The sequence below is a fragment of the Triticum aestivum genome, chromosome 4A, assembly GCF_018294505.1.
Source record: "Triticum aestivum cultivar Chinese Spring chromosome 4A, IWGSC CS RefSeq v2.1, whole genome shotgun sequence".
Lineage (NCBI taxonomy): Eukaryota > Viridiplantae > Streptophyta > Magnoliopsida > Poales > Poaceae > Triticum > Triticum aestivum.
Genome location: NC_057803.1, coordinates 42,902,693 through 43,046,871, shown reverse-complemented (window position 1 = coordinate 43,046,871; position 144,179 = coordinate 42,902,693).

The following is a 144,179-nucleotide window of genomic DNA, read 5'->3' as shown; positions in this document are numbered from 1 at the left end:
ATCCTCAAGATGCCGGGAAGCGGCGGAATCATCACGGTCCCTTGCGAAGAAAGAGATGTGGTGTGCTCCCTCGAGCGCGCCTTCCAAGCTGCATCAATCAAAGACCCTGACAACACGGGTGTGCAGTACCCTCCTGAGGCCAACCCCAAGAAGAAGAAGCAGCTACTCCGTACTGGGCCTCAAGGGAGTGGCACCTCCAGCGGCACCACTTCAGGATCCGCGCCGGCGCCTGGGGCGCCTCCCTTCCTCGCATAGGGAGGCGCACCTAGCGCCCTCCTCGGGCAAGGCTCGGGGGCTCTCTTCTGGAGGGCCTCAGACCTGGCAGACATCACGAGGGAGGCGCTCAGGCACCACGTGGAGGCGTGCTTCGCGACACGTTTCCCTCAAGAGGAAACCAGGCGAGGAGCGCCCGGCACTAAGGAGTTCATCACCAAGGCATCTCAAGAGCTTCAGGAAGCAAGAGCAATACGCAGCGACCACCGCCCACCTGGCGTTGCTCCCCACCCAGGCGAGGGTGGCGAGCTGCGTGTCTGCATCGACATCCCAGGGCTCAACAGGGCCGCACCTCAGGAGCGCTTCTGGCCTTCGCTTGCTGGCCGTTGTGAGGGCCCACCTCACAGCTACGTTCGCATGCCGTTCGGCCTACCGAGCGTGGCTGCCACCTTCCAGCGCAACCCGCGGAGCATCCTGACGGGTCAGGAGGCCAGGCACCACGCGGTCCTGGCGGAGATGGAGACGGTCCTCCGGAGGCCACCTGAGCCTCCCGAGGCTCTGGGCCTCGGCGACTCGTGAGAAGCGACTTCTTCGCTACGTGTCTTCAGCTACCCCAACACTACTTCGGCAACCAAACCAGGTGACATTTTTCCAAGTTCATTCTGCTGGGAGCGCCCCTAGGCTGCATCATCCCCAGGCCGTGTGGGTCTGTCCCTGCAGCACGTATCCGCTTGCATCTTCAGTTCACTCTGCTGGGAGCGCCTCTCGGGCTGCATTAACCCTAGGCCCGTTCGGGTCCAACCCAGTGGCATGTATCATTCTCGCATTTACCTAAGCTAGTTGCTTTTTCATGCGTAATCTAACTATGGATATCACCGGCTCGATTGTCACCCACAATGGGAGCCATGCGCCGATTGTCTTTCTTCAGGATCCTTCACATAAGAAGGCTAGGCACGGTGTCTGTGCTCGGGCCCGTCCCTACAGTGTCGATAAATCCAATGGCTGAGCTCTATCTGGTGGACTGGCCTCGTTCACGTCACCTCCTGGGGTCATTGGTGCTTGGCCTTCTCGTGCGATAGCCTCAGGAAATCCATTCGGCATAGGTTGTCTAACCATCTCGCAGGAACGCCACAGCCATCAAGAATCAAGACCAGGCGCAACCCGCCTTGAGGTAGGGCCTCGTGAGTCCCGCGCTGGCTCACGAGTGACCAGATACACCTCGTGTAGCCCTGCCGTGCAAGCCACGTGTCAGGGTGGGGCTGCACACGCCCCAGGGGCTCTCCGCAGTAGGGAGTCCCCTCCAATGTGCCAGCGACGGACCAGCAATCACCATGGTGATTTGCGCCCCTCCTCGTGCTAACCTGCAGGAACTTCCTGGGGACTACAGCAGGTGGTACCACAGACTCTCTCTCTCTTCTCCCGTGCAATCCACTTGTGCGTTAAAAGGGGGGCTCCTGAGCATCGCGACTCAGGAGCTCTTACTGGCTCTCTAGCGCTCACCCCCTGGCCTTGACTACGGCATCATGACCTGGCATACCAGCGGCCGCTGAGCTCGCTCGAGGGCTGGGACCTAAGGACGTAGAGCACCAGGAAGAGTATGGAGAAGAGAGGGAGGCCCGCATGGGCCTAACGTAGCTACCCAGCAGTGGCCGACGCCCTGGCCTGGCGCGACACGAGAAACCGGCCCCGGAACGCCAAGATAAGTCTTGTACCTGGACCGACCCAGCGCTGCGGCATAATATTCTTGCCCTTTCGCTGCCCTACCGCAACAACGTCGCCTTCCTCTCCCATCCTCAGGCAGCTGCTTGCACGCTAAAGGGGACCTCTTGAGCATCGCGTCTCGGGAGCTCTTACTGGACTCCGGGCCGCTCACCTCCTGGCCTTGACCACGACATCGCGACCTAGCATACCAGCGACGGCTGCAGCCTGCCTGGGGACCGGGACCTATCAGCATAGAGAACCAAGCTGCCACGAGATTGGAAAGGGGAGACTGAGCCTCAGCAGGCGTGTGGTCGCAAATTTTCACAATAAGGATAATATCGACAAAAGACATTACAGACACTTTACACACCCCCACGGGGTCCTTTACGATTCATCGCAGGGAACAAAACGAAGGGAATTCCTAGGAGCTCTATCTACATGCGCCGGACATCGCCGACACCATCATCAACAGTGGGCCACGGAAGGCCGGCGCCAACCCCATCCAGATCAGAGACGGCGGCGGCCGGACGCGGCGGCCTTGCTTGGGGCCCAACGAGAGCTTGGGGCACATAGCTGTCGTCGCTCGTCTTCGGAGACTTGACGAGCTCGGGAGAGTCGCTGGACCACCAGGAGTCACCGCTGTCGCTGGAGGAGCTGCGGGCGAGGCCGACGGCAGGCCCGGCGCCAGCCGCTGTGCCATCCTGGTGACCCCCTTCAAGGCAGCACTCCAAGCGGCGGCCTTCCTCGTCGAAGACCTTAAAGAACAGTGTGGAGGCACCATCATACTCGAAGTGGATGGCGAGGGCTCCGTACGTGCGGCAGGCTCGGGCGTCCTCGCCCAGCCCCGTGTCATGAAGATCCTCCCTGAGGCGACGACTTCAACTTCCACTCCAGTCGCCGGGGCGTCGTAGTCGGCGTGCTGCAGCCAAAGCTCGAGAGGGCCCCTCGGTGGCATCTTGGCGATGAAGAACCACGGGAGGCGAATCCAAGTGCTCAGAGTCATCGCCGCCCATAGCACAAACTCGCACGAGGAGTCTGCGGCATGGACCCCTGGGGCGAAGGCGTGCGTCCCAACGACACGGCAACCGCGGCCCTGGCGCGGGCGGCGACGCTCATCGCTCCTCCCTCCGGAACGCTCGGAGAGCGTACAAGGGCAACAGGTACCCAGGAGGTGGCCTCTCGTACCACGACCACGACACTACCAGCCTCACGACCATCTCGCGGTGATGGGACCTCCTCTTCTTCGGCGGGAGTAGCGCGGGCTCGTTGAGGGGAGTCTTGCCCTTCTCCGCGGTCGAGAACCTCCGTATCGGCGCCATGACCGCACCAGCGAGCAGTGAAACAAGGAATAAGAAGAAGCGGGAGAAGTAAGGAAGAGACGGATGACGGGGGCTCCATTCCCCACTTCCCATTTATAGCCAAGGGGAGGCCAACCGCCGGCCTCCACGATCTAAGGTAATAATGATCTTTTTTCTGCATGCAGCAAGGACCCATCAAGTCGGGCAGTTGCCGAGGCAGCATGGGGAAGTGGAAATGCCCATGTCCAAGCAGTCGCCACACGCCACCCGTGCCGTAGGCTGATGGGGCATGCGGCGCTCCACGCTTGACCTTTGGCTTCGCCTCGAAGCCAAGCCCGAGCGCGCCTTCGGCCTGGGGGCTACTGTCGGTGTTCTGGGAATGGGGGTCCCCAGACTTGCCTGCTTGCGGCCCACAGCGTGGCTCCACCAGCGGCCCCGTATGACCCATCTTCACCAGCAAACATTCAAGACCCTCGCGAGGGGCCAAGCCTCGCGAGGCGGACGACGCAAGACCTCCTCAGGGGCGGCCTCACCAGGCTGGCTCCCGAGGGGCAGAGAGATCAAGGCGAGGGGCACCTCACGAGGTTTCCATGATGCAAGCCATGATGACTGGAGCCAGACAGGCGCCAGCGTGCGCAGTGTCCTCATTTCTTCTTTGGTGCTAAAGGGGAAAGCCCAGACGAGGAGTCCCGAGGTATCAGGCAAAGGTTTCCATATCGGTGCAACAAGACCAAGACCAGCAGGACAGCAGGACGAAGGTCACCGTGGAGCCCAAGACGGCGTCACCACCAGAGCCTTTGGCAGGCGAAGACTACTTTTGTCAGGATAGCTTGTACTAGTTGTCTCCCTTCAAATTTGGCCGTTGTGGGATCCCTTCCCGCTCAATATTTGGGAAGAGGACCAGGTCCTCTATAAATAGGACTAGCCACCACCATAGGAGGGGAGCAGACTCAGACCTAGATCAAATCCATAGCACCCCAACCACTCAAGTTCACCAAGCACAAGAACACCTCTCCTCGCGAGGCTGTTCTTCCCTTGTAACTGTTCATCCTATCCCAAGAGGGAATCCACCACACTGGAGTAGGGTATTACACCACAACGGTGGCCCGAACCAGTATAAATCTTGTGTCTCATGTTCTTTGGGTTCGTCGAGCTTGGCCGTGAGATTGTAGAGTGTGCGAGCTAGAGAGGGCGAGAGATCTTTGTGTGCACCCTAGTGTTCAAACCTCAAGGGTTTTTCCGGAACCCAAAATCTGACACAACTGAGTCAAGTGGTTATGGTACCCAGACATTCTGAGTATGGGTTCACTGACAGATCTGTTCTCCTCCATTTTGCAGCTATAGAACTTGTTGGAGACTTCATATCTCTCAACTCGGTCATTTGCTTGAAATATTAACTTCAACTCCTGGAACATCTCATATGCTCCATGACATTCAAAACGTCTTTGAAGTCCCGACTGTAAGCCGTAAAGCATGGCACACTGAACTATCGAGTAGTCATCAGATTTAGTTTGCCAGACGTTCACAACGTCCGTAGTTGCTCCCGCAGCAGGCCTTGCACCTAGCGGTGCATCAAGGACATACATAATTCTTCTGTGGAGCAATGAGGATAATCCTCAAGTTACGGACACAGTCCGTGTAGTTGCTTCCATCATCTTTGAACTTAGCTTTCTCTAGGAACGCATTAAAATTCAAGGGAACGGTAGCACGGGCCATTGATCTACAACATAGATATGGAAAAAAATATCAGGACTAAGTTCATGATAAATTTAAGTTAAATTAATCATATTACTTAAGAACTCCCACTTAGATAGACATCCCTTGAGTCATCTAAATGATCATGTGATCCATATCAACAAAACCATGTCCGATCATCACGTGAGATGGAGTAGTTTTCAATGGTGAACATCTCTATGTTGATCATATCTACTATATGATTCATGTTTGACCTTTTGGTCTCAGTGTTCCGAGGCCATGTCTGCAGATGCTATGCTTCTCAAGTTTAACCCGAGTATTCTGCACGTGCAAAACTGTCTTGCATCCGTTGTATGTGAAGGTAGAGCTTATCACACCCGATCATCACGTGGTGTCTCGGCACGATGAACTGTCGCAGCGGTGCATACTCAGGGAGAACACTTATACCTTGAAATTTAGTGAGGGATCATCTTATAATGCTACCGCCATACTAAGCAAAATAAAATGCATAAAAGATAAACATCACATGCAATCAAAATAAGTGACATGATATGACCATCATCATCTTATGACTTTTATCTCTATCTCCAAAGCACCGTCATGATCTCCATCGTCACCATCTTGACACCTTGATCTCCATCGTAGCGTTGTTGTCGTCTCACCAACTATTGCTTCTACAACTATCGCTAACGCATAGTAATAAAGTAAAGCAATTACATGGCGATTGCATTTCATACAATAAATCGACAACCATAAGGCTCCTGCCAGTTGCCGATAACTTTTACAAAACATGATCATCTCATAAAATAACGTATATCACATCATGCCTTGACCATATCAAATCAGAACATGCCCTGCAAAAACAAGTTAGGCGTCCTCTACTTTTATGTTGCAAGTTTTACGTGGCTACTACGGGCTTCTAGTAAGAACCGTTCTTACCTACGCATCAAAACCACCACGATTTTTCGTCAAGTGTGTTGTTTTAACCTTCCACAAGGACCGGTCGTAGTCAAATTCGATTCAACTAAAGTTGGAGAAACAGCCACCCGCCAGCCACCGTTATGCAAAACTAGTTGCATGTCTGCCGGTGGAACCGGTCTCATGAACGTGGTCATGTAAGGTTGGTCCGGGCCGCTTCATCCAACAATACCGCTGAATCAAAATAAGATGTTGGTGGTAAGCAGTATGGCTATGATCGCCCACAACTCTTTATGTTCTACTCGTGCATATCATCTACGCATAGACCTGGCTCGGATGCCATTGTTGGGGAACATAGCATGCAATTTCAAAAACTTTCCTATGATCACACAAGATCTATCTAGGAGATGCATAGCAATGAGAGGGGAATAGTGTGTCCAAATACCCTTGTAGACTGAAAGCAGAAGCATTAGGTTAACATGTTTGATGTAGTCGAATGTCTTCGCAATCCAACTGATCATGCACCGAACGTACGGCACCTCCGAGTTCAGCACACGTTCAATTTGATGACGTCCCTCGAACTCCTGATCCAGCAAAGTGTCGAGGGAGAGTTTCGTCAGCATGACGGTGTGGTGACGGTGATGGTGATGTGATCCACATAGGGCTTCTCCTAAGCACTACGACAATATGACCGGTGGAGTAAACTGTGGAGGGGGGCACCGCACACGGCTACGACAACAATTGATGTGCTTTGGGGTGCCCCCTGCCCCCGTATATAAAGGAGGAGGGGAGGAGGCCGGCCCTAGGGGCGCACCCAAGTGGGGGGAAACCGACTAGGACTCCTAGTCCTAGTCGGCCCCCTTCCTTTCTTTCGGAGGGGGAAAAGGGAAGGAGAGGGGGAGGGAGAAGGAAAGGGGGGCCGCGCCCCTTCCTCTTGTCCATGGACTCCCATGGGGGGGGGGGCGCCACCCCTTGTGGGCTTCCCTCTCTCTCCCCTATGGCCCATGTTGGCCCATTACTTTCCCTGGGGGGTTCCGGTAACCCCTCGGTACTCCGATAAATATCTGAACCACTCCGAAACCATTCCGGTGTCTAAATACCATCGTCCAATATATCAATAATTACCTCTTGACCATTTTGACACTCCTCGTCATGTCCGTGATCTCATCCGGGACTCTGAACAATCTTCAGTCACCAAAACACATAACTCATAATACAAATCGTCATCAAACATTAAGCGTGCGGACCATATGGGTTTGAGAACTATGTAGACACGACCGAGACACTTATCCAATCAATAACCGACAGCAGAACCTAGATGCTCATATTGGTTCCTACATATTCTACGAAGATCTTTATCGGTCAAACCGCAATGACAACATACGTTATTCCCTTTGTCATTGATATGTTACTTGCCCGAGATTCGATCGTCGGTATCCTCATATCTAGTTCAATCTTGTTACCGGCAAGTCTCTTTACTCGTTCCATAATGCATCATCTCGCAACTGACTCATTAGTCACATAGCTTGCAAGGCTTATCGTGATGTGCATTACCGAGAGGGCCCAGAGATACCTCTCCAATACTCGAAGTGACAAATCCTAATCTCGATCTATGCTAAACCAACAAACACCTTCGGAGACACCTATAGAGCATCTTTATAATCACCCAGTTACGTTGTGAAGTTTGATAGCACACAAGGTGTTCCTTCAGTATTCAGGAGTTGCATAATCTCATAGTGAAAGGAATATGTATAAGTCATGAAGAAAGCAATAGCAATAAAACTTAACGATCATTATGCTAAGCTAACGGATGGTTCTTGTCAATCACATCACTCTCCTAATGATGTGATCCCGTTCATCAAATGAGAACACATGTCTATGGTCAGGAAACTTAACCATCTTTGATTTAACGAGCTAGTCAAGTAGAGGCATACTAGGGACACTTTGTTTTTTCTATGTATTCACACATGTATCAAGTTTCCGGTTAATACAATTCTAGCATGAATAATAAACATTTATCATGATATAAGGAAATATAAATAACAACTTTATTATTGCCTCTAGGGAATATTTCCTTCACCAGCCTCACGAGGCTGGCATGACGCAAGCCATGACGACCAAGGCAGGAGGGCGCCAGCGGGCGTAGAGGAGGCAGTTTCCTCTTTGGTGCTAAGGAGGCAAGGACAGACGTGGGTTCCCGAGGAATCTGGCAAATGTTTCCATTCCAGCGCAACAAGACCAAGACCACCTGCACGGTAGGACGGATGTCATCACCGAGCCCACAGTTGCATCATGACCAGAAGTGTTGAAGGCAAAGACCACCTTTCATCAGGATAAGATGTACTACTTGTCCCCTTTCAAATTGGCCACTGTGGGATCCCTTGCCGCCTATGTTTTGGGGGAAGAGGACCAAGGCCACTATAAATATAGGTTAGCCACCACCGTAGGGAGGGAGACTGATTCCTCATCCCTGAACTACCTCACGAGGTAGTTAATCCTCAGCCCCTCGTGAGGCTAATCCACCACAAAGTAGGAGTAGGGTCTTACACCGCAAGGTGGCCCGAACCTAGGTAAACTGCCGTGTGCATCTTCTTACTTGCTGGCGTGAATCGGGTTAGGCTGTGGGGCGACGAGTTGGTAGGATAGAGAGGTTGAGTTCTTCGCACATGCCCCAGAGTTTAAACCTTTTTGGGTCTGCGAGCCCTGAATCCGATAGTCTTGGTAGCCGGAGTGGGCTTCGGCAATCAGTGGCAGGACCAAACCAAAAGCTACCCAAAACGGCTTCTGGTGCCACAGTTCGACGATGAGGCCCTTGAGCCCATACCCCCCAGGCACACTCAGGCCAACCAGCTAGGCCACCCTCGTCTAGGACGGGACATGATGGCTGGAGAAGTCGAAAACCCACATGCACTCCCCCGCCGAAGAGGCACGGAGCCAGTACAACCAGAGGATCCATACAACCTGCGACATGACCTAACCGCTAGATTAGGCCAAACAAGATCCATTTACGGATCTAAAGGGCACACTGCCGCTGGACGGGGCAGATACCAAGCCTGGCATGACAGAAATGATACAGCCCGGGAGCAGCACCGTGCTCGGATGACAACCGATCTCCGGCACGACATGGCCCGGGTAAGGGGTGCCACACACCCAATGTGTTTCACTAATGAGGTGATGCAGCACCAGTCTCCTAAAGGGTTTAAACCCATAAACATCGAATAGTACGACGAGACTATAGACCCAACAGTGTGGATCAAAACTTCCTTATCCACATTCATATGGCCCGAGGAGACAACCTCCATGCCATTAAATGTTTACCACTAAATCTTAAAGGACCAGCCAGGCACTGGTTGAATAGCCTCCCCGAAAACTCCATTGGAAGCTGGGAAAAGCTCGAGGATGCCTTCCAAGCAAACTTTCAAGGCACCTATGTTTGGCCCCCGGATGCCGATGACCTAAGCCACGATGTTCAACAGCCCAGAGATTCAGCCTGGTAATTTTGGAATCAGTTCTTGACCAAGAAGAACCAGATCATCGGCTGTCCGGATGCTGAGGCAATAGCCGCTTTTAGGCACAACATTCAGGATGAATGGCTCACTCGCCAGCTTGGCCAAGATAAACCGAAAACAATGTCGGTCCTCACCTCTCATAACCCGCTTTTGCACAGGCAAGGACAGTTCGTTAGCTCGTAGAAGCAACCACCAGAACGAACCCGGCACCACATAAGTCCGGGACAGGAATGGGAAACCATGACGTAACAAGAACAAGCATTGACACAACGGCAGTGAAGCCGATGATATGGCAGTAAACTCCAGATTCAACAACTCAAAATCAGGACTGTGGAAAAAGCCCTCTAAAGGGAACAGGGATGACCCGACCATGTTGGACAAGATCCTGGATAGACCTTGCCAGATCCATGACAACTCAGACAAGCCCGCCAACCACACCAACCGTAACTGTTGGGTGATTAAACAGACCGACAAGCTTATAGCCAAGGAGCAAGGCAAGGGTCCCCGCAACGAGGAGGACGATGAACCTTGCGGGCCGAACAATGGAGGCCAAAAGCAGTTTCCCCCGACATAAAAATCATGAACATGATGTATGTCACACATATACCCAAGAAGGAGCATAAGCATGCACTTCGGGATGTCTACGCCGTACAGCCGGTGGCCCCGAATACAACCCATGGTCGGCTTGCCCGATCACCTTTGATCGAAGAGACCATCCGACCAGTATCCGTCATGGAGGAACGATGGCTCTGGTGCTCGACCCCATCGTGGATGGATACCACCTCACCAGAGTCCTTATGGATGGAGATAGCATCCTCAATCTGATTTACTCAGATACAGTGAGGAATATGGGAATCGATCCGTCAAGGATCAAACTTAGCAACACCACCTTTAAAGGGGTAATCCCAGGTGTGGAGGCACCCTTCTCGGGCACCATCACCTTGGAAGTAGTTTTTGGCTCGCCCAACAACTTCCATAGCGAAGACTTGATCTTCGACATCGTCCCTTTCCACAGCGGTTAGCACACACTCCTCAGCCGTACAACCTTCGCTCGCTTTAGTGCCGTCCCCCACTACGCGTATATGAAGCTCAAGATGCCTGGACCTAAGGGTCTCATTACCACTAATGGTAACACCGAGCGCTCACTCCGAACTGAGGAGCACATAACGGCTTTGGCAGCCAAAGTCCAGGGCGACAAAGGGGCATCAAAAACCCAGTCTCACCCCAAGACGCTAGATGCGCACAAACGAGCTCGAGCTACAACACCGCTTCTTGAGCCTTCCCGTGCTCACCCTAAATAGGGATACGCTACATAGAACGGCCTCTCCAGCCATGCAGTACGTACCTCAAGTGCACAATTTCACGCTTAAAATTCACGGGCAGCTATGGGGGCAAACGGTCCAGGGTTCAAGTACTCGTCTCGACCCAGCCATGGCCAAATATGTCTTTGGATCATTAATAGGTCCATCTAGAACCTAATTAGCATAAAGTTGATATACTGCGGCGACTTCTCAAGACCCTCTCTCGGGGGATCGCCGCCGATCATTATCTTTCCTGTTTATGGAACCCTCTCAAAGAGCAAAGGCACAGATGTGCAGCAGGGTGCAGTAGGGACATCAAACCACCCATGAAGGCCCTTGTGTAAACCTCTCCTCTGTTCCGTTTATTTTCAAGATATTTGTAATAGGCCATTCGGATTGAATGGTTGGATGTAATGAATTTATCTAAAATAAAGGCCATATTTTACGGTCCCATTGCGGTCATTTATGTTGCATACTTCTTTCCGCTTCATCTTTCCGAAACAACCTAGTTCGATACATGCTTTCTTTAGATGCGGCCGGCTAATAGACCAGGGGCTTGGCTATAAAACTTTCCCCAAGCATCATTCCAACACTACTTCCATCTCATGTACCCGACGTCTCGGATATTGCATTATATGAATCAGTTCTGAATTATGTCTTTGGTCAATAGTTAGATTGCCCGGCTCCTGTGCTTGACCTCTTATGTTCCACATTGTTCGGCTAGGAGGGTAAAGGGAGAACCACTAAGATTGTACTTCTAGCTCGTCTGGTTAAGTACCTTAGTGGATAAAGCTAAAACTGACTGTCATAATGAGCGAGAACTGGTCAGCGATCCAATGACAAGTGCCAAACTAAAAATCGATGGAGGTTATTCCGTGTCAAACGAAGGGATTGCTATCACAGAAACCAAGTGGTGATGGTATTAACCTCGGTACAACCGGATATCACGAAACATCGGGGGCTAGTCACTAGCTCCCGCAGTCAAGCTCCTATGGCTAAGTGTAACGCCCCGAGACCGATGTGCCAGGTGTCTTCAAGTTATTCGCTGTTTTTGCCTTGTCATTCGCTTGCGTGTTGCATCTTGTCATGTCATCATGTGCATTGCATCATCATGTTTTCAAAACTTGCATCCGTTCGGGTTCCCCCAGTTCCGTCTGTTGTCCGTTCTGAGCCCAGACACACTCGGACGCGCCTGCGGCACGTCTGAATATTATTTTATAAGTGGCCGGAAAATGTTCTCAGAATGAGATGAAAGTTGGCGTGTGGTCTTATTATAGTGTAGATAGACCGCCTGTCAAGTTTAATTGCATTTGGAGTCTGTTTGACGCCCCAACGGATAACTATAACGGCAGTATAGCCGGTCTTTTCGTCGGATGTTTTCAGTCTCTGGAAACCGTGCCGGGCTGCATCTCTCCACCTTCTCTCAGACCAACCTGCTTTCCACAGTCCACCTAGGCCCATGCCTACCCCTCTTTGCGCAGTGCATCGGACCTCCTTGCACGCGCGTCCAAAAGCTGTCCCGGACCCGACCCGGAAAGTCGTCACCGTTGGGTCTGGATCATCCCCAAACGTCTACAAAACATCTCCGTTTTGTTTATTGGGCTCCCTACCCTAATTATCTCGGACCGTCCGATTACGATCGGAGGGACCTAACCACCCTAAAATGATTTGTTTTACCATATATAGGCCTCCTTGTCCATTTATAGACCAAACCCTAGCCCTAGCTGTCCCATCCATCAAATCCTCCGCCGCCGCCGCCACTCCACCAAATTTGCCTCGGGATCCATCCCCAACTAACCAGCCTCCATCTTCGCCGCTCCAAAATCCTCCCCGACCGTCTCCCTTGTCTTGCGCGCTTGGCCAATCGGGTCGCCCGAGCCCCGAGCTCCTCACCGTGCTAGTATCCTTGGAGCCACGAGCCTCCCCGTGCTCCTCCACCTCGCCCCGTCGTCCGGCGACCGGCGCTGCTGCCGGTGATCATGAGATGAGCACCGCTACCCTTCTCCTCCTCCTGTTGTTTATCTGCCTCCCTCGTCTTACCTCCCTACATCTCTTCTCTGTTCAAACAGGAGATCGCCACCCCGACCACCTCGCATCGGCTCGATCCGGACGGGAACTGGCCTCGTCAACCTGAGCCATGCCCGCGCCTCCCAAGGAGCCCCTCGTCATCGCTTCCCGAAATGCCGTCGTTGCCACGTCCCCGACCCTTTCGTCAACCATGGTTGTCATAGTCGAAGCTCTGCTCCTTCCCCTGTCTCACCCAGTCTAGCCGTCTTCGCCGTTCCCATGCCCAGCACCCAAGGTTAGAAAAAGCGGTAGGCGTAAGCGAGGCGGTTGGCCTTCGCCTAGTGCCTAGGCGGTGCTTAAGCGCCCTAGGCGTGGACTAGGCGGTAATATAGTTTTACTATCAGGGCATATTTTTGGATATGATATGCATGCCGATATTAATTTAGGGCATATAAATAAGTTAACTACCAACTACTACCATTGGCATATGGCCCATTTGGCATATATATGAATGCAATATGGCATCGTTTGTCGCTTGGGGAGACAATTCTTTGCTTGCCCTGCCTAGACTTCCATTTATGCCCTAGGCGAGGCGTTTGGCCATCGCCTAGTGCCAAGGCGTGCCTAAGCGCCTCTTAGGCACTGCCTTTTCCAACAGAGCCAGCACCTGCTCCACCCCGCCGCTGCCATTCTCCGGCCATGGAGCCTCGGCCTCCTCTGCTCCCCGCGATGCCCAAGGGCCCATCCTCGCCACTTCCCAGCGACCTCGACTCCGAGCCAAGTCCCTGCGCCTCTGGCCTCTCCCTGCCTCCAGGTCACCGCTCTGCCGCCGGAGACCAAGCTGCCGGAGCCCAAGCCCCTGCGCCTCTTCGCCGCCCCGCCAAGTCCCTCTGCTGCGTCGCCCGCCCGCTCGCTTCCTCTACTTCGAACGAGACGACCAGCGCCGCCCCCCTCGTTGACTTGTCCAGCGCCAGCCTGGACGAGTGCCCCACGCGAGCCCTCCTGTACCTCGCCAAGTCCCCAGCGACCAGCCGGCCTACTTCCTTCCTGGGCTTGGCCCATGGGTGAGAAGCCCCCCCGGCCTTTTCCTCTGTTGGGCTTCCTGTTTAGATGCGGCCCGTATCATGTTTTTTCCAGCCCTGTGAATTTACCTTTTATCCAGAGTTTGCCTGTTTTACAGAAAACCCCTTGTGCTTCACGCATTTAATAACTCAATAACCGTGCATCGGATTAAAACAAACTTTATATGTAAAATGTCTAGAATTTTGTCTAGTTTAATAATTTGCCACTTTCATCTATGTTTAAAATGATTAAAATGTTGTTTGTTTAAATTTGCTTAAATAACTCGTTAAAATGCTTTAATTCATAACTGAGTAACCGTAGCTCCAAACTTAACAAACTTTATTTGTAAATGGGGTAGAAAGATGCCTAGTTTAACATGGTGGCTTTGCTTTGCATGTTTAACAACCCTAAAATTGTGTTTAGGGTAGAACAGTACCAAACCTTAAAATATGCACATGAGGAGTTTCCGGAATTGTTGTTCGTTGTTCCGGCCTCATTTAAACTTGCCTAGATAGGTAGTTTTCTTTTGCTTCACCCCTTGCCATGTTAATAAACATTTAATATTGTTGGGTACATAACCGGGAGTGAACTAAATAATTGATGTGGTGTTCCGTCAATATGCAACCCATTGCATATTGGGCTCCACTTAACTTGTAGTTTTGTATGTGCACTTTGCCATGCCATGCATATTTAAACTGGACATGCATCATACTTGATTGTGCATCATGCCATGTTTATGTGGTGGTTATTTACTATGTTGTTTGCTTCTTTCTGGTGTTGCTTCTTTGGGTTAGTTCCGTTAACGTCGCGCTTGTGAGGATCCGTTCGACTACGTCCGTTTGTCTTCTTCATGGACTCGTCCTTCTTTCTTGCGGGATTTTAGGCAAGATGACCATACCCTTGAAATCACTTCTATCTTTGCTTGCTAGATGCTCGCTCTTTTGCTATGCCTATGCTGTGATACCTACCACATGCTTTATCATGCCTCCCATATTGCCATGTCAAACCTCTAACCCACCTTGTCCTAGCAAATCGTTGTTTGGCTATGTTACCGTGTTGCTCAACCCCTCTTATAGCGTTGTTAGTTGCAGGTGAAGATTGGAGTTTGTTCCTTGTTGGAACATGGATATTTGTTGCGTTATCACAATATCTCTTATTTAACTAATGCACCTATATACTTGGTAAAGGGTGGAAGGCTCGGCCTTATGCCTGGTGTTTTGTTCCACTCTTGCCGCCCTAGTTTCCATCATACCGGTGTTATGTTCCTTGATTTTGCGTTCCTTACATGGTTGGGTATTATGGGAACCCCTTGACAGTTCGCCTTGAATAAAACTCCTCCAGCAAGGCCCAACCTTGGTTTTACCATTTGCACTACCAACCTATCACCTTCCCTTGGGTTCTGCAGACTCAAGGGTCATCTTTAATTAACCCCCCGGGCCAGTGCTGGTCTAAGTGTTGGTCCGAACCTGTCGACCGCCGGTGGCCACCAGGGGCAACTCTGGGCTGGCCTACCAGAAGTCAGGACAATCCAGTGTTGCCCTGAGAACGAGATATGTGCAGCTCCTATCAGGATGTCGGCGCATCGGGCGGCTTTGCTGGTTTAGTTTTACCATTGTCGAAACGTCTTGTAACCGGGATTCTGAGTTTGATCGGGTCTTCCTGGGAGAAGGAATATCGTTCGTTGACCGTGAGAGCTTGTGATGGGCTAAGTTGGGACACCCCTGCAGGGTTTTGAACTTTCGAAAGCCGTGCCCGCGGTTATGGACAGATGTGAATTTGTTAATGCCCGGTTGTAGAAAACCCGAAACTTATCTTAACTATGCATCAACCGCGTGTGTAGCCGTGATGGTCTCTATTCGGCGGTGTCCGGGAAGTGAACACGGTGTTGGAGTTATGCTTGAACGTAAGTAGACTTGGATCACTTCTTGATCATAGATTCTCTATCGTGCTTTTGCCTTCTCTTCTCGCTCTCATTTGCGTATGTTAGCCACCATATATGCTAGTGCTTGCTGCAGCTCCACCTCACATACCTTTTCCCTACCTATAAGCTTAAATAGTCTTGATCGCGAAGGTGTGAGATTGCTGAGTCCCCGTGACTCACAGATTACTTCCAAACCCAGTTTGAAGGTGCCGATGATACCGTGCAGGTGACACAACCCAGCTCAAGGAGGAGCTCGATGAAGATCGTGTTTGTTATGTTGTTCCGTTTCCAGTTGATCAGTAGTGGAGCCCAGTTGGGGCGATCGGGGATCTGTAGCATTAGGGGTAGTCTTCTTTTATTTTGGTTCCGTAGCCGAACCTTGATTGTATCTGGATGATGTAATGCTTTATTCATGTATTGTGTGAAGTGGCGATTGTAAGCCAACTATGTATCATTTTCCTTATTCATTACATGGGTTGTGTGAAGATTACCTCTCTTGCGACATTGCCTTCAATGTGGTTATGCCTCTAAGTTGTGCTTCGACACGTGGGAGATATAGCCGCATTGAGGGTGTTACAAGTTGGTATCAGAGCCTTCCCCGACTTAGGAGCCCCCTGCTTGATCGAATCGCTGGCGTTGTTGAGTCTAGTAAAAATGTTTTGAGTCATTTAGGATTATATATCGGAGAGTAGGATTCTTTTTACTCCTCAGTCCCTTCGTCGCTCTGGTGAGGCATCCTGACGTAGAGTTTTTGACTCTTCTCTTCTCAAATTTCACTAAAACAATTTTAGGATCATGCGGGTATCTTGGAATCATTTCGATGGTTTTGTGACAAGAACATTGTTCTTGGTGCCTCCTGACATTTAGGGGTTGTGGTAGTGTCCCGGGGAGTTGAGCTCCGAGGTGTTGTCGTCACAATTTTATCGTTGCAGTTCTGGAATACCTGAGTTTCGCCGACATCAAAAATCTCTTTTATGCAGTTGTTGGTGAGATAACCTCGATGCCACCCAGTACTGGGGCGGGAGTTCAGGAGTATTGCCATAACTCGTATAATGGATGCTTTTCAGAGGTTGAGGTAAATGATTTCCGACGGTTTCTTGGTTATGTGTTGAAGGATGGATACAGCTGGATGTTGGTTTTGCTAGTTTTGGGTGAGATATTATGCTTCCCCTGTATCCCCAACACCTGATTGCATAATCGAAAAGTTTTCTGGAGTTTATAAGTGGGAATTCAAGTAGCTCTTAGGATATCTTTCCGACAGATGTATGATATGAGATTGGGGTTCGACGTCTAGTGGTCCGCCTATCCATGGTTGGTTTTTACAGTGGTCTCATTGTGTCTTAAAGAGTCCTTGGCTATGCTGACTCGGGGACGCTTCATATGTCATGTGCACTGCCTTGTACATGATGGTGCTGTACGATCGAGCCTGTGTAGGCCCCACCACGAAAACTTCGGATGAAATCTCTATCATATGTTTGTTCCGGCTTATTCTACAAGCCAATCCTTGTTTTTGTTTTGAGTTGTGGTATTCAAGTTGCTTCAATGTCAAGTGTTGATTCTATACCTTTCTCTAAGTGGTGTTCTCATATTCCTATGTGAATACTAATCCTTCTCGATCATCGAGTTTGTTATTTCAATTTCTTCTCAATCGGCGAGCTTCCCTTCAAGTGGATCCGATCACTTCAACATTTGTAAGATCCAATCTCAGTTCTTCTCAACGGTGTTCATTTCATTTGTCCCAAGTTGCCTTTGTTTTTCCTGCCCACCCACCCTTTTTCTTCAAGGGCTCAGATTTCTGAATCAAGTATCCATTTTATTCTTGTGAAGTCTCTTCATTCTTTCCTTTCAATGTTCTTCTCCGGTGATTCTCATGAAGATTCTAACGGAGCTTCTAGTTTATTATTCTTTGTCCTCATTTTCTTCTCCGGTGGATCCAATTCAAGCTTTTGGTGTTGATCATATTCCTTTTCCTCGTTTCAAATGCTTTCTCGTGCCGGTGCACATCTTAATCATCCACTCCTCGCTATTCATTTGTTCTGGAGTGCTGAAGATATCTCAGAAGGCTCGTCTTGTCATCCAAGATCCGTTCAACCTATTTTGAGGTCTTATCTTATTCAAGCCATTTAATTCAACTGGTGCTATCTCCTTTTCAAGTAATCTTTTCAACGGTGTTTCTTTTGAGTGGGCCCTAACCCACAGGCCTTTTCCCAGGATCTTACCCGACTCTTCTAGTTTTACCGGAGATATTCTCAAATCTTGCAAAGTGTGACGTAAGAATGAATTTTTCATCAGTCAATTGTCTTTCCCCAAGATCTTTCAAACTCTTTTCATTGTTGGCTCAACCTTTTCTATTCTTCATTCCGGAGTACCTCAACAATTCTTGGTGGTGTTTCTCGTCGTCATTCCCGGATTCTGAAGACCTAAGAAGATTTTTCTCTCAATCTTATCTGTTCTCTCAAAGATTCGTGATTCTAGCTTGATGATTTCCCCTCATAATTGTTTTTGATTGTGAGAATTCTTTTACCCACCCGGTGCAATTCAGGAGTCTTTTCAGTTTGATTCTCCAGAGCTCATCATCTCCGAAGTATTCATTCTCAGCTTTCAGCTCTCTTTCTCTAAATCTTACCGGTGCATCATTCAAATATTCTCTAATCAGTTCTTGATCTATTCGTTTCACTTGTATCTAAATTCTCTCAAGCATCTTCGTTCATTTGCAAATTCTTCCCGGTGTTTCTTTATCTTTTCTTCATTCATTTTCAATTCTTACCAGTGATTCTTCCCTTTACTTCGTTCGTTTTTCAATTCTTACCGGTGGTTCGTTCAAGATTTCTTTTCCTTCGTTATCATATCAATTCATTCGTTGTTTTCAATCCTACCGGTGGTTCGTTGAAGACCGTCTCAAGTTTAAGCTATATATCGCTTAATCCTTTCTACGAGAATAAGTAGTATGCCAAATCCGTTGCTTGACATCAATTTAAATTGATGAAGGATAAGCATAATGTAATTCTTATTCTTGTTTCATCCAAATGATTAATTCCTTATTCCGGAGGTTCATCAAATTCTTGATCTCATTTGTTTATCTTTTATTTTTCGGAGTTCCAGGTTTTCCGTTTTATCTCATCATGAAAACCCATCTAATCATTGCAAGGATTCACCTTGCGTTTTCAACTTCTCTTTCCTTTCGTGTGATCATCCTTTTGTTTACCGAGAGTTCTTCATGGAGGCTCTACATGATGGTTCAACAAGGATTTAATTTCCTTTTCGAAGTGTTCATCGAGATTCTTTTCAAAGGAGCTCAAAGCATTCTTCATCTTGCATTCCAAAGTGCAATTCTTTCTACCGTATCATTTGAGGTGGTGCTATGTCATTCTTCATAATTTGAGTTCATGTTTCATGATTCACATGTTGTCAAGAATGAGATATCTTAAATCCATCAACCTCTTCATTGGTGTTATATTGGAAAAATTCACCTAAAGCCTTCCATTGGGAGTGCTGCTATCATGGTGTTTGTGAATGATCCAAGTTTCTCCTTCTCTTCTCGGCGAAAGAGTTTTCATCGTCGTGTTGCTCTCAAGAAATTTATTGTTTTTGTATGTGGCAGAATTTCACCTCATAGTTTTGAGATGTTTTCCGTAAGCCCAAAACAAGCTTACTCTTTTCGTTTTTGGTTTTTCCAACAACTCCGTTCGACCCTTCTCCTAAGGATGCCTTTTCAAGCTCTTTTGTGATAGAAGTTGTCATTTTCTTCTCCATTTTGTTATTTCAATGATATATCTTCTATTCTTCCTTCCGGAGGCATTGTGTTGTTGCTCTCTTCGTCACATCAACTCATTTTGCCAAGATCATATTCTTTTCTAGCTAATCCATTTAACCGGAGTGTTGGCGTAATTGATCTTATCGTTCCTTGTACTTTTCGTTTCTATCAAAGTGCTTGCAGGTACGTCTTGTCCATTGCAACCATTTTCTTAGGTCTTTCAACCTACAAGGTTCTCGTAATGTTCCTTGTTCCTCTTTTATAACGGAGTGTTTTCAACTTCATTCATCTCCATTGTATTCTTTTCTCGAAATGGCTTAACCTTTTCAAGGTTCTTTGGTTTCACTCGGTTGTCAAAGAAGCAACTTAGTTTACCTCTTCTCTTTCTCTTCCGTTTTTCCCTCCAGTGCCATTCTAGATCTCGGGACGAGATCCTCTCGTAGTGGTGGAGTGTTGTAACGCCCCGAGACCGATGTGCCTGGTGTCTTCTAGTTATTCGCTGTTGTTTCCTTGTCATTCGCTTGTGTGTTGCATATTGTCATGTCATCATGTGCATTGCATCGTCATGTTTTCAAAACTTGCATCCGTCCGGGTTCCCCCAGTTCCGTCCATTGTCCGTTCTGAGCCCAGACACACTCGCACGCGCCCGCGGCATGTCCGAATATTATTTTATAAGTGATCGGAAAATGTTCTCATAATGGGATGAAAGTTGGCGTGTGGTCTTGTTATAGTGTAGATAGACCGCCTGTCAAGTTTCATTGCATTTCGAGTCTGTTTGACGCCCCAACGGATAACTATAGCGACAGTATAGCCGGTCTTTTCGTCGGATGTTTTCCGTCTCCGGAAATCGTGCTGGGATGCATCTCTCCCCCTTCTCTCAGACCAACCCGCTCTCCACAGTCCACCTAGGCCCATGCCTACCCCTCTTTGCGTAGTGCATCGGACCTCCTTGCGCGCGCATCCGAAAGCTGTCCCGGACCCGACCCAGACAGTCATCACCATTGGGTCCGGATCATCCCCAAATGTCTACAAAACATCTCCGTTTTGTTTATTGGGCTCCCTAGCCTAATTATCTAGGACCGTCCGATTACGATCGGAGGGACCTAACCGCCCTAAAATGATCTGTTTTACCATATATAGGCCTCCTTGTCCATTTATAGACCAAACCCTAGCCCTAGCTGTCCCATCCATCAAATCCTCCTCCTTCGCCGCCACTCCACCAAATTCCCCTCGGGATCCATCCTCAACTAACCAGCCTCCATCTTCCCCGATCCAAAATCCTCCCCGACCGTCTCCCTTGTCTTGCGCGCTTGGCCAATCGGGTCGCTCGAGCCCCGAGCTCCTCACCGCGCCAGTATCCTTGGAGCCACGAGGCTCCCCGTGCTCCTCCACCTCGCCTCATCGTCCGGTGACCGGCGCCGCTGCCGGCGATCACGAGATGAGCACCGTTGCCCTTCTCCTCCCCCTGTTGTTTATCTGCCTCCCTCGTCTTACCTCCCACCCTCTCTTCTCTATTCAAACAGGAGATCGCCGCCTCGACCACCTCGCATCGGCTCGATCCGGACGGGAACCGGCCTCGTCAACCTAAGCCATGCCCGCGCCTCCCAAGGAGCCCCTCGTCGCCGCCTCCTGAAACACCGTCGTTGCCCGTCCCCGACACTTTCGTCAACCATGGCTGTCACAGTCGAAGCTCTGCTCCTTCCCCTGCCTCACCCAGTCCGGCCGTCTTCGCTGTTCCCGTGCCCAGCACCTGCTCCACCCCGCCGCTGCCATTCTCCTGCCATGGAGCCTCGGCCTCCTCTGCTACCCACGACGCCCAAGGGCCCGTCCTCGCCACCTCCCAGCGACCTCGACTCCGAGCCAAGTCCCTGCACCTCTGGCCTCGTCCCTGCCTACAGGTCGCCGCTCTGCCGCCGGAGACCAAGCTGCCGGAGCCCAAGCCCCTGCGCCTCTCCGCCGCCCCGCCAAGTCCCTCTGCTGCGTCGCCCGCCCGCTCGCTTCCTCTGCTTCGAACGAGACGACCAGCGCCGCCCCCCTCATTGACTTGTCCAGCGCCAGCCTGGACGAGTGCCCCACGCGAGCCCTCCTCTACCTTGACAAGTCCCCAGCGACCAGCCGGCCTGCTTCCTTCCTGGGCTTGGCCCATGGGTGAGCAGCCCCCCCCCCCGGCCTCTTCCTCTGTTGGGCTTCCTGTTTAGATGCGGCCCGTATCATGTTTTTTTTCAGCCCTGCGAATTTAGCTTTTATCCAGAGTTTGCCTGTTTTACAGAAAACCCCTTGTGCTTCACGCATTTAATAAATCAACAACCGTGCATCGGATTAAAACAAACTTTATATGTAAAATGTCTAGAATTTTGTCTAGTTTAATAATTTGCCCCTTTCATCTATGTTTAAAATGTTGTTTGTTTAAATTTTCTTAAATAATTCATTAAAATGTTTTAATTCATAACTGAGTAACCGTAGCTCCAAACTTAACAAACTTTATATGTAAATGGGGTAGAAAGATGCCTAGTTTAACATGGTGGATTTGCTTTGCATGTTCAACAACCCTAAAATTGTGTTTAGGGCAGAACAGTACCAAACCTTAAAATATGCACATGAGGAGTTTCCGGAATTGTTGTTCGTTGTTCCAGCCTCATTTAAACTTGCCTAGATAGGTAGTTTTCTTTTGCTTCACCCCTTGCCATGTTAATAAACATTTAATATTGTTGGGTACATAACCGGGAGTGAACTAAATAATTGATGTGGTGTTCCGTCAATATGCAACCCGTTGCATATTGGGCTCCACTTAACTTGTAGTTTTGTTTGTGCACTTTGCCATGGCATGCATATTTAAACCGGACATGCATCATACTTGATTGTGCATCATGCCATGTTTATGTGGTGGTTGTTTACTATGTTGTTTGCTTCTTTCCAGTGTTGCTTCTTCGGGTTAGTTCCGTTAACGTCGCACTTGTGAGGATCTGTTCGACTACGTCCGTTTGTCTTCTTCATGGACTCGTTCTTCTTCCGTGCGGGATTTCAGGCAAGATGGCCATACCCTCGAAATCACTTCTATCTTTGCTTGCTACTGCTCGCTCTTTTGCTATGCCTATGCTGCGATACCTACCACATGCTTTATCATGCCTCCCATATTGCCATGTCAAACCTCTAACTGACCTTGTCCTAGCAAACCGTTGTTTGGCTATGTTACCGCATTGCTCAGCCCCTCTTATAGCGTTGTTAGTTGCAGGTGAAGATTGGAGTTTGTTCCTTGTTGGAACATGGATATTTGTTGGGTTATCACAATGTCTCTTATTTAACTAATGCACCTATATACTTGGTAAAGGGTGGAAGGCTCGGCCTTATGCCTGGTGTTTTGTTCCACTCTTGCCGCCTAGTTTCCGTCATACCGGTGTTATGTTCCTTGATTTTGCGTTCCTTACATGGTTAGGTATTATGGGAACCCCTTGACAGTTCACCTTGAATAAAACACCTCCAGCAAGGCCCAACCTTGATTTTACCATTTGCACTAACAACCTATCACCTTCCCTTGGGTTCTGCAGACTCAAGGGTCATCTTTAATTAACCCCCCCTGGCCAGTGCTTGTCTAAGTGTTGGTCCGAACCTGTCGACCGTGATGGCCACTAGGGGCAACTCTGGGCTGGCCTACCGGAAGTCAGGACAATCCGGTGCAGCTCCTATCAGGATGTCCGCGCATCAGGCGGCTTTGCTGGTTTAGTTTTACCATTGTCGAAATGTCTTGTAACCAGGATTCCGAGTCTGATCGGGTCTTCCTGAGAGAAGGAATATCCTTCATTGACCGTGAGAGCTTGTGATGGGCTAAGTTCGGACACCCCTGCAGGGTTTTGAACTTTCGAAAGCCGTGCCCGCGGTTATGGGCAGATGGGAATTTGTTAATGTCCCGTTGTAGAAAACCTGAAACTTATCTTAACTAAAATGCATCAACCGCGTGTGTAGCCGTGATGGTCTCTTTCCGGCGGTGTCCGGGAAGTGAACACGGTGTTGGAGTTATGCTTGAACGTAAGTAGACTTGGATCACTTCTTGATCATAGATTCTCAATCGTGATTTTGCCTTATCTTCTCGCTCTCATTTGCGTATGTTAGCCACCATATATGCTAGTGCTTGCTGCAGCTCCACCTCACATACCTTTTCCCTACCTATAAGCTTAAATAGTCTTGATCGCGAGGGTGTGAGATTGCAGAGTCCCCGTGACTCACAAATTACTTCCAAACCCAGTTTGCAGGTGCCGATGATATCGTGCAGGTGACGCAACCCAGCTCAAGGAGGAGCTCGATGAAGATCGTGTTCGTTATGTTGTTCCATTTCCAGTTGATCAGTAGTGGAGCCCAGTTGGGGCGATCGGGGATCTGTCGCATTAGGGGTAGTCTTCTTTTATTTTGGTTTCGTAGCCGGACCTTGATTGTATCTGGATGATGTAATGCTTTATTCATGTATTGTGTGAAGTGGCGATTGTAAGCCAACTATTTATCCTTTTCCTTATTCATTACATGGGTTGTGTGAAGATTATCTCTCTTGCGACATTGCCTTCAATGCGGTTATGGCTCTAAGTCATGCTTCGACACGTGGGAGATATAGCCGCATCGATGGTGTTACACTAAGTTAAAGCGTTAAGGCTGCATAGTCCAATTGCCTCGTTTCTCCTACACACTACCACCTTCGGGCACCGAGACGTCAGCTAAGGGTTCAAGTGTTAAGGAAGAAACACCCTTTGCAGGATCTGCAAGGGGGTTGAAGCCGACGACTGCAAACTTTCTGTTTAAAAGCGGCCGCACAGGAGTCAAAATAAACAAACAAAGCATTGTATACCATGCCAACTAGTTGCATTATAAAGCTCAAAAGTTTAAACTTCCTCAGATAAATGATAGTACATTCATTCATAAATTACGTCCTTCGAGCACTTGGCTTCTATCGCCCGAGCACCATCCATCACGATGGGAAAATATTGCTCAGGGCGCCTATGCTCCTTCCCAAGGGGTAGAGGTCTAGTGGCCATCTCGGCTGGCTTGATCTTCGGCCAATGCACCATGGTCCTGCCGAAGGCCATCCGAGCTCCCTCGATGCACGCAGAACGCTTCCAGACATCAATCTGGGGCGCAGCGTCGCACAACCTCTGCACCAGGATGAAGTAGCTGCTTGGCAGTGACTTCAAAGGCCATAACTTGATGAAGAGGTCCTTCATTGCCGGCTCCGCCATTTGATGCAACTCCATTAGCTGCTTCATCTGGTTGTTGAGTAGGGGAGGGTGCTCGGGGGCTTGAAACTGCGCCCAAAATATCCTTTGCTCAACACGACCCTCATGGGACGCAAAGTACTTAGCCGCGTTGGATACACTCCCCGGGAGGTCCGCAAAAGCGCCTGGGGAACGTCATACTTGCATGAGCAATGCAAACCTGTTACCACTAAAGACACTTTGCAGTAAATATGGCTTACCATACGCAATAAGTTTGACTTGGTGGAGCTCCTCTTGGTGTGGCCTTGCACCTCCGTCCGCGCCTCCTTAACCGCCGACCTCAATGAGGTCAGCTCGGTGTCCTGATCTTTACTTTCCTTCTCAAGGGCCTGACATTTTGTGACATCATCCTTGAGATCTTGTTGCACCTTTTCCACCCTGGCTTCATGCTGCTGGCTGGTGGTCTTCACCGCTGCTAGTTTGGTGGCTGTTTGCTCAGCCGCCTCCTTCTGCTGTGCAGCTTCTTGCTGAGTTCTCCTCAACTCGGCCTTGAGGGTCTCGACCTCTGCGGTGACAGATGCAGTAATATCAATTGCATCCCATTTGGGTTAACTTCAGAAAACTCCATCAGAAAATGGCTATCATAATTAGCTTAGTTCAGGCTTACCTTGCGCCTTGTCGAACCGCTTGTTAATCCGACCGAGGTCGTCATCGGAGCTCTTGAGCTTCCAATTGAGCTTGACCCATTCCTCGGCCCAGGCAGCCACCACCGAAGATGATGCCTGCATATTAGGTCCCCGTATATTCGATTCTTGATCCTGCGTCAGCATTTTCCAAATCTGTCCAGAGTCTCGGGGGCTTCAGCTCAGCATGGCTATGATCTATATCTCTAAACTATTCGACCCCTGCATGAGTTGTTCCAACTCACCCAGGTCTCAGGGGCTATTGTATACGAGGCTACATGATCATATAAGAGAAATTTTAAAGAAAATGGCATTACATGGCTTGCCTTGAAGCCCGTCAGAAGGCTGCTGAAAGCCTCTTTTGGTCTGTTGTCCACAGACCAAATACTTTTTGTAAAACCTTGCCCATCAGGGCACAGTGCTCCTCGGTGATGAAGGATTTGGTCAATGCCTCCTCCACCACATATGGCCACCCAGTCGACACCCACTCTGAATCGGCCTTGGGTGGCGGAGTTACCCTAGCTCCTCCCTTGGAGGTAGCCGGAATACTCGGCTCCTGGTGCCTTACTAGCTCCGGAACCCTTTTTTGGGAGAGCTCGGACTAACCAAGCCCCCCCTCTTTGTTCTCCAGAGAGGTCCTTCCCTCCTGGTTTTCGATGGTCGAGGTATTTACCTTGGCCATAATGTCGTCACCTCCGCCCCCCATGTTCGGCCCGGGAGGGGTCTTCTTGGAAAAAACTGTTGGGGAACACAGTAATTTCAAAAAAATCCTACGCACACACAAGATCCATCTAGGTGATGCATAGCAACGAGAGGGGAGAGTGTTGTCCATGTACCCTCGTAGACCGTAAGCGGAAGCATTATGACAACGCGGTTGATGTAGTCATACGTCTTCACGATCCGACCGATCCTAGCACCAAAGGTACGGCACCTTCGCGATCTCCACACGTTCAGCTCGGTGACGTACCACGAACTCTAGATCCAGCTGAGGTCGAGGGAGAGTTTCATCAGCACGACGGCGTGATGATGGTGATGATGAAGTTACCGATGCAGGGCTTCGCCTAAGCACTACAACGATATGACTGAGGTGGAAATCTGTGGAGGGGGGCACCGCACACGGCCAAACAATCAAATTGTGTGTCTATGGGGTGCCCCCTCCCCATTATATAAAGGAGTGGAGGAGGGGAGGGTAGGCCCTCTCATGGCGCGCCCAAGGGGGGAGTCCTACTCCCGATGGGAGTAGGATTCCCCTTCCCTTGTTGGAGTAGGAGAGAAAGGAAGGGAGAGAGAGAGGGAAGGAAAGGGGGGCACTCAATTCGGATTGGGCTTGGGGGGCGCGCCCTCCACCTTGGCCTCCTCTTCCTCTCTCCCACTAAGGCCCAATAAGGCCCATACACTCTCGGGGGGTTCCGGTAACCCCCCGGTACTCCAGTAAATGCCCGAACTCACCCAGAACTATTCCGATGTCCAAACATAGCCTTGCAATATATTGATCTTTATGTCTCGACCATTTCGAGACTCCTCGTCATGTCTGTGATCATATCCGGGAGTCCGAACTACCTTCGTTACATCAAAACACATAAACTCATAATACCAATCGTCATCGAACGTTAAGCGTGCAGACCCTACGGGTCCGAGAACTATGTAGACATGGCCGAGACTCACTTACGGTCGATAACCAATAGCGGAACCTGGATGCTCATATTGGTTCCTACATATTCTACAAAGATATTTATCGATCAAACCGCATAACAATATACATAGTTCCCTTTGTCATCGGTATGTTACTTGCCCGAGGTTCGATCGTTGGTATCTCAATACCTAGTTCAATCTCGTTACCGGCAAGTCTCTTTACCCGTTCTGTAATGCATCATCCTGTAACTAACTCATTAGTCACATTGCTTGCAAGGCTTATAGAGATGCGCATTACCGAGAGGGCCCAGAGACACCTCTCCGATACACGGAGTGACAAATCCTAATCTTGATCTATGCCAACTCAACAAATACCATCTGAGACACCTGTAGAGCATCTTTATAGTCACCCAGTTACGTTGTGACATTTGATAGCACACTAAGTGTTCCTCCGGCATTCGGGAGTTGCATAATCTCATAGTCATAGGAACATGTATAAGTTATGAAGAAAGCAATAGCAACAAACTAAATGATCATCATGCTAAGCTAACGGATGGGTCAAGTCAATCACATCATTCTCTAATGATGTGATCCCATTCATCAAATGACAACTCTTGTCCATGGCCAGGAAACTTAACCATCTTTAATTAATGAGCTAGTCAAGTAGAGGCATACTAGTGACACTCTATTTGTCTATGTATTCACACATGTACTAAGTTTCCGGTTAATACAATTCTAGCATGAATAATAAACATTTATCATGATATAGGGAAATATAAATAACAAATTTATTATTGCCTCTAGGGCATATTTCCTTTGGTCTCCCACTTGCACTAGAGTCAATAATCTAGATTACATAGTAATGATTCTAACATCCATGGAGTCTTGGTGCTGATCATGTTTTGCTCGTGAGAGAGGCTTAGTCAACGGGTCTGCAACATTCAGATCCGCATGTATCTTGCAAGTCCCTATGTCTCCCTCCTTGACTTGACCGCAGATGGAATTGAAGCGTCTTTTGATGTGCTTGGTTTTCTTGTGAAATCTGGATTCCATTGCCAAGGCAATTGCCCCAATGTTGTCACAAAAGATTTTCATTGGACTCAATGCACTAGGTATGACACCTAGATTGGATATGAACTCCTTCATCTAGACTCCTTCATTTGCTGCTTCTGAAGCAACTATGTACTCCGCTTCACACATAGATCCCGCCACAATGCTTTGCTTGGAACTGCACCAACTGATAGCTCCACCATTCAATAAAAATATGTATCCGGTTTGTGACTTAAGAGTCATCCGGATCAGTGTCAAAGCTTGCATCGACATAACCGTTTACGATGAGCTCTTCGTCACCTCCATAAATGAGAAAGATATCCTTAGTCCTTTTCAGGTATTTCAGAATGTTCTTGACCGCTGTCCAGTGATCCACTCCTGGATTACTTTGTTACCTCCCTGCTAAACTAATAGCAAGGCACACATTAGGTCTGGTACACATCATTGCATACATGATAGAACCTATGGCTGAAGCATAGGGAATGACTTTCATTTTCTCTCTATCTTCTGAAGTGGTCGGGCATTGAGTCTGACTCAACTTCATACCTAGTAACACAGGCAAGAACCCTTTCTTTGCTTGATCCATTTTGAACTTCTTCAAAACTTTATCAAGGTATGTGCTTTGTGAAAGTCCCATTAAGCGTCTTGATCTATCTCTATTGATCTTGATGCCCAATATATAAGCAGCTCCACCGAGGTCTCTCATTGAAAAATTCTTATTCAAGTATCCTTTTATGCTATTTAGAAATTCAGGATCATTTCCGATCAACAATATGTCATCTACATATAATATCAGAAATGCTACAGAGCTCCGAGTCACTTTCTTGTAAATACAGGCTTCTCCAAAAGTTTGTATAAAACCATATGCTTTGATCACACTATCAAAGTGTATATTCCAACTCCGAGAGGCTTGCACCAGTCCATAAATGGATCATTGGAGCTTGCACACTTTGTTAGCACCTTTTGGATCGACAAAACCTTCTGGTTGCATCAGATACAACTCTTCTTTAAGATATCCATTAAGGAATGCAATTTTGAAATCCATTTGCCAAATTTCATAATCATAAAATGCGGCAATTGCTAACATGATTCGGACGGACTTAAGCATCGCTACAGGTGAGAAAGCCTCATCGTAGTCAACTCCTTGAACTTGTCGAAAACCTTTCGCAACAAGTCAAGCTTTGTAGACAGTAATATTACCGCCAGCGTCAATCTTCTTCTTGAAGATCCATTTATTCTCTATGGCTTGCCGATCATCGGGCAAGTCAACCAAAGTCCACACTTTGTTCTCATACATGGATCCCATCTCAGATTTCATGGCCTCAAGCCATTTTGCGGAATCTGGGCTCATCAACGCTCCCTCATAGTTCGTAGGTTCGTCATGGTCAAGTAACATGACTTCGAGAACAGGATTACCGTACCACTCTGGTGAGGATCTTACTCTGGTTGACCTACGAGGGTCGGTAGTAACTTGATCAGAAGTTTCATGATCATCATCATTAGCTTCCTGACTTACTAGTGTAGGAATCACTGGAACTGATTTCTGTGATGAATTACTTTCCAATAAGGGAGTAGGTACAATTACCTCGTCAAGTTCTACTTTCCTCCCACTCACTTATTTCAAGAGAAACTCCTTCTCTAGAAAGGATCCATTCTTAGCAACGAATATCTTGCCTTCAGATCTGTGATAAAAGGTGTACCCAACAGTCTCCTTTGGGTATCCTATGAAGACACATTTCTCCAATTTGGGTTCGAGATTACCAGGTTGAAGCTTTTTCACATAAGCATCGCAACCCCAAACTTTAAGAAACGACAACTTGAGTTTCTTGCCAAACCACAGTTCATAAGGTGTTGGCTCAACGGATTTCGATGGTGCCCTATTTAACGTGAATGCAACCGTCTCTAAAGCATAACCCCAAAACGATAGCGTTAAATCAGTAAGATACATCATATATCGCACCATATCTAATAAAGTGCGGTTACGATGTTCGGACACACCATTATGCTTTGGTGTTCTAGGTGGCATGAGTTGCGAAACTATTTCGCATTGTTTCAAATGAAGACCAAACTCATAACTCAAATATTCACCTCCACGATCAGATCGTAGAAACTTAATTTTCTTGTTACGATGATTTTCCACTTCACTATGAAATTCTTTGAACTTTTCAAATGTTTCAAACTTATGTTTCATCAAGTAGATATACCCATATCTAGTCAAATCACCAGTGAAGGTCAGAAAATAACGATACCCTCCACGAGCATCAACACTCATCGGACCGCATACATCAATATGTATTATTTCCAATAAATTTGTTGCTCATTACATTGTTCAGGAGAACGGAGTCTTAGTCATCTTGCCCATGAGGCATGGTTCGCAAGCATCAAGTGATTCCGAAGGTCCATCAGGATCATTATTAAACTTATATCTTTTGGCTTCAATACTATAAATATGTGTACCACTACTATCGAGATTTAGTAAAAATAGACCACTCATCAAGGGTGCATGACCATAAAAGATATTACTCATATAAATAGAACAACCATTATTCTCTGATCTAAATGAATAACCATCTCGCATCAAACAAGATCCAGATATAATGTTCATGCTTAACGCTGGCACCAAATAACAATTATTCAGGTCTAATACTAATCCCGAAGGTAGATGTAGAGGTAGCGTGCCGACGGCGATCACATTGACTTTGGAACCATTTCCCATGCGCATCGTCACGTCGTCCTTAGCCAATCTTCGCTTAATCCATAGCCCTTGTTTCAAGTTGCAAATATTAGCAACAAAACCAGTATCAAATAACCAGGCGCTACTGCGAGCATTAGTAAGGTACTCATCAATAACATGTATATCAAATATACCTTTCACTTTGCCATCCTTCTTCTCTGCCAAATACTTGGGGCAGTTCCGTTTCCAGTGACCAGTCCTTTTGCAATAGAAACACTCAGTCTCAGGCTTAGGTCCAGACTTGGGCTTCTTCACATGAGCAGCAACTTGTCGTTCTTCTTGAAGTTCCCCTTCTTCCCGTTACCCTTTTTCTTGAAACTGGTGGTCTTATTGGCCATCAACACTTGATGCTCCTTCTTGATTTCTACCTCCACAGCCTTTAGCATTGCGAAGAGCTCGGGAATCGTCTTATCCATCCCTTGCATATTATAGTTCATCACGAAGCTCTTGTAACTTGATGACAGTGATTGAAGAACTGTGTCAATGACACTACCATCAGGAATATTAACTCCCAGTTGAGTCAAGTGGTTGTGGTACCCAGACATTCTGAGTATATGTTCACTGACAGAACTATTCTCCTCCATCTTGCAGCTATAGAACTTATTGGAGACTTCATATCTATCAATCTGGGCATTTGCTTGAAATATTAACTTCAACTCTTGGAACATCTCATATGCTCCATGACATTCAAAACGTCGTTGAAGTCCCGGTTCTAAGCCATAAAGCATGGCACACTGAACTATCGAGTAGTCATCAGGTTTGCTCTGCCAGACATTCATAACATCTGGTGTTGCTTCTACAGCGGGTTTGTCACCTAGCGGTGCTTCCAGGACGCAATTCTTCTGTGCAGCAATGAGGATAATCCTCAAGTTACGGACCCAGTCCGTGTAATTGCTTCCATCATCTTTCAACTTAGCTTTCTTTAGGAACGCGTTAAAATTCAACGGAACAACATACGAGCCATCTATCTACAACAACATAGACATGCAAAATACTACCAGGTACTAAGTTCATGATAAATTAAAGTTCAATTAATCATATTACTTAAGACTCCCACTTAGATAGACATCCCTCCAATCATCTAAGTGATCAAGTGATCCATATCAACTAAACCATGTCCGATCATCACATGAGATTGAGTAGTTTTCAATGGTGAACATCACTATGTTGATCATATCTACTATATGATTCACGCTCGACCTTTCGGTGTCGGTGTTCTGAGGCCATATCTGGATATGCTAGGCTCGTCAAGTTTAACCCGAGTATTCTATGTGTGCAAAACTGGCCTGCACCCGTTGTATGTGAACTTAGAGATTATCACACCCGATCATCACGTGGTGTCTCGGCACGACGAACTGTAGCAATGGTGCATACTCAGGGAGAACACTAGTACCTTGAAATTTAGTGAGAGATCATCTTATAATGCTACCGTTGAACTAAGCAAAATAAGATGCATAAAGGATAAACATCACATGCAATCAATATAAGTGATATGATATGGCCATCATCATCTTGTGCCTTTGATCTCCATCTCCAAAGCACCGTCATGGTCACCATCATCACCGGCTTGACACCTTGATCTCCATGGTAGCATCGTTGTTGTTTCGCCAACTATTGCTTCTACGACTATCGCTACCGCTTAGTGATAAAGTAAAGCAATTACATGGCGATTACATTTCCTACAATAAAGCGAGAACCATATGGCTCCGGCAATTTGCCGATAACTTCGATAAAAAACATGATCATCTCATACAATAAAATTTAGCATCATGTCTTGACCATATCACATCACAACATGCCCTACAAAAACAAGTGTTCCTCCAATATTCTGGAGTTGCATAATCTCATAGTCATAGGAACATGTATAAGTTATGAAGAAAGCAATTGCAATAAACTAAAGGATCATCGTGCTAAGCTAACGGATGGGTCAAGTCAATCACATCATTCTCTAATGATGTGATCCTGTTCATCAAATGACAACTCTTGTCCATGTCTAGGAAACTTAACCATCTTTTATTAACGAGCTAGTCAAGTAGAGGCATACTAGTGACACTCTGTTTGTCTATGTATTCACACATGTACTAAGTTTCTGGTTAATACAATTCTAGCATGAATAATAAACATTTATCATGATATAAGGAAATATAAATAACAACTTTATTATTGCCTCTATGGCATATTGCCTTCAAAACCCCCTGGTCTCCTCGATAACCGGAGGAGGCGTGGTGCGCGATGCAGACCGGCTCTTTGCTAGCTCGGCTAGTGGAGAGTCCCCCTCCGAGACTCGATCGGTGGAAAGGTCGTGCGATGTGTTGCGACGTTAAAAGCATGCACATAATCCAAAATTGGATTTAGTTCGGTCAAGAATGCACGGGTGCATCTTCGGATACATACCTTTGGGCCCGGGGCTTGATCCTGGGGTTCCCTTGAGGAACCTCTTCGGAAGACTTAGACTCTTCAGCAGAGTCCGAGCTATTGTTAGACATGTCCACTTTGGCCCTGGATTGCCTCTTCGGGGCAGGAGGAGGCGGATCCTCCTATGCGTCATTTGACGCCGCCCTCTTCCTTGTTCAGGAGGAGTCGCTCTCCTCCCTATCCTCTCCCTGCTCCCAGTCAAGAGTAGAGTGGGCCTCGGTTTCCCCATACTTAGTGTCCGGCGCTCCTCTGGGACGGAGGCCTTCTCTGGCCTCCCTCTTCTCTCTTTTCTTCTTCTCTGGCAGCCTGTACAACGCCATGGCCAGCATATCTGTCAGCAAGGCCGTCCTAGGGCCCTTAGGCAGCGGGGCTGTGCTATTGATTGATAACCCACAAGTATAGGGGATCACAACTATTTTCGAGGGTAGAGTATTCAACCCAAATTTATTGATTCTACACAAGGGGAGCCAAAGAATATTTGCAAGTATTAGCAGATGAGTAGTCAATTCAACCACACCTGAAAGACTTAGTATCTATAGAAAATTATTTAGTAGCAAAGTAGTATGGAAGTAATAGTTACGGTGGCAAAAGTAACAATAGCAGTTTTGTAGTGATTGTAAGAGCAACAACGACAAAGTAACTTAGCAAAGATCAATATGTGAAAAGCTCATAGGCAATGTATCGGCAATGATAGTTGTGTTGAATTATATTCATCATGTAGCAGTCATAACCTAGGGTGACACAGAACTAGCTCCAATTCATCAATGTACTGTAGGCATGTATTCTGAATATAATCATACGTGCTTATGGGAAAAGAACTTGCATGACATCTTTTGTCCTACCCTCCCGTGGCAGCGGGATCATATGTCTCCAATGTATCTATAATTTTTGATTGTTCCATGCTATTATATTATCTATTTTGGATGTTTCATATGCATTAATATGCTATTTTATATTAGTTTTGGAACTAACCTATTAACCTAGAGCCCAGTGCCAGTTCTTGTTTTTTCCTTGTTTTTGAGTTTCGCAGAAAAGGAATACCAAACGGAATGAAACCTTCATGATGATTTTTCTTGGACCAGAAGACAACCAGAAGACTTGGAGATGAAGTCGAAGGAGCCACAAGGTGGCCACAAGGACGGAGGGTGCGCCCCCACCCTTGTGGGGCCCCCATGACCTCCTGACCTAATTCTTTTGCCTATATATTCCCAAATATACCCAAAATCACCAGACGCATCCACGAAAAGACTTTGCCACCGCCGCAACGTTCTGTACCCATGAGATCACATTTAGGGACCTTTTCCGGCACCCTGTCGGAGGGGGATTCGATCATGGAGGGCTTCTCCATCAACTCTACTGCCCTTCCGATGAACCATGAGTAGTTTATCTTAGACCTACTAGTCCATAGCTAGTAGCTAGATGGCTTCTTATCTCTCTCTCTCTCTCTCTTTGATTCTCAATACCATGTTCTCCTTGATGTTCTTGGAGATCTATCCGATGTAATACTTTTTTGCGGTGTTGTTTGCGGAGATCCGATGAATTATGGATTTATGATCGACTTATCTATGAATATTATTTGAATCTTCTCTTAATTATTTTATGCATGATTTGATATCTCTGTAATTCTATTCGAACTATCGGTTTGGTTTGGCCAACTAGATTGGTTTTTCTTGCAATGGGAGAAGTGCTTAGCTTTGGGTTCAATCTTGCAGTGTCCTTTCACAATGACAGTAGGGGCAGCAAGGCATGTATTGTATTGTTGCCATCGAGGATAAAAATATGGGGTTTTCATCATATTGCTTGAGTTAATTCCTCTAGATCATGTCATCTTACTTAATGCGTTACTCTCTTCTTCTTGAACTTAATACTCTAGATGCAGGCAGGGGATGATCGATGTGTGGATTAATAGTAGTAGATGCAGAATCGTTTCGCTCTACTTGACATGGACGTGATGCCTATATATTATATTCATGATCATTGCCTTAGATATCGTCATAACTTTGCGCTTTTCTATCAATTGCTCGGCAGTAATTTGTTCACCCACCATATTATTTACTATCTTGAGAGAAGCCTCTAGTGAAACCTATGGCCCCTGGGTCTATTTTACATCATATAAGTTTCCGATCTGTTATTTTAGTTTTCGATCTACTATTTTGCAATCTTCTACTTTCCGATCTATATACCAAAAATACCAAAAATATTTACTTTACTATTTATCTATCTCTAATAGATCTCACTTTTGCAAGTAATCGTGAAGGGATTGACAACCCCTTTATCATGTTGGGTGCAAGTTGTTTGATTGTTTGTGCAAGTATTGGTGATTTGTGCGTTGTCTCCCACTGGATTGATACATTGGTTCTCAAACTGAGGAAAATACTTATCTCTACTTTGCTGCATCACCCTTTCCTCTTCAAGGGAAAAACTAACGCAAGCTCAAGAAGTAGCACAGGGCCCTAATGGAAACTAAGGGATATTAAGGCCTCCTTTTAATAGAGAACCGGACCAAAGCATTAGCACTTAGTGAATACATGAACTCCTCGAACTACGGTAATCACTGGAAGGAATCCCAATTATTGTCACCTTGGGGTATGCAGATCATAACTCGTAACAGGTGTCTACAGCTTGCAAGATAGGATCAAGAACTCACATATATTCATGAAAACATAATAGGCTCAGATCTGAAATCATGGCACTCGGGCCCTAGCGACAAGCATTAAGCATAGCAAAGACATAGCAACATCAATCTCAGAACATAGTGGATACTAGGGATCAAACCCTAACAAAACTAACTTGATTACATGATAAATCTCATCCAACCCATCACCGTCTAGCAAGCCTACGATGGAATTACTCACGCACGGCGGTGAGCATCATAAAATTGGTGATGGAGGAGGGTTGGTGATAATGATGGCGACAGATCCCCCTCTCTGGAGCCCCGAACGGACTCTAGACCAGCCCTCCTGATGAAGAACAGGAGGTGGCAGCTCTGTATCATAAAATGCAATGAATCCTTCTCTCTGGCTTTTTTCTCCACAAATACGTACTTATAGAGTTGGAATTAGGGTCAGAGGAGGTCCATGGGGCCCACAAGCCTATAGGGCGCGCCCTAGGGGGGTGGGCGCACCCCAGGGCTTGTGGCCTCTAGGCGGCCCCCTTCTCGTATCTTTTTGCGCCAGTATTTTTTATATATTCCACAAAAATCTCCGTCAATTTTTAGTTCAATCCGAGAACTTTGATTTTTGCACAAAAATAACACTCTGGAAATTCTACTGAAAACAGCGTCGCTCCGGGTTAGTTCCATTCAAATCATGCAAATTAGAGTCCAAAACAAGGGAAAAAGAGTTTGGAAAAGTAGATATGATGGAGACGTATCAACTCCCCCAAGCTTAACCCATTGCTTGTCCTCAAGCAATCTAGTTGACAAACTGAAAGTGACAAAGAAAAACTTTTGCAAACTCTGTTTGATCTTGTTGTTGAAAATATGTCTAGCTAATATTCAGGTTTTCAGCAAAGATTATGAACTAACCATATTCACAATAACATTTCAGTCTCACATTTACTCATATCAATGGCATAATAAACTAGCGAGCAATAATAATAAATCTCGTATGACAACACTTTTTTCAAATCAATCATGATATAATATGACAAAATGGTATCTCGCTAGCCCTTTCTGAGACCGCAAAACATAAATGCAAAGCACCCTAAAGATCAAGGACTTACTAGACATCATAATTCATGGCAAAAGAAATCCAGTCACTCATACTCAATATCAATTAAAAACAAAGCATATAAATGACAATGGTGCTCTCCAACTGGTACTTTTAATAAGAGGATGATGACTCAACAATAAAAGTTAATAGATAGGCCCTTCATAGAGGGAAGCAGGGATTTGCAGAGGTGCCAGAGCTTGAAGCTTTTAAAACAGAGATGAATATAATTTTGAGCAGCATGCTTTCATTGTCAACATAGCAACCAAGAGATCTCACTATCTTCCATGCTAGATACATTATAGGCGGTTCCCAAACAGAATGGTAAAGTTTTTACCCCCCCCCTCTACCAACAATCACACCCCATGGCTAGCCGAATCCATGGGTACCATCCATACCAACAACAGTTCTGGGGGGAGTTTTATTTTATTATTATATTTTGATTTGATTTTGAGCATGGAACTGGGCATCCCGATTACTAGCCACTTTCTCGTGAATGACAAGTGAATAAACACTAATCGGGAGAATAACCCACGTAGCATGGAAGATACTGACAGCCCCCAGTCACTACATGAGTGATTTGGGCATACAAAACAGATTATTATTTGAAGGGTTAGAGTTTGGCACATGCAAATTTACTAGGAACGGTAGGTAAACATCGCATATAGGTAGGTATGGTGGACTCATATGGAATAACTTTGGGTTTAAGGAAGTGGATGCACAAGCAGTATTCCCGCTGAAGGCTAGCAAAAGATTGAGGAGCGACCAACTAGAGAGCAACAACGGTCATAAACATGCATTGAGGTTAATCAACAATGAGTGCAAGCATGGGTAGGATATAAATCACCATGAACATAAATATCGTGGATGCTATGTTGATTTTGATTCAACTACATGCGCGAACATCTGCCAAGTCAAGCCACTCGAATCATTCAAAGGAGGACACCATCCTATCATACTACATCACAACCATTTTAATTTCCATGTTGGCACGCAAGGTAAACCATTATAAACTCCTAGCTAATTAAGCATGTCATGAGTAACTATGATCTCTAATTGTCATTGCAAACATGTTTCATTCATAATAGGCTGAATCAGGAACGATGAATTAATCATATTTACAAAAACAAGATAGGTCGAGTTCATACCAGCTTTTCCTCATCTCAATCATTTCATCATATATCGTCATTATTGCCTTTCACTTGCACAACCAAACGGTGTGGATAAATAATAGTAGTGCACATGCACTGGACTAAGCTAGAATCTGCAAACATTTATTCAAAGGAGAAGAGAAGGTAATATGGGCTCTTTGTTAGATCAACAATAATGCATATGAGAGCCACTCAACATTTTCATCGTGGCCTTCTCCTTACGACCCAAACAAAAAAGGATAAGAATTTCAAAGAAACACACTGAAATATTTTTGGAGTTTTTTTTCCTAAGGAAAGCAAATCAAAGCAAGAAAAATAAAAACGAGAAAAACTATTTACACGGGAAAGCTCCCAACAAGCAAAAGAAGATGGCGAAATCTTTTTGGGGTTTCTTTTAATACTACTACTAAATAAAATAGAAAGAAAAACTAAAAAGAAGCGAGAAATGTTTTTGGATTTTATCAAAGTTCTTCAAACACACAAGAAGAAAGCAAGAACAAATAAACTAACATGGATAATACAATTAAAAAGGATGAACACCGACAACTGGAATAAATGTGTGAACATGAATGTAATGTCGGTGAGAGATACGTACTCCCCGAAGCTTAGGCTTTTGGCATAAGTTGGTCTAGGGCCACGGCTCGACATAACCCTCTCCTCGATACGGCGGAGGGTCCTGAGGGTTGCACTGGTTGGCGAGCTCCCGTGGCTCCCACTGATAAACCGACTCCTAATACGGATCAGGTACTGGTGCAGGCTTAGGTGCTGGAGGTTGTGTCAGCCTCCAGTATGTGTAAATGTCCTCGGGCATAATGGTGTACCTGCCTGAACAAATATTGAACAAATAAGGTGCAGGCAAGGTAATAATCTCACAAGTACCCTGACTAAATATTAGGTTGTAGAGGAGTCACTTGTCATCATCTTTGGCAATAAAATCATGTGCTATCATACTAGCATAGTTTAAATATTTAGTTGGTAACAACTTCTCCTCCTTATCATCATGCCTAATGGGTATCTCAAAATGTTTAGCAACGCGGGAGGCGTAAACACCTCCAAAAATAGTACCCTTCGAGCGGTTCATGTTCAACCGTCGAGCAACAATAGCGCCCAAACTAAAAGTTCTCTTAGCATATAAAGCATGGAGCAGAATGGCAAGGTTAGGGGCACTGAGGCCTCCACTCTCCCCATGACCAATCAAACATCTCCCAGCAAATAATGAATAATAGCGTAAAATAGGAAAAATGTAAACTAGCCACTCTCACTTCAGAAACTCCTCTCTCTTCCCCCATAGTAGTTTCATAAAGGAAATCCTCCATGTCTCTAGGACGTGGCTCACTGACGCTGCCCCCATAAGGTATTTTGCAAACATTGCAAAAATCAAATAATGTCATCTCCTTAGGCTCATCATACAAATGAAATTCTACCAAGGGTGGAAATTTCCTAGGATAAAAATGAAAGTTTTGCATAAAGGTATTAGTGAGTAGGAGGTATTGATCACACTTATCTTGGAGGAAAGGAAGGAGGCCTGCATTCTCCGCCAAATAATAGAAATCATCGTAAATTCCAGCCTCTCTCAAGAATGTGTCGCTTGTACACTCACGCAATCGAACCTCCGCCGCACATGGAAGGTTGTACTTGGGCTTCTCCACCGGAGTGTCCTCCGAAGCTCCCTCTGAATTATGGCTTGATGAGCCCCTTAACCACCTCCTCATGGTTTCTCTTTCCTCTGAAAATTTCTGAAGTTTTTAGTGACTCAAAGTAAAAGTGAACCAAACTCAACAAAATTGATAGCAACTACTCCTACAAGTGTCTAGAAGCTATATCATGCAACAAAACTACTTTGAACCATATAAATTTGACATGCAAGCTCAAGGAACATGGTCACCACAGCAGGAAAAATTTGCAATATATACAACACTAGAACAAAAACTAATTGGACCATTGGAGGAGTCACATACCGAAGAACAATCTACCAAAACAGTTTTGGAAACGGAGTTCCAAGCAAGGAGATCGAAAGTGGCAGCAAGATGAGCAAGAACACGAGTTTGAGCAATGGTGTGATTTTTTCTGGAGGAAGACGAAGTGGATGGGTGGTGGAATAAGTGAGGGGGACCCACGTGGGACCCACAAGCCCTCTGGCGCGTCTAGGGGGGTCGGCGCACCCTATGGGCTTGTTCCCACTAGTGCACCCCCCCTGAGGTGTGTTCAATGCCAAAAATTCTTAAATATTACAAAAAGATCATACTAAATTTTCAAGGCATTTGGCGAACATTTATTTTCTAGACATTTTTTTATTGCACGAATAATTTAAAAAACAGTAAAATAATAGCATTTCTACTTTATTTATTCTAAAAACAGAAAGTAAAAGGTGGGCATACAGGGTAGTGTTTACTAAATTAATCCATCTCATGCCCATCAGAAGGAATCCATTAACAAGGTTGATCAAATCTTATTAACAAACTTCTTTTGAATGACATGGAACCTGAGAATCTTTGTATAACACTAGGTTACCTCAACGAGGATATGTATTTCCCCAACTATAAGAATATCATATTTCTATTTGACAATAGGAATAGGGAATTCAAAACCTCCAATAGCAATAGTTGAAATTTCTCCAATAGAATTGATGCTATTAACTTGGGGTTGTTTCCTCGGAAAGTTTACCGATGCTCATTACCATTAACATGAAAAGTGTCATTGCCTTTGTTGCAATCAATAATAGCACCTGCAGTATTCAAAAAATGTCTACCAAGGATGATCGACATATTGTCGTCCTCAGGTATATCAAGAATAACAAAGTCCATTAAGATAGTAACATTTTCAACTATAAAAGGCACATCCTCACAAATACCAATGGGTATAGCAGTTGATTTATCAGCCATTTGCAAAGAGATTTTAGTAGGTGTCAACTTATTCAATTGAAGTCTATGGTATAAACAGAAAGACATAACACTAACACCGGATCCTAGATTACATAAAGCAATTTAAACATAGTTTCTTTTAATGGAGCATGGTATAGTTGGTATTCCTGGATCTCCTAGTTTCTTTGGTATTCCACCGTTAAATGTATAATTAGCAAGCATGGTGTAAATTTCAGCTTTCGATATCTTTCTTTTATTAGTAACAATATCTTCCATATACTTAGCATAAGGAGATGTAACACCCACAATGCGGCTATATCTCCCACGTGTCGGGGCACGACTTAGAGGCATAGCCACATGGTAGTTTTGTCGCAAGAGCGGTAATCTTCACACAATCCCATGTACCGAATAAGAAAGGGATAAAGAGTTGGCTTACAAATGCCACTTCACACAAATAACAAGTTAAACATACATCATCCAGAGTACAATCAAGGTCCGACTACGGAACCAAAATAAAAGAAGACAACCCCGAATGCTAGATCCCCGATCGTCCCAACTGGGCACCACTACTGATCAACCGGAAAAGACACAAAACAATGATCAAGATCTTCATCGAGATCCCACTTGAGCTCGGTTGCGTCATCTGCACTGGTATCATCGGTACCTGCAACTGTTTGGAAGTATCTGTGAGTCACGAGGACTCAGCAATCTCACACCCGCGAGATCAAGACTATTTAAGCTTATGGGTAGGATAGGGTAATGAGGTGGAGCTGCAGCAAGCATTAAGCAAATATGGTGGCTAACTTACACAAATAAGAGCGAGAAGAGAAGCAACGCACCGGTCGAGAAGCTAGAAGTGATCAAGAAGTGATCCTGAAACTACTTACATTCAAGCATAACACAAGACCTTGTTCACTTCCCATACTCCACCGAAAAGAGACAATCACGGCTACACATGCAGTTGATGCATTTTAATTAAGTCAAGTGTCAAGTTCTCTACAACCAGACATAAACAAATTCCCATCTGCCACATAACCGCGGGCACGGCTCTCGAAAGTTTATACCCTGCAGGGGTGTCCCAACTTATGCCATCACAAGCTCTCATGGTGAATGAAGGATATTCCTTCTCCCGAGAAGACCCGATCAGTCTCGGAATCCCGATTACAAGACATTTCGACAATGGTAAAACAAGACTAGCAAAGCCTCCCGATGTGCCGACAAATCCCGATAGGAGCTGCACATATCTCGTTCTCAGGGCACACCGGATAGGTCAAGTTACGAGTAAAACCGGCCCTCAAGTTGACCCGAGGTGGCCCCGCAAGATGCCCGGTTCAGACCAACACTTAGAGAAGCACTGGCCCGGGGGGGTTAAAATAAAGATGACCCTCGGGCTCCGGAAACCCAAGGGAAAAAGGCTTAGGTTGTTAGGCAAATGTAAAACCAAGGTTGGGCCTTGCTGGAGGAGTTTTATTCAAAGCAAACTGTTAAGGGGTTCCCATAACAGCCAACCACGTAAGGAATGCAAAATCAAGGAACATAACAACGGTATGACGGAAACTAGGGCGGCAAGAGTGGAACAAAACACCAGGCATAAGGCCGAGCCTTCCACCCTTTACCAAGTATATAGATGCATTAATTAAATAAGATATATTGTGATATCCCAACATATCCATGTTCCAACATGGAACAAACTTCAACATCACCTGCAACTAGCAACGCTAAGAGGGGCTGAGCAAAAGCGGTAACATAGCCAAACAACGGTTTGCTAGGAAGGTGGTTTAGAGGCTTGACATGGCAATATGGGAGGCATGATATAACAAGTGGTAGGTAGCGCGACATAGCGATAGAACAAACAACTAGCAAGCAAAGATAGAAGTGATTTCAAGGGTATGGTTATCTTGCCTGAGATCCCACAAGGAGGAAGAACGAGTCCATGAAGAAGGCAAATGGACGTAGTTGAACGAATCCTCACAACTCCGGAACGAAACCGAAGCTAACAAGAGAAGCAACCCAGAAAGAGGCAAGCAACATAGTAAACAACCATCACATAAGCATGGCATGATGCGCAAACAAGTATGATGTATGTCCGGTTTAAAGAGGCATGGCATGGCAAAGTGCACAAACAATACTACAAATTAAGTGGAGCTCAATATGCAACGAGTTGCATATTGATGAAACACCACATTCAATCATTTAGTTCACTCTCGTTTATGTACCCAACAATAGTAAATGTTATTAAACATGGCAAGAGGTGAATCATAATAAAAACTACCTATCTAGGCAAGTTTAAATGAGGCCGGAACAACAAGCAACAAGTCCGGAAAATCCTCATGTGCATATTTTAATGTTGGTACTGTTCTGCCATATACACAATTTTAGAGTTGTTAAACATGCAAAGTAGTGCTACCATGTTAATCTATGCATTTTTCTACCCCATTTACATATAAAGTTTATTAAATTTGGAGCTACGGTTAAATAGTTATGAAATAACCATTTTAGCATGTCATTAGAGCAAATTTAAACAAACAACAATTTAAACATTTTAAACATGCATGAAAGCTAGATATTATTAATCTACACATAAATCTAAGCATTTTTCATATTAAGTTTGTTTAATTTCGATGCACGGTTGTGGAGTTATTAAATGCATGAACATGAGGGGCTTTTTTATAAAACTGCAAATCACTAGAAAAAGGGTAAATTCACAGACCCTAAAGAAACTACATGGGCCAAATTAGTGCACTGCTGGGCCAACAGAGATGGACTGGGCTGTGGCTCACATTGGGCCTGCGAGGCCTAGCTGGGCCAAACCGGGGAAAGGCAAGCCGACTCCTGGCCCTTGCACGAGGCAGCGACCGAGCAGCTGCTACTTGATGTAGAGGCGCACGAGCCCATGCCTGATGGTGAAGGATAGCAATGGAACTCGAGGTCGGACGATAGTGACCTGCAAATGGGCGGATCTGGTCCCTTGGAGGCGTGGGGTCGCGGATCCGGCCGGCGGCACCTGCTGCGCGGCTCCATGGCACTCCTGGCTGCTACTGCCATGACGGGGAGAGAGGAAGGTTAGAGAGAGAGAAGAAGAAGGTAGAAAAGGAAAGGACAGTGGGGCGACACGACCTGGGTCCAGCGGGGTTGCCGCGGTCGCCGGCTGGCTCCGGCGAGGCCATCGACAGGTGGTGGCTCTCAGGGCCGAGGTGAGGAGGCGGTTGCCTCTGCGGGGGGATGCGGGAGGCGATGCTGGGGCGGAGGCGCTCGGTCCCAGATCTGGCCCAGGGCGGGCTAGTTGCGGGCTTGGGCGGACCTCGCGGAGTGGAGGAGGCTGAGGGGCGATGTGGCGGTGCCCGGTTGGCCGGGGCGGCGGCTGGCGAACGGCGGCGCGCCAAGTGGAAGGGCAAGGAAATGGAGGAGAAGGTAGGAGGTGTCGGTGGCTGAGGATTAGGGGTGCGGAAATTTAGGAGGAGGGGTAGGTAGCTGCCCAAAAATGGAAGGGCAGGTCTATATATAGACACAAGGACTAGGTTAGGGGGATTTGGGGGCTTCCAGAGCTCTTCGATCGTGATCCGACGGCTCCGGTTGGAGGAGAGGGGTTAGATGGGCTAGGTGGGCTGCGGAGCGTGTGATGGGCTGAGAGGAGAGAAGAGAAGGCAGTCCGGCAACAGTTTCCGAAGACCGAAAACATCCGATGAATGACCGGCTATAATGCCGCTATATGTTTAACAGTTGGGCTATCAAACGAGCTCTGAATGCGACGAGACTTGGCAGGCGGCCTACTGACAACATAACAACACCGCATGCCAACTTTCAACCCATTCCAAGAACATTTTCCGGCCACTTATAAAATACTATTTCAAACGTGCCGCGAGCGTGTGCGAGTGTGACTAGGCTCACAACGGACAACAGAGAGAACCGGGGAACCCGTACGGATGCAAGTTTTGAAAACATGATGATGCAATGCACATGATGACATGGCAAGATGCAAAACGCAAGCGGATGAAAAGGCAACCAACATCGAATAACTGGAAGACACATGGCGCATCGGTCTCGGGGCGTCACAACACTCCACCACTACAAGAGGATCTCGTTCTGAGATCTAGGATGGCCCCGGAGAGAAAAGGAAGAGGAAGAGAAGAGGTAAAACTAAGTTGCTTCTTGGACAAACGAGTGAAACCACGAACCTTGAGAGGTTGAACAAATTGAAAGAAATAATACAACAAAGATGAACAAAGTTGAAAACACTCTGTTAGAAAAGAGGAACAAGAACATTGTGAAAAAACCCTTGGGGTTAAGTGCCAAGATAGATATTGAAACCACTCCGATTAAAACAAGATAGAGAAGGAATACGAATGATATAATTTGGGCAGCACTCCAACTGTAAATGGAAAGAATCGATCATGATCTTGACAAGATGAGAGGATACTTGATGAAATCAACAACACACTGCCTCCAGAACTACTGAAAGAATGTCACAATGGGTAAGAAAGATTTTAGACAGCACTCCGGTTGAGAAGGGAGGTAAAACTTGACAAAATGGGAAGAACTTGAAAAGAGGGCACGACACTCCGGTTGAATGGATAAGCAAAGGAAAGAACATGATCTGTGACAAAAATGGGATGATGGATCGAAGTGAGCAACATCACAATGCCTCCGGAACAAAAGAGTGGAATGAAAACAACGGAGAAGAAAATGCCAGCTTCTGCCACAAATGAGTTTGGAAAGAACCCTTCCAAGAAGGTTATAATGGAGTTGTTGGAAAACCAACAACAAAATGAATAAGCTTGTAGTGGGCTTATGGAAAACATCTCAAAACTGAGGTGGAATTCTTCCACCGAAAACAATAGATTCGATTGATATGAACAAGGATACGAGAAAACTTATTTCACCGGGAGGATAAATGAAGAACTTGGGTCATTTATAAACACCCTAAATGGAAACAATCCTTAGGGAAAGATTTAGGTTAAATATGACACAAGATAACCCCAGTGAAGAGATTGATGGATTGAAAAGATGTCTTGAGCAAAGAGAAAATGATGGATTTAGATATGTCACTCTTGAAAACTTGTGAATCATGAAACCCGAAGGGAAATTGTCAACAATGACATAACACCACCTCAAAAGATAAGATATGAAAGAATTGCACTTTGGAATGCAAGATGAAGAATGCTTGAACTCCTCCAAACAAGACATGTGTTGAGCACCATGTTTATTTGAGAGTATAGCTTGGCGGATCATAACTTCGAGAGAAATCTTGAAGACCAATTGAAGAATGAAAAGAATCCTTGATGAACCACCATGTAGAGTCTCCATAAAGAACTCCGGTAAAAAAGGATGATAAAAAGAAAGAGAAGTTGAAAACACAAGGTGAAGTTTTGCAATGATTAGATGGAGCTTTGTGATGATATAACCGAGAAAACTTGGAACTCCGTAAAAGAAAGATGAACAATTGAAACCGAGAATTTTGATGAACCTCCGGAATAAGGAGTTGAATATACTTGATGAAACAAGAATAAGAATTACATTATGCTTATCCTTCATCAATTAAATTGATGAAACATAATGGATTTGGCACACTACTCATTCTCATTGGAAAGGATTAAGGAGAGATATAGTGTAAACTTCAGAAGGTCTTCGACGAACCACCGGTAGGATTGAAACAACGAATAAATTGATATGAAAACAAAGGAAGAGGAATCTTGAACAAACCACTATAAGAATTGAAAATGAACGTAGCAAAGGCACAATTCATTGGGAAAAATTGGAAAATGAATGAAGATACTTGAAGGAATTTAGATACATGAGAACGAAGAGATCATGAACTGATTAGAGGATATTTGAACGATGCACCGGTAAGATTTGGAGAACGATAGCTACACACTGAGAATGAATAATTCTGAGATGATGGGCTCCGGAGAATGAAACTGAAAAGACTCTTGAATTGCTTCGGATGGGTGAAAAGAATTCTCAAAATTGAAAACAATTATGAGAGGATGGTATCAACCTTGAACTACGCATCTTCAAGAGAACAGATAAGATTTGGTGGAGAAACTCTTCTTCGGTCTTCAGGTGTTGAGAATGACGATGAGAAACACCATCATGAATTTTAGAGATACTCCGGGATGAAAATTAGACATTTGAACCGACATGACAAGAATTTGACAGATCTTGGAGAAAGACATTTGACTGATGACAAATCATTCTTACGTCAAACTTTGAAATGAATTTGAGGATAACTCCAGAAAAATTAGAAGAGTCAGGTAAGGTCCTGGGAAAGACCTGTGGGATTGGGCCCACTCAAAATAAACACCGTTGAACAATTTAAAAGATAGATTGCGCTGGTTTAATTAAATGGCTTGAATAAGGTAAGACCTTGAAATAGCTTGAAAGGATTACAAATAGAAACTTGAGTCTTCTGGGATATCTTCAGCACTCTAGATAAATATAAATAGAAAGAGGTGGATGATTAAGAAGTGCACCGGCATGAGAAAACATTTAAAACGAGGAAAGGAATATGATCAACAAAGCTTGAATTGAATCCACCGAAGAAGAAAAAGAATGAAGAATGATAAACTTGTAGAGCATCTTCATGAGAACCACCGGGTAAAGACATTGAGGAAAGAATGAAGAAACTTCACATCCGTAAGATGGATAATTGATTCAGAAATCCGAGTCCTTGAAGAAAAAGGTATGGATGGGTGCTACCTCTTTCAGCACCGCGTTGGTTTTCCCCGAATAGGAAGGGATGATACATCAAAGTAGCATAAGTATTTCCCTTAGTTTTTGAGAACCAAGGTATCAATCCAGTAGGAGGCTACGCACGAGTCCCTCGCACCTGCACAAAACAAATAAATCCTCGCAACCAACGCAAATAGGGGTTGTCAATCCCTATAGGGCCACTTACGAGAGTGAGATCTGATAGATACGATAAGATAATATTTTTGGTATTTTTATGATAAAGATGCAAAGTAAAATAAAGGCAAAGTAAATAACTAAGTAGTAGGAGATTGATATGATAAAGATAGACCCGGGGGCCATAGGTTTCACTAGTGGCTTCTCTCGAGAGCATAAGTATTCTACGGTGGGTGAACAAATTACTGTTGAGCAATTGACAGAATTGAGCATAGTTATGAGAATATCTAGGTATGATCATGTATATAGGCATCATGTCCGAGACAAGTAGAACGACTCCTGCCTGCATCTACTACTATTACTCCACTCATCGACCGCTATCCAGCATGCATCTAGAGTATTAAGTTAAAAACAGAGTAACGCCTTAAGCCAGATGACATGATGTAGAGGGATAGACTCATGCAATATGAAGAAAACCCCATCTTTTTATCCTCGATGGCAACAATACAATACGTGCCTTGCTGCCCTTACTGTCACCGGGAAAGGACACCGCAAGATTGAACCCAAAGCTAAGCACTTCTCCCATTGCAAGAAATATCAATCTAGTAGGCCAAAGCAAACCCATAATTCGAAGAGACTTGCAAATATAACCAATCATACATAAAAGAATTCAGAGAAGATTCAAATATTATTCATAGATAGACTTGATCATAAACCCACAATTCATCGGTCTCAACAAACACACCACAAAAAGAAGATTACATCGAATAGATCTCCACAAGAGAGGGGGAGAACATTGTATTGAGATCCAAAAAGAGAGAATAAGCCATATAGCTACTAACTATGGACCCGTAGGTCTGAGGTAAACTACTCACACTTCATCGGAGAAGCTATGGTGTTGATGTAGAAGCCCTCCGTGATCGATGCCCCCTCCGGTGGAGCTCCGTTACAGGACCCAAGATAGGATCTCGTGGATACAGAAAGTTACGGTGGTGGAATTAGGGTTTTGGCTCCGTATCTGATCATTTGGGGGTACGTGGGTATATATAGGAGGAAGAAGTACGTGTGGAGCAACAGGGGGCCCACGAGGGTGGAGGGCGCGCCTGGGGGGTAGGTGTGCCCCCTACCTCGTGGCCTCCTGTTACGTGTCTTGACGTAGGGTCCAAGTCTCCTGAGTTGTATTCGATGAGAAAATCACGTTCCCGAAGGTTTCAATCCGTTTGGACTCCGTTTGATATTCCTTTTCTTCGAAACCCTAAAACAGACAAAAAACAACAATTCTGGGCTGGGCCGCCGGTTAATAGGTTAGTCCCAAAAATAATATAAAAGTGGATAATAAATCCCAATAATGTCCAAAACAGTAGATAATATATCATGGAGCAATCAAAAATTATAGATACGTTGGAGACGTATCAAGCATCCCCAAGCTTAATTCCTGCTCGTCCTCGAGTAGGTAAATGATAAAAAACATAATTTTTGATGCGGAGTGCTACTTGTCATAATTTTAATGTAATTCTTCCTAATTGTGGTATGAATATTCAGATCCGAAAGATTCAAGACAAAACTTCATATTGACATAAAAACGATAATACTTCAAGCATACTAACAAAGCAATTATGTCTTCTCAAAATAACATGGCTAAAGAAAGTTATCCCGACAAAATCATATAGTATGGCTATGCTCTATCTTCACCGCACAAAATATTTAAATCATGCACAACCCCGATGACAAGCCAAGCAATTGTTTCATACTTTTGACATTCTCAAAACTTTTTCGATCTTCACGCAATACATGAGCGTGAGCCATGGATATAGCACTATAGGTGGAATAGAGTGGTGGTTGTGGAGAAGACAAAAAGGAGAAGATAGTCTCACATCAACAGGCATATCAACGGGCTATGGAGATGCCCATCAATAGATATCAATGTGAGTGAGTAGGGATTGCCATGCAACGGATGCACTAGAGCTATAAGTATATGAAAGCTCAAAAAGAAACTAACTGGGTGTGCATCCAACTTGCTTGCTCATGAAGACCTAGGGCAATTTGAGGAAGCACATCATTGTAATATACAAGCCAAGTTCTATAATGAAAAATTCCCACTAGTATATGAAAGTGATAACATGAGAGACTCTCTACTATGAAGATCATGGTGCTACTTTGAAGCACAAGTGTGGTAAAAGGATAGTAACATTGTCCCTTCTCTCTTTTTCTCTCATTTTTTCTCTTTTTTTATTTGGGCCTTTTCTCCTTTTATGGCCTCTTTTCTTTCTCCTTTTTTTTATTTTTCGTCCGAAGTCTCAGCCCGACTTGTGGGGGAATCATAGTCTCCATCATCCTTTCCTCACTGGGACAATGCTCTAATAATGATGATCATCACACTTTTATTTTTCTTCCAACTCAACGATTACAACTCAATACTTAGAACAAAATATGACTCAATATGAATGCCTCCGGTGGTGTACCGGGATATGCAATGATGCATGAGTGACAAGTATGAAAGAATTATGAACGGTGGCTTTGCCACAAATACTATGTCAACTACATGACCATGCTAAGCAATATGACAATGATGGAGTGTGTCATTAAGGGAACGGTGGAAAGTTGCATGGCAATATATCTCGGAATGGCTATGGAAATGCCATAATAGGTAGGTATGGTGGCTGTTTTGAGGAAGGTATATGGTGGGTGTATGATACCGGCGAAAGGTGCACGGTATTAGAGAGGCTAGCAAAGGTGGAAGGGTGAGAGTGCGTATAATCCATGGACTCAACATTAGTCATAAAGAACTCATATACTTATTGCAAAAATCTAGAAGTTATCAAAGCAAAGTATTACACGCATGCTCCTAGGGGGATAGATTGGTAGGAAAATACCATCGCTCGTCCCCGACCGCCACTCATAAGGAAGACAATCAATAAATAAATCATGCTCCAACTTCATCACATAATGGTCCACCATACGTGCATGATACGGGAATCACAAGCTTCAACACAAGTATTTCTCAAATTCACAACTACTCAACTAGCATGACTTTAATATCACCATCTCTATATCTCAAAACAATTATCAAGTATCAAACTTCTCATAGTATTCAACACACTCATAAGAGAATTTTTATTCTTAATCTTGCATACCAAGCATATTAGGATTTTAAGCAAATTACCATGCTATTAAGACTCTCAAAATAATCTAAGTTAAGCATGAGAGATCAATAGTTTCTATAAAACAAATCCACCACCGTGCTCTAAAAGATATAAGTGAAGCACTAGAGCAAAATTATATAACTCAAAAGATATAAGCGAAGCATATAGAGTATTCTAACAAATTCCAAATCATGTATGGCAAAGACTCAAATCATACAAGATGCTCGAAGCAAAACACATATCATGTGGTAAATAAAAATATAGCTCCAAGTAAAGTTATCGATAGAAGTAGACGAAAGAGGGGATGCCTTCCAGGGCATCCCAAAGATTTGGCTTTTAGGTGTCCTTAGATTATCTTGGGGGTGCCATGGGCATCCCCAAGCTTAGGCTCTTTCCACTCCTTGTTCCATAATCCATCAAATCTTTACCCAAAACTTGAAAACTTCACAACACAAACTTAAAGTAGAAAATCTCGTGAGCACCATTAGCGAAAGAAAACAAAAGACCACTTCAAGGTACTGTAATGGACTCATTCTTTATTTATATGGGTGTTATACCTACTGTATTACAACTTCTCTATGGTTTATAAACTATTTTACTAGCCATAGATTCATCAAAATAAGCAAACAACACACGAAAAACAGAATCTGTCAAAAAAAGAACAGTCTGTAGTAATCTGTAGCTAGCGCAAGATCTGGAACCCCAAAAATTCTAAAATAAATTTCTGGACGTGAGTAATTTATCTATTAATCATCTTCAAAAAGAATTAACTAAATATCACTTTCCAAATAAAAATGACAGCAGTTCTCGTGAGCGCTAAAGTTTCTGTTTTTTTACAGCAAGTTCAACAAGACTTTCCCCAAGTCTTCCCAACGGTTCTAATAGGCACAAACACTAATTAAACACAAAAACACAACCAAAACAGAGTCTAGATAATTTATTTATTACTAAACAGGAGCAAAAAGCAAGGAATAAAAATAAAATTGGGTTGCCTCCCAACAAGCGCTATCGTTTAACGCCCCTAGCTAGGCATAACAAGCAAGAATAGATCTAGGTATTGCCATCTTTGGTAGGCAATCCATAAGTGGCTCTCATAATAGATTCATAAGGTAATTTAATTTTCTTTCTAGGAAAGTGTTCCATGCCTTTCCTTAATATAAATTGGAATTTAATATTTCCTTCCTTCATATCAATAATTGCACCAATCGTTCTAAGGAAAGGTCTACCAAGAATAATAGGACATGAAGGATTGCAATCTATGTCAAGAACAATAAAATCTACGGGCACATAATTCCTATTTGCAACAATAAGAACATGATTAATTCTTCCCATAGGTTTCTTAATAGTGGAATCTGCAAGGTGCAAGTTTAGAGAGCAATCATCAAAATCATGGAAACCTAACAAATCACACAAAGTCTTTGGAATCTTGGAAACACTAGAACCCAAATCACATAAAGCATAGCATTCATGATCTTTAATTTTAATTTTAATAGTTGGTTCTGACTCATCATAAAGTTTTCTAGGGAGAGAAACTTCCAATTCAAGTTTTTCTTCATAAGATTGCATCAAGGCATCAACGATATGTTTAGTAAACGCTTTATTTTGACTATAAGCATGAGGAGAATCTAGCACGGACTGCAACAAGGAAATACAATCAACCAAAGAGCAATTTTCATAGTTAAATTCCTTGAAATCCATAATAGTGGGTTTAGCAACATCTAGGGTTTTAATTTCTTCAATCCCACTTTTATCAAATTTAGTCCCATCATTATCAAGATTCATATTGGAAAACAAAGACTTAGTAGGGGAAACATCAATAACTTTTAGATCTTCATCATTATTTTCACAGCAACTCGAAGAACACGCTTTTATAAAGGCATCTTTCTTAGCACGCATCCTAGCGGTTCTTTCTTTGCACTCATCAATGGAAATTCTCATGTCTTTGAGAGACTCATTGATATCATGCTTAGGTGGAATAGATCTAAGTTTCAAAGAATCAACATCAAGAGCAATTCTATCAACGTTCCTAGCCAAATCATCAATCTTAAGCAATTTTTCTTCAATCATAGAATTAAAGTTCTTTTGTGAAGTAATAAATTATTTAATATTAGATCCAAAATCAGAGGGCATCTTATTATAATTTTCATAAGAATTGTTGTAGGAATTACCATAATTATTAGAGGGATTACTAGGATAAGGCCTAGGATTAAAATTTCCTCTATACGCGTTGTTACCAAAATTGTTCCTACCAACAAAATTCACATCCATAGATTCATTATTATTCTCAATCAAAGTAGACAAGGGCATATCATTAGTATCAGAAGAAACACTCTTATTAGCAAATAATTTCATAATTTCATCCATCTTTCCACTCAAAACACTAATTTCTTCTATCGCATGCACCTTTTTATTAGTAGATCTTTCAGTATGACATTGAGAATAATTAACCATAATATTATCTAGGAGTTTAGTATCTTCTCCTAAAGTGATTTCCACAAAAAGTGCCTCCCGCGGCCGAATCTAAAAGATTTCTAGAAGAAAAATTCAATTCGGCATAAAAATTCTGAACAATCATCCATAAATTTAAACCATGAGTAGGGCAATTACGCATCATTAATTTCATTCTCTCCCAAGCTTGTGCAACATGTTTATGATCAAGTTGCTTAAATTTCATAATATCGTTTCTAAGAGAGATGATCTTAGTGGGAGGAAAATACTTAGAGATAAAAGCATCTTTGCATTTGTTCCATGTATCAATACTATTTTTAGGCAAAGACGAAAACCAAGCTTTAGCATGATCTCTAAGCGAAAAAGGGAATAGATTCAATTTAACAATATCATTATCCACATCTTTCTTCTTTTGCATGTCACACAAATCAATGACGCTATTTAGATGGGTAGCAGCATCTTCACTAGGAAGGCCGGAGAACGGATCTTTCATGACAAGATTCAGCAAAGCAGCATTAATTTCACAAGATTCCGCATCGGTAAGAGGAGCAATCGGAGTGATAATAAAATCATTGTTGTTGGTATTGGTGAAGTCACACAATTTAGTATTATCTTGAGACATCGTGATAAGCAAACAAACTAACACACAAGCAAACATAAAGCAAGCGGGCAAAAAGAGGCAAATAGAGAGGGAGGATAGAGAGAGAGAGGGCAAATAAAATGGCAAGGGTGAAGTGCGGGAGAGGAAAACGAGAGGCAAATGGCAAATAATGTAATGCGGGAGATAAGGGTATGTGATGGGTACTTGCTATGTTGACTTTTGCGTAGACCTCCCCGGCAACGGCGCCGGAAATCCTTCTTGCTACCTCTTTTAGCACTGCGTTGGTTTTCCCCGTAGAGGAAGGGATGATGGAGAAAAGTAGCGTAAGTATTTCCCTCAGTTTTTGAGAACCAAGGTATCAATCCAGTAGGAGACTACGCTCGAGTCCCTCGCACCTGCACAAAACAAATAAATCCTCGCAACCAACGCAAATAGGGGTTGTCAATCCCTATAGGGCCACTTACGAGAGTGAGATCTGATAGATATGATAAGATAATATTTTTGGTATTTTTATGGTAAAGATGCAAAGTAAAATAAAGTCAAAGTAAATAGCTAAGTAGTAGGAGATTGATATGATAAAGATAGACCCAGGGGCCATAGGTTTCACTAGTGGCTTCTCTCGAGAGCATAAGTATTCTACGGTGGCTGAACAAATTACTATTGAGCAATTGACAGAATTGAGCATAGTTATGAGAATATCTAGGTGAGGGAGTCCTGGATTAGGGCGTGTTCGGGTAGCCAGACTATACCTTCAGCTGGACTCCTGGACTATGAAGATACAAGATTGAAGACTTCGTCCCGTGTCCGGATGGGACTTTCCTTGGCGTGGAAGGCAAGCTTGGCGATGCGATATTCAAGATCTCCTACCATTGTAACCGACTCTGTGTAACCCTAACCCTATCCGGTGTCTATATAAACTGGAGGGTTGTAGTTCGTAGGACAGGATCAACTCCATACATAACAATCATACCATAGGCTAGCTTCTAGGGTTTTAGCCTCCTTGATCTCGCGGTAGATCTACTCTTGTACTACCCATATCATCAATATTAATCAAGCAGGAGTAGGGTTTTACCTCCATCGAGAGGGCCCGAACCTGGGTAAAACAAAGTGTCCCTTGTCTCCTGGTACCATCCGGCCTAGACGCATAGTTCGGGACCCCCTACCCGAGATCCGCCGGTTTTGACACCGACATTGGTGCTTTCATTGAGAGTTCCTCTGTGTCGTCGCCTTTAGGCCCGATGGCTCCTTCGATCTTCAACAACGATGCGTTCCAAGGTGAGACTTTTCTCCCCGGACAGATCTTCGTCTTCGGCGGCTTCACACTGCGGGCCAATTCGCTTGGCCACCTTGAGCAGATCGAAAGCTACGCCCCTGGCCATCAGGTCAGGTTTGGAAGCCTAAACTACACGACTGACATCCGCGGAGACTTGATCTTTGATGGATTCGAGCCACAGCCAAGCGTGCCGCACTATCTCGAGGGGCATGATATAGCTCTACTGCCGAACAGCGCCTTGGAGGCCGCACATGCACCGGTTTCGACCATTGATTCGGAACCTACTGCGCCGATCGAGGATCAGCAGTTGGACGCTGCCTCAGGGGCTGCAATCTCAAAGGCGATCGAGCCAAACTCTATCCCCGCTCTCCGCATGGCCCGTGACTCCGAGGAGCCGGATTCCTCTCCGAACTCCGAGCCCCCCGCGCCCCTGCCAATCGAATCCGATTGGGCGCCGGTAATGGAGTTCACCGCAGCGGACATCTTTCAGCATTCGCCTTTTGGCGACATCCTGAATTCTCTTAAGTCTCTCTCTTTATCAGGAGAGCCCTGGCCGGACTACGGTCAGCAAGGGTGGGATACGGACGGTGAGGAAATTCAAAACCCACCCACCACCCACTTTGTAGCCACTGTCGACGATTTAACCGACATACTTGACTTCGGCTCCGAAGACATCGACGACACGGACGACGATATAGGAGACGAACAGGAACCAGCACCTGTAGGGCGCTGGAAGGCCACCTCGTCATATGACATATACATGGTGGATACTCCAAAAGACGGAGATGGCGATGGAACAGCGGGGGATGACGCCCCCAAGAAACAGCCAAAGCGCCAGCGTCAGCGGTGCCGCTCTAAGTCCCGCCAAAGCAAAAACGATGATTCCGGCACGGGAGATAATACTACCCCGGATAGCGCCGAAGAACACCCACCCCAGCAAGATTCGGCACAGGAAGATGGAGAAGCTAGCCCTCATGAGGGAGCGGCAGACCAAGAGGTCGAGGACGATAACTATACGCCTCCCTCCGAAGACGAGGCAAGCCTCAATGACGACGAATTCATCATACCATCAGACCCAACCGAATAAGAGCGTTTTAAACGCAGGCTTTTAGCCACGGCAAGCAGCCTCAAGAAAAAGCAGCAATAGCTTAGAGCTGCCCAAGATTTGCTAGCTGACAGATGGACTGAAGTCCTTGCGGCCAAAGAGTATGAACTCGAACGCCCCTCCAAGAGTTACCCGAAGCGCAGGCCGCTACCCCGATCAGAGGAGGAAGCACCTACATCACCAGCGCATGACATGGCAGACCGGCCACCCCGTGGCCGCGACAGAGAGGCCTCTCAGCCCTCCACCCAAGCCATGCCCCGACGCCGCACAACTAAGGCACGGGAAAATGCGCCCGACCTGTGAGACATACTGGAGGATAAGGCAAGACAGACAAGATCGATCTACGGATCGCGCAGGCGCCCTACGACATGTGACCATGATCTTCTCTCCAGATACAAAAAATCCGGCCGGGCCGAACACAACAGACGTAGCTCTGCCGAGCTGCGTCGTGATATAGCCCAGTACAGAGGCGCTGCACACCCGCTATGCTTCAAAAATGAAGTAATGGATCATAAAACCCAGAGGGCTTCAAACCCGTAAACATCGAATCATACGATGGCACCACAGACCCGGCGGTATGGATTGAGGACTATCTCCTTCACATCCACATGGCACGCGGCGATGATCTACACGCCATCAGTACCTCCCGCTCAAACTTAAAGGACCGGCCCGGCATTGGCTTAACAACTTGCCAGCAGACTCAATCGGTTCTTGGGAGGACCTGGAAGCCGCATTCCTCGATAACTTCCAGGGTACTTACGTACGGCCGCCGGATGCCGACGACTTAAGCCACATAATTCAGCAGCCAGAAGAATCGGCCAGACAATTTTGGACACGGTTCCTAACAAAGAAAAACCAGATAGTCGACTGTCCGGACACAGAGGCCCTAGCAGCCTTCAAGCACAACATCCGCGACGAGTGGCTTGCCCGGCACCTGGGACAGAAAAAGCCGAAATCCATGGCAGCCCTCACGACACTCATGACCCGCTTTTGCGCGGGAGAAGACAGCTGGCTAGCTTGCAGTAACAACTTATCAAAAAACCCTGGCAATTCGGATACCAAGGACAAAAGTGGCAGGACATGTCGGAATAAGCAAAAACACCGCGTTAACAGCGACAATAATGAAGACAAGGCAGTCAATGCCGGATTCAGAGGCTATAAATCCGGTCAGGGGAAAAAGCCATTAAAAAAAATACTCAGGGCCCGTCCAGTTTGGACCGAATACTCGATCACTTGTGCCAGATACATGGCACCCCCGAAAAGCCAGCCAATCACACTAACAGGGATTGTTGGGTGTTCAAGCAGGCAGGCAAGTTAAGAGCCGAAAACAGAGACAAGGGGCTGCACAGCGACGATGAGGAGCCCAAGCCGCCGAACAACAATGGACAGAAGGGCTTTCCCCCACAAGTGCGGACGGTGAACATGATATACGCAACCCACATTCCCAAGCGGGAGCGGAAGCGTGCGCTGCAGGACGTATATGCGATGGAGCCAGTCGCCCCAAAGTTCAACCCGTGGTCCTCCTGCCCGATCACTTTTGACCGAAGGGACCATCCCACTAGCATCCGTCATGGCGGCTTCGCCGCATTGGTTCTTGACCCAATCATCGACGGATTTCACCTCACAAGAGTCCTCATGGATGGCGGCAGTAGCCTGAACCTGCTTTATCAGGACATAGTGCGGAAAATGGGCATAGACCCCTCAAGGATCAAACCCACAAGAACAACCTTTAAAGGCGTTATACCTAGTGTAGAGGCCAACTGTATAGGCTCTGTAACACTTGACATGGTCTTCGGATCCCCGGATAATTTCCGAAGCGAAGAGTTAATCTTCGATATAGTCCCGTTTCGCAGTGGCTATCACGCCCTGCTCGGACGAACCGCATTTGCAAAATTCAATGCGGTGCCGCACTATGCATATCTCAAACTCAAGATGCCAAGCCCTCGAGGCGTAATCACGGTCAACGGAAACACTGAACGCTCCCTCCGTACGGAGGAGCATACGGCGGCTCTCGCAGCGGAGGTACAAAGTAGCCTTCTCAGGCAACTCTCCAATCCGGCCATTAAAAAGCCAGACGCTGCCAAGCGCGCCCGGAGTAACCTACAGCAGGACCGCCTGGCACACTCTGAGCAAGCGTAGCAATGCGGCCCCAACCCCAGCTCTCGTGACATAGTGAAACCAGTACCTCGCGTACACAACTATGCCCTTGAAATACCATGGGCACAGGGGAAGGGGCACAATAACGGCATGCCCAAACTACGGCTTAAAACGTACCAGGGGCTGCTGGATTCTTTTAATTTTTTCTTACTTTCAGGACTCCATACTTCGGACAACCTATTCGGTAATTTGACTGCCGCACAAACGATGAAAGATCCAGGGAGGCAGACAAGCCATGCCGCATTATGGAACTCACAGGTGGTCTTTGTCACGAGAGGTATACCTATTTTAAATACAATTCCGCGGCCTTCCCCTATAAGGACATACTAAATAGTCCAATATATTTTTCTTACCACACTATTTGTATCGTTCGGCTTTGATAAATAGCCTCTCTATATACAATGCATAACTTTTTGTCTATCTTTTGCATTATAATCTTTTTTATATATGTTCATTAATGACATGTTGCACCCGTACACTATGGTACGGCAAGTACACCAGGGGCTTTAGTACCCTTTAATATGGCGTGAGAAGTCCGTACACTTTCACAAGTGAGGCACCCCGAACTTATAGCACTATACGCATCGGCTCCGAATCATGATTTGGGTCAATAGTTGGATTTTCCCGGCTCCTATGTTTTGGTGCCTTATGTTCCGCTATATCAGCTAAGGTAGCACTAGGAGAACCACTGCGATTGTGCCCCGGTTGAGATGGGTTAAGCACCTCAGTGGAGAAAGCTAAAACTTACTGTCATGATGAGGTGAGAGACCGGTCGCTATTCGAGAGGTTCTTCGGGTCCCTAAAGACTCATGCCGCTTAGAGCGAGGAGCTGGATAACCCCAGCCAAGGCGTGGATAGCGCCCCGAACTCGGTCTTCCGAACTAGGGGCTTCGCCGAAATTTAAAATTATAAAGTTCTGTGGCTAAGTGAGAGTGTTCAAGCATTATAGTCCGATTGTCTGGTTCGTCGTGCTGAGCGCCTCCCTCGAAGGACCCAAACATGGGAAAAAGAGCGCATAGGTTTATCACCGAACACCCCAGCACTAGTGGCATGGGGGCAGAAGCCGACGACTCGCCATCTCTCAATTTTTGATAAACGGCCGCACAGAAAATAATATTTTAAATTCAATAAGCATTGCTTAGCGCATATGAACAAGTTTTCAGCGCACAGGATAAAATCGAGCGAGTTCATTCAAAAATTACATCTTTGGTACATTCATCCGCCACAAGGCAGGCACCCGCAAGAACATCCTTGTAATAGTTCTCGGGCTTGCGATGCTCCTTCCCCGGCGGCGGCCCGTCCTTCACAAGCTTCTCACCGTCTAGCTTACCCCAGTGCACCTTTACACGGGCAAGGGCCCTACGGGCACCTTCGATGCAGATGGAGCACTTGATGACCTCGAGTCTTGGACATGCCTCCACCAGCCGCCGCACCAGCCCGAAGTAGCTCCCAGGCAGGGCCTCTCCGGACCACAACCGAACTATGAAGCCCTTCATGGCCTGTTCGGCCGCCTTGTGGAGTTCGACCAGCTGTTTCAGCTGATCGCTCAAGGGCACAGGGTGTCCGTCCTCAGCATACTGAGACCAGAACACCTTCTCCGTCGAGCTGCCCTCTTTAGCTCGGTAGAATGTGATGGCATCGGATACGCTGTGGGGAAGATGTGCAAATGCCCCTGGAGAACTCCAGATTCGGGCAAGTAACATGTAGCTTACTTTTATATTTATGCTTTGCATAAAAAATGCCTTACCCGCTGCTATCTTCTTCATATCCTCCAACTCTCGGAGGGCCTTTTGGGCTTTGGCCTTGGCGGACTTGGCAGTCTCAAGGGCCGTCGCGAGCTCGGACGCTTGGGTCTTTGACTCAAGCTCCAAACTCTCATGTTTTTTCATGAGAGCCTGAAGCTCTTGCTGCACCTCACCGACCTGAGTCCCAAGTTTCTCTCGCTCGGTGCGCTCCGCAGCCGTTTTCTTTTCGGCCTCGGATAGCGCCTGCTTGAGGGTCGCCACCTCAGTCGTGGCCCCTACAATAAGCAGTACAATCCTGTTATTTTTTGCAATCACGCCTCTCTATAGGCACCCTTTTTATAAGGTATTTCTTACCTTCTTTCTCCTCGAGCTGCCGCTTGGCAAGGCCGAGCTCTTGCTCAGACCGCTCGAGCCCCTGCTTCAGGGTACCCACCTCCGCAGTCAGTACGGCGGTGGCTAGCAGCGAAGCCTGCATACGCATATTGACTCTTTATTGTTAGACTCCTACGAAATTTAATAGATCCTCTATTCGGCTTTTCTTTCCGAACGCCAAACAGAGCATCAGGGGCTACTGTCTATGCGGTAATATTTTTACATATTTTTACTTACCTCGAAGCCTGTTAGGAGGCTAGCGCAAGCTTCACTCGGCCCGCTCTTAGCGGACTGAACCTTCTGGATCACCATACTCATAATAGTACGGTGCTCCTCGTCGATGGAGGCGCCTTCAAGCACCTCCAGTAGATTGTCCGGCGCCTTTGGTTGGACGGAGGCTGCCGGCTCAGAAGGCTTTCTCCTCTTGGAAGGAGTTCGCCTGCCGCAGGCTGGAATTGTTGAAGACTCCGGCACGGTGTCCGGCTTAAAGCCGGACTTGGAGCCCTGGGGGGTCTTGTCCCCTTCACTCCTGGGGTCCGGGAGGTCGCCTTGCGGCTCCTCCAGGACCACCTCCTCCTGCCATGGAGCTCATTGCGACGCCACTTTGGCGTCATCTGCAGTGCGGGGGGAGACAGCGGGCGGAACAGAGTTCACGTCCAACGAATCCAGGGAGCCGCTCGACGACTCGTTGAGTTCGGCCCGGGGCGGGCTGCATGATTATATTCAATATTAGGGAAAGCTGTGCAGCAAAAGGAATATCATGAGTTACTCTGGTACCTGAACACTTACGATTTCGCCGGACGCCTGGCCCTGTCCGGCCACTCCTCTTCGACCTCGTCGGCGTCGGGGGCATAGTCCGACGGAGGGGTTTTCCTCTTCTTGGACCCTTCGCCCCCCCACTGGGGCGGCCTTCCTTTTCTTTCCTCCCCCCGCTGGAGGGGGAGAGGTTTCTTTTTCCTCCTCCTCGTTTTCACGAGAAGAGGGCGTCTCAGACTCGTCGGATGACGAGTCCGACAGCACCACATTACGGGTACTCTTTCGAGTCCCCGTGGCCTTTTTCTTCTTGGCCTTCTTTTCCGGCACCACATAAGGCGCCGGAGCCAGCAGCTTCACTAGTAAAGCTGGGGCTGGATCTTCGGGCAGCGGGGCCGGACAGTTAATTGGTTCGGCTATCGCCAGCCAAGCCTGTCAAAGGTAAGGGAGTTTAGATCCCGCATAGAGTCAAACTATGAAAAAAGCTTAACATCCTGTAAAAGGTGTAGATGGCATACCTTGCTAGTGTGACGCTGCAAGCTGTATCCGCGGTCCTCGGAGGCGGATGCGGGAGCCTCGGCGCCCTTGAATAGCATCTTCCAGGCGTCCTCGTACATTGTGTCAAAGAGCCTGCTGACGGTTTGATGCTGCGCCGGGTCGAACTCCCACAGATTGAAATCCCGTTGTTGGCACGGGAGGATCCGGCGGACGAGCATAACCTGGATTATGTTAACTAGCCGGATCGGCTTGTTCACCAGGGACCGGATGCATGTTTGCAATCCGGCCACCTCTTTTTCGTCACCCCACGACAGGCCCGTCTCTTTCCAGGACACAAGCTGTGTGGGGGGTCCGGATCGGAACTCGGGGACCGCGGTCCATTCCGGATTGCATGGCTCGTTGATGTAAAACCACCCGGATTGCCATCCCTTTAGGGTCTCCACGAAAGAGCCCTCGAACCATAGGGCATTGGCCATCTTGTCCGCCATGGCGCCTCCGCACTCCTCCTGGCTGCCGCTCACCACCTTCGGCTTGACGTTGAAAGTCTTGAGCCAGAGGCCGAAATGGGGGCGGACACGGAGAAAAGCCTCGCACACGACGATAAACGCGGAGATGTTGAGGATGAAGTTCGGAGCCAGATCGTGGAAATCCAGGCCATAGTAGAACATGAGCCCCCGGACAAATGGGTGGAGTGGAAAACCCAGTCCGCGGAGGAAGTGGAGGAGAAATACCACCCTCTCATGGGGCCTTGGGGTGGGGATGAGCTGCCCCTCCTCGGGAAGCCGGTATGCGATGTCCTTGGACAGATACCCGGCCTTCCTTAGCTTCTTGATTTTGCCCTCCGTAACGGAGGACACCATCCGTTTGCCTCCCGCTCCGGACATTGCTGGAAAAGGTTGAGGTGGGAAGTGCGGGCTTGGGCGCTGGAGCTCGGGTGCACGAGAGATGGGTAGGCAAGGGAGGAAGAAGGCGTAGGTAAAAAGGGTGGATCCTTATCCCCTTATATAGGCGGATGCGGTTAGGCGTCCTCACCTGCCTAAAAAAACTCGCTTGCCTCCCGAGCGCCGTAATAAATGGCGCGGTTGGGTTACCCACGTCCGTATTGATGAGAATCCCGTAAAAAGGGTACACGATCTCTGCTTTGACAAGACGTGCCAAGGAAACCGCCTCGCAAAACATGCTGAGGTGGAAAAGTAAAAACGATTCGAGTAAAGGACTTGGCTGAAGTGTAATGGCGCACTGCAGGATACGCCAGCAGATTCGATTTGTGTCAATATTATTCTCTCTATGGCAATATGTGGAAACTGATTTTGCAGAGCCGGACACTACTCTTGGTGATTACAATCTTCTATGAAGGACTTGGAGGAGGAACCCGCCTTGCAATGCCGAAGAAAATTTGCGCGCCGGACTCGTCGTCATTGAAGCCTGGTTCAGGGGCTACTGAGGGAGTCCTGGATTAGGGGGTGTTCGGGTAGCCGGACTATACCTTCAGCCGGACTCCTGGACTATGAAGATACAAGATTGAAGACTTCGTCCCGTGTCCGGATGGGACTTTCCTTGGCGTGGAAGGCAAGCTTGGCGATGCGATATTCAAGATCTCCTACCATTGTAACCGACTCTGTGTAACCCTAACCCTATCCGGTGTCTATATAAACCGGAGGGTTGTAGTTCGTAGGACAGGATCAACTCCATACATAACAATCATACCATAGGCTAGCTTCTAGGGTATTAGCCTCCTTGATCTCGCGGTAGATCTACTCTTGTACTACCCATATCATCAATATTAATCAAGTAGGAGTAGGGTTTTACCTCCATCAAGAGGGCCCGAACCTGGGTAAAACAAAGTGTCCCCTGTCTCCTGTTACCATCCGGCCTAGACGCACAGTTCGGGACCCCCTACCCAAGATCCGCCGGTTTTGACACCGACACTAGGTATGATCATGTATATAGGCATCACGTCTGAGACAAGTAGACCGACTCCTGCCTGCATCTACTACTATTACTCCACTCATCGACCTCTATCCAACATGCATCTAGAGTATTAAGTTAAAAACAGAGTAACGCCTTAAGCCAGATGACATGATGTAGAGGGATAGACTCATGCAATATGAAGAAAACCCCATCTTTTTATCCTCGATGGCAACAATACAATACGTGCCTTGCTGCCCTTACTGTCACCGGGAAAGGACACCGCAAGATTGAACCCAAAGCTAAGCACTTCTCCCATTGCAAGAAATATCAATCTAGTAGGCTAAACCAAACTGATAATTCGAAGAGACTTGCAAAGATAACCAATCATACATAAAAGAATTCAGAGAAGATTCAAATATTATTCATAGATATACTTGACCATAAATCCACAATTCATCGGTCTCAACAAACAAACCGCAAAAAGAAGATTACATCAAATATATCTCCACAAGAGAGGGGGAGAACATTGTATTGAGATCCAAAAAGAGAGAAGAAGCCATCTAGCTACTAACTATGGACCCATAGGTCTGAGGTAAACTACTCACACTTCATCGGAAGGCTATGGTGTTGATGTAGAAGCCCTCCGTGATCGATGCCCCCTCCGGCGGAGCTCCGGAACAGGACCCAAGATGGGATCTCGTGGATACAGAAAGTTACGGCGGTGGAATTAGGGTTTTGGCTCCGTATCTGAATGTTTCAGGGTACGTGGGTATATATAGGCGGAAGAAGTACGTCGGTGGAGCAACACGGGGCCCACGAGGGTGGAGGGCGCGCCTGGGGGTTGGGGGTAGGCGCGCCCCCTACCTCGTGGCCTCCTGTTACGTGTCTTGACGTAGGGTCCAAGTCTCCTGAGTTGTATTCGATGAGAAAATCATGTTCCCAAAGGTTTCATTCCGTTTGGACTCCGTTTGATATATTGCTTTTCTTCGAAACCCTAAAACAGGCAAAAAACAGCAATTCTGGGCTGGGCCTCCGGTTAATAGGTTAGTCCCAAAAATAATATAAAAGTGGATAGTAAAGCCCAATATTGTCCAAAACAGTAGATAATATAGCATGGAGCGATCAAAAATTATAGATACGTTCGAGACGTATCAGTGGGCGGGAAAACAAAGGCAACTTGGGGACAGATGAAACGAACAATGTTGGGAAAACCAAGAGGTGATCTTGCAGATGTTGAAATGAACGGATCCACTTGGAGAGAAACACGCCGGTTGAAAAGGATTGACATGACAATCTCGATTATCAAGAAGCATTAGTATTCACATAGAAAATATGAGAACACCGCTTAGGAAAGGTATGGAATCCACATTTTACTTCGAAGCAACTCGAATACCACAACCCAAAACAAAACAAAGGATTCAATTAGAAAATAAGCCAGAAACAAACATATGATAGATCCCATATCGTATCATGTGTCTGTTGGAAAGAATTCCTACGTGATACTTGAATTCTCACTTATAAACTCCCGAAACTTTCTGGTTATGCAATCAGGTGTTGGGGATACAGGGGAAGCATAATATCTCACCCAAACTAACAATTCCTACATCCGGTTGTATCCATCCTTCAACACATAACCAAGAAACCGTCGGAAATTGTGTACCTCAACCTTCAAAAATCATACGTTATACAAGTTATGGCAATACTCCCGAACTCCCACCCCAGTACTGGGTGGCATCGAGGTTATCTCACCAACAAATGCATAAAAAAGATTTTCGATGTCGGCGAAACTCATGTATTCTAGAACTGCAACGATAAAATTGTGACGACAACACCTCGGAGCTCAACTCCTCGGGACACTGCCACAACCCCTAAATGTCAGGAAGCACCAAGAACAATGTTCTCGTCACAAGACTATCGAAACGATTCCAAGATACCTGCGTGATCCTAAAAAGAAAAAATAAGTGAAATTTGAGGAGAGAAAAGTCAAAACTTCTACGTCAGGAGACCTCACCAGAGCGACGAAGGGACTGAGGAGTAAAAAGAATCCTACTCTCCGATATATATAATCGTAAGACTCAAAACATTTTGTTCTAGACTCAACAACGTCAGCGATTCGATCAAGCAGGGTGCTCCTAAGTCGGGGATGGCTCTGATTACCAACTTGTAACACCCACAATGCGGCTATTTCTCCCACGTGTCGGGGCACGACTTAGAGGCATAGCCGCATGGTAGTTTTTTCGCAAGAGGGGTAATCTTCACACAATCCCATGTACTGAATAAGAAAGGGATAAGGAGCTGGCTTACAATCGCCGCTTCACACAAATAACAAGTTAAACATACATCATCCAGAGTACAATCAAGGTCCGACTACGGAACCAAAATAAAAGAAGACAACCCCAAATGCTAGATCCCCGATCGTCCCAACTGGGCACCACTACTGATCAACCGGAAAAGACACAAAACAATGATCAAGATCTTCATCGAGCTCCCGCTTGAGCTCGGTTGCGTCATCTACAATGGTATCATCGACACCTTGAAAGTGCTAATGATCGACTAGAGGGGGGGTGAATAGGCGATTTTTATGAAAGTCTTCAATACATGTAAGTTTCGAAGACAAACGATAGAAATAAACCTATTACCATGCAGCGGAAGGTAGACTACACTAGGCAAACCATAGTCAAGTATTCAATGAAGTGAAAGCACAATGACTAATAGCAACTAGGCAGTAAGGATCAGATAGGAAGATATTGTGAAGCCAATCAAAACAAGTAATCACTCAGTGAAGTCAAATGGTGATGCAATCGTACAATGACTTCACAAGGACAACAGTAAGTAAAGGGAAGGGAAGGATGAAACCAGTGACTCGTTGAAGACAATGATTTGTTGGACCAGTTCCAGTTGCTGTGACAACTGTATGTCTGGTTAGGGAGGCTGAGATTCAACTCAGAAGACCTTGTCTTCACCTTATTCCCCTTGAGCTAAGGACACCCAGTCCTCGCCCAATCACTCTCGTACGTCTTCAAGGTAGACTTCCAAACCTTCACAGACTTCGTTCACCGGTGATCCACAATGACTCTTGGATGCTCAGAACGCGACGCCTAACCGGCTGGAGGATTCACAGTCCTCAAGTGTAATAAGTCTTCAGATCACACAGACAGGAAGACTTAAGTGATGCCTAACACTCTTTGGCTCTGGGTGTTTAGGGCTTTATCCTCGCAAGGAATTCTCTCTCAAAGGCTTCGAGGTGGGTTGCTCTCAAACGACAAAAGCCATACACTAACTCTGAGCAGCCAACCGTGTATGGTTGTAGGGGGTGGGCTATTTATAGCCACTAGGCAACCCGACCTGATTTGTCCGAAATGACCCTGGGTCACTAAGGAACTGACACGTGTTCCAACGGTCATATTTCAAACACACACGGCAACTTTACTTGGGCTACAAGCAAAGCTAACTTGTCCAACTCTGGACAAGATTCGCTCTCATAGTCTTCACTCGAAGATATAGGATTTTGGTTAAGCATCACTTCAGTCATTCTGATTGGTTCACTTGGACCCCACTTAACAGTACTGTGGTTCCTATGACTCAACAAAGAAAAACACAGAACAACGAAACTGCTAAGTCTTCGCGCTCCATAGTCTTCACGCAATGTCTTCTCTTGTCATAGTCTTTAATGTGAATGTCTTCACATACCACCTTTGACTTCAATGTCTTCATACATTTTTAGGGGTCATCTCTGGTAGGAAAATCGAATCAATGAGGGACTTCTACCTGTGTTATCCTGCAATTCTCACAAACACATTAGTCCCTCAACTAGGGTTGTCATCAATACTCCAAAACCAACTAGGGGTGGCACTAGATGCACTTACACACTTGCAACTGTTTGGAAGTATCTATGAGTCACGAGAACTCAGCAATCTCACACCCGCGAGATTAAGACTATTTAAGCTTATGGGTCGGATAGGGTAATGAGGTGGAGCTGCAGCAAGCACTAAGCAAATATGGTGGCTAACTTACGCAAATAAGAGCGATAAGAGAAGCAACGCACCAGTCGAGAAGCTAGAAGTATCAAGAAGTGATCCTGAAACTACTCACGTTCAATCATAACACAAGACTGTGTTCACTTCTCGGACTCTGCCGAAAAGAGACCATCACGGCTACACATGTGGTTGATGCATTTTAATTAAGTCAAGTGTCAAGTTATCTACAACCAGACATTAAGAAATTCACATCTGCCACATAACCGTGGCACGGCTCTTGAAAGTTTATACCCTACAGGGGTGTCCCAACTTAGCCCATCACAAGCTCTCATGGTGAACGAAGGATATTCCTTCTCCCGAGAAGACCCGATCAGTCTCGGAATCCTGGTTACAAGACATTTCGACAATGGTAAAACAAGACCAGCAAAGCCGCTCGATGTGCCGACAAATCCCGATAGGAGCTGCACATATCCCGTTCTCAGGGCACACCGGATAGGTCAAGCTGCGAGCAAAACCATCCCTCAAGTTGCCCCGAGGTGGCCCCGCAGGCTGCCCGGTTTAGACCAACACTTAGAGAAGCACTCGCCCGGGGGGGGGGGGGTTAAAATAAAGATGACCCTCGGGCTCCGGAAACCCAAGGGGAAAAGGCTTAGGTTGTTAGGCAAATGTAAAACCAAGGTTGGGCCTTGCTGGAGGAGTTTTATTCAAAGCGAATTGTCAAGGGGTTCCCATAACATCCAACCGCGTAAGGAACGCAAAATCAAGGAACATAACACCGGTATGACGAAAACTAGGGTGGCAAGAGTAGAACTAAACACCAGGCATAAGGCCAAGCCTTCCACCCTTTACCAAGTATATAGATGTGTTAATTAAATAAGATATATTGGGATATCCCAACATATCCATGTTCCAACATGGAACAAACTTCAACTTCACCTGCAACTAGCAACGCTAAGAGGGGCGGAGCAAAAGCGGTAACATAGCCAAACAACGGTTTGCTAGGAAGGTGGGTTAGAGGCTTGACATGGCAATATGGGAGGCATGATATAACAAGTGGTAGGTAGTGTGACATAGCGATAGAACAAACAACTAGCAAGCAAAGATAGAAGTGATTTTGAGGGTATGGTCATCTTTCCTGAGATCCCACAAGGAGGAAGAACGAGTCCATGAAGCAGGCAAACGGACGTAGTCGAACAAATCCTCACAACTCCGGAACGAAACCGAAGCTAACGAGAGAAGCAACCCCGAAAGAAGCAAGCAACATAGTAAATAACCATCACATAAGCATGGCATGATGTGCAAACAAGTATGATGCATGTCCGGTTTAAAGAGGCATGGCACGGCAAAGTGCAGAAACAATACTACAAATTAAGTGGAGCTCAATATGCAATGAGTTGCATATTGACGAAACACCACATTCAATCATTTAGTTCACTCTCGTTTATGTGCCCAACAATATTAAATGTTATTAAACATGGCAAGAGGTGAAGCATAATAAAAACTACCTATCTAGGCAAGTTTAAATGAGGCCGGAACAACAAGCAACAAGTCCGGAAAATCCTCATGTGCATATTTTAAAGTTGGTACTGTTCTGCCCTATACACAATTTTAGAGATTTTAAACATGCAAAGTAGTGCTACCATGTTAATCTATGCATTTTTCTACCCCATTTACATATAAAGTTTATTAAATTTGGAGCTACGGTTAAATAGTTATCAAATAAATCATTTTAGCATGTCATTAGAGCAAATTTAAACAAATAGCAATTTAAACAAACAGCAATTTAAACATTTTAAACATGCATGAAAGCTGGATATTATTAATCTACACATAAATCTAAGCATTTTTGATATTAAGTTTGTTTAATTCTGATGCACGGTTGTGGAGTTATTAAATGCATGAACATGAGGGGCTTTTCTGTAAAACTGCAAATCACTGGAAAAAGGGTAAATTCACAGAACCTAAAAAAACTACATGGGCCAAATTAGTGCACTGCTGGGCCAACAAAGATGGACTGGGCTATGGCTCACATTGGGCATGTGAGGCCTAGCTGGGCCAAACCGGGGAAAGGCAGGCCGGCTCCTGGCCCTTGCGCGAGGCGCTGGTCAGCGAGGCAGCGACCGAGATACTGCTGCTCGATGCAGAGGCGCACGCGCCCATGCCTGATGGTGGAGGACAGCAATGGAACTCGAGGGCGGACGATAGCGACCTGCAAATGGGCGGATCTGGTCCCTTGGAGGCACAGGGTCGCGGATCCGGCCGGCGGCGTCTGCTGCGCGGCACCATGGCACTCCTGGCTGCTACTGCCATGACAGGGAGAGAGGAAGGTTAGAGAGAGAGAGAGAAGAAGGGAGAAAAGGAAAGGATAGTGGGGCGACGCGACCTCGGTCCAACGGGGTTTCCGCGGTCACCGGCGGCAGCTGGCTCCGGCGAGGCCATCGACGGGTGGTGGCTCCCGAGGCTGAGGTGAGGAGGCGGTTGCCTCTGCGGGGGGGGGGGGGGGGGGTGCGGGAGGCGAGGCTGGGGCAGAGGCGCTCGGGCCCAGATCCGGCCCAGGGCGGGCTGGTTGCAGGCTCGGGCGGGCCTCACGGGGTGGAGAAGACTGAGGGGTGATGTGGCGGTGCCCGGTTGGCCGGGGCGCCGGCGCTGGTGGCGGCTGGCGAACAGCGGCGCGCCAAGTGGCGGAGTGGAGGTGGTGGTGGCTGATGATTAGGGGTGCGGAAATTTAGGAGGAGGGGTTGGTAGCTGCCCAAAAATGGATGGGGAGGTCTATATATAGACACAGGGACTGGGTTAGGGGGATTTGGGGGCTTCCGGAGCCCTCCGATCGTGATCCGACGGCTCCGGTCAGAGGGGAGGGGTTAGATGGGCTAGGTGGGCTGCGGAGGGTGCGATGGGCTGAGAGGAGAGAAGAGAAGGCAGTCCGGCAATAGTTTCCGGAGACCAAAAACACCCGATGAATGACCGGCTATAATGACGCTATATGTTTAACAGTTGGGCAATCAAACAAGCTCTGAATGCGATGAAACTTGGCAGGCGGCCTACTGACAACATAACAACACCACATGCCAACTTTCAACCCATTCTGAGAACATTTTCTGGCCACTTATAAAATACTATTTCGGACGTGCCGCGTGCGTGGGTGAGTGTGACTGGGCTCAGAACGGACAACGGGGAGAACGGGGAACCCGGACGGACGCAAATTTTGAAAACATGATGATGCAATGCACATGATGACATGGCATGATGCAACACGCAAGCGGATGACAAGGAAACCAACATCGAATAACTGGATGATTAATTCTTTGATAATCTTGCTCAATTCTCTTAGGATGACCTTCAGGATACAAAGGTTCCTGAGTCATTTTACCACCTGTAGTCATAACTCTAACAACATGATCATTCATCTCATTAAGCAAATCATTTTGTGCCTTAAGAACTTGTTCTTCTTGAGTTTATACCATGGAAGCATGTTTACTAACAAACATGAGAGCATTAATAGTTGTACACATATAGTCACTCAAGTGTTCAACATATACGCATTTATTTTCAATTGTCTACTAACATATACATTGAAGTTTTCTGTTTAACAATAAAGTTATCAAATTCATCCAAGCATTAACTAGCAGATTTATTATAGGGAATATCACCTTCATCAAATCTATAAAGAGAATTTACCTCTACTACCTGTGTCGGGGTATTGAGACCATGTATTTCTTCAATAGGTGGTAAATTCTTAACATCTTCAGCTTTAATACCCTTTTCTTTCATAGATTTCTTTGCCTCTTGCATATCTTCAGGACTGAGAAATAGAATACCCCTCTTCTTTGAAGTTGGCATAGGAGGTGGTTCAATCCAATCATTATCATTACTCAGTATATTATTCAATAGTACTTCAGCTTGTTCAATAGTTCATTCCCTGAAAAGACAACTAGCACAACTATCTAGGTGGTCCCTAGAAGCATCGGTTAGACCATTATAAAAGATATCAAGTATTTCATTTTTCTTGAGAGGATGATCAGGCAAAGCATTAAGTAACTGGAGAAGCCTCCCCCAAGCTTGTGGGAGATTCTCTTCTTCAACTTTCATCACAAAGTTAAATATTTCCTGTAAAGCAGCTTGTTTCTTATCAGCATGATTTTTTTCTAGAGAAGTAATATATCATATCCAGGGGACTACACACACAACTAGTAGCAAGAGAAGTAAACCATATCTTATCATCACCCTTTAATGAGAAAGGAAACGATTTAAGAATATAGTAACATCGATTTTTTTCCTCATGAGCAAATAGGGTGGCTATATCGTTTAATTTAGTAAGATGTGCCACAATAGTTCTAGATTCATAACCATGGAATGGATCAGATTCAACCAAAGTAATTAAATTAGGATCGACAAAGAATTCATAATCCTTATCAGTAACAAAGATAGGTGAAGTAGCAAATTTAGGATCATATTGCATTCTAGCATTCAAAGATTTTTCTCTCAACTTGACTAGTAGTTTCTTAAGATCCTCTCTATCCTTACAAGCAAGAAAGTCCCTAGCTACCTCTCCATCCATAACATAACTTTCAGGTATAATAGGCAATTCATATCTAGGAGTGCTAGGTCTAATAGGTGTTTCAAAGTTTTCAGTTTCAATAATTTCCTCAGTTTAAAAAATATCGTCAGTTTCAGCATTCTCAATATCTCCAGCTCTGGCAAGTTGTTCATCAAGAAATTCACCCAGTGGCACAGTCTTATCAAGCAAAGTACTAGTATCATCATAAACATCATTCATAGCAGAAGTAATATCATCAATAACTTGCAACATATTAGAATTAATAGAAGGTGTAGGTGTCGCAAGCTTACTCAAAACAGAAGGTGAATCAAGTGTAGAGCTAGATTGCAGCTCCTTACCTCCCCTCGTAGTAGAGGGAAAAATCTTGGTTCTGGTATCTTCCAGATTCCTCATATTGATCAACAGATATAAATCCCAAGTGACTCAGCAAATATAGCTATGCTCCCCAAAAACGGCGCCAGAAAATGGTCTTGATAACCCACAAGTATAGGGGATCGCAACAATTTTCGAGGGTAGAGTATTCAACCCAAATTTATTGGTTCGACACAAGGGGGGTCAAACAATATTCGTGAATATTAGCAGCTAAGTTGTCAATTCAACCACACCTGAAAGTCTTAGTATCTGTAACAAAGTATTTAGTAGCAAATTAGTATGGAAGTAACGATAATGGTGGCAAAAGTAACAGTAGCAGTTTTCTAGTGATTGTAACTACTACAACTACAAAGTCACTTAGCAAAGTTCAATATGTGAAAAGCCCGTAGGGAATGGATCGACAATGATAATTGATTTGGATGATATTTGTGACGCCCCCGATTCAATCGTACACTACTCATACACGCAAACATGTACGATCAAGATCAGGGACTCACGGGAAGATATCACAACATAACTCTACAAATAAAATAAGTCATACAAGCACCATATTACAAGCCAGGGGCCTCGAGGAATCGAATACAAGAGCTCGATCATAGACGAGTCAGCGGAAGCAACAAAATCTGAGTACAGACATAACTAAACAAGTTTGCCTTAAGAAGGCTAGCACAAACTGGGATACAGATCGAAAGAGGCGCAGGCCTCCTGCCTGGGATCCTCCTAATCTACTCCTGGTCGTCGTCAGCGGGCTGCACGTAGTAGTAGGCACCTCAAGTGTAGTAGGAGTCATCGTCGACCGTGGCGTCTGGCTCCTGTGCTCCATCGTTTGGTCGCAGCAATCGAGTATAGAAAAGGGGAAAAGGGGGAGCAAAGCAACCGTGAGTACTCATCCAAAGTACTCGCAAGCAAGGAGCTACACTACATATGTATGCATTGGTATCAAATGGAATAAGGGTAGTATATGTGGACTGAACTGCAAAATGCCGGAATAAGAGGAGGATAGCTAGTCCTATCGAAGACTACGCTTCTGGTAACCTCCATCTTGCAGCATGTAGAAGAGAGTAGATGGTAAGTTCACTAAGTAGGATCGTGTAGCATAATCCTAACCGATGATCCTCCCCTCGTCGCCCTGTGAGAGAGCGATCACCGGTGGTATCTGGCACTTGGAAGGGTGTGTTTTATTAAGTATCCGGTTCTAGTTGTCATATGGTCAAGGTACAACTCCAAGTCATCATGTTACTGAATATCACGGCTATTCGAATAGATTAACTTCCCTGCAGGGGTGCACCACATTTCCCAACACGCTCGATCCCCTTTGTCCGGACACACTTTTCTGGGTCATGCCCGGCCTCGGAAGATCAACACATCGCAGCCCTACCTAGGCACAACAGAGAGGTCAGCACGCCGGTCTAAATCCTATGGCGTAGGGGTCTGGGCCCATCGCCCATTGCACACCTGCACGTTGCGAGGGCGGCCGGAAGTAGACCTAGCCTAGCAGGCGTTCCAGTCCAATCCGTCGCACGCCGCTCAGTCGCTGACGTCACGAAGGCTTTGGATGATACCACGACGTCGAGTGCCCATAACTATCCCCGCGTAGATGGTAGATGGTTAGTGCGTATAGGCCAGTGGCCAGACTCAGATCAAATACCAAGATCTCGTTAAACGTGTTATCTTGAAATAACCGCGAATACCGGCCAAGGCCAGGCCCACCTCTCTCCTAGGTGGTCTCAACCTGCCCTTGTCGCTCCGCCACAGTAACAGTCGGGGGCCGTCGGGAATCCAGGTCCACCTCTACCGGGATGGAGCCACCTGCCCCTTCAGCCCTCAACTCCGAATAGTATCATAAGTAATGTAACAGTATAAAGTATATCGCATATGCCCGTGATCACCTCCCGAAGTGATCACGACCCAGTAGTATAGCATGGCAGACGGACAAGAGTGTAGGGCCATTGATGGAACACTAGCATCCTATACTAAGCATTATGATAGCAGGTAAAGGTAACAACAGTAGTAGCAAGGACAGGCTATGCATCAGAATAGGATTAACGGAAAGCAGTAACATGCTACACTACTCTAATGCAAGCAGTAGAGAGAAGAATAGGCGATATCTCGTGATCAAGGGGGGGCTTGCCTGGTTTCTCTAGCAAGAAGGAGGGTCGTCGACGATGTAGTTAATCACAGGGGTATCAACGTCGGTCTCGGGGTCTACCGGAAAGAAGTAACGGAGGGGGAACACAATAAATAACAGAGCAATCAAAGCATCACAAAGCATAACATGGCAATACGCGGTGCTAGAGGTGGCCTAACGCAGTACTAGGTGTTACCGGCGAAGGGGAGAAACATCCGGGAAAGTATTTCCGGTGTTTCGTCTTTTCGGACAGCCGGACTGGAGGGGGAAAGTTGCATGTTCACTATGCTAGGGATGCGTGGCGGACGAATGGGCTGCGTATCCGGATTCGTCTCGTCGTTCTGAGCAACTTTCATGTACAAAATTTTTCCATCCAAGCTATGGTTTAATTTCCATGTTTTTTCAAAGTTTTAAACATATTCTAAAATTGCTTTTATTAACTAATTCAAAAAGGGGCTGGGTGCACCCGGTGCAGTGCACCCAGCGGTGCACCAGGGGCTGACAGGTGGGGTCAGATGGCCCAGTTGACCAAGTCAACAAAGACTGGTCAACACAGTGAATAGTGCATGCGGGTCCCGCATGTCAATGCCACATGTGTTTTATCAGTTTGTTTAAATCAGTCTAATTAGTGGTGGGGCCCTACTGTCATTGACACATCAAGCTAATCACATGTTAATTAGCTAATTAAGCTACATTGATTGGGTTAATTAATCCCTTAATTAATTAATTAACCCTTTTATTTAGATTTAGTTATTGTTTTTTATTGTTGTTGTTTTTTTAAAGAAAAACAGGGGGCTGGGCCCCACTGGTCACTGGTCCAAAGGCCAAACCAGGCGCGGGCGCTGGGCAACCCGGGGCGAGCGTGGGCGCCCGTCGGGGCCGAAGCCCGGCGCGGCGGGGCGAGGCTCGCCAGCCGGCCGCAGCAGGCGGAGGCGGGCGCTGGGGGCGGCGGCAGGCGGGGCATCCGCGGGGCGGCAGGAGCAGGAGGCCGGGCGAGCGGCGGAGGGCGCGCGCCGGCAAGGCGAGCTGGGCGCGAGGGCGGCGGGGCACCTACAACCAGTAGGATGGCCAAAGGCAGCCGCTGGTGGTAGCGGCAGCGGTGCAACGCGCGGGGAGGGGGGGCAGTCAGGCGCGGGAGCCGATGGCCAGGGCCGCGCGGGCGCCAGCCGGTACAAGGCGGCGGGGCGGATGAGAGGTGGCCAGCGGCTGTAGGCGCGCGCAGGGTAGCGGGGGCACGCCGACTTGCGGTGAGCAGGGGGAGCGCGGGCACGGGCCAGGTGAGGCCAGGTGCGGCTGCGGGACGTGGTCGGCGAGCCGGCGCGGGCGTGGGCGAATGCACGCGCGGACGGGGCCAGATGCAGCGGCGGCCCGCAGCGACCGAGGGTGGCTTAGCGGAGCCGGCACATTAGGTGCGCCTTGGACGCGGCCAGCACCGGACGTGGCGGATGCGCGCACGAAAAGCCGCGGGACAACGGCGAGTTTGGGAGCGCGGGGCTCCTTGGCTATGGCGGACGGTTGGTTTGGCCTCCAGCAGCACGATGTCTACGGTGCACGGGGAAGCAAGGTGAGGTGTAGGGGAACCGGGGGCTCATAGGGAGTTCGGGGAGGAGCTCAGGGTGGCCGGGGATGCTCGGAGTCGGCCGAATCGACGACGAGCAAGTGGCGGCGCCCGAGGATGAAGATGGTCGATGGCGACGGCTTGGGGAGGTCCCTGCTCGTGAGCGTTGTCATGGAGGTAGACGACGTCGAGGCGCAGCTCCTGGCACCTTCGAGCGGGACGGGGTGGTTCCGGAGCGTGTCAACGACGAGGCGGTGGCGTCGGTCGCGTACGGTTGCCTCTCTAGATCGGAGGAGAGCAAGGGGGGAGAAGGGGATAGGCTAGGGGTTGACAAGGGCGTCAGGGATGGTCTCCTTATCCACCAGAGGGCCATGGGATGTTCGACAGCGAGGCAATCGGCGGGTGGATGGCGTGCGTGCCATGGCATCTCTGTTTCTGGTGAGAGGTTAGGGAAAAGGCCAGCGCGGGCTGGGCCTTGTGCACTGTAGTGCTAGGCTATATGTGTACAATGTGTGCTGGGCCTAGTAAGTGCATAGTGCCCTTCTTTATCTTTTTTTTGTTTTCAACTCATAGTCACAGTTTTACACTTTATTTAATTTCAATTGAATTTTGATACATAATAAACTTGTCTCAAAAATACTTTGTGATATTGTGGAACTATCCATAGGGTTTCAGGTTATTTTAGAAAGGCTATAATTGCGGCTTGAAATTAATTGCGCCACTTAAGTGTTGTCGGTCAAATCAAAAATAGATAAGGGCCATTTGAAGTTTCAAATGATGATGATTCCAACATGAGAATTGATCAGGGTAATTTATACTAAAATTCAAATATTTTAGTTTTATAGTCCGAAGATATAAAAATTTGACTTGTCTTCTAAATTTGAATTTGAACTCGGTTTGGACCAAAGTGTGGTTTAGCAAATTAATCGCGATGACATGGCAACATTAGTGTGTGATTACTGTAGCTTAACTACCGGGGTGTTATAATATTCATCATGTAGCAGCCATAACCTAGGGTGACACAGAACTAGCTCCAATTCATCAATGTAATGTAGGCATGTATTCCGAATATAATCATACATGCTTATTGAGAAGAACTTGCATGACATCTTTTGTCCTACCCTCCCATGACAGCGGGTTCCTAATGGAAACTAAGGGATATTAAGGCCTCCTTTTAATAGAGAACCAGACCAAAGCATTAGCACTTAGTGAATACATGAACTCCTCAAACTACGGCAATCACCGAAAAGGATCACAATTATTGTCACCTTGGGGTATGCAGATCATAACTCGTAATAAGTGTCTACAACTTGCAAGATAGGATCAAGAACTCACATATATTCATGAAAACATAATAGCTTCAGATCTGAAATCATGACAATCGGGCACTAGTGATAAGCATTAAGCATAGAAAAGTCATAGCAACATCAATCTCAGAACATAGTGGATACTAGGGATCAAACTCTAACAAAACTAACTCGATTACATGATAAATCTCATCCAACCCATCACTGTCTAGCAAGCCTATGATGGAATTACTCACGCACGATGGTGAGCATCATGAAATTGGTGATGGAGGAAGGTTGGTGATGATGATGGCGATGAATCCCCCTCTCCGGAGCCCCAGACGGACTCCAAACCAGCCCTCCTGATGAATAACATGAGGCGGTGGCTTCATATCGTAAAACTTGATGAATCCTTCTCTCTGGTTTTTTCCGTGAATAGGTACTTATAGAGTTGGAATTACGACCGGAGTAGGTCCAGGGGGCCCACAAGCCTACATGGCACGCCCTAGGGGGGTGGGAGCACCCCCAGTGCTTGTGGCCTCTGGGTGGCCCCCTATGGTATCTTTTTGCGCCAGTGTTTTTATATATTCCACAAAAATTCTACGTAAATTTTTAGGTCAATCCGAGAACTTTGATTTCTGCACAAAAATAACACTATGGCAATTCTGCTGAAAACAGTGTCAGTCCGGGTTAGTTCCATCCAAATCATGCAAATTAGGGTCCAAAACAAGGGCAAAAGAGTTTGGAAAAGTAGATATGATGGAGACGTATCATTGATCTACTCAGTTTTCTTTAGCTAGTTCCGTGGAGGGAAGAAGGATGACTTAATTACTTTGTGAAAAAGGAATATCCAAACATAATTGTAAAACTTATCATACCTCCCGAGGGGGTGTCGCAGCATCAAGACCGATGTCTTCTTCCTCGGTCGGCCAGTCCTTTTGAGGCTTGAACATCACCTTCCACAACTTGGTGTGGGAGGTGTGGTAGAAGCTGAGCACGATGGTAGGGTCTTCGGGCTTGTAGGACCACATGGGGATGGCTCAGTTTTGAAAGGGAAGGAGGCGTCGGTGAAGCACGATCTGAATCACGTTGGGTAACTCGACCTTCTTCTTTATCATGTGAGATATCCGGCTCTACTGCGATGCCAGCTTCGTGGTTGACCCCCAGTCGAGGCCTTTCTTGGTCAACGAGACCAGCCTTGTGGAGGGTCTGGATGTGAAGACAGGGATATCTGCCCAATCCGCACCTCATGGTTCCATGATATAGAACCACTCCTTCTGTCAAATCTTGATGGTCTCTATGAAATTGTCGTCCGGCCACTCAACCCAGGGGAGTTTGCTGAACATCCCCCCCGGCAGTCCACTTGTTAGCAGTCAACAATCTTAGGCTTAATGTTGAAGACTTTTAGCCACAAGCCGAAGTGTGGCCGGACCGAAAGGAGTGCCTCACAGATGATGTTGAAGGCCGAGATGTGTAAGGAGTTCAGGCCAAGGTCATGGAAATCTAACCCATCGAAGAACATCAGGCCCCTAAAGAAGGGGTGGAGGGGGAAGTCCAGTCCCCGGATGAAGTCGGGGAGGAACAACATCCTTTCGCCTGGTCTGGGCGTGGGGTTGACCTGACCCTCCTCTGGGATGCGGTGAGCGATGTTGGCCGGAAGTTAGACCACGCTCTTCAGCTCAAGGATGGCGTCCTCGGTGACGTTGGAAGCCTCCCACTTGCCCTTAGAGCCAGAGCCGTCCATGGCCAATCAAGGAGATGGATGGAGAAGTCTTTGAATGGAAGGATGGACCTAGGTACTCGAGCTCAAGAGACTGGGAAGGCAATGGTAAGGGAGGACCGTAATATCAAGAGACCATTTCCTATGCCGCGGACCTCACCTCTTCTCGATATAATCGTGTCATTGTGCGCGCATGGGATAGAGTGAATCATTGATCATATCCCTTAAAAAAGGGGCACGATCTCCATATTGATGGGACATGCTAATGGAGAAACCGCCTCGAACCACTAATCGGGTTTTTATAACTGGTTGTTGGTTGTGGCGGGTCGTGACCCTTCAACAAAAGCGATTAGATGATGGTACTATTCACACTTTGAGTGACTGGCCTTTGGGGCTAAGTGGCATATGCACTTGGGAAACTCTAACGTAGCTGAGGGGACGTGTGTTCAGAGATTGTAAAGTGACCATAGACGAGAAGGAACTGGTCCACAAAGCCGATGATTCCCGCATATACCTCGGCTTCGAAGAGTAGTTCGGGGGCTACGGAGGGTGTCCCGGGCTAAGGGGTCCCCGGGCTACTAGTCTATCTCTCCTGGGCCGGACGGGTGGGCCGTTCTTGATACATCATTGGAAGGCCGAGTTGTAGGCGACTCCGTGTTCTGGCAGGAAACCTCTGAAGCCTTGGTGTATCCTCCAAGTCAAGATAAAGGAGTCGGCGTGTTTATCCCCTGATGGTAATCGACCATGTGTAACCCTAGGTACCCCTGGTGTCTATATAAACCAGAGGGTTTAGTCTGTAGAGGCTAGAACCATCCTCCTACTCATCTAGGGTTTAGTTCATCTGATCTCATGGTAGATCAACTCTATAAACATTATACAAACAGATCAATAAAATCAAGCAGGACGTAGGGTTTTACCTCTTTGAGAGGGATCGAACCTGGGTAAATACTGTCTCTGTGTTCCTTGTTCCCCATCGATCCTAAGTTCTATAGCTCGGAACCCCCTACCCGAGATTCGTTGGTTTTGACACCACTAGGTCCCACCAGTAAGTGTCAGATGGAGACAGGTGCAAAAGTATCAAAGATACAACCACATAGCGTTCAAACGGCTTTGAATAAATGGGAACGACATAGAAGGGTATTTCTATAAGTGCCACTAATGGTAGAGGGGCCAATTTGAGCATGCTTTGAAATTAGGGACAAATCTGAGTAGTGGGTTCGAGTTAGGGACACAAATGTAAATGCCCCATTTAAAAAAAGTTCACATGGACTTTCTACATCCAACTGCTTTGGTGTAGCTAGAGTGGTCCTAGACCACTCTGCAATTTCTCCATAGCCGCATTATAGTGTGGAAAGTGATTTTTTTCAAAAAATAAATTTATGTGAATACTTCAGTATTGGACCACCCTGTCCCATTGGGCTACGCCACTATTGTTGGTTAGCTACCCGCCCTCAAAAAACACCTTGCCTTGCATGTTAGCCTTCCCTTGTTTGAACACCAAGACCTTTCCCTTGTTTAACCTGATATTCATGACCAGGAGATGAAACATATAGCTTTTGGCGCAGTAGAGGAGGGATTGCCAATTTAAGATCAGGCCTATTTTGGTAGAGAGATTTTGAGAAACATTTGCACCTATGCAAGCATGAATTACTCAAGAAGATTTATTAGAACTTTATATATATATTCCCCTACCTTCCAAACTCTTGTATGAAAAAGGCACATTTATTCGATTGTGAAAAGAGGTAAATAGTCCTCAAATTTCTTATTACACACAAATCGCTAATGCTCTAGATCGATGGCTCATTTGGCCTTGGCGAAGGAGACAAGCTTGCGAATGGTGCTGAGCGGTTTGTCCTCCTCGAGAACTCCTGCTTTGTACATGGCATCCTTGTGATCCATCCGAGATACTTGGACATCAAGCCGGTAGTTCATGCCCTCAGTCATTCTCTGCACCTCACCGCTTACCACTTGTTTGAAATGGAGCCTGCTGTTGGACACCATACGATACTTCACCACCGCCCAGGTGCCGAGGTCCTGGACATGTGGGTTGGTGATGTTCTTGATCGGCTGCCATTTGCTTTTGAGCGCTACTGCCGGTGTGGTGATGACAGAGATAACACCAAGAGCAGCAAGGAGAAGAAGGCTAGTCCTCATGGTTTGATGGGTGTTGTGCTGGGGCTAATCCTACCTTGAGATGGAGCTTCTAGAGAATGAGATGGAGCTTGCACATAATGAGAAAGAGCAAGGAGAGTATGATGAATTGTAGAGTATTTAAAGAGATTAGATTTGATGCATTAGTCAGAATTAAATGTAGCATATCTAGTATCAATTGGTACAAATTAATGTTGGGGCATAATATGCCAAATTTGTTGACTCTCGGGCTAGAATGAGATTGAGCGAGGAGAGGAGGAGAAATTCTAGAGCATCCATGGAGATTAGATTTGTTGCATTAGTCGAAATGAAGTGTGTGCATATCTAGAATTGATTGCTTCAAATCAATGTTGTGGGTATAATATGTCTGATATGTGACCTCTCAGGGGATAATGAGATTGGGCAAGGAGAGGATAAATTGTAGAGCATTAAAGAGATTAGATTTGATGCATTAGAGCATATACAATCACACCTAGTTTTTGGCTACCCAAACCAATTATGGGCCAAGGAGAGACTAACAGATAAGATTTGGTTAGCCATAAAAATTCTTCTTTTAAAGCATACCTAAAATTGGTACCCACATTTTGAACTTGCTACATCGATCTGCATTGTTTTTCCAATAGTGCACAAACCCCTTGATATTTTATAGATAATCCTCACATGCAAGAAAATGGAAGCATTAGGTGACAGAACCTAAATCGGCAGATATTGAGGTAGGGATCCTAAGCTAGGCATTTAGGAGTGATAGTAACAAGGACACATGATTTCCCCCAGGTTTGGGCTCTCCGAGGAGTTAAGACCCTATGTCCTCCTTATGGTTATTATGTTGGAGTGTAGTACAGAGTACATGTATCTACCAAGAGATTGTAAGTGTCCTCTACGAGCCTGTCCCCTTGGTTTATATAGGTAGGGGGTCTTACGGTTACAGTATCCTATTCGGCTATGTACGGGGAGGCAGAGTCCACCACGGATCTAGTGTCTTGGAGTATATATGTCAACTCTTTTGTATCTTCTTTGTAATCATCATGGCCCGCCCGACATGGCCCAGGTTAGAATCTACAAGGGATGCTCAGCTCAACCCGCTAGGTAGGGATTCGACATGGTGAGAGGCCCCTGACCTAGGACACTGTCATTTCCCAAAAAAAATATAATGCCAATCTGGAGCACAACAGCACCGACATGCAGCCGTTAGAGCCCACCATAGGTTGCGCTTTAGGTTGACTCTCTCGGGGCGATGACTCCCAAGGGGTAACGCGTGTCAACGACCTAGTTCGGTCATTGAGGAGGAGTGCCCGAGCTCCGCGAGGTCAATTCAACCTTTTGCACACAATGCTTGACCAATCGACCACAATAGGGTGTTGTGTGGAGGTGCATCACATCAAGCAACGACATGGCAGTGGGGTGAGGCTAACCCGCTAAAATCACGACATGGCGGCGGGGATCACAGAACAACGTCGGGCATTCAGAGGGAGGCACTGGTGGAGTCGGAGGCGTAGGAGATGTGGGAGGGTTGCATAAGGGTAGGCCGTCGGTTCCGGAGGCTGGAGCATGGCAGGGCCAACATCGGGTGGGCGAGGGCTCACGATGAAACTTTTCTTTGCATTGGTTTTTCTTACTACCACATTTTTGGGTAGGATGGGTACTATGGAGGGAATATCCATGACGATACAGAAAAGCCGTTAGATCCCTCGGTAGGGTCTTGACATGACTGGAAGTCTCAGGGTGGAGGTCATACAAGGAATTGATCCAGGTTTGGGCCTCCGGAGAGTAAAACCTAGTGTTTGTTATCCATGGTGGAGGGGTACCTCGTCCGAGGGGTTTACAATGGTGTATGAGAGTGATCGCTCTATATTTTATGCATTTTTAGAGCTCATTTTTTGCATGTTCTCTTCATATACTATGTCCCATTGAACCAAATAGTTGTCCATTATGCATGATTATTGGTTTTTCCAAAGTGCTCCAAATCAAGATCTAAGACAAGAAAATGGGTCGGCGTAGTTCATACGAATCTAACGAGCTCAAGAATGTCAAATTATGATATCGTACGAAGAAATGGCAGCCATTTTACTGGAGGAGGACACAACAAAGGACGACCTTTCATGCGACCATGGTTGATCAGCTGGTCGTATGACCTATAGACAGCTCCAAAAGTTTCCCTTCCAGATGAGATTCTTCAATAATTTCATTCCTGTTCGATACCTCATGACCAACAAGTATAGGGGATCAAGCGTAGTCCTTTCGATAAGTAAGAGTGTCAAACCCAACGAGGAGCAGAAGGAAATGACAAGTGGTTTTCAGTAACGTACTTTATGCAGACACTAAAATTGTCGGTAACAAATAATTTTATAGGAAGATAATTTGTAACAAGAAAATAATAGTAACTGTAACAAAAGTGAAACAATGTAGCCCAATCCTTTTTGTAGCAAAGGACATGCCGGAACAGTCTCTTATAATATAAGTAAAGCGTTCTTGAGGACACACGGGAATTTCATCTAGTCACTTTCATCACGTTTGTTTGATTCATGTTCGTTACTTTGATATGTGGGTTGACTGGTGCTTGGGTGCTATTATTACTTGAACAAGCCTCCCACTTATGATTAACCCCTCTGCAAGCATCCGCAACTACGAAAGAAGTATTAAGATGAATCTAACCATAACATGAAACATATGGATCCAAATCAGCCCCTTACGGAATAGCGCATAACCTAGGTTTTAAGCTTCTGTCACTCTATAAATCCATCATCTAATTAATACTCCACATGCTTTCCCTTAGGCCCAAGGATGGTGAAGTGTCATGTAGTCAACATTCACATAACACCACTAAGGGAATCACAACATACACATCATCAAAATATCAAACGAATACCAAATTCACATGATTACTTATGACAAGACTTATCCCATGTCCTCAAGAACAAAAGCAACTACTCACAAATCATATTCATGTTCAAGATAAGAGGGGTATTGAATAGCATCATGGATCTAAACATATAATCTTCCACCAAATAAACCAACTAGCTAGCATCAACTACAAGATATAGTCAACACGACTAGCAACCCACAATTACCAATCTGAGGTTTTGATACAAAGATTGAATACAAGAGATGAACTAGGGTTTGAGATGAGATGGTGCTAGTGAATATTGGTCCTCCCACAATGAGAGGCTTGTTGGTGATGGCTTCAATTTCCCCCTCCCGGAGGGAAGTTTCCCGGTGGACTCGCTCTGCCGGAGAGCAAAAGTGCTCCTGCCTAGGTTCCACCTCGATACGGCGGAGTTCCATCCCGAAAGTCCTCTCCTTATTTTTTCTAGGGAAAATGGCTTATATAACGAAGATGGGCACCAGAGGCTAGCCAGGGGCCCCACACGATACCAGGGCACGCCCTGGTGCCTCATAGGCACCTGGGTCGCCCCCTTTGCTATTTATTTCTTCCAGTATTTTTCATTTATTGCAAAACAATTCTCCATGAAATTTCACCTCATTTGGAGATGTGTAGAATAGGTATCTCTAACATAGCTTTGTCAGGCCTAGAATTCCAGCTGCCGACAATCTCCCTATTCATGTAATCTTGCAAATTACGAGAGAAAAGGCATTAGAATGACACTATAAAGTCTTATATTAGAGAAAAAATATAAATAATAGTAGGAAATCATGATGCAAAATGGATGTATCAACTCCCACAAGCTTACACCTCACGTATCCTCAAGCGATAGCCGAAATCGATAATCATGTCCACATGTTAAGAGAGAGAGGTGTCGACAAAAACAAAATACAGACATAGTAGCATCATAAATCATATCATAGAAGGAATATATTATCATCATAAAACTTCTCATGAACAAGTAACGATTCATCACAACAACGAAGTATAAAGCATAAACTTCCTTGAAAAATAACAAACTATGTTCTTAGTCAACAATGCAACTGCAATTCATCATCTTTTCAGGAAGGGTCTCATGTAGGAGCTTTTGTTTAGCAATTCCACATACTTAACTATCATTTAGTCTTCTATGATTACTCACACTCACGACATACATATGGAGCAAAAGTTTCAGCCAGACACATAGAAATATAGGGGCTTATAATTTTGCCTCCCAACTTATTTACCTCGAGGGTAATTATCGGTGTCAAAACCGGCCGATCTCGGGTAGGGGGTCCCGAACTATGCGTCTAAGGATCGATGGTAACAGGAGACAAAGGGGACAGGATGTTTACCCAGGTTCGGGCCCTCTTAACGAAGGTAAAACCCTACTTCCTGCTTGATTGACTTTGATGAGTATTGGGGTTACAAGAGTTGATCTACCTCGAGATCGTAATGGCTAAACCCTACAAGTCTGGCCTATATGAATTCTAATTGTCTCTACGGACTAAACCCTCTGGTTTATATAGACACAGAGGGGCCCAAGGTTGTACAGAGTCGGTTTACAGAAGAAGGAAACTATACATCTGGACGCCAACCTTGCTATCCACGCAAAGGAGAGTCCCATCCGGACACGGGGGAAGGCCTTTTGCTTTGTATCTTCATGGCCCATCAGTCCATCCCACAACACACAGGCTGGACACCCGAGGACCCCTTAATCCAGGACTCCGTTAGTAGCTTCTGAACCAGTCTTCAACGACGATGTGTTCGGCGCGCAGATTGTCTTCGGCATTGCAAGGCTGGTTCCTCCTCCGAATACTTCAAAGCAATCTTCTGAATAAAAGACCTGTATCCGACTTTGTATAACAGCCACAACCCTCAACCAAGAAGGCAATATACTTAATCAAAATAAGGTTTGTCAACCGACAACTTTTCCTGGCGAAATGCCACGTCTGCCTATTTATCATTTCGAACTGTTTTTCAGCCTCCCGCTTCGCGTTTCGAGGCACAACCTCTATTGACACGTCTTGTCAAAGAAGAGATTGTGTCCCCTTATTGTGGGATTCTCATCAATGTGGGGTTTGGGTAATCCAACCGTGCCATTCGCCCTTGGGAACAGGTGAATTTTAAGGCTGGAGGGGGGCCATTTGATATTCACTGCCTATATAAGTGGATAAAGATCCCTTCTTTTTACCTCACGCCCTCTTCCTCCCTCTGCTTTCCCATCCTCGAGCTCCAGCACCCAAGCTTCGATCTTTCCTACCGCCACCAATCTCTCCAGCCATGTCCGGATCCGGCTCACAGGGCAAGTGGGTGGCGTCCTCCTTTATGGAGAAGGACGTCAAGGAACTCCGGGAAGCGAGGTACCTGGTTGCGGACGTCGCGCACAGGCTCCCAGCCAAAAATCAGATCATCCCCACTCCAGAGCCTGGCCAGAGAGTGGTGTTTATCCCCCACCTCCTCTGTGCACTAGGGTTTCCTCTCCACCCTTTTGTCCGCGACCTCATGTTCTATTATGAGCTAGATTTCCATGATCTAGCCCCAAATTCCTTCCTCCACATCTTGGCGTTTATCGTCGTGGGCGAAGTGCTCCTCCGCATCACCCCCCCCCCCCACTTTGGCCTATGGCTCAAGCTTTTCAACGTGAAGCTGAAGGTGGTCGACAGGAAGCACGTGGACTACAGCGGTGCCATGGTGAGCAAGCTCCCCAACATCACCTGGCCCAAAAGGGCCTTCATGGAGACTGTTAAGATATGGCAGTAGGAGTGGTTCTACATCACCGAACCTCGCGACGCCACATGGGCGGCCACTCCTGAGTTTAGGTCCGGACCCCCAATGTGGCTCGCATCATGGACCAACAAGGGTCTGTACTGGGGGTCGACCGACGAAGTGATGATGCTAGAGAAGTGCATAAAAAATATGATAGAGAAGAAAACGAGTCTCACATATGTGATTTAGGTGATACTTTTCCGTCGGATCCTCCCCTGCCAGCGCCGGCCTCTCCATATGTGGGATTTCAATCCGGAAGGGCCGCAAACCCTCCAGCGATTCTTCGGCACAATGCACGAAGAGATCTAGAAGTTGATCTTCAAGGCCCAGAAGACATGGCCAGAGATGACCGACGACATCGGCCTCGACAGTGTGCATCCGGCCACCCCGGTAAGCATTTAGTTCCCGAACATAAACTCAGTTCACAAATCAAAGGGTATGCTGAGCCTTCCATCCTTCAATCAGGGTTGGACAAAGAAGGCGGAGCAGATCAAGTGTCCGGCTCCGCTACCCGAAGACCCAGCCATTCCTCTGCTAACGAGGATGCTGGTCCCGGTGTCATATCAGGCGCCGGAGAAGAAGGCAAAGAAGAAGAGCAAGGAGGACAAAGGTGGCGTCCACCACAAAGGTACTTCAGACGATGTGTCCGAGAGACCGAAGCTCCCTCCTCCCACGAGGGAGATGAATATGAAGAGGAGGAGGTAGAAATCGATTCTCCCCTTAAGGAGAGGAAGAAGAAAAGGGCGGCCTCCGAAGACCCGGAGGCAGAGGCGTCCAAGAGAGAGAAGATATCCCTCTTGGATGGCTCGGATTCGGATGCCGAAGCCATCCCCGAGCAGCGCCCCAGGTTGAAGCCCCAGGCCGCATCGTAAGTATCCAAGGATGATTTACATATATCCGGTCTTCTATGTTTGTAGGATAACATGTTATATTATGTGTTTCAGTCCGGCCCGCGACCTCCCCCAACTATCATCATCTGAGGGGAATTCCTTGGCGCCGAAGATGGTGGAGAGCGAGACGCCTCCGTGAGCCTCTCCGCCACCCAAAGGACCTCTCCGGGCCATGGAGAGGTGCAGGAGGCCGCCAAGACAGCGCCAGAGGGTAATGTCTCAGCTGCCAAGAACACGGGGGTGCAACCCCCATGGAGACTGACAACGGGGGCCCTGACCAGTCCGTCCCCCATCCGAACACCATTCCGGAGACCCATGTGGCTCCGGAATCGAGTGAGCAACCCCCTTCAAAGGAGGGGGGAGCGCCAACTCTAGCGGCAAGCTCCACTAATCCGGAGGCGCCGAACACTTTGATGGAGGCACTGCGACATGCTTCCATCGTGCAGGAGCACCCCACCCTGATGGGTGTGGTGGTTGAGAAGGTTCAGTCTGCCAAGAGCGGGCTGAACGAAGCCTTCACCAACCTACTAACTGGCTTCGAGGTATAAGATGTAATATTCTTAGCCTCTTTTTATATGAAAAATATGCCTGTGTATAGATAGTATCCCCTGAGACTCTGTTCGGTTTTGAAAAACGGCCAAACAGAGGATCAAATAATAATTGCAGGAGGTAACGTACCGGTCTATTGGTAAACAGGCTTCCCTGTTAGCGGCGACCGCCCAGGCCGCTGAAGTTTCCGAACTCAAGCGGAAGCTGTAGCTAGTCGATGATGATATCATCCACATTAACAAGCGGTTCGATGAAGCACAAGGTATGTTTGAAGAATTATTTACACACCTAAAGTGATATGCCAATGTGGAGTCTAAGCTCATGTGTTGCCCTGATCATTATTGCAGGTAGTGAGGCCAAGGTCGAGACCTTGAAGAGCGCCCTCCCTCAAGCCAAGGAGCAGGCATGGGTGAGCAAAACGGCCGCTGACAAAGCAGCCGCGGATTTAAAGGCCGAGCAGGTCGCCTGCCGCCGGTATGAGGAGCAGGTGACCGAAGTAGAGCAAGAGCTCAAAGGCGCCGCTGGCAAGTGCGAGGCCTTGGAGGAGAAGAATAAGGCCCAAGCGGTCGATCTCGCCAAGGCTCTTCAGGAGGCCAAGGAGGTGCGGACCGAGTCCCGGGCGGCTCGCGAGGACATCAAGCAGGCTGAACAGATAGCGGCTGGTAAGCCCTTTCTTTTGCAGAGTAAATTTGGCAGTCAGAAATACGCCTTGCTCACTCGACTATGGAGTTCTCCAGATGCCTTTGCGGATCTTCCGAAGAGCGCTGTCGGCGCCGTGCAGTTTTTCTGGGCCCAGGAGGGGAACACCACGGAGAAGCTCTTCTGGTCACAGTACCTGGCGCCAGAGCGTCCGGCGTTGTTGAACAACCAAATTATGTAGCTGGCGGAACCGCATAGGATGTCCGATTTGGCCATGAAGGATGTCATAGTCCAGCTCTGGCCAACTGAACTCATTCCTAGCAGTTACTTTGGCCTGGTGAAGTGACTCACTGACGCGTTGCCCCATATTGAAGCTGTCAAGCGCTCGGCGTGCATCGAGGGTGCACAGATGGCCTTCGCCCGCGTCAAGATGCAATGGGTGAAGATGAAGGCCACCATCATCGCGACCGAGGGCCCGCCCGAAGGCAAGGACCACCGCAAGACGAAGCGGTATTTTGAAGATGTCCTGGAGGGTGCCCGATAGAGGGCCAATGCTCGAAGGATATCATATTTGTATGAATGTATCCGAGCTATCCCGGTGTTGTTTTATGAACCAAGGCTTTGTAATATAGTTATACCTTTATCTGAAATTATTTTCCTCATGTGCGATCGTTTTTACTTTTGAGAGTTTACCATTCGTCGGCTTCAGCCCCCACGTAGATGCTACGGGGGTGTTCAGAATAGCGCATGACCACACTTGACCCAACGTCTTGGTCCGTAAAGGAGGTGTCTGCGCAGTGAACTAGGCAATCAGACTATGCGGCTTTATCACTTTCACTTAGCCATAGGAGTTAGACGATGGGGCTAAGTATTAGCCCCTGGTGCGTATGCAGCTACCCGAACTGGTGTGCCTTAGACGCGGGACTGAACGAAGGCCTGTCCTTCAGAAAAAATCGTAAGAGATTTATAGAAAGTCGTCGAATTGCTAACTAGCTCTTGCTGTATCATGACAGTCAGTTTTCGGCTTTCTCTACTGAGGTGTTTGATCGGACAAACCAGAAACACAATCGCAGTAGTTCTCCCTTTACTACCCTAGCTGAACAAGCGGAACGTAAGGTAGTAATCACAAGAACCGGGTAACCCAACTATTGACCAAAGACATGATTCGGTGCTGATGCATATAATGCGATGTTTCAGGACGCCGAAGTGTACTATAAAAGTGGTCGGACTTTTTGAAAATATATGTGGCCAAATAGAGCCCCTGGCACTTGGGACGTATTAGAGTATATATGGAAATCTAGCGCAAAGGGGGGAATACAGATTGTGAAAGAAACCAATATCGAACAAAGGTTGGTAAAAAACGGTTTCCCTTATAATCCGATTGATACGTCAAAACATGCTATTACGGATAATGCCATAAACCTCGAAGCTATTTTACATGCCGAGAATTTGTGAACAAGGGAAAGCTGTATACAGGGCCTAAAAAAAGAGAAAGGTAGTCTTAAAGATCCCCTGGACACCCTGCCGCACATCCGCGCCGCTTTTCGCCTTGGTGCAAGATCCTTTGAGAGGAGCAATCGACGATCATTTAAGAAAAAAAGGGCTTGGAAAAGTGCCCTTGTATGACCGTGAGGTTATTTGGTCTTGACGAACCTGTGATATAAGAGGAGAAAAAAGAAAAGGGAAGGGAAGAAAAAATGTTTCGGGTCTGAATAGGGTCGAGGCGCACTTTGAACCTTCTACGCAATGGGCCTCCATCGCTGCCCAAGGTATTTTAAGTGCATAGTGGTGAACACGCAGTACATATGCCGCAGTTAGATAGGGCGATTGACGGAGCGGAACTGCTAGTCTAGCTCTGGATTGACCAAGCGGTCGTTCTGTAGGGTAGGCCAGACTCGCTTAACAGTGTCCGGAGGCTTGATGGCCGATGAAGTGTTCGGCTTGATAAGACCGTTCTGTACTTCAGCCGCAAGGGCCGCGGTATGTGCCTCAGTACGGTGGGAGCGCTCCATGTTTCCATTGACTGTGATAACGCCGCAGGGTCCGGGCATTTTAGCTTTAAGTAAGCATAATGCGGGACTGCATTGAAGCGAGCGAAGGCGGTTCGTCCGAGCAGTGCGTGATAACCACTGTGGAAGGGGGCGATGTCGAAGATCAAGTCTTCGCTTCGGAAGTTATCCGGCAAACCGAAGACTACTTCCAATGTTATTGAGCCCGTGCAGCAGGCCTCTACGCCGGGTATCACTCCTTTGAAGGTGGTGTTGGTAGGCTTGATTATTGACGGGTCAATACCGATTTTTCGGACTATGTCTTGATAAATCAAGTTAAGACTGTTGGCGCCGTCCATGAGGACTCGGGTGAGATGAAATCCCTTGATGATTGGTTAAAGGACCAAGGCTGCCGAGCCTCCATGATGGATACTGGTCGGGTGGTCCTTTCGGTCAAAGGTGATCGGACAAGCCGACCAAGGGTTGAATTTTGGGGCGACCGGCTCTACGGCGTAGACGTCCCTTAGTGCATGCTTGCGCTCCCTCTTGGGGATATGAGTGACATATATCATATTCACTGTCTTTACCTCAGGGTGCAATTTCTTCTGCCCCCCTATGTTCGGTGGGCGGGGCTCATCCTCGTCCTCGCTTGGCGGCCCTTTCCCCTTGTGTTCGGTATTTAGCTTACCGGCTTGTTTGAAGACCCAACAATTTCTGTTGGAGTGGTTTGCAGGCTTGTCGGGGGTACCATGAATCTAGCAATGCCGATCAAGTATTTTCTCTAAATTGGATGGGTCGTCCCTGTTTCCTTTTAATGGCTTCTTCCGCTGACCGGGTTTAGAGCCACTGAATCCAGCGTTGACCATCGTGTCTTCGGTATCTTCATTGTTGCTTGGACGCTTATGTTTGTTGTGTCGTGGCCTGCTGTTGCCATCTCTGGCTTCGGAGGTGCCAAGATCGCTGATACTGTTGCTTCTACGAGCCAGCCAGCTATGTTCTCCCGCACGAAAGCGGTTTATGAGTGCGGTAAGGGCTGCCATAGACTTCAGCTTTTATTGGCCAAGGTGTCGGGCGAACCATTCATCACAGACATTGTGTTCAAATGCCATAATGGGTTCGGCGTCCGGATAATAGACCATTTGGTTCTTTTTAATTAAGAACCTAGTCCAAAGTTTTCGGGCTGACTCTCCAGGTTGCTGGACTATATGATTAAGGTCATCAGCGTCTGGAGGCCGGACATAGGTGCCTTGGAAGTTGTCTCTAAAGGCATCTTCCAAATCTTCCCAGCTGCCGATAGAGTTCTCTAGGAGGCTATTTAACCAGTGCCATGTTGGTCCTTTTAGCTTTAAGGGGAGGTATTTGATGGTGTGAGGATCATCGCCGCGAGCCATGTGAATATGGATAAGACAGACTTCAATCCATACCACGGGATCAGTCGTTCCATCATATGCTTCAATATTTACGGGTTTGAACCCTTCTGGGAACTGATGCTGCATTACTTCATCGGTAAAGCATAAGAGGTGTGCGGCGCCTCTGTATCGGGCGGCGTCACGACAGAGTTCGGATGACATCCATGTTCGGTTTTCAGCCCGGGCGAGGTTATGCCTGTCGCGCCAGGCTTGATGGCCATCATCCCGCGTTGCAGCACACCCCCTTGACCCATAGATTGATCTGTCCTGAACGGCTCTATTGTCCAGGTCTTGGCGTAATTCGTAGGTATAGCTCGGAGCTGCTACTTATTTGGCTCGACGGAGAGGTGGTTCAGGCTGGTGTTCGGCATGAGAAACCGCTTTATCTCGCCCACGTGGTGGTCGGTCTGGTTCATCGGCACAGTCATATCTTGATGGTATTGGCTCAAGGGCCTCATCGTTGAATTGTGGTTGTCGGTGTCAAAACCGGCGGATCTCGGGTAGGGGGTTCCGAACTGTGCGTCTAAGGTCGATGGTAACAGGAGACAGGGGACACAATGTTTTACCCAGCTTCGGGCCCTCTCTATGGAGGTAATACCCTACGTCCTGCTTGATTTATCTTGATGAATATGAGTATTACAAGAGTTGATCTACCACGAGATCGTAATAGCTAAACCCTAGAGGTCTAGCTTGTATGGCTATGAATAATGCCTCTACTGTGGACTAAGTTCTTCAATTTATATAGACACTGGGAGGATCTAGGGTTACACAAGTTCGGTTACAAAGAAAGGAATCTACATATTTAGTCGCCAAGCTTGCCTTCCACGCCAAGGAGAGTCCCATCCGGACACGGGTGTAGTCTTCGGTCTTTGTATCTTCATAGCCCATCAGTCCGACCCATGGCTAACAGGCCAAACGCCCGAGGACCCCTTAGTCCAGGACTCCCTCAGTAGCGCCTGAACCTGGCTTCAATGACAAGGTATCTGGCACGTAGGCCTATCTTAGGCATTGCAAGGCGGCTTCCTCCTTCCGAACTCCAAAATAGTCTTCGGACGTATCGACGTGTCCGGACCTGTAACACACACCACACACAACCGCAGAGAGAATATAATTTTACACGAGTCCAATCTGCTGACAACTTTTCATAACATGACATCACATCTGTCCAGTCATAATTTCAAACCGTTTTCCGTCTGCCGCTCCACGTTTCGAGATGCGGTTGCCTTTGGCACGTCTTGTTAAAGCAGAGATCGTGTCCCCTTATTACGAGATTCTCATCAATACGGGCGTGGGTAACCCAATCATGCCATTTACAGAGCCCTCGGGAGTAGGCGAATTTTAAGGCGAGTGGGGAGGTGTCCAATATTTACTGCCTTTATAAGGAGATAAGAATCCATTTTCTCCACACACGCCTTTTCTCTTCCTTCGCCCTTCCATTCTTGAGCTCCAGCGCCTAAGTTCTCATCTTCTCCGTCTCGAGCAAGCACTCAACCATGTCCGGATTCGAAGGTCAAGGCAAGTGGATGGCCTCCTTCATCCAGGAGGAGGATATCGCCGAGCTTTGGGCGGTCGGGTACCTGGCAAAGGGAATCGCCCACCGCCTTCCGGCCTAGGGACAAATAGTTCCCACGCCGAAGCCCAACGAGAGGGTAGTATTCATCCCTCATTCCTCCGCGGGTTAGGGTTTCCACTCCACCCCTTCGTCCGCGGGCTGATGTTCTACTATGGGATAGACTTCCATGATCTATCCCCGAACTCCCTCCTCAACATCTCGGTGTTCATTGTCGTGTGTGAGGCCGTCCTCCGCATCCAACCCCACTTCGGGCTGTGGCTCAAGGTCTTCAATGCAAAGCCGAAGGTGGTGGATGGCCAGCACGCGGAGTGCGCAGGCGTTATGGTGAGCAAGCTAGCCAATGTCTCCTGGCTGAAAGGCACTTTCATGGAGACTGTAAAAGAATGGCAGAAACATTGGTTCTATATCACAGAACCCCGCGGCACCACCTAGGCCGCAACTGCCAAATTCAACTCTGGCGCTCCCACGTGGCTCAACTCCTGGGTCAAGAAGGGCCCGAACTGGTGTTCGCCGGACGAGCTGACAGCGCTGCAAACGCACATCCAAAGCATGGTGGATAAAGATATGAAACTCGTCAATAATATCCAGGTGATGCTAGTTCACCGGATTCTCCCATGCCAAAGCCGAAGCCACCCTCTATGGGAGTTCAATTCGAAGAAGCACCATACCCTGAAGAGGCTCTTCGAAACCACTCACGAAGATGCCTGGAGGTTGCTTTTTAAAGGCAACGAAACACCGCCGGCCACAGATTCGGACCGCCGTCATGACATTAACCACCTCGCTAGCGAGGTATGTTATTCTTACTACATCCCTCGCTCGCCTGTTTCAAGGATGATGACTAAGCTTTTATCGTCATCGTTTCTTCAGGACTGGATGGAGAGGGCGAAGCGGATCCAATGTCCGGACCCACTGCCTGAAGAACTAGTCATCCCGCATTTAGCGAAGATGCTAGTGCTGGCAACCTACAAGGCGCCGGAGAAGAAGGCCACAGGGAAGGCCAAGGGGGTCCGGAGTGGCCCTCGCCGCAAGGGTACTTCGGACGCAACGTCCGAAGACAAGACTCAATCCTCCGTCGCCGCCGACGATGATGATGATGAGGAGGAGGAAAACAACCCTCCCCCTGGTGAGGGGAAGAAAAAGAGGGCGGCCTCCACCATTCTAGAGGCGGAGGCGCCCAAGAAGGGGAAGGCCCACTCGTGGGCAGCTCCGCATGGGACGTCGAAATCAGTCCGGAGCAACGTCCCTGCACTAAGGCGCGGGCCGCATCGTAAGTGCTAAGACTTATATCCACCCATAAAGTTTCCCCTCCTTATTGCATTGACATGATTGGTTATGTTATTGTAGTCCGGCCCACAACAGCTCCTCGTGATCCTCGTTAGGAGGTTCGCTGGATTCCAAGGCGATGGCCAGCGAGTCACCGCCGGCCGCTCACTCCCCGAAGGCCAAGGACGATGTGGAAGTGCTGTCCCGAAGGACTGTTCCAGGTAGGGGAGAGGCTCAGGAGGCGCCAGAAGGCGAAACCCCCGTCACCAGACACCAGGGGGAATCGATCCCCAAGGAGACTGGTGGGGAGGGTTGTATTCAGTTTGGCCGTCAGCCAAACTCGATTCCAGAGACCGATGCAGCTCCGGAATCCAGCACGCAACCTCCTTTGAAAGGAGGGGGATGCCTATTCCGTTGGTGACGCCTCTCCAACCAGGGGCACTGGATAATTTGCTGGATGCGCTGCGAGGCGCTTCCATTGTGGATGAGCACTGTGTCCTTATGGGCATGGTAATTGAAAAGGGTTCAGTCCGCCAAGAGCGGACTAACCGAAGCCTGCAGCAGCCTGCTGACAGGTTTTGAGGTAAGCGATGCAAAAAAGAGAAAATCCCAATATAGAGAGTAGCCCCTGAGACACTGTCCGGTGTTCAGAAAGAAAATGTCGGACAGAGGATCAATCTCCTATTGAAGGAAACTAACTAAATATTTCTGAAATGTAAACACAGGCGTCGCTATTGGCTGCAGCCTCGCATACTGCCGAAGTCTCCGGACTGAAGCAGACACTGGCGGTGGCCGAGGAGCAGCTGGGCCAGGTGAAGAGGTAGCTCCAGGAAAAACAAGGTAAGTAATAACCTATTATGTATTCGAAAAAATGAAAATGATATGCAATGACCGAAATGCCATGACGTGTATAGAGGCGACGACCGAGGTCGTGGCCCTGAAACAGGCCCTAGTTGAAGCCGAAGGGAAGGCTGTCAAGGAGCAGACCGCTCAGAAGAAGCTCAAGGCCCGAGTCAATGAGGTCCAATAGGAGCTCGGGGATGCGGTGAAGAAGTGCGAGGCCTTGGAGCGCGATGCGTCGGTTCAAGAGACCGAACTTGCCAAGGCTCGTCAGAGTACGGAGGCAGCCCAGAATGAGGCCCGGGGAGCCTTCCAAGAGATCTAGGAGGCCCGGAAGATCATGGCGGGTAAGGCATTCAATATGCAAAGTAAGAATGTGAAGATGAAATATCGTTTACTAACCCGGATTCGGAGTTCTCCAGGGGCTTTTACTGATCTGCCGTGCAGTGTGGCTGACGCCGCAGAGTTCTTCTGAGCCGAAGAAGAGAGCTCCGCGGAGAAGCTGTTTTGGTCCCAATATCTTGCGCCAGAACATCCGGTGTCCTTCAGCGATCAGCTAAAACAGTTGGTCGAGCTGCATAGGGTGGCCGAACAGGCCATGAAGGATTTAATAATCCGATTGTGGCTAGCCGAAGTTATACCCGGAAGTTACTTCGGCCTCGTGAAGCGACTATTGGATGCCTGTCCTCGGCTGGATGTCGTCAAGCGGTCCGTCTGCATTGAGGGTGCACGTCTGGCCTTCTCCTATTGCAAGGTCTGGTGGGCGAAGCTTGATGCTGTCAAACTAGCGACCGAGGGGCCGCCTGAAGGCAAGGAGCACCGCACACCCGACCGATACTTCGGTGATGTCTTGGAGGGGTCTCGCATTATTGCAGATCATTGTGCGAAAGACACTATCTTTGAATGAATGTATTCGAGCTCCCTCTACTTTGTATGATAAAACAAAGTGATTGTGCAATATAATGCTAGTTTATGTTTTTAAATTGTTACTTCCTGTGCGGCCGTGTTGTATGAAATCTGAGGGTTAACCAGTCATCGGCTTCTGCCCCCACATAAGTAGTACGGGGGTGTTTGGGATGGAATCTAAACAATCTTGATCCAAATAGATGGTCCTTGAAGGAGTTGTTTAGCGCAACAAACCAAGCAACCAGACTATTACTACAAAAAAACACTTCCGTGATGATACGTGTTTGTCACAGTAGGTCGCTTTTTTTGTCATGCATGTACATCCATGACAAATTTATGACAGAATCAAGATAGTCATACCTGTGCCGTCGTAGAAGTGTTCCATGACATTACCAAAATTATCATCACGGAAGTGTCCACTTCCATGACGATAAATCGCGCGTCACAGAAGTGCTTTCGTTAAGGGTGACCGACAAGTGGCATCCACCGTAACGGAACGCCATTAAGCTATCGGGTCGGGTTTTGGATCCGATAGCCCGTTAACAGCCCCGACCAATGGGGATTTTCCACGTGTAAAATCATCATTGGCTAGAGGAAACACGTGTCGGCTCATCGTCGGGACAGATGTCATCCACTCACTGGACAGAAGGCGCCTATGATACGTCGACACGTGGCACGACCCAACAAGTTTAAATGGGCCGGCCCAACTAAAGGCCCACATGATTTTGCGGACCATAATGGGCCGTCCCAGCTAAAGGCCCACGAGATTTTGCGGACCATAATGGGCTGGCCCAGCTAAAGGCCAACAAGATTTCGCGGGCCATAATGGGCCGGCCTAGGTAAAGGCCCACAAGATTTTCATGTGCCATAATAGGCCGGCCCAGGTAAAGGCCCACGGTGACTCTATCCCATAATGAACAGTAATTTTCTTTATACCCGTTAACGGCCCATGATTTACATGGGCCGTTTCCAGCCCGTGTTAGCTTTCGGCCTATTGACGGCCCATACGTTCTTGGGCTCCTTTTCGGCCCTCGATTACTTCCGGCCCGTTACTCGCCTGTTCCCCTAATGGGCCAAATTTGGCCCATGGCAAGAGTCGGCCCATTACTGACATGTTCCACTAATGGGCCAAATTCGGCCCATGGCAAGAGTCGGCCCGTTACTGGCCTGTTACCCTAATGGGCCAAATTCGGCCCATGGCAAGAGTCGGCCCATTTCTGGCCTGTTAACCCATTGCGCCATTTCTAGCCCGTCCTATATTCTGGCCCATTAACGACCTGTTATGCCTATGACAGAATTAAGCCTTTGTTGTCCTACGACCTGTTAACGACCTGTTACCGTGCTGGGCTGATACCAATTACGCCCGATTGTGGCCCATGTAGACTCATTTATCCGATGGCCCGAGGCCCACCAATTACAGGCCCATTTATCGACGGCCCGTAGGAGACCCATGGATCCTATGGCCCGTATATGGCCCATGGTAGTTGCGGCCACTAGCAAACCAGGGAAAAAGAAGAGTAGGAAATAAATAAGGCCGAAACTAACACTAGGCTACTAAGGCGATTGCACAGATTACATCCACTCGGCATCAAAGATCGCCACCAGTGCAAATATAGGGAACACCCTACACTATACAAAAATGGCTTGCTGTTTTCTTCAGGCGGTGGCTGCACGTTAAGAATAAATTTTGTATCGCACCAAAACAAATTACAACTATATAACAAAAGGAAGGTTGGCATAAAACTTAACAGTCTAGCAGATAAATGCACCACCAGAAGTTCAGAAGCTCAGTTCATTTGACCTGACTATTACGTTTTCATGCTGTATTGTCCGATAGGGCACCATAATCCTCGCCTTCATTTCCCCTAGGCTCCTGAACAACATAGCAAATGTCTGATAGTCTGGTTTCAAAACCATGCATATCTTGACGACATTGAGCAATGTTTCTCCTTGTTTCACGAAGGGTCTCTGTTAGGGAATGGACTTGTGTCTGGAGCGCAGATACAACATTGCTTTGAGCTTGCATATCTTGATCATGAGGCAGTTTGGACGATATTGCCTTAACAACCAACCCAGTATTACGCAGGAACGTGCTTTTGGCACTGTTAGTGGACAGGTACTGACCCACTGTAGCAAGAGCTGACATTGCGGTTATAGTTGCCTTGCCACCTTCAGAAGGTGGCGGTTCCACCATTTTTTCCATAGCTCACTGAAAAGTTGAGGTTTTACATTAGTAGTACCAGAGCAGAAGATATTAAGGAGGCAGCAAAACCAAACAAAATAGCTTTGGTCTATATACAGAACTTATTCTGGTGAACCCATGTAAAATATTAGTTGTATTGTATTGCAAAGTACATAATAAAACTAGGTTCCAAACATTGACCATGTACCATCGTAATGTATTGTCTATTTCTTCACATTGTATTGAGGGCTAAGGATAAAGAGACGAAGTTTATAATACGTAAGCATAGTATGACGTCATTCATATCACAAAACAATTGAGAACAGACAAACATGCAATTGTAACGTTGTGTGGGCAAGTCCAGCACGGAACTAGATTACGGGTCAAGATCAAAGGAACATCACTCCTCTCTTTTAAACCTTATAAGGTGCAATGATACGCTAAGACAATTGTGTATAAAATTGAAAAGAGTAATAGACATTGGCTGCAAACCATGCAGTTCAAGGCACAAGTCAGAGTAAGTAGTAGTTAAAAGGCATGAGGATTAAGGACTTACAACAGCGGCTTTGACTGGTGTAGTCATGCCCTTCTTCTTGCTAGTGTGACAGTCCTTGAAGATTTCCACAACATTTGGTTCAGATACTTTTTGGTCCTTGCGGGTCTTCCTTTGCATTTGGAACAAGTCAATATAGATCTGATAATATGGTACAGCGAAAAGAGTGAAAAAGCAGCTAATTACAAGAGCCTCGCAGTGTGCAATATAGCTACGAGATATTGTCGTCTGTTGGAATTTCACTTTCGTACGGTTGGCCTTGTTTCTTTGAACAGTTCACCTACAAGAAGATAGATTTGTGTGGCACATGCATAAATAGGACTTCAACATGTGATCTGATGGCATATATATAATGTGCCTGATACTTCGGATCGGACCAGTGTTTAACGAGGCCTCTACAGTCTTCATCAGATATATTTTCCACAGGAGATGTTTGGGCAAGTTCACTGTTAGCCTTGCCTGCAAAGTGAGTTTTCCTCAAGTTATACTGATACTGTCGCAGAGAAGACTTGAAAACATGGGTGCAAGCTTGGCTGGTTGCATCATCTTGGCTATCCAACTTGAACCTCATATGTTGAAAATTATGGGAGTCTCATTATCAGCAACCTAGAAAGTATTGGACAGAGCAAGACGATATTACTAGTTTCCATACATAACCATACTTACAGATAAATGGTCGAGGAAGATGTTGAACTGGGTTTCGTCTTTGTCATTCCTGTACTGAATCCATGTTGGGACGATACGTACATGACACCTAATAGAAACTGTTGCCTTGGATACTAACTTGGCTGACTCTGTAGCATCACGTGGCCTTTTTAAACCTGCCTCAAAATGGATCTCCATTCTTCCCCCTATAGATTTAGTTAACCTATTGAGCATTATCCCTGATGTTTGTTTCCTCTTGCGCCTAGGTGCTAGTCCCACAACAAACATAGGAAGTGTTAGTGTACATCAAACTGTGAGACTACATATAAAGAAGCATGCAATTGTAACTTGACTCCAGCAACTACCTTCTTGTTGTTGAAGTTCACAAGGTTCATCTGATATTGCCAACTCGTCTTGTGTCTAGAGTGCTTGGGAAGTAGTGTCAGGTGGCAAGGGAGCTTGGGAACGTGCTGCTAGCTTAGTTGACGCACGAGTACGTCGTGCAGCTGGTAGTACTGTGGTAGGTGTTGCAAGAACTAGGGCTGGCTCTGCTTGTTTGCTGGTAGCTATTTCTTTCTATTTGTCTTTTTTGCAACTCATTTAGCATGGGATGCCGTGTTTATAGAATTTTTTGCTGGACTTTGACCTTCTATTTCACCATTAGTACCAGCAGAATCTGCAGGATTCATCCGCTTCTCATTCCCTGCCATTCTGTGTTTCTTCCTCTTTCTCTGTGCCATGTTAAGTCAAGCCGACAAGAAAAACGAATAACAATTTAGTTCTTCAGAAAAAATTGATGCGTGATGCAGACGAACTGAACTTTGATGTTAGACAACCACATGATAGGAGGATGTAATATGTATGAAAAACAGGACGAAAGAGATAACCAGAACTATGATGTGTAAACTAAGAAGAAGACATTTCACCAAATTAGAAGCAATGCAATGGAAGATAGACACCATATGAAAGATGCTACAAATATCGCTATGCCAAGTTAACAGTGTCTCATCATAAATGGCGTTTAAACAAATGTGAAGCAGTACAAGAAATAAATCATATGCAAGATGCAAACAACATCACACTACCATGTTAGAGGTCTCTCGTCATTAGTGCCATTGCATATTCACAGCATTGCATATTCACAACTTATGATGTGTAAACTAAGGAGAAGGCATTTCAACAAATTAGAAGCAATGAAAGCTAGACAACATATGAAAGATGCAACGAATATCACTCTACCAAGTTAAAATTGTCTCGTCATAAGTGTCATTTCAAAAAATTAGTAATACAAGCTAGAAAAGAATGTGAGATGTAATCTATATCACACTCCGAAGTCAAACATGTCTTATGATAAGTGATTGTTGCAGGTTACACAACAGTAGTAATTTGATGTAAGAACATGGTGTGATAGACAGATATTGTATGTTCTAGAAACAGGAACACGTGTCTTATTCAAGTATAATGTTGTAGGATCGAAAGTATGTCTAGAGGGGTTTGATTAGACTACTTGACCAAATAAAAACTTAACCTTTTTCCCAATTTTAGTTCTTGGCAGATTTTAGCTATTTTAGGACAAGTCAAGCAATCATCACACAATTCAAGCAAGCATGCAAAGAGTATATTGGCAGCGGAAAGTAAAGCATGCAACTTGCAAGAATGTAAAGGGAAGGGTTTGGAGAATTCAAACGCAATTGGAGACACGGATGTTTTTCCCGTGGTTCGGATAGGTGGTGCTATCCTACATCCATGTTGATGGAGACTTCAACCCACGAAGGGTAATGGTTTCGCGAGTCCACGGAGGGCTCCACCCACGAAGGGTCCACGAAGAAGCAACCTTGTCTATCCCACCATGGCCATCGCCCATGAAGGACTTGCCTCACTAGCAGTAGATCTTCACGAAGTAGGCGATCTCCTTGCCCTTACAAACTCCTTGGTTCAACTCCACAATCTTGTCGGAGGCTCCCAAGTGACACCTAGCCAATCTAGGAGACACCACTCTCCAAGAAGTAACAAATGGTGTGTTGATGATGAACTCCTTGCTCTTGTGCTTCAAATGATAGTCTCCCCAACACTCAACTCTCTCTCACAGGGTTTGGATTTGGTGGAAAGCAGATTTGAGTGGAAAGCAACTTGGGGAAGGCTAGAGATCAAGATTCATGTGGTAGGAATGGAATATCTTCGCCTCAACACATGAGTAGGTGGTTCTCTCTCAGAACATATGAGTTGGAAGTGTAGATGTGTTCTGATGGCTCTCTCCAAGAGTGAAGAGGAGGTGGAGGGGTATATATAGCCTCCACACAAAATCCAACCGTTACACACAATTTACCAATCTCGGTGGGACCGAATCGACAAACTCGGTCGGACCGAAATAGTAAACCTAGTGACCGTTAGAGATTTTCGGTGGGACTGACATGCAACTCGGTAGGACCGATATGGTTGGGGTTAGGGCATAATGTAATCTCAGTGAGACCAATTACACAAACTCGGTGAGACCGATTTGCTAATAAGCTAACCAGAGGGTTAGTCAGGCAAACTCGGTGGGACCGATTCGCTCTTCTCGGTGAGACCGAAATGTTACAAAAAGGAAACAGTGAGTTTACATTGCAATCTCGGTGGGACCGATCCGCTCTTTAGGTGAGACCGAAAAGTTACGAAAAGGAAACAGAGAAATTGCAATCCCATCTCGGTGAGACCGAGATCCCTATCGGTAGAACCGATTTGCTTAGGGTTTGGCAATGGCTATGACAAGTGAAACTCGGTGGCGCCGGGTTGAAAGAATCGGTAGGGCCGAGTTTGGCTTTGGGTTTAGGTCAAATGTGGATATGGGAAAGTAGCTGAGGATTTTGGAGCATATCATTAAGCACATGAAGCAAGAGGCTCATTAAGCAACACCTCATCCCTCCTTGGTAGTATTGGCTTTTCCTATGGACTCAATGTGATCTTGGACCACTAAAATGTAAAATGAAGAGTCTTGAGCATATGAGCTAGAGCCAATCCATTGTCCTTAGCATTTTGAGGGTTCCACTTTCACCATCCATGCCATGCCAATCATTGAGCTTTTCTGAAATGATCATCTTGGAATAGCATTAGCTCAATGAGCTATATGTTGTTGTGAATTACCAAAACCACCTAGGGATAGTTGCACTTTCAATCTCCCCCTTTTTGGTAATTGATGACAACATATAGATCAAAGCTTCGACAAATAATAATAAGAATGAAATATATCGTTGCTTTGAGAAGTATGTGATAAGTAAGAGCTCCCCCTAAATTTGTGCATATTTAAAATTTGCTTTGGACTGCAAATGCACAAAGAGTTAAGAGTCATGGGTTACTCTTCCATGTCACATACATCTTGGTGGAGCGCTCAAAAAGATAAGAATGAAATACATGCACTCATCACCAAAGAAAGTGAATGATCACATAAGATAGATAAGATATATCAAGCATGCATAAGTGTAGCTTATGATCAAACACATGATCATCAATGTCTCACAAGCATATCAAAGTATCTCAACCAAAAGCAAACAAAGTTTGAAAAACCACCAAATAAAGCAAGAGAGAATAAAGGCAACACTCTCTCTCTCGAAGCCTATGATCTATACATTTTTCTCCCCCTTTGGCAACAAGTTACAAAAAAGTTCCTAGAAAATGCATAGTGCTAGATCGACTCTCAGGCTTGATCTTCTGGTGGTGGTGGAGTCTGGATCACTCCAAGGACGAAGGCTTCTGTAGACGTGGTTGGAGCTGGAGCTGAAGTAGATGATGGAGCTGGTTGGGCCGGTGCTGTGGCTGGAGCTGAGGTGGTGGCTCTGGTGTCAGGAACTGGCACTGCAGTCGACCTCTGAGCTCGTGGCACTCTGGCAAATGCATCAGTTGTAGTCTTCCCTCTCCTCTCCTGCATGTCATCTTGAAGTTGCTCCACTGCAGACTGAATCTCTGTTACTTTGACATCCATGTCATAGAACTTTTGTTTTTTATCCTCTCCTTCCTCTTCTTCCCTTCTGCAGCAGCCTCTTTGGGTTCAGATCCCAAAGGGACTTGAGTAGATGCTCTGGCCTTAGACATTGGAATTCTCTTTGCAGGAACCTTTTGCTTCATGTCTGGCTTGGTGGCAGCAGCAGTGCTATATTACTTCTTAACCACTTTCTTGGAAGTGGCTTCTTCTTCTGCCACATAGTCCTCATCCTCTGATTCTGAGGTTCTTTTCTTCCTTTGTCTGGTGGCAGCTTTTGGCAAGTTACTAGGAGTGCTCCCGCTGCCTTCATCTGAGGAACTGGAGGGACTAGTGCCCTCACTCATGTGCACTTGCTGCTCTAACAGGTTTTGGCTATCACTCTGATCTGACATGATGAACAAGCTGACTGCTGACCCTGTGAACAGTTTATAGATGAGGTAGAGTGGATGAGCATCACAAAATGCAGAGATTTTTGCAAAAGAATGATTCAAAATCTTAGTTTTAGTTTCCCACAGAAATCATTTTGGATCTACCGATTTTTAAACTCGGTGATACCGAAGCAGTTTTGGAACCTAAACTAGTGAACTCGGTCAGACCGAGTCACAGTTCGGTGGCACCGAGACTGCTAGGGTTTCACAAAGTTCCAAAATCGGTCACACCGATTAGTAATTCTCGGTCAGACCGAGTCTCACTTGTGCAATGGCATGAGCCAAATTGGTGGGACCGAGTTTTTCAACTCGGTGGGTCCGAGATGGTTTCGGCGGAAACGTAACCCTAAAGTTTTCGAATCAATCCTATTCTACGAACACAATGACTGGATAGGAGTGTTTCAATCGTGGCTAGAAACAATAAGATCACAATGTGCTAGGAATCAGATTGGGGATAGCACAAAGATCGAGTCCATACCCTAGTTCGGCGGAGACTCGCTACGGCGGCAACGGCGGGGTTGAATTCCGTTGACGGCAATGGAGACCAGCGACTGGAGGCGGCTGGCGGCGAGGAGACGATCCGGAGACCACGTTGGCAGAGCGAGCTATCGCGCGGGCGAAGGGGTTCGGAGAAATTTCCAAATTTTTGCCCGTGCCTATATATAGCCCGACCCTGTCGGTGTGACCGAGTGGAACAACTCGGTGGCACCGAGATGCAAAACTGTATACAGTTATTGCAACTCGGTGTGACTGAATGGTTCAAATCGGTTGCACCGAGATCAAAAATTCAGATCAACTTAATGATCTCGGTAGGACCGAAAGTAGGATATCGGTCAGACCGAGAATCACAAAGTTGTTTTGGAAGTTTAAGTCTATGACGAATCGGGGACTCCGAGTGCTCCTCACACAGAGTGGTTCGAATCTGACTTGATCAAATTTTGTGATGTAGCATGAATAGAGTTTGAGACAAGAAAAGCATAGATAGCTAGATGAGGTTCTTAGGCATTCTTGTCCATCCACTTGGCACAAGGAAATAAAACCAAACAATCAAAACAACAAGTGGATGTCCTCGAATGAGTAAAATATGCAACCAACATGCTCACACAATAAAATGACAATTGCAATATGTGACAAAGCATGCACAACCAATTCTAGCATCTATCAAGCAATTGGCGATGACTAGGTCATCTATATATGAGTATATTGACTTAGGAGTCAAGTGAGAACACTTGATCATAGGTCATACTCATCGTTTAAGTTCAAGTGGGGTTACCACTTTTACATAAAGCATTGTTGTGTTCACATCTTTAGAGTTGCTTTAGCTCAAGTCTTAGAGTAAAGCTCCCCCTAGATGTGATATCCCCCCTAAGAGGGATGAACTAACCTTGGGTTTTGTCGATGATGACTTCATGTAGATGTTGAAGATGTGGATGCTCAATGTTGATGTAGATCACTTGGAGCTATCCATTTGAGTGAATTGCACTTTCAACAACTACATGGGTTAGTCCCACAAGGAACAAATAAGGATATCCATAGACATAGAGTGATGCACACACAAGATGATGTCCATGAAAACTTTTAGGTTACCTTGTCCCTTGTCTTACCAACAAGAGGGTTTGTGACTCCTTGAACTAGTGCAAGATGTGGAAGTTGACTGCACTTGTTCTTGCCAAAATGATAAGAGTGAAGTATGTTGGCGGAGTCGCCCTCAAGAACTCTCTAGTTCTTCTTCTTTTGGATCCACACCATCTTGATGGGAATCCTTGGAGTTGTAGTCGTACTTGATGAAGTGGAACTTGAAGTGGTCTTGGGAATCCACTTGACTAAGGTCTTAGGAGCTTCTTCAAATGCATCAACTTCCTCTTGAAGCTTGTCCTTGCCTTTTTGCTTGTAGTCTTGTGGTGGAAGATCATCTTGAGCTTGTGTCCCCTTGAAGGAAGTAGGATCATACTTCTCTTGCTGAGGAACAAACTTTGTCTTGGGGTATTGATATTCTTCCCACTCAACTCCATTGGCATTGAACTTTCGTTCAAAACCAACACCTTGATTCTTCCGGTGCCTTCCTTGCTTGCGCACAATTTCCTCGAATTGCTTACTCCCGGCAAGGCTTTTGTACACTCCTTTCTCTATAATTCCCTTCAATAAGCTATTTTCTTGCTCAAGTGTAACTTGGCTAAGAGAATCATTAGTGGAATCAAGAGAACTACTAGAAGCAACAATATTGGATTTAGCATGATCATTGTTACTACTAGAGGAAGAATCTTTCTTGTTCTTGTTACTAGACTTGACTTGAGGCATGTAAGTGGATAAGAGTAAACGTTGGCAATGTAAGAAGAACTTTTCTTGCAGAGATCATCATTGATTACCTTTAAAAACTCATGCTCTTGCTCAAGATTGAGCTTTTCAAAGCGTAACTTCTCATGAGCTCTTAAAAGTTCTCGATGATCTTCGAAGATAGTTTCATGAGCTAACTTAAGAGTGTTTAGTTCTTTAGTTAGAGCCTCAATCTTCTCCTTATCATTGTCATTCGTTTTATCTTGATTAGCATGATTAATTGATGTTTCATCATAGTATTCATCACTAGAGTTGTCAACAAGTAAATCATCATCACCTAACAAGTCATCTTCATCACTATTAAAATCAACATACTCGGGGTGTGTTACCTTAGGACCTTTGGCCATGAAGCATCTTCCAATTCCTTCATTTGGTGAGTCAAATATGTCGTAGGAGTTGGTTGACACAAGTGCTAGACCGGCAACACCTTCATCTTGAGTATATTCGGAATCGGAGTGATAACTTCTCTCGGAGTGGTTGTCGGAGTCGGAGCTGGATACCCATTCACCAACATGAGCTTGATGTCTTCGTTTTGTGTAGCTCCTTGATGATTTTTCCTTCCTTTCCGAATCCTTGCTTCTCCATGAGTGTCTTCGTTCATAACGATCATCTCTACTCCTTCTCTCTCTTGGTGGTGATTCTTCTCTTTTGCTTCTTCTTTTTGGAGAGTCTTCTCTTCTCTTGTAGGGAGCCGTACACTCATTGGAATAGTGTCTGGGTCTTCCACAATTGTAGTAGTTTCGCTCTCGACTAGAAGATCTTTTGTCATTGTAGGACCTTGACTTGGAGCTTCTATCTTTGCTTCTACTCTTGTAGAACTTGTTGAAGTTTTTCACCATTAAGCTCAATTCTTCATTGAAGTTTTGTTTCTCACTTGATGATGTAGGGGCTTCACATGAGGCTTTGTAGGCACCACTTGATTTGTTGTGAAGTTCCTCTTTATCCTTAAGTGACATCTCATGAGCAACAATTCTTCCAATTACCTCTGTTGGCTTGAGATCTTTGTAATTGGGCATCATTTGGATCAATGTGCACACGGTATCATATTTTCCATCCAAGGCTCTTAGAATCTTCTTGATGATGAATCTATCGGTCATCTCTTCACTCCCTAAGCCGGCAATCTCATTTGTGATGAGAGCAAGCCTAGAGTACATTTCAGTGACACCTTCACCATCCTTCATTTTGAAATTGTCAAGTTGACTTTGAAGCACATCCAATTTGGATTCCTTGACGGAGTTGGTACCTTCGTGCATATCAATCAAAGTGTCCCAAATTTCCTTTGCATTCTCAAGACGGCTGATTTTGTTGAATTCTTTGGGGCACAATCCGTTGAAGAGAATATTACAAGCTTGAGCATTGTATTGCAACATCTTCAACTCATCCGCGGTAGCTTCACGGTTTGGTTCTCTCCCATCAAAGAAGTCACCTTGCAAACCAACACACACAATATCCCAAACGGTGGGGTTATGTCCAAGAATATGCATTTTCATTTTATGCTTCCAACTAGCAAAATTAGTACAATCAAAGTAAGGACCTCTACGGTGATAATTTCCCTCGCTAGACACCATACTCTCCTAGGTTGTGAAACCAAGGCTATGACCACCAAAAGCTATGGAAATCAAAGCAAATGGAGACCAAAGCTCTGATACCACTTGTAGGATCGAAAGTATGTCTAGAGGGGGATGATTAGACTACTTGACCAAATAAAAACTTAACCTTTTTCCCAATTTTAGTTCTTGGCAGATTTTAGCTATTTTAGGACAAGTCAAGCAATCATCACACAATTCAAGCAAGCATGCAAAGAGTATATTGGCAGCGAAAAGTAAAGCATGCAACTTGCAAGAATGTAAAGGGAAGGGTTTGGAGAATTCAAACGCAATTGGAGACACGGATGTTTTTCCCGTGGTTTGGATAGGTGGTGCTATCCTACATCCACGTTGATGGAGACTTCAACCCACGAAGGGTAATGGTTGCGCGAGTCCATGGAGGGCTCCACCCATGAAGGGTCCACGAAGAAGCAACCTTGTCTAACCCACCATGGTCATCGCCCACGAAGGACTTGCCTCACTAGCAGTAGATCTTCACGAAGTAGGCGATCTCCTTGCCCTTACAAACTCCTTGGTTCAACTCCACAATCTTGTCAGAGGCTCCCAAGTGACACCTAGCCAATCTAGGAGACACCACTCTCCAAGAAGTAACAAATGGTGTGTTGATGATGAACTCCTTGCTCTTATGCTTCAAATGATAGTCTCCCCAACACTCAACTCTCTCTCACAGGATTTGGATTTGGTGGAAAGAAGATTTGAGTGGAAAGCAACTTGGGGAAGGCTAGAGATCAAGATTCATGTGGTAGGAATGGAATATCTTGGCCTCAACACATGAGTAGGTGGTTCTCTCTCAGAACATATGAGTTGGAAGTGTAGATGTGTTCTGATGGCTCTCTCCATGAGTGAAGAGGAGGTGGAGGGGTATATATAGCCTCCACACAAAATCCAACCATTACACACAATTTACCAATCTCGGTGGGACCGAATCGACAAACTCGGTCGGACCGAAATAGTAAACCGAGTGACCGTTAGAGATTTTCGGTGGGACTGACATGCAACTCGGTAGGACCGATATGGTTGGTGTTAGGGCATAATGTAATCTCGGTGAGACCGATTACACAAACTCGGTGAGACCGATTTGCTAATAAGCTAACCAGAGGGTTGGTCAGGAAAACTCGGTGGGACCGATTCGCTCTTCTCGGTGAGACCGAAATGTTACGAAAAGGAAACAGTGAGTTTACATTGCAATCTCGGTGGGACCGATCCGCTCTTTCGGTGAGACCGAAAAGTTACGAAAAGGAAACAGAGAAATTGCAATCCCATCTCGGTGAGACCGAGATCCCTATCGGTAGAACCGATTTGCTTAGGGTTTGGCAATGGCTATGACAAGTGAAACTCGGTGGCGCCGGGTTGAAAGAATCGGTAGGGCCGAGTTTGGCTTTGGGTTTAGGTCAAATGTGGATATGGGAAAGTAGCTGAGGATTTTGGAGCATATCATTAAGCACATGAAGCAAGAGGCTCATTAAGAAACACCTCATCCCTCCTTGATAGTATTGGCTTTTCCTATGGACTCAATGTGATCTTGGACCACTAAAATGTAAAATGAAGAGTCTTGAGCATATGAGCTAGAGCCAATCCTTTGTCCTTAGCATTTTGAGGGTTCCACTTTCACCATCCATGCCATGCCAATCATTGAGCTTTTCTGAAATGATCATCTTGGAATAGCATTAGCTCAATGAGCTATATGTTGTTGTGAATTACCAAAACCACCTAGGGATAGTTGCACTTTCAAATGTGTAAAGTAAGCAGATGGAATTCAACAAAATTAGAAGCAATACAAGCTAGACATCACACATAACATGCAACCACATATAACAGTGCCAAGTTAGAGGGAGCACTGGTGATGCTGCACTAGGGGAGTCGTGCTCATCATAAACACAACTTTGTTGAGTGTCTATGCATGTGTTGTCTTGGAAATCATCTTGGGGTGTCGAGGAGTAAAAACTGTAGAGGCCCTCTGTTCGGAAGGAGCACCTTTATCTGTTGCCTTGCTAACTTCCTTCCGCTTTATTGATTTTGAATTGTCAAGTAAAACCGACAAAAAAAGCAATAAAATTCTCTCTTCAGAACTCATTCATGCATGATACTGACAATCACTACTTTGATGTAAGGCAAACACATGATACCAGGATGGAATGTGTACGAAAAATAGGACGGCATGGCATGTTCACAACTGTTTGTGTAAACTAAGCAAAAACCATTCCAGCAAATAAGAAGCAATGCAAGCTAGACACCAGATGAAAGATGCAACCAATATGACTCTGCCAAGTTAAAAGCGTCCCATCATAAATGGAATTTCAACAAATTAGAAGCAGCGCATGCTATAAATCATATGAAAGATGCAACTAATATCGCACTGCATATACTAAAGGTGTCTCGTCATGTTGATTGATGTAGGATACAAAAAAACAATAGTTTTATGTAAGGACATGCTTAATAGACAGAGTACTATGTACTAAATACAAGAAGGCATGTCACATTAACAGGTATAATGTCTAAGCTAAGCAGACTAGCACATGCAGTTTAACCAGATTGGAAGAATTACAATCTAGACACCATATGCAACATGCAACCACATATCATGCTGCCAAGTTAGAGCAAGCACCTGTGATGCTAGTGTAGGGGAAATGCTGTAATCAACTACAGAGCTACGTTCACTATCTTCATCTAGCATTTCTGTTTCTTGAGAATTATGTCGGGAGGCTGACGCTGCATTCTTTAAATGAGGAGTAGTCCCCTTGCCCGCGTGCCTCGTCATAAGTGATTGATGAGGGATACACAAGAACATTAGTTTGATGTAAGAACATGGTTAATACACAGATGTACTAGTATGTACCAAAAACAGAAAGGCATGTCATATTCAGAGGTATAATGTGTAAGCTAAGGAGATGCAATTTAACCAAATTGGAAGCAATACAAGCTAGACATCCGGCTGGAGTGGTGAGCATGATCATCTAGGACCTGAGAGCCTGGTGGGAGGCGGGCTGCTTCGCCACCATCGCAGCTTTTTAGTTGGCTTCCAGGTGATGCCTATCTTTGCTGGGCTTGTCACTGGGTCGGCCAGTGCCCTGACTAGCTATTTGTCTTCTGGTGCTCACGGGATGGTGGTTCATGTAAAAAAATATCTTTCCTTATCTTACTGACTTCGGCCTTTCGAATACAAGCTAGACACCATATGGAACATGCAACCACATATGACACCGCGAAGTTAAAGCAAGCACCTGGGATGGTGGTTCATTGCGAGCGAGGTCATCAACTCCAGAGCTACGCTCCCCGTCTCCATCTGCTGACACTACACCCTTTAAAGCGTTGAAACGTGTCCTGCCTAGCCGCACACCAAACTGGAGCGACTTCTCTATTTTCTTTTTGGCTTCTCTCATGGCAGCAGAGTCTGAAATACCCTTGCATAAAAACACAACAGTGAGAGTAAGGGTGAGGTGTGTGTAGAACTAGTGCACTGTAAAAGTAGCAGATAGCAGGTGGCTGAAAAATAAATGACAGGAGACATATGATAGCTCTACAACATTGCATGGCAAACAAAATTAGATTCTACTCTGTATGATTTTGTAATATATGAGCACAGGAAATGCAGGTACTCCTCCAGCACACCACCACATGTGGTCATATCTAAGATAACAGTCGACTGAAAATAAATAGGTCCATCGATTTTTTTAATGAACCGTCCGATCTATAAGGAACGGGCAGATGGCCTTCGTATACCTCCCGGCAGTCACTGTTGACGATCTTTCTCGAACCGCCAGCGACCACTGGCCCAGACCCCTGCCTCCGCCGCCCCGCCCTCCCATGGACCTCACACCACCGGCGTGCTTGGCAGCGCCCCCAGGCCATCCCTTTAATCCCGGCCGACCTCTAGATCGGGCGTCAGTAGCTCTATGCCGCACACACCCCTTAGATAAACACCAAGGCGCTGCTTTCCCAGCGTAATAGGCATACTAGCGCCTGTTACGCCGGGGAATGCTTCCGTTAATTGGGAATCAAGTGGCCAGAAATTGAAATTCAGGGGGGCGACGGACCTCTAGCTAAGGTGAAATAGTATATGAGGAGAAACCTTGTGCATCACGAGTTACTAGGAACACCTAGTATCAAGAAGAAGCGGTCAACTAGTGTCTTCTGTGGGATGAATACCGTGCAAGCAGAGACGTAAGATTTGCACGAATAAGGGAAGAGGAGTACCTTTTTCGGTTGCCGGTGTGGTCACCTCCACAAGTCGCGCCGATTTTCTTCTTTTTACCAGGGAAACCGATGTCCTGGAGGGTGCAGGCTTGGACGAACCCATGGCCAAATTGTTGACTGTGTTGACGTGGCCGTATGTCAGCGGAGGGGAAGCAGATCCGAGGCGGCGAAGGACGGTGTAGCAGGAACAACTCCGGTGTAGTGGAGGGTGGCGAAGTTGGAGCGGCAGCGGTGAGGCGCAGGATGGTGTGGTTGAACTGGCTCAGGTACGGACGGCTCGGCCTCGGCTTCAACTACTAGCCGTGGAGGGTGTTGCGGTTGAGGTTGCGGTGGACGACGACGTCGGGGTATCGGCTCTGGCGTGATGGAGGAGGGTGGCGGTTGATGGGTGGGATGGGGTGGCGGACGGAGGACGCCGGGGTTTCGCGGCTGGTGGAGAGGTAGTTTTGGCGCCCACGGAGTATGAATGAGGAATCAGACGGGTGGGGGGAACCATGTTTCGGTCTGGGACGCGCTTGTTTTTGGCTTTTTTTGAACAGAAATGGGACGAGCTTGTTTGAAATTTGGGGAAAGTACAAACTTTGCCCCCCCTATTAAATTTCGGACCTACTGCGGGTCAGGGTAGGATGGTAATCCCAGGTGTCCCAAATAGTGGGCGGGAGCGATTTCAGCCGTGCGCATGTGTGCTTAGGCGGCCACTGTGTATGAATGTTTTTCGGATGCGGTTGCGTAGCGTCTAGATGAAGCTACAAACCTACCCCGGTTTAGACCTTTGGAAGTCGGGTCGGTAGGTTTCACGGGTCGGAGTTATTAGAAAAGTAATTTCCTTGTACTACCAAACATTGGTCTCACGCGGTTTCGGGCGAGTAGAGGCTCTTTTGGAGCTTCGTTCGAAATTTGGAAACACAAGCATTCACGTTTAGAGTAATCTTGAACTATGAGGATTGACCTAAATATACAACGTTATATTTGACCTTGTATGTTTGAAAACCTCATTAAATTATCCGCTTCTTTTTGAAATTTTGACACTTGAAAATCCTATAACTACGATTATTTTGGAATGGAGGAGCTAAATTTGAATCTATTTTGTACACGACTACATATGCTATTATGTACAAAATCAGAGCAAAGATTGGTGCCCCCATAATTTAGGTATGGTTTACAAATGCCATGATATCAAATTCAAATAATTGAATGGACTTCATGTTGAATTCGATTTTTTAAACCACCTTAAGTTGAATTCAAATGTATGCTAGTTCATAGGTAGTGGCTATTTATAATGTCCATTGTGTAACTTTCGTATGTATAATGTGCTTTACACACACAACATGAACTATACTCACGTTTATATTCAATTGCTAAAGCGATGCATTGTCTGGAGTTCAAAATACTAACTATGTGGATCAATTGTGTCGAATAATAACATAGACATGCTCAAATTCAATAGAATCTAGATGTCTGATGGATCAATGACGGCTCCTTACGCGAATTGCAAATATCATGATCCCATCCTAATATTTGGATACAATTTATATCTTTAATCAATGTGTAGAGCAGTCTTTTACGTGTAGTTTCACTCTCCATCGGTGGTCTCTCACACATGCTCACACACTCTCTCCCGAGGTGTCTTTCTCGCACACATGCTCTAGATATAACCCTCCCTCCCTCTCGTAACCATTTACAACTGTTTTCACTAACCTTTATCACAAGCACTCTTCCTCTCGCAAACACACACACACACAATCCTCATCGACCCTTTCTTATACATGGACCTACCTACGTGTCTCATGTACACACATTATCTTTACGCATGTCTCTCACGCATTGTCTCACACCTCTCTTCCTAATCGACGAGTATGTTTCTAGCAGAGCATTCTGTAGGATGCCCCTTAAAGTTAGGTTGGATGAATAGTAATATCAGAGATAAAGGGGTTACCTTAGTCCGAGAACCTAGGGTTACAAATCCTACCCGGCTTTGTTAGTGGACACAGAGTCTTTCACAATTCTGCTATCTTTGTCTTGTATGACTAGTCATCCATGGGTCTTCCTAAATGCATCATGGGCCGACCAATGTGGCGCAGGACGGAACAGAATGAAGGGCCTCACCTCGACCCACCGGACCTCATGCGGTGACACACCCTCTGCCCCCGCGTCTCATTATCTTCTCACACCCACACATACCAACACAAACACCACACACACAGAAAATTTCTCCTTGTGCCTCTATTCCCTCCCCCTTGCATATACACACTCAAGGGAATGGAATCTCTTGTCGTGACGTCATATTCGTCTCTCTCTCTCTAGACCACTCTCATTTCTCGTGCTATCTCTCCCACCCCCACCCCCCATCGGCCCCTCTATCCATGCCTCTCTCGAATACGTAATACACACACATACCTCTCTAGGCCCCGCCAAATGCATCAACTACACATTCACACATGTTACATCACGTACCCCATTGATCTAAAAAGCCCTCTCTTCACCTTTATTTCGCATACAACATTCCTTTCGAATAAAGTGTGGCCAAAAAATTATTTTAGAGTTTCTACATATATACAACATTACAAAGTTATATGGAGGAGTACGGACGCTAATTTGCATTGCATGGTGCCCACAATGATATTTATTCCGCACTGTGAATTTGTATATTTTTATACTATATACAAAGTTAGTCATAATAAAGAGAAACGAAGAGCATCTCTCTCTCCATCGCATACCCCCCCTGTACGCCCCTTTCACGTATGCACACAAAACTATCTCCAGGTCCTCTAAAAGTAAGCCCCCAAAAAATTCACGCATGTTTCATCTTTCTCTCGCGATATATGCAATGACGATCATTGTATTTGAAGTGAAAGAACGATACGTACATTGGACTTCAGAATCCACTCATTACGGTCACCATTTACGTTTAGTGGTTATTATGCAGTCACGGGCTCACCGTACAACTCTGTATTTGCTCATGACATGACTAGTTGACCAGTTAAACGCTCCACGTGGCACCTCTAGTGTTGCATGACATTATCTCGCTACCATCGTGCCCACCAGTCGACTTTTATCTACTCTACATCTACACTCTTATAAAATACACTCTTATAAAAAACAGAGTTGGTGATGATGGTGTGCCTGCCATCCTGCAATATAGGCCGTCTGATTTATATCTGACAGATAGGAAAGAAACTATGGCAATTTTGCAAAAAGGTACCCACACACCTCTCCACATTTGCAAATAAGGCCTTCCCTCGTTCATCCTTTTCTCTCACAAGATAAACAAGTCATACAAATGCATCTTGATGTTACATGCAACGCACAGGCATCTTGCTAGTAAGAATGAAAACAAACAACAACAAAATATTTGGACGGTGGTTCAAAGTCATGACCGCGGGCACAGCGGACAAGGTGGCCTTGTATTGGTATGCTGAGTCGTCTGTTTTAACACACAGGAGCTGGTGTGGTGATTATACTCACACGCACGCATCCACACAAACTGCATCCATGCAACACTCACACAAACACATGCACCCACGCACGCACGCAACACTCACACGTACACACGCAGCCACGCACGCACGCAGCACTCACATGCACGCACGCAACACTCACACGCACACACGCACGCATGCATGCACACACCAGTACACCACACGACCAACACACACTCTCACGCTCAAGTGCTCAACCTACACGTGCATGCGCACACATCAGGTCCTGACAGACACATACACAACCAGGTGATTCCCGCGCACGGGTTGGAGCCTTGTCGCGCCTGCGTAAATTTGGGTTTATCTGACCTTTTGCCTATGCGAACTGACATGTGGGACCCACAGCGAACATGGTCAATTTAACTAGTCAACATGGCACCATGCAGACTATTTGGCCGGTCAACAGAGTGCAATCTGATGCTGAGCTGTGAGCAAGTGACTGTATAATCACCGCAAAACGTATATAGTGACCGTAATCAGCTTATTCTGAAGTTCGGTGACCGTATTACGCTTTTCTCTTTGTAGGCCCTCCAAAACTACATCTCTACACGTTCTCACATGTTACATCTAACAACTATGCAATACAGCACTACTACTACACTCTAACACAATAAATCATATGTGTTTTAATTTTACTAGATATCATATTGTTACTTATAATTATTCAGTTTGCATACTTTAAAATTGCCTTTGAAATGTATGGCCAGTATCATCTACTGCGCGGGAAAAATCCCGCCCTTTCCTGTTTAATCGGGTTTGTATCGATGGATCGTGCGAAACAGCAAAACTATAGTACTATACAATACAAGTGACAGTTCGCTGGGCCGTCGTGTCGTCTACTCCTCCGTCGTGAGAGTGGAGCGCTCGCTTCATAAATCTTCTAGTCCCTTTCGCCGACATGTGGGACATCAAGCTACTGGGTCCACGTGCCATACCAGAATACAGTGCAGAGCAGCCGGGGTGAAGCACCCCAGTCATGGCGCTGGCGTAGTAATGAGCAATGAGGCGTCAAATCAGAAAGCTGCAGCTTTCCTGCAGTTAAGTTGGAGGGATGAAGCAACCATCATTTCACTCGTTGCTGAATCCGCTTCTCCCTCATCTTCTTCAACTTAACCATGTGTTGCTTCTGCCATTGTTCTGCCTCATGTGGGACGCGGATAGGCTTGGTAAAGCGCTGACACGTGGGACCGCATGTTAGCAAACTGCCAGGACAACGTCCTCCGAAAATAAGAAGCCTAATCCTAGACTTACAAAGGGCTATGTAGCTGCTACGTATACTTTCCATCTAATCTATATATGCCCCCCTGATTTTCAGGTGGGGTGGGCCTAATCACTAGTAGAAAACGGAGCTTTAAAACCGGTTCGTAAGGGCCTTTAGTGCGGGTTTTGAAACCGGCACTAAAGTGTGGGCACTAAAGCCCCCCCCCTTAGTACCGGTTCGGCACGAACCGCCACTAAGTGCCCACCACGTGGCGTGAGCTTGCGTCGTGGCATGGGGGACCTTTAGTACCGGTTGGTGTTACCAACCGGTACTAAATGTTTTTTTTTAATTTTTTTTAAAAAAATTGGATTTTTTTTGATTTTTTTTCGATTTTCAATTTTCCGAATTGAATTATTTGATGATCTAGTCTCTAATCACCCCTCTTAACTGCTCAAGTGTGGATCACTAATTCCAAATCATCTAACTTCCCGGTCGGTCACCCATCCTCTCACTCCCCCAGCATAAGCACGCTTAACTTTGGAGTTCTATTCCCCCTACTTTCCAAGTCTGCACTTGTTGTTTTCCTCACAAATGTAAGTTGTCAATCCTATTAACCCTCAGCAGTTTAGCTTGAGCATTAGGTCACTTGTTTCACCATTTGAGTTTGAAACTATTATTCTAAAAAACAGTAATTATTTAGTAACACTAATATTTCTTGAATAAGTTTGACCATAGTTTGACCACAGTTTGACCATAGTTTGACCAGATTTGACCAAAATTCAAAAATTGAAATAATTATTTAGTAACACTAATATTCTTGAATAATTATGTAGTAACATTAATACTTATTCAATAAGTAGTTTGACCATAGTTTGACCAAAATTAAAAAAAAACTGAAATTTGAGCATATCTGTTTTCCTTTTGGAATTTGAGGATTCTAAAAAATTACAAACAATCCGTAGGCGGTCAAAATCGGATGCGGATTTTCGTGCTGAATTTTTTGATATATTATACGTTTTTTTCCAATATCGTATGCAAAAGTTATAGCCGTTTTACATTTTCCCTACACTTTTTGCAAAACATGTCCAAATTTAAGTTTTCAAATTTTCATAACTAGTAGGTGTAGTAATATAACTACCTCTCGAAGGATTTTATTTTCTGAAGTTTTTATCATTTTCTTTTGATGTTTTCAAAACTGAAATGGTGATACACGGGGGGGGGGGGGGGTAGAGTTTGAAAATTGCCCTATAGTCCCGGTTTGTGTCTCCAACCGGGACTATAGGTCAGACCCCTTATCCGGATCATGGCACGAACCGGTACTAAAGGTTAGCCCTTTAGTACCGGTTTGTGCCACGAACCGGTACTAAAGGTGATCATGGGGCCCCGGCCTGACGCCAGCCTGCCACCACCCCTTTAGCACCGGTTCGTGACACGAACCGGTACTAAAGGTTCAACACGAACCGGCATTAATGCATAGCCGTTCGAACCGGCACTAATGGTGCCATTAGTACCGGGCCAAAATCGAACCGAGGCTAATGTGTCTCACATTAGGTCCTTTTTCTACTAGTGAATCCTCTCCTTTAATCCAATCAAATACTCCCACATCACATCAGTTCGTAACTTTACGTAAACCATTATGTGGATGTAGCATTGCTCAAATAAGAAACCTCCCCCGCCATCCGCGCGGCAAAATCACCTCCTTTTTACTAATCTCGATTCTATAATTTTTTAGATCAATATAATTGAGATTTGTATAGATAGCACACAGGAGCAAAACCAAGTGGTACGGTTAAGGGCATCCACAATGTGTAGCCAAATGTGAAAATAGCTTTTGGCATCGTGGGAACCATTGTGGACGGTGTTGCCAAAGCCAAAAAGATGAAACTGAAGCTCCCTGATTGATTGATTGAAGGAATAGAAAAATGCAACATCTCTCCTCTTTCTCCCATGCTTGGACGCATGTAGTATAGTATAGAGCACAGAGTCTACTCCCCTGTCCCTTCTATCACAAATCACAAAGCAGTGAGGCATCAAATCACAAAAGCACGGACGAAGCAACCATCATTTCACTCTTCGCTGACTCCGCTTCTCCATCGTCTTCTTCGAGAAGCCATCTCACCGCATTAGTTATAGTAGTACTACTAGTAAAGGACTTCCTAGATGCAAATAAGGCGGTTGTCTCGGCTTGCAGGCGGCACTTGCGAACGACTTACCGTGGTCTCCCTCAATGGTGTTCTCCGTCGAACGCACTTCGCCAAACCACCCAAAAAAATATCGTCGACGTCACCGCAATGGGGAAGGAAGTCAAATATAGTTACTACCTCCATTTTTTTGTACACAAGGCCAGTATATCAAAATTACAGTTTGCAAAGGGCCACTAACACTAATTGAGGCAAAATTGATGGGGTTAGCAACCAAGGACATTAATATCCCCTGCATGCATGCGGAAGTGAGAAGGTTGGTTTACATGGCGCTGCATTAATAAAGCGATGAGGAGTGAGATGGTTAGCTCTTTGGTCTTTGGAGAAAAAAATACGCATTAATTGACACGTGAAACGAGGATTTGTATCGATTAAATCCCGCGAAGGAAAACCCAGCCTTTCTTTTTTAACACTAGTACTCCTAGTACGTACGTACTTATCCTGTTTGGGTCTAGGCCTTGCATTGCCAAACTTCGCCACACATTTTTGCCAAGCTTGCCTAAAGTTTTCAAAATGAGAAGGAGGTACACTTGCACACGGCTATCGCGGTCGCACCGCACCCTCACACAGTCGCACCGCACCCTCACATGGTCGCTCCTGCACGCCGCAAACCCAACCAAGGGAACGCACTCTCACTGACACGTGTTGTCGCATGTGAACACACCAAACTCAGCCATCCTATCACTGACACATAATTTTCGTTCATAGAGTATGTTTATCCAACCGCATGTTGGGGAGTATCCGTACGACCCGTGCGGTGGTCTGTTAGGGAAGAAGAAGAGGTGAGGAAGAAGGAAAGAAGGGTTAGGAGATGTAGGATATTCATCCAACCGCCTGAAATGGTAGACTGGCCCAAGTCAGGCGACTTGCATAACAAATATATGTTTTTACACAGCAAAAGATCCATAAAAACAACAACATAAAGAAGAACTATCACTGCTCGTGGAAAGAGACGACCTCATCATCTTTGCCTGCCGGCGCGAACCAGCCGTCACTGCCGATGTGTGTCTCCGCACCGTGGTTGTCCTCGGCCTCCAGCTACACGTTCAAGCGGAGCGTGCGGGTGCTCTGCATGGACGAGAGCACAGCCCGGTTCAAGTCGAGGATGTCCGGTTCCGCCTGCAGGAGGGCCTCGATGGTAGTGGCATCCACGCGCTCCGCGTCGAGTCGAGCCTCTGCCGCCCGGTTCAAGTCCAGGACGTCCGGTTCCGCCTGCAGGATGGCGTCGATGGGAGAGGCATCCGCGCGCTTTGCGTCGAGTCGAGCCTCTGCTACCCGGTTCAAGTCTAGGACGTCCGGTTCCGCCTGCAGGAGGGCCTCGGTGGCAGCGGCATCCGCGCGCTCCGCCTCAAGTTGAGCCTTCGCCACCTGGTTCACATCCACAACATTCGGTTCCGCCTGCAAGAGAGCCTCGATGGCAGCGGCATGCGCGCGCTCCGCGTCGAGTTGAGCCTCTGCCTCCTGGTCCTCCTTTAGTATCGCCATGTTCAACCGCTGGTCCGCCTGGACCATGGGGGACTCGAACGCTGGCACGAAGTCGATGTCCATCGTCTCATACCCATTGGGGGCGTTCTGCGCCGCGACATCCGCTATGAACATTGGATCGGCTTCCTCCTCCTCGTAGCTTGGCTCCAGAGAACTCGGGGATTGGTCCACCGCAAAGCGATCTTGGGAACGGAAGTCTGTGGCGCCGACCGCCGCCGCGATTTCTGCGTGGGCGCTCCGGCGTCAGCGTCTTGTAGTAAGTGATCTTGCAGCACACCATGGCTTTCCAGCGAACTAGGGGACGCTTGATGCGGGCTAGGGGAGGTGGGGGAATGGGCTAGAGATTTGGTGTGGTTTTAGGGTAGTGGCTGGCGTAGGCCGAGCAGCGAAGGTTCTGGTGTGAATAGTGGTTCCGGTGACGACCGGTCAATCGGTTTTGACTGTACATAGCTCTTGTCGCATTCGCGTTGCAGCCCGGCACGCTGGACCCTCCACGTCGCTCATCGAATGGAACGTGCTTTGTCTTGCGTTTTCGCTCGCTTGTGGGACCGCAGTTGAGAGCAAACCGACGTCCCTCCCCCTCCCCCGCCCGCATCATTTATTATACCACCACTCCCTCCGTTTTGTGCAGATTAAATAAAAACAGAGGGAGTATACTACGGATGAGGATCCCCTGACGTGGCCAAACCCATTGAGTAACTGACATGCGGGGCCTAGCAAGCATGGGGTCCGCCAGTAAGTGACCGAAAGGGAGGGTAAGGCAGGGATACCTATGTCAGAGGATCCACTTCCACTATACTACTTTCACCAAATGTTAGAGTAATAATATATGACATGCAACTTACACAAATGTTAGAGTAATAATATATGACATGCAACTTACACAAAGCATACAGGGTCTAATGCATTTTTCGAGGCTAACTTTGACCAAATGTTAGAGTAATAATATATGACATGCAACTTACACAAAGCATAAGGTCAAATTCGTATGTGAAAGGAGTTTCCAATGATATAATTTTCACATTATACATCTCATGTACTATTAATCTTGTCAATAGTCAAATTGGAAACCATCTCGAGTACAAATCTAGGAGTACGTACGAATCTAACAATATTGATTGGGCGTTGTTGAATGTTGATACCTGTTTGATCAAAGTAGATATACTTTGACTACACATAAAACTTATATGTAAACTAGAAAGGATAGGAGGGAGTATATTGTACGTTCAAAAACAAAACGAACATTGAATACCCTTTATATATGATTTGCGGATGCTATGATCACCGGTTCAAAATTTTGAATCCGCCTTAGGTATCACGTGCCCCCACTCGTTCCCTCTCGATTTCATCTCGGGGTCCGGAGATCTATTGAAAGAGGACTAGGGTGGGTACATGCGAATGATACTCGGCGGAATGTTCAAATGAGGCATGCAGGAGGATGGACTCGACTGGAGGGCGACATGATCGATGGAGAAGAGGGTTGGAGAGGAATGAGAAATAAGCAAACGCCACATGATTATACTTGAACGGCTCAAATAAACAATAAGTTGTCTCGCTTGGCCTACATAGTGAAAGGCCTAATGCGCAACGCGGAGCACTGACGCTTGAATATGGCCCGGAAAACAGGGAAACAGACATGTGGGGCGCACCCGTTGGGACGACGTAGCGCAGACTAGTCCAATGGAGGAGCTGGCCCACGACCTCCTTGCCACCGACAACCGTTCATGTGGGTCGTTGGGGCCAACAACAGGGCGCAGCTCCAGCATCGCCTCTGGACACGGCGACCGCGGTGAGCGACACGCTCATATCGTCGCTAGACACGGTCGGTTTCAGTTTGCCGAAGGTGGCGTTAGTGTTGTGGCACGACCAACGGTATGTTTGGTTTGTGCCCAAGGTTGCCCCATCAAAGCATTGGGTAGCCAAAAGTTTGGTTGAGGTATTGGTTTCCCATGATTTAGCCGACATTGGCAAGAAAAATGAACTTGAGTTGGCTAGAGTTCATTGGCATGCCAAAGAAATGGAACCATCCAAACAAAGACCAATCTTTGGGTCATGACCAAAATTTTGGTTGAGGTATTGGTTACCCATGATTTGGCTGACATTGGCAAGAAAAATGAACTAGAGTTGGCTAGAGTTCATTGGCATGCCAAAAAAATGGCAACCATCCAAACAAAGACCAATCTTTTGGTCATGACCAAAATTTTGGCAAGGTGCACTTTGGCCACAATCCAAACACACCCCAACACCCGACTCGTCGAGGATGCACGGGGCGCCGCGACGCGTCCGCGGAGTGGTGTAGCGCGGCCAACTGCATCCTCTGGACCTAAGACCATGCCGGGTCATCTTGCTTTTTCAATGACATGCAGGGATCGCATGTGAGCAAAGGGCATCTCAAACGTTGCCACGACCACAACTGACTACCCGGGCACACCAAAACCCTTGTCCCTCGCACCGTCGCACGGTGCGTTCCCAGCCGGCGCCAGCTGCCCGCATTCATGCCGTCCGTTCGTATGTCGTCATTAAGAGGCTCGGTTCCCGCGGAACCAACTCCGGCGACTTAATGACGCACCCGACGCTTGGCCTCACCGTAATGCGCTACTTAAAGTGGCAACGCCCAGCTAACCTCCACACCATAGCGCATCGTCCTCCTACCTGGAACCACATTCGCCATGACCGCAAGCGCGAACGCTCTGCGAGAGAGCTTGTCTTCAGGGATGGAGCTCGAGGTCACCGCCCTCGCTCAAGTCGCCGCACAAGCGGTGGCCACGCTGGCGGCCAACGACGGGAGCACCGTCAGCCACACGTCCTACTTGCCGCCGTCCAACATCCGGCACCGCTGAGGTCGGGGACTCCTCCGAGGATGAGTAGGGCATGGGAGGCGGCAGGGCATGGTGTGCCAACTGGCCAGTCCGTCCCTCGTGTTCTACTTTTCCTCGCCAGAGACCGCACCTTCACTTCACGGGTCTTGAACCCCGCCCCCGTACATGGAGATCACAGATGGAGGATGTCGGTCGCCGCCGTAGAATAGGTTTAGGGTCGGGTTTCTTTTATTTTTTTGTCCTATAAAAGTTCGAAATGTAATGAAAATCTGTCGTGTTTGCATTAATCTTTTTTTTTTTGAAAACTGATGACAGTGAGATTCTCTCACTGCCTTTATATTAAAAATATAAAGTTAGGGGGATGGTTAGAGTGTCCAGCACTGTACAAATTACATGGAGGGGTGAGAGGGGGGGGTTAGCTAAACAACCAAACAAAAACAAAAAATCAAAGCAAGTTGACTATTGAAAGAATGTAAGGGTCTTGCTCCTGCTTTGATCTATGAACCAGCATAGCAAAGTCCTTGAATCTGTTCCTCCAAGAAACAAAAGAAGGTTGAATCCCTCTGAAGTGCTTATCATTCCTCTCCTTCCAGATCGCCCATGCAGCCACTACAAAGACTTCTAAAAACATCGGCCTTGCCCACCTGTTCTTGCCCTCATGCACCATTTTAATCCAGTCAGTGCCATTTGGCCAATGTATCCCCAATGCAGCCCAGCATCTCTGACTGAAAGGGGCAAGTGAAGAAGAGATGAACAATGTCTTCCTCGGGCGGGTGGTTGCAGAGAAGGCAGGTATAGTTGTCATTATGGATTCTAAAATGCCTTCTCCGAAGCATATTCCTGGTGTTTAATCTGTCAGCGAACAACAGCCACAAGAACACCTTCCATTGCATTGTGCACTTGGTTTTCCATATCCAGCCAAAGATCTCATCAACTTGTATCTGATTAAAACAGTGGGCAGAGTATTTGGAAGATCAAAAGTCTCCATCCCCCCAAACACAACACCACACATCCTTGTTACCAGTCATTGAGATTTCAAGGGTTTCTGACTACATTTCAACCACGTCATTCTTAGCCTCCAAAGATAGAGGCAAGTGGAACACCTCTTCGAGTCTCTCAAAAGACAGGAGATGCCTCACAGATATGTCTGGATCTCTAGCAAAGGAAAATGCTCTCGGGTATCTGTCTTGAAAAATATCTTTATTCCAATTGTCTTTCCAGAACAGGATCGCATCTCCAGCAAACACCTCTGATTTGGTGACCCCTCTGTATATATCAGATATTGACATGAGATCTCTCCACTAGAAGGATCCACATGGGTCAGAAGCATGCGGTATTTTACCCACATAGTAGGTATCCCAAACCAAATTGACCCATCGAACATCATGTTTATTATAAAACTTGTGAAGTTGTTTCAACAACAGCCCCTGGTTTTGGGTCTTAAGATCAATGATACCCAGACCTCCCTTACTTTTGGGTTTGCACACCATATCCCAGGCTGCCAATGAGCCGCCCTTAACCCCATCATCGGACCTCCTCACCCAAAGACATGATCTACGTAGTTTATCAAGGTGCTCAATGATTTTTGGGTTTATCTTGATGGAACACATGGCATAAATAGCCAAAGAGGTGACCACAGAGTTGAGCAACGTTAGCTTCGAGCCATAGTCCATAAGCGAGGCTGCAGCAGGCACCTTTCTCTGAACGGAGGAGACCAGTGGCATCAGGTCAGTCACACTCGGGCGTGTGGTGCCCATGGGCAGGCCCAAGTACGTGAACGGCATGTTGCCAATAGAGCAGCCAAAAATTGTAGCAATTTCCCCCGCCAGCACCGGATCAGAATTGATGGGGACTAGAGTCGACTTGTGAAAGTTTATTTTTAGGCCCACCTACTTCGCGTAGTCAACCAGGATAGATTTCAGAACTTGCGCTTGCGAGATAGAGGTGGGGAACACAGCGATCGTGTCGTCAGCATACTGAATTACAGGGTAATTACTGTCGGTAGTGGGGAGAGGTAGCTGTAGCAATCCATTCCTGACTGTAAAAGTTCCGCTGCGAGAACAAAGATCAATGGCGACAAAGGATCTCCCTTCCGGACCGCACAAAGACAATCAAACTGTTTCCCTGGGGTTCCATTAAGCAACACCGAAGAGCTACCAGAAGAGAAGATGCATTTGATCCATCCTAACCACTTCTCATTGAAGCCCATATGCTACATGATCTCAATCATTGGATCGTGCTGGATGGTATCGAAAGCCTTCGCGAAGTCGAGTTTCAGGATATAACAGGCTCTTCCCGATGACTGGCATTGGTGGATGTATTCAAATGCCCAGGCTAGACAGTCCTGGATTGATCTTCCTTTTGGAAAACCGTATTGATTCCGATGAATGATCTTGAGCACTAGTTTTTGCAAACGGTTAGCCAGCAACTTAGTTATCAGTTTCAGACAGCAATTGAGCAATGTGATGGTCCTGAAATCATTAGCGGTCTCTGGCGACTGGGTTTTTGGGATGAGAGTTATGAAGCCCGAGTTCAGACCCCGGAGATCAATGACACCATCATAGAAATCGTTGCATAATCTATAGAACGTGTTTGATAATGTGCCAGCACGATTTCAGAAAACAACCGTTGAAGCCATCCGGGCCAGGCGCTCTATCCGATGGCATCTCTCTAACAACTCTGTCAATCTCCTCGTGTGTGAAAGGCGTGGTTAGCTCCTCAAGACCCTCCACCTTTTTAATGATTCTAGACAGATCAAACTTCATTTCATACTCTCCTTTCTTGCTTAATCTCTCCCTGTAGGTACTGAACAACTCTTTGGCTTTACCCAGATAATCTGTTACTACCGTGCCATGCTGAAGTTTCAGCGGAGCTATGGAATTCTTGCGATATCTTTCTGAAGCCGCAGAATGAAAAAAATTGGTGTTGTCACCTCTGCAAGAAAACCATCGGACCGTGTACCTCTTTTTCCAATATTCTCGTTTATAGTCAAGGAGGGTAACTGGATGGTTTTTGAGAATTTCTCTGAAGTTTGCTTCCGGTACTGTGAGGGATCTTTTGTCTTCGATATTATCAAGTTCCAGAAGAGCCCAGTTGGAATTATCAATACACAGATTCAACCGAGAGATCTGTTTACTCCAACACTTAAGAGCGTACCTTAAGTTCTTATATTTCTTGCACAAAAGTTGATCCGAGTTTGGTGCAAAGCAATGTTTCTCCCAGGTGGACCGCACCAGCTCAAAAAAACATGGATGAGAAATCCAGAAGTTTTCAAACCTAAACACCTTACTCTTAGGGACTGAGGATTCAATCGAAATCATACAAGGAGTATGACCAGACACTAGTTTGGGAAGGGGACCCACTTTGGTGTTAGGATAGTTAGTAGTCCAATTGGACGAGGTGAAGAACCAATCAATTTGTTCGAGCAGTGGATCTGTCTGCATATTGCTCCAGGTATATTGCCTCCCCTTGATTGGTAACTCAACCAGAGCCTGAGAATGAATGAAATCATTAAACGTGAGCATATCATTAACATCCCCTCCTGGCTTTTTGCGATTATCTGGCGCTCTAATGTAGTTGAAATCCCCATAGATTAACCAGTCCTCATCATCAGGTATATCCAGATCAAACAACCATGATGTGAAAGTAGATCTACCTGACCCAGCGCAAGGTCCATAAACATTATCAAGTTTCCAAGACTTGCCTGTTTGCATAGAAGTTAATTGAATGCCCAATGCAAAAAATTCAGAGCAAAACAAACTGCCAGAGAAAACAGAGCTATCCCATAGCACAATTAGACCATCAGAAACCCCCTGAGAGGGCACGAACTCAAACTTATCAAATTTTTTTGGGACAGAAGAGTTTAACAAAAGCTAGATCAAAAGTAGCACGCTTAGTTTCTTGCAGACAAATAACTGAACATCCACTACTACTGATAGCATTACGCAGCGCCAAAAGCTTCTTGTCGGAGTTGATCCCCCGGACATTCCACCATAGAACTTTCCACGCCTTAAGCTGCATCGGGATCACCAACAACGCTCTTCTGCCCACCTTGAGTAGCAAGCAACTTGTCTACACTCAACTGGCTCGGATGAACACCACACATATTAGTCCCAATGGACTGAATAGCATGGATAGAAGTAGGAGGTGGGATAGTATCAGATACCTTGTCATTCCTCCTAGCATTAGATGTGCCAGCAGTGGAGGGGCCAATAAGAGAAGGATCTTTCCTGGGCTTGATCTTGGAAGTTGGCATTCTCTTGTCAGAAAGTGGAGGCACCCTGAACCCATTGTATTTGTTTGCACGTGCACTACGACGAAGGAGAACAGTGTCCAGATTGGCTGGCTCCTTGAGCATCATACGCCCGATTGGGCCTGAAACATGATCCACAGATACAGGCACCTCCAAACTCATAGTGGGGACCGGCATTGAGGCTTCGAGCACTGGCAGCTCAGAGGTAGAATCTTCGAACAAGGCAGACAAAACAGTCACATTACCCACCTGAAAAACTGAACCGAAGATGCGCCCAAAAACATCAGTTTATGGCCGCACTTGGGCGAGCAGAGCCATGCACACACAATCCAGTTGAGACTGAATAACAATGAAAGGGTTGAGAGGGAAGCAAGCTGTTCTGGGGAGCTCAACAGGTAATATAGCTTGGGTATAGATCCTCTTTAACATACCCCCCATCCACGAGAGCAGATCACTATCAGTAACAAAGAGCATAGAAGAAATAGAGCCTCCAGCTCTGACAAAGGCATGAGCCGCAGAGGGAACACCATTGATGAAATTGTCAGCCAACTCATCCAGATAGGAAAATTCAGACGAAACATCAGACAGATTGTCCACCAGGTTGTTCTCTTGTGACACACCATCCATCAGAGACGGTCCATCATACTCAAAGTAAGTTCTGAAACTGAACCCCGTGTACGGTGGTGGTACCACAGGCCACAGACTCCAGCCATTAACTTGCCCCTGCTCCTGCACTTGCTCATTGCCATTCCACGCCGCCTCGTTAGCTGCTTGCTGGGCCTCCATCTCATTGATTCGAGCTTGCTGCATGATCGTATAGTAAGGAAGAGTGTACGGATGCGGAGACGCATTCAGAAGAGGCAGAGTATCCTCTGTTCCTTGCAGGCCAGGTACAGTATCTCTGCCATTCAGAACATATATAGGGACAGACCAAGAGCGGCCCAGCCCCGGCAGCAAGCCAACTTTGGTGACAAGCAGACTATGAGGAACTTCTGCAATATCTTTAATGTGGCATTTAACAAGAACCCTAGCTTTGTTTTCGTTTGGTCTTGGCCAAGACAGCAACTTGCCAAAGCGAGAAACCGCCTTATGAACATAGTATTCAGTCATGTAATCCATAAGAAAAGCAAGCATCAAGATCCAGACTTCATATTGAAAAGTAGGCATTCTCATGTTAATCCCTTCGTCATGAGGGATTAAAGTGAAGTAAGAATCCTCAGTTAATGCATGCGGCCCCTCTCTAATGGCATCATCTCTACTCTGAACATCAAGAAAAGCAACACAGCCAACTACAATCGGATAGACAAACTCGTCCTCAATCTGATATTCTAGATCCTCTCTAATAATCCGGCAAACTTCCTCTAACCAGTACCTCTTCTGATGATCTGGAACAGGGGGGTAATCTCAATCAGAGCGTACCTTTCGTGGTTCAGCGGCGACTCATCCACAACCATAGTGCTCCTATGCAGACGATGATCTGGCCCTCGCTCAATGTGTGAACCGACGGGGGTTAAGGCAAACGGCCTGACTGGAAAGTTCGCCATGGCGGCACCACTAGGGTTTTTCGAGGACTCCGGTCTTGGAACAGGGGAAGGCGAGGCAGGAGCAGAGAAGGGAGAGGAGGTGGATGAAACTGGGAAGACTGCGTCTGATTGGGCCCCCAGGGCGGTGGAGTTGATAGCTGCATGGGGGGGGGGTAGTTGGAGCGACAATCAATGAGGAATAGCCACGTCAGTGCTACACGGGATTTTCTTTCACTTTCCATAACCGACCCTGGTTTTTACCGTGTATATCCCGTCGACTCGGGCAGCTGATATCATTCCGTTCCACAAAATCAGGCATAGGTAGTTTGAAGCTCTTGGGCCGCCAACAGTAAGTTGGCCCATTCCAACCCCCTCGGCAAGTAGTATGACCCAATAAGCTGCACGAACGGCACCTCTGGAGCCCAGGACAACCAGGACTATAATGATCAGTATGATTACACGCTAGACAGGTTTGTAACTTACGGCCCAACATGCATGAACCTACCCGTTCATACTGATATTCAGGACACAAACATTGATCGATAAGGCGGATACAACATTGGCAAAAAGTACCTGGGCAGTCCGATGCAAGATGGCCATGACGAGAGCAACTTGAGCATTTGAGCAAACGAGAATCAATATATTCTTGAGTTGGCAAATCTAAAATCTGGACCATAGAGGAGACTTCAGCATTAGAATAACCCGCTTTCCAACCATCCATAACATGGTATAACTTTTCATTAGAAATGGACTGCCAATATGATTCCTTAAAACGAGATCCCTTGAAAGAAGGCATGACGTGCACATTATCCTTTCCATAACAAACAAAATCTCCCAGCCGGATATTCAGCTCGTGATCCGCAATCACCGGAAAGTTGAACTGCCCAAAAGAGATACCTTCGGTGGCCAGCGGCTGTCTCAACTCCGGCGAGGAAACTTGTGTGTCACCTCGCAAAGGCGCCAAAAGTTGAGCATCCATTTTCAGCTGATCAAGTTTACTCTGTTGATCTTGAAGCCATTTAGATTTAATAGCCATAGGATGCGAGCCCACCTCAGGAAGAAAACTGTCCGCATGCCAACCAATTTCATTATGAACACAGCCCGGATCAGGAACTCCATGAAACAGATGAAAATGACAAATGAAATCTGGCCAAATCCGATCCTTAAGTCCATAAATAAAATGACCCACACGATTTGAGGCTACCGAGAACCGAAAATGGCGATCACTTAGTTGCAAAACCCTAAACCTCGAGCTTAGACCACCGATGCAAGATTGGAGCGCTAGGGCCACTGATTCCTCTGTCAACGTGAATGATGCCGACGAGAAAGAAATGACAAGGAAGAATTCCTTGGAGGATCCAGGGTTGGCCAAAGAGAAGTGCACCGTGGACCCGAACTTGGCATGTACCTGAGATTCAATCGCCAAACCCGGAGAGAAGTCCCAATGGAGGAGACTCTCCATGACTATGTGGTGGCTGCCACAGCCGGAGTGGCCCATGACAGGGGAGGGTGGCCGCCGGGGCCGGAGTGGCCACCGGCGGTGGTTGTCGAAGGAGTCGCCTAGGAGAGGGAGTCGCCTAGGAGAGGAGAATCCAAGGTGGAGTAAAACTTAGGCGCCCCCCACTTCCTTTGCATTAATCTCGGCCGGTGTATATGAACTTTCACAATAATATACATATTGTAGGAGTACTAGCAAGATACCCGTGCGTTACATGGAAGATCAAGATCTTGTGGGAGAAAAGGATGAACGAGGGAAAGCCTTATCTGCAAATGTTTAGAGGAGTGCGGGTAAATTGTCATAGTTTCCTTCCTATCCGTTAGATATAGATCGGACGGCCTATATTGCAGGATCAGACACATCTTTCTACATCTACGGGAACCTGCGAAAGGGTTAACGTAAATTGCCTCTCTCTCTCTCCTCCCCTGATTTTCATGGTGGTGGGCCCCTCCCTCCCCCCAATCTACAATCAATAGCTCACACGTTTCACATTACGTTAATTACATAACTGGGATTACGTAGGTGTAGCATTACTCGTCCTAAAAAACCCAACTAAGCCAACCTCCCAGCATATCGCGCGGGAAAAGACCCGGCTGCGCCATTTTAGTTGGGATTATCGGATTACTAGTAGTACTATCGATGGATCGCGCGAAGCAATAGATTTTTTTTGAGGGAGCGAAGCACCTAGTTTAAAAGGAAAAAATGTGGTACACTCACAGCACTCCTGTCGCGGTCACATTGCACCCCACACACGTTCGGTCCTGCACACGGCTCACGCAAAAGGAATGCGCTTCGGCTTGCCTCTTCACTGACATGTGGGACTGCACTTGGAGAAACCGACCATGCGCCAAACTCCCCCCGCCCACTGCGTGAAAATCCTCCCCCCCCCCACCTAAAAATTCCCCCCAAATCCGATTCAACCGCCCTTCGGCCAACTAGCCAATAATATTCCCCAAACCCCCCTCCCCCCTGTCCCCCTCCACTCCATTCGCTCCGCCAAAGCCGCCCTCCCCGCCGCGCCGATACGTTGGCGTCGCGGTTCAGCGATCCTCTTGCTCCCACAGTACACTCTCATAGACTGTCGTCCTCTAGCCGCGCCGCCACCTCTGGCTACGTTCTTGTGGAGGCGCACGTCGGTCAGCGCCGCCACCGCTGGCGACGTTCGTGTGGAGACGCACGGCGGTCAGCTTCTCCCATGGTACACGCGTTCTAGACTGAGGCCCCGTTCATGTCGGTGTAGCGTTGAATGTTAGCTGATAGACGCTGTTAATCTCACTGTTTGCCGAAGTAGTGTACTGTCAATATGCTCTGCTTAAGAAGCTTCCTTGCCCTGTTCTGCACTCAATCTGCTTAGCTGAGATGGCATGCCAAGGCCGATTAGTTGCTCAAATATCCTGCCATATATTTATTGTGACGTAGATTGCCATGGTCTAGTAGCCAATCTGTTAGCTGAAATAGCTCTACACCATTTTATACTCGATCTTTGTTGCTGCGATGGCCTTCGATAGTTCGATGGTTGTGTGCTCGGCCTCATTGACTGCTGAAACAACCTGCCATAATTTAGCGCTCAAATATGTTTGCTGAATTAGCTTTATATATATTTCGTTACTTAGATCTGCTCGTCCAAATATCTTGCCATAGCTTTAGACATCGACCTAGGTATTTTTTCTGGACTTCATAAAAAAGCATATATGTTTTTCCTGTAATATCTAGTAGAAGAACTAATTTGTATGTCTAACAGATGGACAGGACTTGGATAACTTCTGCTCAAAGATTCTCTGTTGCATATGTCGAGGGGGTTGAAAACTTCATGAACTTTATCAGAGCTGAGTACGGTGGTCCGAAATCAAATGTGCTCTGCCCGTGTAGCAGTTGTATGAATTCAATTACAAGACCCCAGTCAACCGTGCAAAATCATCTACACTTGTATGGGATGCCGGTCACATATACTAGGTGGGTTCATCATGGTGAAGCTGTGAATGTCAATGTTATTGACTACGTGGAAGCAGCAGATCACCATCTTGATCTGCCTGATGCTTAGGTGGAAGAGGAGGAGGAGGTGGTGGTGGCAGAGCCAGTGAGTTTGACCAACATTGAAACAATGCTACGAAATGCTCGTGCATTCCATGAACTTTCACCTGCAGAAGAAAAACGGTGGGCCCGCATGTTGGAACAATGCAATGTTGCTGTCACCCCAGGAAATAAGCTGTCAGTATTCTCAGCTATGGTCACCTTTCTTCAGGTGAAGACATCTGAGCGGATGACCAACAAATCATTCGATGTGATGTTGGCTGCTTTCCGCGAATCTTTCCCATATGCGTCTGAGCTGCCACACACCTACAGTAAAATGAAGAATTTCCTTCGTGCAGTTGGAATTGGATATGATATGATCCATGTTTGTAAGAATAATTGTGTTCTGTTCTGGAAGGATTATGCCAACTTAAGTGAATGCCCGAAATGCAAATCATCAAGATGGAAAGATGGCGATGTTGTGAAGAGGATTCCTCATAATGTTCCGAGACATTTTCCAATTACACCAAGATTGCAGAGGTTATTTCATGATGCTGAAACAAGAGAGGATGTACTGTGGCATTCTAGGAACTAGGAGTACAGAGATCAGAATGTAATGAGCCATCCATCTCATGGTAGTGAGTGGAAAAGCTTCAATGATAAACACAAAGAGTTTGCTGCTGACCCGAGAAACATTAGAATTGGCTTAGCTTCAGAAGGATTTAACCCATTTGGCCACCAGAGCGCCACATATAGCATGTGGCCAGTGCTTGTTATCCCTTACAACATGCCTCCAAATGTTTGCACCAAAGAATCAAACTACATGATGGCCTTGCTCATCCCAGGTCCAAAAAGTCCGGGAAAGGATTTTGATTTGTTCATGGAGCCTCTTGTGGAGGAACTTCAACAGCTATGGAAGGGTGTTCTCACTTGAGACCTATATAGCAGCCCACCAGCTGATTTCTTTCTGCGTGTTGTTATAATTTGGTGCATCCATGATTATCCGGCTTTGGGCACTATGTCAGGGCGAACGACACATGGTTACAATGCATGTGTTTGCTGTGACAGGAATCCGTTGTCATACGCAATACTTAGCAAGATCTGTTACATTGGACACCGCCGTTTCCTTGCCAAGGACAAGCCGCATCCTAGAAAATACCGAAGACGTGTGTTCAATGCAAAGCATGAAAACCGTGATGCGCCAAAGAGGCTCACCGCCGATGAGTTGCAAGTGGAATTAGAGAAGGTCGGGCATATTACACCAGGAAACCATCCTGGTAATGGTAGCGGGAAATTGAAGCGTGGCAAGGTAGAAGAGAGATTATTGTTACCCGCAGGTCCACTTTGTGGGACTTGGAGTATTGGAAAGATTTGGATCTGAGGCATAATCTTGATGTGATGCACATCGAGAAAAATATATGTGACAGCATTATCGGCACACTTCTTAATATTGAAGGCAAGACGAAAAATAACTTAAAATCTAGGATTGATTTGACACACCTGGGTATCAGAAAGGATTTGCAGGTACAAGATGAAGGTAAACCACGGGATATGGCACCAGCTGTGTACGTCTTGGACAAGGTAAAAAGAAAAGAATTCTGCGAGGTCCTGTCACGTGTGAGATTCCCACATGGATTTGCTTCCAACCCTGAAAGGAGAGTCAGTGCAGATGGAAACAAGGTACAAGGGTTGAAAACTCATGACTCTACTTCAAAGGGTTTTACCTGTTATCCTTAGAGGATTGGGACGCCCTGACTTATACAGAGCAGTTGCAGAGTTGGGACAATTCTTCAGGGAACTCTGCAATAGGAATGTCAGGATAGATGCTTTGGAGCATCTTAGAGACAAGATACCAACTATCCTATGCGACCTTGAGAAGATATATCCCCCAGCCTTCTTTGATGTGATGGTGCATTTGGCTGTTCATCTACCTGATGAGGCACTACTTAGAGGTCCAGTACAGTATGGCTGGATGTACCCTATTGAAAGGCGGCTAGGCACTTTCAAGGGTTATGTTAGGAATAGAGCTAGACCCGAGGGTTCCATTGCAGAGGCCTACATTGCTACAGAAGCGTTGACATTCTGCTCAAAATACATTGAAATAGCTGATCAGCTTAGCAAAGAGGTGGGTGAATACAATCACGGGCTCAATGTTTTCGATTATTCTGTTCGAGTTACAGGGAAGAGTCGACAAGAGGACAAACCTAAAGATTTGGACAAAATGGTTTGGTATGTGTTGAATAACTGTCTTGAGATACTACCTTATATCAAGTAAGTGCGGTACTGCAGCTTATACATCGTAATCTACTAAACTTGTAGCACATTCTTATATATTTAGATGTTTTACGCGATCACTATGTTGTGCAACATCTACAAAGAGGAGTTACTACCACAAAATCCAAGAAACATTGACAAACTGGTTATGGCAGGATTTGCGAAACGGTTCAAGAACCATGTAAGCTTTTGAAGTGCACTGTCAGTTTTTTTAATATATTGAGTACATAAGATGATCAGCTTGTCTATTTTCTAACCATAGGTTAAGAAGATGCGGGAGGATGGGCAGGCAGTTGATGATGCCCTTTACTCACTAGCAATGGGTCCTGATACTCGGGTAAGACATTATGAATCTTGCGTTGTTGGAGATGTGCGCTACAACACCCTTGCACGAGATGAAGGAAGGAAGACACAAAACAGTGCCATCATGAGCACGAATACATATGACAAAGAGACAACTGAAATGTATGCTAACATAACAGACATTATTCAGTTGCAGTACATCTCCAGTTTCGAGGATCATCGGTGTGTGGTTCTGTTGTGCTGTCGTTGGTATAACCTGTTTTCCAGGATCGCAAAACCCAGAGCTGATGATTATTTCAAATCCATCAATGTCAAGGCGGCGTACCAGACCAACGAGCCTTTTATTTTGGCAAATCAAGCAACACAGATATTTTTCTTGTAAGACACATTTGCACGTAGCGATGACTGGAGAGTATTGCAAAGGTTTGAGCAGAGGAATTCGTTTAATGAAGTTGCACAACAAGATGATGCTTACACTGCTCCTGATGTACAAGATAACACAGATGTTCCTAATATCTTTGAGAACCATCACGTCAATGACGCCGGCGAAAAGATTGCCTGTCATGCTGTGGACATACAAGAGTTGATCAAGAAGAAGCCAACGTTCGAGGACGTTGAGGACGAAGAAGAAGATGACACCATGGGGAATTACGATTCAGACTGATACACATGGCGAAGATGTTGACGCTGCTGCTGCGGATGATGATTACATTGCTTTTGTCGTATTTGCCTGTCAGAAGACGTTTTTTATCTACTATGTGAAATTGTGTTTGCTATGACAACTGAAACCTGATGAACATGTTGTTTAGTATTTTGCTGTGAGAACATCACTTGTTATGTATGCTGATTTGTGTTTGGTGATTGTATGACAACTAAAACATGATGACATTGTTGTTTAGTTGTACTCATATTTGGCTGTGAAACTTGAATTTGATGACATAGTTTGCTGTTGGACTGCAATTTGCTCGACGTCTTCGAATGAGAACAAAGCTGACCCGACAGGGCCTCTGCTATTTATTTATTTATATGAGCAAAAGGGGATACCCCCTGATTTCCGTTAATAGAAATCATTAGATGTTCACAACACTACGCCCAGCCTGCTACACAGTTTCATTCATTACTAGTTTCAGCAAAGTGCTCATGTCGTAGCCACTGAATACATCACGAGTGCTACATACACTGCAAATAAAGAGACAATCATCCTACAGAGCACATCGATTTTGCCCATTATCTTCACAAGCTCTTTCATCTCCTCATTGCTGTCAAGGCATGTTCAGCAGCTGTTGCTTGGCCATGATCAGAGGAACTGCATCTTTAAGCTTCTGCTCTGCATCTTCCTCTTCTGCCGTTCCTTCAGTTACTTGTCCAACACCCCAACCTGCTGGTATTGGGATTCCTTGGCTAACCAAATAATCAGCGTAGTTGCATTCCCCCACATCAGCAACTTCCCAGAAATACAAATCACACGAATCTTCCCTTTTCTGCACGAATCAAATTGGTAGATCATCAACCAAACTATTAAAAAAATCAGCAACTGAAAGCACCAGAACAACACTTAAACATATTATTACCCCATGATTCGAGCATTTGTAGAAGACTCGGCCAGGGTTGCGGATTGTGGTTGAGACGTGACGGATGACTCTGCGTGATTTGCAGCAGTGGCACCACACCAACGGCAGCGGGTTGCGATGAGCAATCGGCTGCGGTGCGCGTGCCGGCGAGGGTGTGATGAGACCCACAGGTGATGGTACGGGTTGCGACTTGGCGCATATCTGGTTGTTGCCTTCTGAAGAGCAGGTGGACGAGCAGCCAGCGGACATGGTTGCTGCGGCCAGAGCTTCTGATGCTAGGCAGAGTAAGTAGAGAAGAGGAGAAGCGAACGTTGGATATGTCAGTTTCATTACTTGCAGAGTAGCATAACACCATATATAGTCATAGTCTAGGTTTGGATTCGAACCAGCTACAGGAGCACGTCTTTCTTTTTTCTAAAACTCGGCAACGTCTCATTACTGGTACACTAGCTTGTTCTGTACGCCTTCCCAAGTCTTTGATTTTCTTTCCCTTTTTTGCGAGGAAGGAAGGAGGACAAAATTGAGAGTTCCTGGGACTCGAACCCAAGACCTCTCGGTTGAAAACCAAGGGTGCTAGTCACTTATGTGGCGAACGTTCCCTGTGAGGAGGATGGCAGACGAACGCATTTCCTCGCAGTTTTCTTCCTATATATAAAAAAGTATGCTACTTGGTGTCCGCTTAGTCAACAAAACGATTGTGCCAACCTTGACCGTTGGATTGACATTCAACGTCTGTCGCGTTTCTTCAGTCTCTTCTTCCTCGAGCCGCCAAAGCCAAACCAGCACCAGCGGGACCGCCTGCTCCCGCCTCCCACGGCTGGCTGTGATCTGCCCCGGCTCCTGTTCGTTCCCGTCCGAGGCCTCACCATCGTCCTCCGCCTTGGTTCGCTCGCCGCGGCGCCGCCCTCCGGTGTTGTCAACATGGTCAACAACCGAGAGGAATAAGGAGATGACTGTACATGGTGAGGATGACAGTAGGGACCCAGCAGCGCGCGCAGTAATTTTGTTTTTTCGGGACGGAGAAGGGTATCAACTGGGTTGTGCGGGACCCGTGGCCCGTCTAGCCCAGGCTTTTATTTCATATGTTTAGCACATGGCCAGCCCAGTTTGTTTTTTTCCTTTCTGAAAATTGCTAGCCAGCTATTTTGTTTTTTTGCAGAATAACCAACGTAGGCCTACTTGCTTTTCTACGCCCTGCTGGGCCGGAAATCTTTCAAGACGAGGAGGGATGCATTTTGCCCAGAAAATGGGCTATAATAAATGGTATAAGTAATAAATGGGCTGTAAAATGAAAAAATATAGCAAACAGACAATTAGTTCCAAAATACTGTTTTCTTTCGGATTTTGATATTTTAAATTTCATTGTTTTTGTGCGGGTAAAATTTCATTGAATTTAAATTAAGGTATATTTAGATTTAAAATTAATTTGAATCTGGCTAGAAATTTCGGGCTGTATGCTGTTTGGGACAGATTTGGAGGCTGACTTGTGGGTCTACTAGGTTGACGTGTACTTTGGCTTTGTCAACTTAGTCCACAAACGTTTCTAGCAGCAGTGACTGTTGGATGTTAATCCAACGGCCGTGCTGCTTCTTCAATATCTGATCTTCTTGCTCCAACCGCCCAAACCAGCTCCGGTGGGACTGCCTGCTTCCGCCTCCCGTGGCCGGTTGTGCTGCCGAACAGGCTGCACCGCCCCACCCTACTTCATTGCTGGCCAGGCCATTCCTCCTGTTATTTTCCGGCGATGGCAGCCGGACTAGTAAACCCTCGTACTCCCCACCGTGTGGGCAACCATTGCCGAGTCTTCCCCGGCTCCGTGTCGTTCCCTTCCTAGGCCTCGCCGTCGTCCACCGCCATGGTGCTCTTGGTGCGGCCTGGTCAACTTGGTCAACGAACGACATCCATCGGTCGTGGACTGTACGTGCAAAATAATGATTCCTCCACCTGACAGCTGGGACCCACCGGAAGGGCCTCTATATTTCGCGAAAAACATTCCCCCGCTGACATGTCGGACCCACCAGCTATATCTTCGCACGGAAGGAAGTGCCTCCTTATTACGCACAAAAAATGAATACCCCCTGCTAGCTGGGACCCACCATAGTGGGAGGATGACTTGTGGGACAACAAAGTTGACTGGGACAGAGGGCTTTGTCAACTTAGTCAATATGAACGATTCTAGCTCCTGTGACCGTACGATGTCCATCCAACGGCCGTAGTGGTTCTTCAACCTCTGGTCTTCTTGCTCCAGCCGCCCAAAGCAGCGCCGGTCATGCCGCATGCTCCTGCCTCCGGTGTTCGGCTATGCTGCCGCGGAGGCCTCACCGCCCCCTACTATTCCCACCACTGGTTAGGCCCTGTGGCGACGGCAGCCTCACACCGTAGCCGAACCAGTGAACCCTTGTACTCCTCTCCGCGCGGGCTTCCACTGCCACGTCTTCCCTGGCTCCACGTCGTCCCCTTCCTAGGCCTCGCCGTCGTCCACCGCCGTGGTGCTCTCCACGCGGCGTGGTCAACATGGTCAAGTATGACTTTCATCGGAAGAGTACTGTACGTGGAGAGGCTGACAGCTGGGTCCACGGCCACAACCCAGTTTTTTTGTGATTTGCCAAGTAAGTCACTTTGTCAGGCCTGTTGGGCTGCAAATCTTTCAAGACGAGGAGAGATTTCATTCGCCTGGCCGAGAAAATGGCCCATCAGTAATGAGAAATGGGCTGTACATGTTTAAAACACATCAAACCGGCAATTAGTTTCAAATATCTTTTTTTTCATTTCAAGATTTTAAATTACATTAATTTTTATGCGTGGAGAATTTGTTGGATTTTATATTGATATACATTTATTTTTAAAATCAGTTTGAATGTGAGTCGAAATTTCAGGATTAAAAATAGTTCGGACCGCACTGAAATATGCAAAATTTCGTATAATTTTTTAACCGTGGCCACAATTTGGGTTGTAATGCTAACAAAAAGAATATGGGCTCCAAAAAAACCTTAAGAATTAGCAAATGGGCTGAAAATTATTGGAAATAATGGCAGATGGGTTGTATTCTGTTTTCCACAGATTTGAGGCTTTCCTAAAAAAAGGTTGACGCACAAGCAGTGACTGTTGGATGTCCATCCAACGGCCCTCGTGCTTCTTCAATCTCTGCTCTTCCTGCTCCAGCCGCTCAAACAAGCGCCGGCGGGACTGCCTGCTCCCTCCTCCCCGCGGCCGGCTGTGCTGCCGCGCAGGCCTCACCGCCCAACCGTACTCCCATCGCTGGCCTAGCCATCACTCTACTCACCCACACCTGATGTTATTCTCCGGCGATGGCAGACGAACCAGTAAACCCTTGTACAGTCGTACTCCCCTCCGCGTGGGAAACAACTGCCGAGTCTTCCCTGCCTCCGTGTCGCTCCCTTCCTAGGCCTCTCCGTCGTCCACCGCCCTGGTGCTCTCGACGCGGCCTGGTTAACGTGGTCAACGACCGACATGCATCTGAAGTGGACTGTACGTGGAGAGGCCGACAGCTGGGTCCACAGTCGCACGCAAGGAAATGCCTCCTTATTACGCACAAAATAATGATTCCTCCACCTGACATCAGGGACCCACCGAAAGGGCCTCTGTATTTCATGAAAAAAAACGTTACCGCCGCTGACGGCTCGGACCCACCAGCTATATCTTCGCACGCAAGGAAGTGCCTCCTTATTACGCACAAAAAATGAATACTCCCCCTGTTAGCTAGGACCCAGTATAGTGGCAGGCTGACTTGTGGGCCTACTAAGTTGACAGGGACGGAGGGCTTTGTTAACTTAGTCAATATGCACAATTCTAGCTCTAGTGACCGTACGATGTCCATCCAACGGCCGTAGTTCTTCTTCAACCTCTCGTCTTCTTGCTCCAGCCGCCCAAACCAGTGTCGGTCGTGCCTCGTGCTCCTGCCTCCCATGGCCGGCTGCGATGCGGCGGAGGCCTCACAGCACCCTACTACTCCCACCGCTGGCCAGGCCATCCCTCTACTCACCCACACCTCCTATTACTCTACAACGACGACAACCTCACACCGCAGTGAACCAGTGCCCTCGTTCTCCTCTATGCGTGGGCATCCACTGTCGTGTCTTCCCTGGCTCCGCGTCGTCCCCTTCCTAGGCCTCGCCGTCGTCCACCGCCCTGGTGCTCTCGGCGCAGCGTGGTCAACGTGGTCAAGGAACGGCTTCCATCGGACATGGACTGTACGTGGAGAGGCTGACCACTGGGTCCACGGCCGCAGCAAGGAAGTTCCTCCTTATTACGTGCAAAATAATTATTCCTCCACTTGACAGCGGGGACCCAATGGATGGGCCATCGTATTTCGCCCCGCTGACTGCTGGGACCCACCAGCTACATCTTCGCACGCAAGAAAGTTCCTGACAGTCGGGACCCACATGGTCGACGCGTACGTAGCGTTGTCATTCTGGTCGCGAACGTGTATGTACATATATACTGGTGGATGTAGAGGCGCGCACGTGTCGTAGTAGAGGCGGCCAGGGTGCAAGAAAGAAAATATGGCCACGTATGTGTACATACGGGCGGGGTCTCGAACGCCTACTCGCGCATACGTACGGCAAGGGCTCGTTGACATGGATGGGTCAGAACGGAGAAACAACATCATCGTCGTGTTCATGGGGAGGCAACGAAATGCGTCGTGTTCATGGGGAGGCAACGGAATGCGTCGTGTTCATCGGGAGGCAACGGAACGCATGGGAGCCAACCGGCTGGGTCAGAACGGAATGCGTGGTCGTGTTCATCGGGAGGGCTTGGACGGAACAGGCGATGGAAATCAGGCCTGGCGTACCGCACAACGGAGGAAACGGACCTCCTACGTTCGGAACAGGGTCCTGTTGACCGGGAGGGGTCTGGCATACCGCAAAACGGAGGAAACGGACCTCCTACGGTCAAAACGGGGGTCCTGTTGATCGGGAGGGGTGGGGCGTACCGCAAAACGGACGAAATGGACTTGTGTTGGAGCACTACGGTCGAAATGGGAGTCCTGTTCACCAAGAGGGGTGTGGCATACCGCAAAACAGGACTCCACGGGATACTGTTCATTGATACGTCTCCAACGTATCTATAATTTTTGATTGCTCCATGCTATATTATCTACTGTTTTGGACTATATTGGGCTTTATTTTCCACTTTTATATTAGTTTTGGGACTAACCTATTAACCGGAGGCCCAGCCCAGAATTGCTGTTTTTTTGCCTATTTCAGTGTTTCGGATAAACAGAATATCAAACGTAGTCCAAACGGAATAAAATCTTCGGAAACGTGATTTTCTCACCGAAAATGATCCAGGAGACTTGGACCCTACTGCAAGGGATCAAAGAGGTGGTCACGAGGGTGGGGGGTGCGCCCCCCTAGGGCGCGCCCCCTGCCTCGTGGGCCCCTCGATGCTCCAACGACATACTCCTTCCTCCTATATATACACACGTACCCCCAAACAATCAAAACAGGAGCCAAAAACCTAATTCCACCGCCGCAACTTTCTGTATCCACGAGATCCCATCTTGGGGCCTGTTCCGGAGCTCCGCCGGAAGAGGGCCGTCATCACGGAGGGCTTCTACATCATCCTAGCCCCTCCGATGAAGTGTGAGTAGTTTACCTCAGACCTTCGGGTCCATAGTTAGTAGCTAGATGGCTTCTTCTCTCTCTTGTGGAGATCTATTCGATGTAATCTTCTTTTTGCGGTGTGTTTGTTGAGACCGATGAATTGTGAGTTTATGATCAAGTCTATCTATGAATAATATTTGAATCTTCTCTGAATTCTTTTATGTATGATTGGTTATCTTTGCAAGTCTCTTCGAATTATCCATTTGGTTTGGTCAACTAGATTGGTAGTTCTTGCCATGGGAGAAGTGCTTAGCTTTGGGTTCGATCTTGCGGTGTCCTTACCCAGTGACAGAAGGGGCAGCAAGGCACGTATTGTATCGTTGCCATCGAGGATAACAAGATGGGGTTTATTTCATATTGCATGAATTTATCTCTCTACATCATGTCATCTTGCTTAAGGCGTTACTCTGTTTTTAACTTAATACTCTAGATGCATGCTGGATAGCGGTCGATGAGTGGAGTAATAGTAGTAGATGCAGAATCATTTCGATCTACTTGTCACGGACGTGATGCCTATATACATGATCATGCCTAGATATTCTCATAATTATGCTCAATTCTATCAATTGCTCAACAGTAATTTGTTCACCCACCGTAGAATACTTATGCTCTTGAGAGAAGCCACTAGTGAAACCTATGGCCCCCGGGTCTATTCTCATCATATCAATCTCCATCACTTTTATATTGTTTTGCTATTTACTTTGCTTTTACTTTTTACTTTGCATCTTTATATCAAAAATACCAAAAATATTCTATCTATCAGATCTCACTCTCGTAAGTGACCATGAAGGGCTTGACAACGCCTAATCGCGTTGGTTGCGAGTAGCTATCGCTTTGTGCAGGTACGAGGGACTTGAGCGTGGGTTCCTACTGGATTGATACCTTGGTTCTCAAAAACTGAGGGAAATACTTACGCTACTCTGCTACATCATCCCTTCCTCTT